Source organism: Thunnus thynnus, chromosome 20, assembly GCF_963924715.1.
Source record: "Thunnus thynnus chromosome 20, fThuThy2.1, whole genome shotgun sequence".
Classification (NCBI taxonomy): Eukaryota; Metazoa; Chordata; class Actinopteri; order Scombriformes; family Scombridae; genus Thunnus; species Thunnus thynnus.
In genome coordinates this window covers 2,964,672-3,089,834 of record NC_089536.1, presented here as the reverse complement: position 1 = coordinate 3,089,834, position 125,163 = coordinate 2,964,672, and the positions used below count along the sequence as shown (strand labels likewise).

Below are 125,163 nucleotides of genomic sequence, written 5' to 3'. Positions count from 1 at the left end.
TCGCGAGAATAACGATGCTCCCTCACGGGGCCGAGGAAAGGAGAACGGACGGAGCCGGTATCCAGGACATGATGATGATGATGGGGTAAAAAAATATATAAAAAAAGCAGGTGGAGGGAAAAAGAGAGAAACTGACCTTAAGATGAAGCATAAATAGTAATAGCATAATACTTTAGTGTCTCACAGACATTGATGAAGTTATTTCATGCTTCCTGATTAGGCTGGAGGCGATCTTAGCGTTGCCATGTCTTTTTTAGATAAGAGAAACCTCCCAAGCTCATTTATTGATAAGAAAATCTCCTCTCCGCTCCCGTTCTTACATGTCACTCTGCAGGGAGGAAGTTAACACGGATTGTAATCATCTTCAGCGGCCGGACTCTTCTCCTTCGTGTGCTCGGAGGGGGGGGAAGACTCACACAAGCACACAAGACCAATAAAAGGAGGCCTCACTCCCAGTCTTGATAGATAAGGCTAAAAATATCCCTGCGACTCCCTGAGTGGGGATTACACTTCATCAATGCCAGGCAGCGGCACACAGGCAGGGTTTAGAGTGGAGCGCTGCAGAGCAGAGCAGACGGCCGGAGCATCTATTGTCGTCGGGGAAAAAACGCCAGTGCAAAAACTAGAACTGGGGCGGCAGGCAGGTCTGCTTCCCCAGAGACGAGGTGAAGACTGGCGGTGTGGTTTGTGGGATGTGTGATGCTCGGCCTGAAATCTTTTTATTGAGGCTTTATGTCGGAGCTGTGAGGTCGTCGTGTGTTTGTGAAGATGAAGAGGCTACAAGTGTTTGACAGTAAACACTGATGTGGTTATTTTAAAGGTCAGAAGACATCTAGTGAAGGTTAAAACTGGGTTACGTTTGGCCATTAGAGATGCAACAATTAATAGATTCATTGACCAGTCGCCAACTATTTTGATAATCGATTAATCTTTGTCCAAACTCTCTGATTCCAGCGTCTCAAATGTGAATATTTTCTGGTTTCTATGACAGTAAACTGATTCGTCATCTTGGACTTTTTGGGAAACAATAATCAACACTTTTCACCATTTTTCTGACATTTTATAGCCCAAACGACTAATTGATTTAATTGAGAAAATGATTAGTTGTAGCTCTAATTTACATATAACTGCTTTTTTTAACTGAGTGCAAATCATTATTTTATTCAAGGCTACAACAAACGAAAGTGACAAAACACAGAGAAAGAAGATATTCAATTAACAATGATATGAAACAGCAAAAAGCAGCAAATCTCCACGTTTGAGAAGCTGGAACCGGGACGTTTTTGCTTGATAAATGATTTAAATGATATAAATTATTAATCGATTATTAAGATTATAACAAGAACTTTGAAACACAGTCATTGAAACGCTGTCCAAACAGTTATACGTGATGTGTAGAATAAAAAAAAAAATGTTCAAAGTGCAGTGTTTGGATGTGTTTGAGCCGTTTATAATCAGATCTTTGTGCTCGCTGGGAGGATGATTGATGTTGTTGGACGACTTGATTCAGAGTGAAGACTTGAAGACGGTCTGAGCTGATTTTAAGCTTCTTTTTTTCTTGTTTATGTTTCATTCACACTTGACACTCTGCTGCTCTGCTCTCTATCAGCTTTATATCACTGTTCTAATCCACTTCACACAACAGGCAGACCTTTCCTCCTCCTCCTCCTCCTCCTCCTCCTCCTCCTCCTCCTCTCTCTGTCACTTTCCAGCTGACAGACAGCGAACCATCTTCCTCAAGCTAATCCTTCCTCACCTGGCCCCCTCACACCACCACCACCACCACCACCATCGCCGCCCGGACATCGATTTTAAATAAGCCGTGCTCACCCAGCCGTCGTCGCCTCTCACCTCCAACCCCGCCGTCATCTCCCACCCATAGCTTAACTTAAAGTCAGATTAAGGAACAGTAGAAAGAGGGTCTTCTGTCACTGTGTCGAGAGATTTACCGGCTTTTTGATAAGGGGGAGAGAACACGAGTTATTTCAGAAGTATGTTTACAGACTGATGCTGGACTCCATCTTTATTTTCAGAACTTTGCATAGCGATGGTGTCTCTGTGTTTCTCTCAGCCGCGACTCAAAAAAAACCCAACTAGATGTGAACTTTGTGGGATGTGGGGGGTGTAAATACTTTGTCTCCCTCTTCTCTTGGTGTCCTCCAGGCTGGTTCAAAGCACCCATCAATAATGGCGGCTCTGCAATAAACTCAGCCCTCATCCATGTGTATCTCCCGGACCGGACATGTGTCCTCGTGTCATCATGGCTTGTCGGTCCATGCGTAGCTAAACCCCGCCCCCCCCCCCGACCCTGACCCGCTTTAATTCACCGTCACTGCTGCTCGTCCCACTTTTGAAGCCTGAGTCACTGTTATGTCTCAGCCGGCGTCTCTGGCCTATGAGTGTGTGTGTGTGTGTGTGTGTGTGTGTGAACGACGACGACGCAGAGCAGAGAATAACGGCTGCCATGTTTGATTCGCGTAGCGCTTTGACGTCATCGCTGTGGAAGTTACAGAGTTGTTTTTTAGGGGCCTAGTGGTATCTAGCCATGTAGATAAGTTTTTTTGGTAGAGTAATGGAAGTGTCAGTTTTGAAAGTAGCACAAATTAATCTCCTTTCACCTCCAGGGTGATGGTGAATCTCATTAATTTTAGTATTGAATCCACATAATTTTATGTCAAAGCTACAGTATCTAGGTTGAGCTTCACATACTGGAGGTCCTGGAGTTGATAAGCCTAAAAAATATTGATATGATTTAAATCAAACAAACTTTATTTATACGTGTAGCACCTTTCAAACAAATCTAATGCAATTCAAAGTGCTTTACAAGCAGTTATAGGATGTTAAAAATAGATTTAGACTAATGCAAACTAAAACAACTAAAAAACAAAAAAAAAGTTAACTGAATAAGACAGAGATCCCAGTATTTGTATTTGTGTCTGTATTTGTATTCGAATAAAAGTAGAAAGAGGTTTAAAAATCCTGTTTTTGTTTTTATTACACTTTTAATTATAGGATATTATTATGATTAGTGAGCTAAAACATTGCAGCCAGACTCATAACACAGAGACAGCACACCGTGTAACGTGTAGAAGAACTTCAAAGGTGATTATTACTTTGCATTTTTCATTTATCGTCTATTTTTTACAACCTAACTTTGTGGAAAGGAGAAGAGGAACAACAGGATATGGAGAATCTTTAAGAGCACTTTGCATGTGTCAGTAGCTCAGCTTTATCTCTGGGGAACACCCCCAACTAATCACTTTTAAAATATTTGTATGAAACAAATATTCATATAAAACCCACTATTTGTGCTTTGCCGAATAATGTATTTGTATTCAGGCACACCCCTACTAGAGAACAAGACCAACAAACGGTCGACTTGTGATCAGATTTTACCTTAATCAGCTGATATAACCGATTATATAATGACACCGATAGTCTGAACCAGCTAAAAACAACAAACCTGCTACTTGAATCTTTTTGTATGTTGCTAATAAAAATGCAAGACGACAGAAAATGTCGGTTGGTGTTTAGATTAGCTAGTTCCCAAGTTTCAGAGATGTCTGTATGGCTAGATACCATTAGGGGCAAGTTAAAATGTGGGTGAACTTCAGTAATCTCTTAAAGACTCCAAAGTATCTTGTGCTGAAGAAAGCATTTTAAGGTGTAGTTTGTGAGATTTAGTCTCTGTAGCTTTCTCTCTGTACTTGTTTCCTGTAGTTGCCTCCATAGAGCTTTTTTCTTTTTCCTGCCTGGTCTCCATTTTTCCGCCTGTCGCTCTTTATTTCCCATGCCCAACCTTACCTCTCTTGGGGGTGGCTGTAGGGGAGGGTTGCAGAGCTGAAGAAGAAGACCTTCTGATCTGATGCCCAATGCTTCCATGTTTCCAGGTGTCACATACGCTGCAAAGGGCTACTTCGACGCTCTGGTGCGGATGGGCGAGATGGCCAGCGAAAGTCAAGGCTCTAAGGATCTTGGTGAGTCCTCGTAGTGGTTGTAGCGCCGCCCCCCTCCCCCACTGGTAGGGCTGGGGGGGTGGGTGGGAGGGGGGCTTGCACAAAGCAAGATGGTGGATGGGATGGCTCGGGGTTTGTTGAGCATAAGCAGCTGATGACCGACCTGAAACCGGACACACACACACACACACAAACACACACATTTATTTCCAGGTAATTTAGTGCTTAAAGACAGAGCATTAGTCCGCCTCTCACTGCACACTGGAGATGATTTACTGCATTATCAACCCCTCCTACCCCCCCGTTCCCCCCCGTTCCCCCCCTCGATTCTTATACTCGAACACATTCTGATTTGGGAAGAATTAATTTCTTGCCTGTTTGTCACAGCACGTTGAATCTCTTGTTTCTTTTCTCACATTCAGGCTCTCCGGTTGTTGTTTTTTTTTACTACAATGCACCACTGTGTGCACATAAAACATTCACAAATTTGTCATTTAGCATTTTGATATTCACAGGAGGCACTTTTGTTCTCCATTCATAACAAGCCGTCAACAGAAAATCTCTCTCACACACACACACACGGCGTGTTGTCTGGTTTCAGTTGGATCAGCTCTGGTTTTGCTCATTATCTTTTTGGGGTTTTTTTTTTGCTAATTTGCATAGGCGAGAGAGTTGAAGGCACCTATTTCTAGCTGATACACAAGTAGGAACATCTGTACGAAGCGAGCGAGCGAGCGAGCGAGACAGACTTCTGTATCGCGCTCTCGTGCAAAAGTTGTGTGATTTTTTTTTAGTCGTAGACGCAGTTCCGGAGGAGTGTGACGAGTAGTGCGTGTAAGAACCTCTTCGTGACTTAAGATAGCAGGCGTGGACTGAAACGGCAGAGGAAAGAAAGGAAGGAAAGAAGGAGGGAAGGAAGGAGGGAAAGCTGGCGAGAGGAGGAGGGGTAAAACAGGGATATATATGAGGCGAGTGAGGAGGATTTCAAAGCTGCATTCATTATTCATGGGAAGACCTTTTTTGGAGCTCCCTCGCACTTCTCCCGGAGCTTCATCATTTCATTTTTCTCCCCCCCCCCCCTCACCACCACCACCTGCGTCACTTTGAGTAAATACTCAGTTGAGCTTGTCTGCCCGCTCTAATTAAGCTCATTACCGTCCCTCCGCTCAGCTTAAACTCGCATAATTCGCACGGTGATCTCGTCCCGACCACTTTAAAGATCACGGATGTTTAAGGCTGAGAAGGTTTTTCTGCTTCTTGCTATAATAATAATCCTGCAGCTTTTTTTAATGAACGTACACGCCTACGCTTCATCTTAAAACATTCAATTATTAAGCAGCACCTCAGAGTACAACTGAAAGGCCTTTGCACACCAGTACCCCCTTAATTTGCATGTGAAAATGTTAAAGTAGATACAGCATCATGTTCTGGAGACGCTTACAACTCCAAAATTGTTTGTCTGTCATTAATTTTTTTTTTGCATCGGCGTCCTGCAAAAGAGAAGAACTTGAATGCAATCAAGCTTGCTTTTGCTTTGGGGGGGAGGGGGGGGATGCAGCTGACTTAGTGTGCAAGGTTTTTTGTGCATACCAAGGATGCATATAAATGATTGCATATAAAAAAAATGTTACACTTGGTATGCAAACTCCTTTTAATAGGAAATCCCATCATCCATCTGTCCATTTCCATCAGCCTGTTTTCTAAGCTTCTGTTGTCTTTTTGTCTGCATGTTTGCCTGTATTGTGTGTTTTTTTTGTTTCTGGCAGCCTAAGCATGACTCAGCAGCCCTTTAACTCAGCCAAACCTCTCCTCCCCTCCGCCGCCTCCAGTCAAATGACAGACTAGGCTGAGCAGAATGGATTGATGCCGTCTCCACATATCAGTAGGGCTCAGAGCAGCTGTGGTCTGTGCAGCTTTGTGGATGCTTTAGCATATTCCGTTACTGTGCGTTGAGCCTGGCGAAACGCAGGAGAGATGTCGTACAGGTCGGATTTATAAGGTCAATCTGCAGGACTCTCATATTATTCCATAGCTGACAAAGTTTCCGACAAGTGGAGGATTTGTTTATGGGTAAGATCATGTGATAATGGGAAGCTCACATGCTCATTAAATATGAAGCCATTTTCTCTCTACAAATGCATATTTTCACCAGACCTTTACATGTATATGTCTTGGAAACAACTAGATAGTTAAAATGATACAAGATAATTTCCCAGTTTATGTGGATTCATTGATCTGTGATGAAGTAACCAGCCTCCCTCAGCCTGTTACTATTTAATAATAATGATAATAATAATAAGAGGATTTTTTTTTTTTGTAGGATTTCTACATCTATTTTTGTCTAGAGGAGGTCAGAGAAAGCCTTGAGCTTTGTTGTTGTGGCACGAAGTGAAAAAATGCTCAAGCTTGCTACATGTATTAATTAGCAGATAACAAGGATTTTGTGTATTTTGGTTGCGTGTGTGCAGAAAATGTGTGTGTGTGTGTGTGTGTGGCTGCACTTTTCCTGAGCCAGCACGTGCCTGTGGCTGTGACCAGTGCTAAGGCCACAGATAAGGGAGGGTTTGTATATGTGTGTGTGTTTGTCAGGGATAATCACTCGCCCAGGGTTTTACCTCACACTTCATAATTGATGAAGACTGCAGGCAGATTTGTAAAATCGGCCAACTTGTAATTGTTCATATAATTGGGTTTTGTTGAGGGGGGGTTGGGGCTGGGTGGGGGGGGTGAGGGGGGGGGGGGGGGGGGGGGGGGCAAAGCTGAATTAAAAGACCCTGGACTTTAAACTCACACAGTGAATTCTGGCAGAAAGTCTCTGCCTGTCGCTGAAACAATGCAATTAATCAGAGCATTAAGATGAACGGTAGCTAATGGCATTAGCACATGAGCAGAGGATGTGGAGTTGCACGTGACGGGGTGAAACGGGGAGAAGACGGAGAGTTGGGTTTGAGAAAATGAGGGAATCACTGGACTGTTGATAAATGATCTTACACATTAGCATCACTGCTAATATCCAGACTGAATGGATAATATCATTGCTGTGTAATGTGTTGATCATGGCTTGTACAGAGAATTATCAGCGACTCTGCAGCTCCTCTCGGCTTTACGGAGCTTTATAGTGAGTTTCAGCTCATTGTTTATCTGTCCGGCTGCAACTTTATTGTTTTGGTTCACACTCAGAGCTATCATAGTGTTGTTTTGGGTCGCAGCAAGCAGCTGTTTTCAGAGAAAAAGCTGTAAAAAGCCGCCGTACACTACCTGCTCAGCACCAAACAGACACAGTTAGCTGTAGACTAGCTGGATATTTCCCTCAGGAGTTGATGGAGAGCAAAAACAGAGCTAAAAGAGAGTGAATGTTGGACGTACATTCACCAGGCGGTAGATTTTTTTTGCTGCCTCCAAGTGGCCAAAAAAATCTATTAATGCAGGTTTTAAAGATATTATAGATGACTTGATAAATAAGTCAGCATAAGACCTTTATATACCGAACATTGAGGTGGAATCATGAGTTGAATTTGAAGTTTTTGGATGAATTTTGTTCTATAAAGTTTGGACTGAAGGATTTCTCTGCTGTTCTGTGTGAGTGAGTCAGTAGATTGAAACTAGGTTCAGTTTTTCCTGCAGCATAATTGAACATAGTGAACATAGCTGTGCAGGTATGAGAGGTATCTGTTTCTGAGTGAAACGGACAAACAGGTACAGCAACCTGCTGTCGCTTCCGGAGCCTGAGGATCCACAGACTGGTGTTATTTTAGATTTTATTAACTGAATTGAATCCTGGTCCAGAGTCTTGTCATATTATTTGAAAACAGAACAAACATGCACCAGTTGAATTTAATGATGGCTGCATTAGATGAGTCAGTTGCAGGTCTCTGGTAATGTGTCTGCTGGCTCGCTGACATGGGATGATTAATGGAACGGAGCCATTGTATAAGTTATTTACACCTGTGCTTTTTCCTGCTTTTTTGATAAGTCAAAATGTCAGCGGTGGCACAGTTATCAGCTCTATCATATTGTAAAGACTTAAGCTACAACAATTAGTCTATTAAAGTAATAATGACAAACACCAGCTTCTCAAATGAGAGGATTTTATGTTTTTTATTGTCACGCTGAGCTGAATATCTTTTGGTTTTGGGCGGTTGGTCAGAAAAAACATTTAAAGACGTAGACTTGGACTGTGGGAAGATATAACAACATTTGTCATTATTTTCTGACACATTTTATGGACAAAAAACAATTTTCTCGGTTAATCGGTTAGCTTAATTGATATGGAAACAACAATTAGTTGCAGCCCTAGTAAAGACCAGGCTATAGGTACATGTCGGTTAACACGTGGCGATGCATTGATGGAAGCTCGGTAGTTTCAAACTTCACTCTTAAAATCTCAGATATCAAATAAGCAAAATCAGAATACCTGTTTTCAATTCAGACCCGGTTCTTAACTCCAGGTATCAGTAATGCAGTTATCTGAATGAATCAAACTGCAGAAGAAGAAGAAGTCATTACATGCAGGCTTCCGGTGTTTGTGATTATAGCTTGTTACTTTCATTAGAAGTTTGGCTGTTTGCTGTATAACTTTAGAAACTGCAGCAGAAGCAGGGGAGCAGTTTAATGATAGATTTAAGCTGCCTTCACACAAACACACACACACATAGTTACACGTTTACTGTACATACACACACCCTCACATGCCGGAGCAGGCGAGTGCTCATACTGAGTAATTAGTACATGCAAAGAAAAAAAAACTATCACACGATTATTATCCACTTCTGAGGCCCAAAATACACTGACTCACATTTCCTCACGGGGACACTTGTTTATGGTGAGAGAGCGGTGATGTTTATCACTTTTGCACAGCTGATACCACACAGCACAGGAGGAAAACGATGCCTCACCGTGTTTCATTCAGTTATTCTTAATTTACACGATGCTGCATGACTCCCCGTGCGGAGAGAGAAACGAGATGCTCTACGACTGCAGAGAGAGTGTCATCCCACTCATCCTACTCCTCTTTCACTACTGCTTCTCTCTGTGTCTGCGAACGCCCCTGCATTGATGTGGGTGCTCAGGCAGCCCCTGGGAGAACACGCCAACTCTCTGCACACATTTCTAAAAATAGATGAAACGAAAACGCCTCGACTGGAGCCGCTCCGAATGAAGGAGGAGGAGGAGGAGGAGGAGGAGGAGGAGAGACTGAGTACGATGCTTGATGCGCGCACCAAAAATGGCTCGTCGGTGATGTCAGGACGGCTGAAAACGACATCATCTTTCTTCCGTATACTAAATATGGACATAGTTGTGAGAGGGAAAAAAAAAGGAGGCTCCTGCAGTTCCGGTTCCCCTCTCTGACCATATAAGGCTCAAGTCATTCAGATGCAAATTCGGGCAGAGGTGGTACTCACTCGGCTCTGTGCTCTGGCATTCAAACCTGAAAGGAAGAACAGGCAGACTGTCTTTATATAATCTGTGAATGGCTGAATTTCAGTATCCTAGATGCAAACCTGTATCTCTCCATACATGCTCTGTCCTTGGACGTTACAGCAGTAGCTTCTCATTCCTACCATTTAAAATGGAAATAAAAAGTCTGAACAGTGTCACAGTCAGGCGTGCAGTATGTAGTTTAACATTATGGAACAATATTCATATAAGGAAGAAGATTTTAAAAATGGAATTAAACCTTTTATCTAGCCAGGAAAGCCTCACTGGGATTTTCAAGATTGTCATAATTCTTTTTTTTTCTTTATTTGGATCCTCATTAGGTGAGTCTAGGTCTAGAGTCTAGTCTTCCTGGGATCCCAACAACAACAGCAACAATGATACAAACAGCAGTTTAAAATCACATTGATCAATAAAACAATGAGTAACTGACTCAGAAAAGGTAGACAATACCAACTTACAATGACAACAAAATTGTCATAAATAAAATACAAATATAAGACAAACTAGAACCACTTAAAGTGGCACCTTGGAGACAAAAATCTCAATCTGTGCACATCCTGAACCTTCCCTGCGATGACCTCGTCCACTCTTTTGTTAATTTTTTTACCATTATTGAGTTATCCAACGTCCTCTACTTCCTCTTCATTCCTAAGGCTCATTGTTATTCGTTTATTAGAGATTTTCACAGAAAAATATCAGGATTTTTTTTTTTTTTAATGAAAGGGATCCATTTAAATTAACTTTCACCTTGATTTTATGTCTTCATACATATAATGTAATGTCTGTCTGTAGCTGCAAGATGACACAGATCAGTAAATAGTCCATTTTAAAAATCGGTGGCGCCAAAATTCATCCAAGTACTGCGAGTAAAACCTTTTAATCTGGATTATTTTGTCAGTCTTGATCATTTAAAAAAAAAAAGAAATTAAAATAATAGGGCTGCAACTCTTGATTTATCGTTTGGTCTAAATATCCCAGTTTCCCAAACTCCAAGGTGAAGAAGGTCTTCACATGTCTTGTTTTGTCCGACCGACAGTCTAAAACCTGTAAATGTTGAATGTTTGATCAATCGATTGTTAAAATAGTTGCCGATTAGTTTACCCATAAATTACCTGATATTTTATTGAAATTAAAACACACAAATTATGACACCTGATGAGTCCTGACCAACTTTCACCAGAACTCCTTCCATCCTGCCAGGCGTAACCATAAGTGAATTAACAGCATGTCCACATATTTTATACTCAATTTTTTAGCTTTAATTAAATTTTCCTTCCATCCCTGCCCTCTACTAACTCATCATTCTCTCGTCTATTCCCGTTGCCGAGGGCTGAACACACTTAAGCGTAACATCCATCTCATTAAAACAATTTAAGGTTAATTCTGATGGCCAAATTTGAGGTCCAGGAAACAATTAGCCTTTGGATAATTAATTCATAGGAACAAGATTTAGAAGAGTGTTCAGGCCTTCGAGGCATTTTCCTTCACTTCATCAGACATACTGTGAAAGGATAGCAGGCTTTCACCAATGAGAACAAGGCTCAGATGCAGATATTAGACATCAGCAGGGGAGAATGTAATTCTGATGGGTCAAATAGACAAAATTTCCTTCCTGCGGTTCAGTATTCATCAGTGGATTTTACTGTATAATTTTCTGCTCATTTGGCTCTCAAATAATAATCTTTTGTCTCGGAGAGAGGTGACTTAAATCACAGCTGTTGCCGTGGCAGCTGGATGGCAGCAGGAGAAATAAGAGCAGTTGCTCCTGGAAGCAGAGGTAAAGAGAACAGGAGATGAAAGCAATAATAAAGACTCATAAACAAGGACGGGGAAGCAACATCCTCTGTGACACTACGAGGTTGTTATTGCTGAGTCACCGAGCATCTCATAGGGAAATTCTTCCACAATATTGGCTCTTGTTTTCCCTCCAACTGTGATTTCAACTCGCTTGAAATCTCACACTACTCACTTTGAGGAAAAACGGGTGACCTCCTGGTGACCCTCGTTTTTCTTAGCCAGCACAGGCTGAATTTCCCCCGAGCTTCAACCCCAATTTGAATTCATCCAGCATTCACTCTGTGTGGAGGGAAATTGCAGCGAGAGCACTCTTTCAAAGTGTTTCTTTTTTTTTTATTATTATTCTTTTCCCCCAGCCTTATCATCTCACCATCTTGCAGTGTAAAAACATCTACTCCTACGCACATTATCCACCAGGGGACGGTTTCTGCTGGTGTCCGACCTTAAAAAGTCAGGTTGAATGTGGCGTTTTTAATCATCAGTTGATGACAAGTCTGAACAAAGTCGGAACTACTTTCTGAATATTACTGAAGTTTAATTGGCTTAATTGAGTTATACAACGCTGAGAAGCTGGTGAAGCGTTGTCACAGTACAGGATGATTGACGTTTTATTCATCTGCATGTGCAGGTTTCATCTCAAGGCAGTCGGATGGATGGAAAACTTTTAAATTAGTTAAGTGAGTGTTTATCTTTCTGTGCAGGGATGTGCTCAAACTCTGTGGAGGCAGGTACGAAAATGGAAAAAGCTGCACTTTTTGTCTGTGAAGTGTTAAAAGTTCGTTTTTGCCTGAAGGTGGCAGTAGAGTGGCTAATAACGTAACCTTAGGGGCTTTTAAGTCAATCAGATGGGCAGTTGGGACAACTCGAGAGGCACCTGGTCCAAGCAAGCTGGTTTCTAGAGCCACCTAGATGGGCAGTTGGGCTACCTGTACTGTAGGTGTGCTTGGGCCAATCGTATGGGCACTTGAGTAAACTAAAGGGGCAGTTGAGCAAACTGGAAGGGCCTCAAGTACAAATGGGGCACATAAGCCAATCAGAAAGGTACCTGTAATTTAGAGGGGCAGTTAATCCAAGCAAGGGGGGTTACTAGGGCCACCTAGAGGTGCGATTGGGCCACCTGTTTGGTGTACTTTGGCCAGCCAGAGTGGCTCATGCTGGGCCAATCATAAGGGCACTTGAGTAAATTAGAAGGGCAGTCGGGCCAACAGCAGGGGCCCAAGTGCTAATGGTGCACGTAGGCCACCCTGAAGGGTATCTGGGTAATATAGAGGGGCAGATGGTCCAATTGGCTCACTAGGGCCACCTTGAGGGGCAGTTGGTCCACCAGTAGGTGTTCTTCGGCCAGCCAGTGTGGCACATGGGCCAATCATAGGGGCACTTGGGCCGACTAGAGGGGCAGTTGGTCTGACCAGAGAGACAAGTGGGCCAACCAGAGAAGGGTACACGGGTAAGGGTTAGATGGATAGTTGGTCCAAAGGGGTTACTCACCAAGAAGGGCACGTGGGCCAAACATAGCACTTGAGTAAGCTAGAGGGGCACTTGAACCCATCAGAGGGGTAGTTTCACCAAACAGAGGGGTGTTGGGCCACTGACAGGGGCAGATGGGGCAAATTAGGGCAGAACTGAAGCATGCGAAGCAAGCGAGTCTTGTTAGGGCACAGACATATCATGCTTAAACTAGCTACCCACTAATAAAAACAGGCATTTTGATTACTGTATACTGTGTGTAGTAAACCGTTTACCCGATGCATTAAGGGGTCGGCCCCAGCTGAAGGATTAAGCAGGTCAATAAACTTATGGAATGAATGGACATAGTTTGGTAGAGTTTTCTTTCTTTTACTTTTTATTTTTGGTCTTTTTTTCCCAACCCTTTTTTAATTATTAACCATTTTAATTTCTGTCCAGGGTCAACTTACTATTTAATTGCCAAAACCCAAGTGACCAGTCACAGATGGGAGACGGAGCTATCCGTCTGTCTGCGCGTCATCAGAGCAGCTTCACTGTACAAATTTAGCTTTCCCTCGCTGTTTCTGCCCTTTTAGAAAGTCCTTGTCCTCGACTCAAAGGGAGGTGACACAGAGAGAGACGTAGGAAGAAAAGAGAGACGCATAATGAAGAAAGAGACAAAGGAGGGAGAGGCATACGAGCCAGAGAGCAATGTTCCCGGCTCGTTAGCAGCCTTCAGACAGTCTCTGGTCAAATGAAAACCTTGCTGCCAACAGAGCACCACAGTCCCGAGCACTTTGATCACCCCCACCTGCCATCCATCACTTCACCCCACACCACCTGTCTACAGCTTTTCCTCTGCCTCTATAGCATGTTTCTATCTTGAGTGTCACATTCATCAGTGCTCTCAAACAAGCTGTCTTGTCAACAGTGAGCCGCATGTCTTTTTGTGTTAGTAAGGTCATGAAAAGATATCACGGAGGGTTTGTGTAGTGTTTGATTTTACAAATTGATGTAACATCGTGTTAATGTGGCTTTAATAACCTGTTAGGTACTATAAAATGTCCTTGAGCTGTCGCATTGTCCTTGATGTGGGGATCCAGCCAAATGGTGACTTAATGATGCTGATAATAATGTGAAACACAGGCTCTAACCAGAGGCACTGCAGAATGAACTGGCTGCCAAACAATCCAGGTCACACACACAAATATTTTGTATGATATTCATGAGACAGCAGCGAGAAAAATCTAACAAGGAGCTGACAAGTGTTACCATGTTCAGTTTGGCATGTTATAAACATTTAGAAACTGGGAATCCCAAATGGAAAAACAGGCATAAAAACCTAAAAAAAAACAGTTCAAGGATAAGACTGATGATTTTCTATATTGTGTAAAGCCAAACCAATGAACTGATGTACTTTAGATATTATGTATCTAAAGCCTGATATATCTTATTCCTCTGTGCCGTAGACCTCCGTTTTTGTCTGAAAACCATTAAAAACACGTCAATGAGCCACCCTGCTGCACTGGGTGACATGTTCCTTCGTTATGAAGAGTTTGGTCGCATTAGTTTGTTTAGAAATGGCTCCAAAGACTAATAATTACTCACATTAATCACATTTTTACTATAATAATAAATGATCATTTTCAGTCCCCAGAGAGTAGTTCTGTGTAAGGCCATACTTATACTCAAGTTATGTACGATGCACAATGTAGCGCAAAGTCAAGAGGTTGTGATATGTAGCATAACAGAACCACGTTCCGGCACATGCTCAGTGATGTCTGCTTTACACAGAACTACTCTCCGGAGACTGAAAATGATCATTTATTATTATAGTTATTAGTCTTTGGTCTAAATAAACTCATCAAAGAATATATCAGGCTTTGGATACACACACACAATACTTGTAAGTAGATAAATTCATCGTTGGTTTAGCTCTACACATGAGATTTGTTGACAAGAAGAAAAAATATCTTTTAACTGTTCATCCATTTTGGATTCTCAGTTTCTGAATGTTTATAAGATTAAAACATAGTAACACTTGTCAGCTCGTTAGCTTATTGAAACCACGCTGTAGCGTGAAGCTGTCAGTGAATTCAATGCCTCTTTTTAGTAGGTGAAGTGATGTTTGTAAGCCTCTAAAATCCTTATTACAGCCTGATTTTAGACCATGTTCAGTTTTTCCCTTCGACAAGGTGACCAGGTGACAGATCATTTAAAGGAAATGGTTAAAAATAATAATAAATTACTTGCTGATTTCCCAACGTTGGACCCAATTCGAGGCCAGAAATGACGAGTTTAGATGCCAGAGTTATTATTGACCAGCTGGGGTCCATGTGGGTTTTGTCAAAACACAAAAAGCTATCCGGTTTTTATCTCTGTCTTTTCCCTCCATGCCTCCATCCGTCGCTTCCAGCTTGCATCTGCTGTCTCACATAATCAGTCTCCATTTTGCACCTCATCAGCCACCCTGGAATGATTATGTATAGCCGGTCATTTATATTGATCTTCTGTAGCCTGATTCCTTTTTTTGAAAGGATTCATTTTTCTTCTCAAAAACACATTTATGACATGATTATGTGTGATTGTGTCATCAAGTTGTAAGGATTTGTGCCGTTACTTCAATTTATAACGAGGAACACGGCGACAGAAAGGACATTTTAGCCTCTATATTACCGCCAGCACAGTGAGGGGTTTTATATTATCATGTTGGACCGCAAATGCACAAAAATGTAGATAAATTGTTCTCGTAACTGCAACAAAAACTTGTCAAGTCATTCTGTTGTCAAATAGATGCTAAAAATATAAATACTATTAAGGCTATTGTGTCTGCTTTTTTACAATTCGTGTCCTCGGGTGTGTTTTTACGTGCACGCGCATGCAGCCGCAGTTAAGAGAAATTAAAGACCCAGAGGAGCACAACAATAACGGTGTCAATCATTCGGCTCTGAGGAGGACAAATCTCCCCGCAGCACGTTGTACTCCCGCCACTGCAGCTTTCTGGGGATTAGAGCTGCTTGTGTTTGCTTTCAGGCTCCTATAATACAGTCCCTGCAGAGACACACACTACATAAAACACCTTCCACCGCATGGCCATTAACTGCTCTCTCTCTCTCTCTCTCTCTCTCTCTCTCTCTTTCTCTCACCCTCTGTTGAGCTCAGGAGTCACATGGAGAGTAGCCGGGGTAATAAACTCAGATGTGAGTGCTGCCCTTGGGTTAGCCACACTGAGTAATGGGCCTCCTCTGGTGCTGCAAGCAGAAGTGCTCAACACATACACACACATACTGACTGCTCGTTGTTTGGTGGTTGAGACCAATTTTTTTTTCTGAATGAACTTTACCCCAGTTTGGCTAATCAGGGTTGATAGACGAGTCCTTATTTCTCAAATTTAATCCTGTGAGCTGTATTTTGGAAGCTATTGTTATTCTAATTTCTCCCCACGTGTGCCGTAAACCTCTGAATCACAGACTTAATGATGGATCTTTTAAGTATTAAACCAACAAAATGCCTTTTTATTTGCTTAATTGGGCTAGTTTTCCTAGTTTGGTAGATGAAATGGCCCTGCACTCAGTTAAAACCCTGTCTTTAGTTTCCACACTGGCATGCAAAGCCAAAAATCCTAATGAAAGTCAGATTAAGAGGGGAAAAAAAAAAGATTTTGTGACTAGTGGACAGTTGTACGGAAGCTGTACTATCAGTTTGTGAGAACCTTTTTAGTAGACAAACACAGCATTTGTGTATTATTTAATTGATCCGGACCTGTGCACTCTGTGGGTGCGGACAACAATGTGCTTTTACTTCCTTCTAAGCCTCAGATGTTGTGATCTGCTCTGATTATCAGTAAGCGGCTTAGTTGTGGTGGGTGGAAGTCCAATATTTCACAATACAAGTGAGAGGTGGTGGGAGGTTCTTTTAGATTAATGAGTGCAATGAAACAAGAACATCCAGGAATTTGGGGATCTTCTGGTTGATGAACGCCTGCAGGACAAATTCATCGGCTTAGGACAAACTGATAGATGTGCACTGCGAGACCTGTTGAAAGTTTCTCTTTCAGTAGTTAGGACTTTAAAGGGTACTTTGGCTTCATTACAAGTTTGATCTTATTTTCATAGTTTGCTAATAATAACACTTTAATCAGGTTAATCGCTGAGATCTACGGATATGGCGACATCGCTAAGCAGTCAGGCCTTGACGTTAGCCAAACTTATCCTAATCAAATCTCAGTTTACAGGCTGATTTTCTGGTTCAACTTTGACCAACTGGACTTGAATGTAGTTTTTCTGTGCAGTGACTGATTATTGCCAACAGTTCAGACCACTAGCGGAGGTGGGGGTGTTCTGTGGCGGTCCTTGATGTCTTGATGCCACTTAGGAACCCAACAATTTCCGGAAGTTCTTGATCGCACAGGCAGGAGTAGGGTGTAGTTATAGGTAGCGTATGCCTACAGCTTGGTCAAACTAAAAGTAGGACTGAAAGGGAGAAGATTCACCACCGTGGGAAGAAACGCAGGAAGCAGGAGGCTCTGGCCACGCTGATAAAAGATGACCACAGGAAATGTTTCCAGGGATGGGAGAAGCACTGGGACAAGTGTATCGCATCTCAAGGAGAGTACTTTGAAGAAAGGTACTAATTAAAGGTTTATAATGACATGATTTTTGGGTCTCCCCTGATTAAAAACGCTTATGGACGGGATGTATTGTACTAGTTGCAGCCGCCCCAGACCTTTTTATGTCATTTTATGAAACTACTGGGTGGTCAAACCCTAAAGGGAACCGTCAAGACACCCAAGAGAGTTTAAAAGAGAAAGTAACCTTACAGTATGATTTCCCTGCGGATGCTTGAATCAGTGCCTGTGCTTCAGGTGCACTCACTGTTGTAGTGATGTCACAATGTTCCCAGATCTCGGCAATCACTTTGACGAGTGATTTAAAAGAAATGAAAATAAACTCAAGCTGCAGTCAACCAGAATTAAACTAAAAAAAAAAACAGGCAAACATTGAAAACGGCACATTTTTATTGGCTGAAGCAGCTGGCAGCGGGGTGACCTCTTATCGACCATCTGCTCCACTCGAGTGTGAAGTGAAGAGACTCTGAAGCTATGAGTGCTGAACTCTGACCTGCCGGAGAAGGAGAACAAGCGAGAAGACCGTTCCCCCAGCGGGGATCAATGAAGAAGAACCTTAATTAGTCTATAGATGATGCACATCTGTTGTAAAAGCCAGAAATAAATGACAGAGGCTCTGTTTTATAGAAGCGAGCATAGCGTGAAGTGTAGTTAATCCTACAGCTATATTTCATCACCAGCTGAACGGCTTCATATTGGCAGAGCGAGAGAGTGAAGTGAAGATGGAGCGAGGATGAGAGTTGACGTCCCTCTGTCTCTCTTTGTCTTTGTACAGTAACTGATCTGTAGGGGCACTTGAATCCATGAAGGTTATTAGTGTGTGTGGGTTTGTTTGAACCATGGGCTTACGTTTGGATTCAGAAGTAGGTTTCAGTGAAGTTGAGGTTATTAAACCCCATAAAAAAAAAACCTGTATGAATGCAATTCCTACATTTATATTTTTGTATCCAGTTTTGCAGATAACACATTTTAATTAGATTTCAGTAAATATCGATATTAATAGGCTAATGACATTTAGTTTCAATGGTTGTTAATTTTATATTTGCATTTCTACAAAAATAGTACCCTGACCCTTTTCTGAGTTCTCTGCAGTTGCAACGTCTTTGTACTTCGATTGACAGAATATTAATCAGCAACAATTTTTTTTTATAATTGTTTAAGCAATATTTCAAGCAGGAAAGGCAAAAATGAATGGGGTTCCAGCTTCTTAGATGTAATATACTTTCTGGTTTTCTGGTTTTATATGATAAGAAACTGAATATCTTTGAGTTTTGGACTGTTTGGCCAAACAAAAACAAGACATTTGAAGGCATCATCTTGGACTCTGGGATCTTCTGACATTCAATAGACCAAACTATTCATTGCTTAAACCAGAAAATACCTAATAGATTAAGTGATAATGAAAATAATCATTAGTTGGCAGCCCTATACTTGCTGCCCTGACCAGCATCTGCAGACTTTCCACTCACACTCTACCAGTAACCAAGAGTTAAAGAAACCAGCATGTAGCCTGGGAGGCAACACCCAGGGCATAAAAATTATAGGAAGCAATAATAATATAATGATAATAATAACTATGTGGAAATAGTTTTGCTTGCTTTAAATTGTTTTTATGTGTATCAGTTTGATTAGTTTTTGCATTTAACAACATTCAGAAATACAAAGTTTTATTGTATTTGGACACAGTCTGCTAAGATATAGTAAGAAATGACAAATATTTAGAGATATTAAAAGGGACAAAAATGAAAATACACAGAAAACACAGTCCAATGATGTTATATTGTGTGGAATAATACCAAGATACGCTCTTATTATCTGTAAAAAATAATACCCTATTAATTCCACTCTCTATTAAGAATGTTTTTTTTATAAAATGCTGTTTTCTGACACCCCTCTGGGATATGAAAAAACAAGATTAACACCTGTCTGTGTGTGTGTGTGTGTTCAGTAGCCTGTCGATGGCCGGTGGCTGTTTGTTAATAGATCGGGTGGCGTGTGTGTGCGTTGGGCGCCCTCCAGGAATCAAAGGAGAGTTTGAAAGTACACGCCTGTGCATTTATCTGCCTCGCTGCTCCTAATGCCTCGTCCCACCACAGTCAAACACTTACACGGTGTTATAGCCGTCGCTGCATGTTCGTTAGCGAATGGGTGGAGAGGAGGCGTAGCTGTCAAGATGAGAGCAGTTTTGTTATTGTGACTCTGGATAAAACTGCCGCATGTTTCTCTGTGTTTTACGTGGTTTATCTCGATATATATATCAGTCAGGATGATCTCACACACCAGTGGTGGAAGAAGTAGTTAGTGACAAGGCTTTATTACCAACTGGGCCCCAAAAGTCCAGTTTACTCCATATAATTTGGGTCCTCCATCTGGTGTCTCTGGTCTTGAAGAAGGACTCTGTGTCCAAAAATCTACTTTTAAAACTAATTATTTTAGTTTATATTGAGCTTGTTTGTTGTAAAGTTGTATTTTACCACATTGCACACACAGAAAACTAAGAGGAAAAGTAGTATTAATCCATAAAAGTATTTTATGCCTGCAACCGATTATTGTTTTCATTATCAGTAGGTCTGACAATTATTTTCTTTAATAATCGCTTGATTGTTCAGTGTATAAAATGTCCAAAAATTCTGAAACATGCTAATGAAGTTAGCATATTCAGATGACTTATTTTGTTCAATCAGAGACACAAAGATGTTGAGTTTACCATGAAAATCTCAGAAAACTAGCACATTTTAAAAGTTTTTTCCCCTAATATTTAATATAAAATGTCATGCTACTAAGTACATTTAGCCATTAGATGAATGTATTGGAGGAAAAATAAAAATTGCACTTAAGCTTGAGTAAATCTACATGCCACCTGTGCCCCCCCACCTCCTTCTCCGACCTTTCCTAAATCCCATCTTCTCCGACTGAGTCTTGTCAGCATGACCGCAGCACTTCCATTAAGCCCATTAATCCCCTTCTGACAGCCCACTCTCACAGTGTACCCCCCCGCCCACCCCTACCAGTCCACTGTCCGGCATCCACAGGTCCATCGATGCCCACCCACACGCCTCGCTCATGTCGGCGCTGCAGCAACGTTCTGTACATTATCTGATGTCAGCATACATTATGCAGGAGGCCAATGAGTGCCATTAATGCATATCAGGGGGTTCATTTAGAATAAATTAGCTCTCAGTGCTTCTTGTGGCGATGCAGCTGTAGGATATGCTACTGTTGGTATTTTCAGTGAATGTACCAAAGCTTATTTGCCAAGTTATAGATTTATTCTTGATATTATCTCACCGTGGATATACTGGTTCAGTGTTGCCATATACAGTATTTTGGTAGATATACAAAAAGAAATAGCAATATATATATATACAGTATGTTTTATAAGATGTGTTTTTATGTATGTTAACCCTTATTTCCTCAAATTAAGTGTTGTATAGTTTTAATTTGTTTTATGATAATATATTGATTTCCAGTAAAGCTATATTACTATTAATTTATTACTTAAATTAACTGTTAGTCATATTTGATGGTTAAGTGTCACACACTCAGGTTCAACTGGATTTTTGAGGTCGATACCGATATTTGAGATTTTATAAAGCTATGCTGACTGATATTTGTTTAGTATTAACACATTCCTGCTCCCTTAAAGTCTGATTTAGAGAATTGTGATTTGTTATGTGCCGACCGGGACATTTTAAAGTTACTACAAACATGTCTTTTGCATTTCTGTACTGCAGTGTCTTGTGACTTATCCACTGTCATATCAAGGTATCGGTCGGGCTCTACTCTGTATATATCTTCGTTACAGCTTTTTAATAACAAAATTTGAGGCATCATCGTCAAAAATGTTTGTTTAGGTTGTGTTTATAATTTAAAAAAGTAATATCATCCAATTTTTAAAGTCCAACTGAAATTAAATTGCCTTTTTTGTCTACTGCAGAAAATATATCTCATAAAACCCTTGTCCTGTGTTCCCCTTTGAGGAAAAAATAATCAGAAACCAAAAGTGAGAAAAATACTGTTCCGCCATCTGCTTACACAGCTGCAGTCCTTATTTCAACACATCAAGTCAAATCTTGCACAAAGTCATAACGTGTCCTTCTATCATAGGCAGAGCAGACGGTCACACTGAGCCTGATCGCATCCTGCTACACAACACAAGAGCCACAGACTCTGAACAACAACCCACAGTAACTTTCCTGCTAAAGTTTCCTTCTTATCTAACTTAGACATAACAAACATCTTTTCCTGCCGTTTAGCATGTTGAATGAGTCACCAAACAAACATTCACAGGGGAAAAGTGCACCGCTAACGTCAGTTAGCAGATTAAACAGCATGTAAACATACCTACAAATGTCACTTCAGACCCATTAAATGCCGGTTTGGTCGTTGCTCTTGCCGTCCATGACTTGTAGCCAAAGCAGTTTGTTTATTTAGTCTCCATTCATATGGCCAGCTGCTGTCAATCAAGCACAGACACCTACACACCCCTCCAGCTGCTGTCAATCAAACACAGACACCTACACGCCCCCCCAGCTGCTGTCAATCAAACATGGACACAGACATGCCCCTCCAGCCGCAGTCAATCAAACATGGACACCGAAACGCAACTCCAGCTACTGTCAATCAAACACAGACACCGACACGCCCCTCCAGCTGCTGTCAATCAAACACAGACACAGACACGCCCCTCCAGCTGCTGTCAATCAAACACAGACACCGACACGCCCCTCCAGCTGCTGTCAATCAAACACAGACACAGACACGCCCCTCCAGCTGCTGTCAATCAAACATGGACACCGACACGCCCCTCCAGCTGCAGTCAATCAAACATGGACACCGAAACGCAACTCCAGCTGCTGTCAATCAAACACAGACACCTACACGCCCCTCCAGCTGCTGTCAATCAAACACAGACACCGACATGCCCCTCCAGCTGCTGTCAATCAAACACAGACACTGACACGCCCCTCCAGCTGCAGTCAATCAAACATGGACACCGAAACGCAACTCCAGCTGCTGTCAATCAAACACAGACACCGACACGCCCTTCCAGCTGCTGTCAATCAAACACAGACACAGACATGCCCCTCCAGCTGCTGTCAATCAAACACAGACACGCCCCTCCAGCTGCTGTCAATCAAACACAGACACAGACATGCCCCTCCAGCTGCTGTCAATCAAACACAGACACCTACACGTCCCTCCAGCTGCTGTTAATCAAGCACACAAATATCAGCATTTCTGATATTTCCTCAAAGACCTTTTGTTTTCATTCTAGTAATACAAAACTATTACCAATACATTTAAAAAACATTTTTGACCACAGAGAGGGATGATTAAATGTGATTTCAGTTGGACTGTAACATAATAATTGGATGTTTACTTACTAAAATATAAGCAAGAACCTAAAGAATCCAGTATGTGTTAAGGTGCTCATAGATACACACAGTATATAGATGGTATGTAAATAAGTAGAGGCTCTGACTAACTGCCTGTCTGAGTGTTTTTCTATGTGAAAACCTGTCGTGTGTCTCATTCTTCTGGGGTAGTTTGATCTGTCACTGTCTATCAAGGTCTTTATCCTTCTGTTCTTTGCTCAAACTAGATCTTTTTGTTCCTTTTTTTACAATGCATTGCATATTCAGAAGAGGCAGCATGTAGGTATCTTAAAATGACACGCACCTCTCCCTGGCTGCATGAATCATCCTTTTACTTTTTTAAAATTTTTATTTATTTATTTATTTTCTTTTCCTTTCTTTTTGTTTTTGCTTTTGACTTCTTTCTGGGTTCTGCTTTTTGGTGTTTTTTTTTTTTTAATTTTTTCTCCTGTTATGTTGTAGTACAACATTTGTGTTAATGCAAAGAAGAAATACTTTTTTTTTTATTATGCTGTTCTTGTGTTTTTAATAGCAGTAGTGATGTAAGCTCTTGGTAAAACAGTAGTCTGATTGAATTTAAAACATTCAGTAGATTTCTTGATTAACTCTTTTTATTTATTTTTCATCCATTCTGTCTGTGCTGCATATTCCTGTAATGTTTTTTTTTTTGAGTTTCGTCTGCTTCGTCGGTATCATGACAGATGTTTCATCTTGTCCATTACCTCCTTCTCCTCCTCCCTCGACACCACACACCTGTCTCTCATCTGTTCTGTGTGGCTGCATGGTCTTTCTTTTTTTTGCACGATGTATGTAGCTCTCACAGACATTGGAAAGATTAAATATCTATGTTTTTTTCTCTTTCTCTCTCTCTCTCTCCGCCCCTCCCCTTCCCCTTTTTGTTTATTGTCTTTCTTTTCTTTGTCTTCTTCCCTGCAGGGGAGGTGCTCTTTCAGATGGCTGAAGTGCACAGACAGATCCAGATCCAGCTTGAAGAGATGGTGAGCATGTGGTGGTGACGGCGGCGGTGGTGATGCTAAAATCAGCACTTCTTAAGCCACCAGTTTGGAGCCAAACAGATTGTAAATTTAATATTTAATACTCAGCAAGGCAGGAAGTAATGACACTCTCTCATCAGTGTACTTGAGTAGCTTCTAGTGTACTTTCTGACAGCAGTGTTTACTGGTCTTCTGATATGTAAATTACAGCCATTATAGAGAATGAAAATATTTTTTAGTTCAGTTAACCAGAAGACCTTTTATTTGAATCTTTCAAAGCGTAAATTGGCCAATTGTGGCTACATTTACAGGGAACATTTAGTCAACTGAGAGAGGAAATAAGGAGCATTTGGATCGGATATTTAAATTTGAATGCCCTCTCATCCTTTTGGGTAATGGATGTCAAAAATCTCAGGCAATCATGATGTTTTTTGTACAATTTGCAAATTAGGCATTTAGCAGATGGTTATCTGTTATATGGGGAGACTGAGCAGCAGTACTGTAAAGTAAAACATTGCAACTTGTGAATCACAGCCCTTCAGTGAGACTCGTAAACTGTTGTCTACATTTCTAGGCAATGAACTCTCCGTCTTGCAATCTAAATCATTAGGGGGTTCTTGCTTTTTCAGCAAATATCCTGCTGATAGTAGTCAAAGAAAATATTATGTCTTCCTGTATGGATGATAAGAGGGGGGAACAAAGACGGTAAGAGGTCACTTAGCGCGAGAATAGATGTGTTTTGCTTCTATTTAATCATTTGAAATGTGTCCTGTAGGTTTAGTCGACTGTCAGAAGTACAGTTAAAAATAGTATAGTTAAATTAAATATATAAAAACACACACAGACTATACATGCACACAGACAGCACATTGACTTTGGCTTGTGTTTTACATGCCAGACATCCTTCCCTATTCCTTTTGGGTGTGACGTTTCCGATGGCAACTCAAATACATCCCTTCAAGTCATTCTCGCGCTGCAACACTAAACATTTCTTTCTGTGTCATGTAGCAACTTGAGGTTTGGTCTGTTTAGTGTTTGTCGCATTGTTTTTTTGAGGTTTCTGTGTTCCTGTGTGTGTGTGTCTTGCAGCTCAAGTCTTTCCACAACGAGCTGCTGACAGAGCTGGAGAAGAAGGTGGAGCTGGATGCGCGCTACCTGAACGTGAGACTTCCTCTTTCTTTAAGCTAGTGTCTGTTTCACGAGCCGATGTGTGATGTGAAATGAGTGGCTAACCATGACAAACCAAAGAATTTTCACCCAACTCTTCAGATCTGCTGAGCTTTTTTTAGCCTCTGTTAGCTTATAGTTGTGCGTTTGCAGCAGATTTACTGTTCGGAGTGCTTTCATCAGCTCTGTTTCCAGCAGCAACAGGAAGGTTGTTTTTTTTTTTTTTAGCAAACAAGCTCTGATAAACCCACTGAACTCCACCTGCCCACCGCCAAACAGCAGACAGACAAAGTTCACAGACAAACCTCAAAATAACAGAAATAGAGCACGGAGTAACATACAGTATCTGAACAATCTGATCTGGAGGTCGTCTAGCAACTTCCAAGTGCCGCCAAGAGTGACCTCCATCACCATGGAGACCTGGAAAGAGGACAGACTACACACACACACACACACACACACACACACACACACAGAGGAGGCTGTGTGTCTGTCAGATTCTTGTGGAGTGTTTCTGCCCCCTAGTGGCCAAAAAAAGAATCAATGACTGCAGCTTTAACAAAGATAAAATGATTGTTTTGTTAGCATTTAACACTTAAACATCTCATGAGTCACAGGAGTGCTGTCAAAGCCTCTTAGGCACATTATTAACAAAATAATCAGTCTTTATATTTCTTAAAATAACAAGGTGTTCAAATTTTACTAAAAGACAGATGCTAGCCTGGAAATGGAACTTCAAGCCTCTACAATATTACAATATATACACTTGTCTTTCTTGAAAGAAAAACTGCAAATCCAGCTTGAATTATTAATTGAATTACCTTTCATCTCCATGTCAGTTTCGGCCTCTCCGGGGGGAATATGAAACCATGTTCTCATAAAATCACTGGCCAGAAACAAGATGCACACTCTCTTCTTCTTCTTCTTAATTCCCCCGCCGGCTTTCATCCAAACCACTGCAGCAAGTTACATAAAATTTCTTCCCACTCTGACTTGTGAATTATGACTCATTCTGTGAAAATGAGCAGTTTTGTTTTATTTATTTATTTTAAAATTAAATAGACAAATTAATTTATGGTAATCAGTAGTTTGGAATCTAGACGGGAGGGGGGGGGGGGGTATCTATAATACATATGCATTCAAAACACATACTGTACATAATGCTGGTGCTGTGATAGACTGGCAACACTGGTATACTCTACCTCTTGCCCAGTGCATGCTGGGATAGACTCCAGCTCCTGTGACCATGCACAGGATGAAAGGGGAATTAAAAATGAATGAATTTTAGGATTCTACAATTTGGAGGCACTATAATACACAAAATCTGAGAACACTTACTCATTTTTGGGTCATAGAAAATTTGACACTCTACCAAATTTTGACATATGGGATTTTAACAAAGGAGAAAATTGAGGGAGTTACACATTACACATTTTGTGGCCTCCTAAAGTACCACATTTAGGGATTTGAGGGCGCTTTACCTGATTTTGGGATTATAATATCAAACCTTGGGGGGGGGGCACTAACTTTATTTATTAATTTCCAATAGGCCAAATATCTTTTTGTCATTACATATCCTAACAAAAACACACTAAAAACGCTAAACAAGACCTCACAAACACCTCTAAGAAACACCCTAGACAATCAAATATACAAATGTTTGTTTAGTGAATAGAAGTGTTGTAATCTTGAATAATATTGTAAACAGCAGACGCTCAGCAGGACACCTGGTTTTGGTTGCTACAACTTGACAAATGCATCATGCCGACTCTGCAAACTGAATCTAATCTCCTTTTTAATTTTAAGAAAAAGAATATATGTCTGATCCAACGCTTTAAGGAGGGAAGGAGCAGATTGTGTCCAAAAAGCAGAATTAATCTTCTTGCTAACAGTAAAACACAGGCCATACAAGTGCAATTGTGTTTTAGAAAGAGAGAATTGGGACACTTTACCAATCTGTAGTCTTTTGATGCACTATAAACAAACCCAACCTAGTTCCCCAAACAGACTGCTGCAGATAGAGAAGAAAACCAGAGAAAGAGGAGAGGAAGAAACAACCAGTACATCATAATCCAACAGTTTCACTCTCACTCGACTCTGCAGTCCTCCTTTTTTGCATCAGTCAGGCAGTAAAACAGAAGCTCGCTACTTGTCAGGACAGTTTGAAATGATTATACAGTATGTCGGTGTAAAGGATCGTCTGTGGATGCTGACACATGCGCCCCCCCCCCCCCCTCCCCCCCACCTGCTGACTGTGTGCTGCCCTCCTCAGGCTGCGCTGAAGAAGTACCAGATGGAGCACAAGAGCAAAGGGGAGAGTTTGGAGAAGTGCCAGGCAGAGCTGAAGAAACTGCGCAGAAAGAGCCAAGGCAGCAAGCACCCCTCCAAGTATGGAGACAAGGAGATGCAGGTCAGTGTGTGTGTTTAAGTGCTTTTTCTATCAATCAATGAGGAATATTGGCTCTGTGGTTCATGGAGGATCATTAAGGCAAAGCTAGAAGACCACCGCATGTCTACAGCAACCGGTGCCAAGATAATATCATGCTGTCGGCTTCAATTCAGCAAGTGAACATTTGTTTCTTGTAATTTCCTCTTTATTTCACCAAAATCAGAATCACCAGTGCAGATATTTTTTTTAGTGAACTCAGGCTGACTCTTCGGCGTGTAGCACACACTCTACCGTCCCGCAGAGTTGGCTCTTTAGATGCTGTTCCCCCCTCCCTGAGGGGATTTGAGCTTCAGTGCAGCTGGTAATCCGTGACTGCTGCCGGCGCTGATGGGATAGGATGCGCTGAGCTGAATGGGCTGGAACCCCCCCCCCCCGACTGGGAACACACAGTTTGGGTGCCAGTTTTGCGAGGTTCTTCACAGTGAGAGAAGTAAGAGATAGCGATGGCTACAAGTCGAACTCGCTGTGTCGAACAGTTGAGTTTCTTTTTGTTCTTTACTTGAAGACATGCGGCTTAAACGGCACAAACACACATTTGAAATGTGATTGTTTAAACCTGCAGTGCAGAACTTTTACATATAAATGAACGTCTGGTACATTAAAACCCAAACGAGTTCACACAATGCTGATTAAACCTGTCATCACCAGATAAATGTCTCTGTATCTCACAGTATGCCGCAGTTTTTAATCTGATGTCGGGTTTGACTTTCCTCTATGGGCAGAGTGCACTAGAGACTTCCACCAGCCGAGCAGCTAACATCCGGTTAGCTCTCTGCTAACTTGAATGTGGGTAAAATAATTGAATCCTTCGGCTCTTCTAGACTTTCCAAATGTTATCAGACCGAATCGATCGAATTCTGATAATGAAATGAGTCATTTCACAGGGGCTGTGTGACGCTCAAAACAATTTATCCACCGTTTTACAGCCGCAACATTAGCGACTGAGTGGGCTACGGCGGAGCGTATGACGTCAGCATAATGTAGACAGTGTTGTTGTAATTACTCTCACTGCCAGAAGGGGGAGACAGAAGTCTTTAAGCTTTAAGTGTAAAAGTTTAAAACTGCAGCGACAACTTTTTTGAAAAAGAGTTTCGGCTTATTGCCTTCACCGGCGTCATCAAACAACACTTATAGAAATACTTCTAAATTGGAGAATTATGAAACTAAGCACAAATAAATCATATGATCATGTGTTTTTAGACCCAACAAATTGCTGAGGAGGGCAGTCAGGTGAGGGATGTTATCAAAAATAAATGTAAAATTTCTTCAGAAACCTTTAAATTCTACTTTATTTACAAAAAACCCATTTAAAATAAGATTTAATTGAAAAAAACGGAGAAAAGACTAAACTGTGTATAAATGAACATTATAAATAAACTGTATATTTAATCCAACTTTCACTACTTGAACTTTGAAACTCTGCCAAAGTAGTCCCATAGCTTTCACTCTTTGCATCTACTTTATTAGTTCCTGCTCTGTATTAGCTTTATCAGCGTTACATAACATTTGTTTATGATATATAGGGCAGGTGAATGAGTTGAGAGGCATATTTCTCTCATGTTCAGGTAACTGCTTGAGCGGAGGCGGAGGCGTGAGGAGGAAACAGCGCGAGACTCTGTGCCCCCGACCGTAGGCGTCGCGGTGACACACGGGGCCCTCTTACACAACCTGTACAGGAGACGCCGCTGTGATGTGCTGTCTGTCCAATCAGCCGCTCCTCCGCACAATAACAGGCTTAGAAAGAGGCAGAGAATACAATAGGGAGACAGAGGAAGAGGTGATTAACGGTTATTTTCATTATCGATTGCTCCTCGGTTAATCGTTTTCGTCTGTAAAATGTCAGAAAAATAGCAAACAGGTCGAAATGACGTCTTCAAATGTCTTGTGTGGATTTGGGACTGTTGATCGGACAAAGCAGGTTATTAAATTTACAGTCGTGTTTGGTTTTATTCTTTTTTAGTCATAAAAACAACCTACACATAACACACTTTGCACGTTTGCACCTGCAAAACTACAGTAAGAAACACAGGTGAAAACTATAAACATAAAAGAAAAACAAAACCAAGTGTTGTGCATAAAGTTGAAACATGATAAAAACACTAAAAGTTAAAAACATTAGTGATAAAGTCATGACAACGACATTACTGACTGGAAAACTGAGACATGCAAATATATAAAGACTCATTAAACAAGTTGTAAATTTTTACTTGAATACTAAATTCATTCACACGTCGCTTCTCTTTCCATTTCATTAAATAAACCGTTTTACACCTGCAGTAGAGTCAGAGGTCTCCAGTCATTAACATGTTAATACACATGACTTACTGCAGGATGCTGAACCCTGTTTACAATGTTTGACTGCTGCAGGGAGTTTTATCAAAGATATAATGAATTATTGTTGTTTTGTTCAGTTTGCAAGCAGGTTTAACAAGAACCTGATGATTCTTGATTGTATCAGTCAAACATAACATTTTCTTGCAACCGACATCGTATTAATAAACTTTCTATTTAAAAATTTCAGACATTTTGCAGATTCAAATCCTTGTTGCAGCTCTATCGATAATGATAGTATTGTAGAGATGACTATTGGTTCCTTCACACAATATTCACACAATGAGGTTTTTGATAATTAATCATCAGTAATATGGATATAATGACTAAGTGTGTAAAATAATAAAATAATAGTACAGCTACAACAGCCTTTTAAGTTCGGAAATTGACATCACTTTACTGTAATGCAGCACTTCTGCCAATAAAATCTAAGTCTCATATCGTAATTTCAATATAAAATCAATATATTTTCAGCCCTAATGAGGAGTTTTTTAATGTATAAATGTTGTATGCTTGTATGCTGTGTGTGGTTATTTATAGGTTGACAGTAATGAGCTTTTAATGTTGAGTTAATTAGCCTTTAAGTAACTGCAGCACAAATGAGAAATGACAAAGACAAGAAAAGCTGGTTTAAAAACTGATTTTTGTTTTGTTTTTTTTTGAACTGGAATTAATTTTGTCCAAGTTTTCAGCGACGGGACGAACACCTCGGCTATCATCGATCGGCTGAATCAGTTGGCTGAGAAGTTATATTTCTGCCTTGTCAGCGCTTAAAGCGTCAAACGTGACACAAATAATTAAAGTCGACATCGAACGGGGAGTATGGGGCTTCGTCTACTGACAGCCTGTCTGCACGATGTTGTTCACAAAAACACCTGCTCACCTGCAGCTCCTCTGTGTGGATGGGTTTACAGTATCTTCTCTTTAAAACTTTCTAATCCAGAAGAAAAATCAAGTTTTGCAGAAATGACAGCGCAGTTAATTATTGTGTCACATCAGCTGTCATCTGTTGAAGGAGTGACAGCGGCTGACGAGAAACTAAGCCCAGAAAAATCACTTTATATTGTGTGTTTTTCTGATGGTCAACAATAGGAATCTGTCATGTCTTTTTTTTAAAAGAATTTTAATTATATTTATCCAGTTTATCTCGGCTAGATAAGTTTGCATGTACAAAGTCTTACAGACAGGTAGTCAAACAAGCAAAAAAAAGATTTTATATTAAACACAATAGTTAAAGAGCTGTAAAAGACAGATGTAGTGCAGAGGAAACATGGTGTCAGAGGTTAAGGGTTAATCGTGCAGCACTTCCACACACACACACACACACACACTGCACTGCACTGCAGGAGCAACAGGGGAGGTAATTATTGTGTAATTGTTAGTGTTGCTGCGATGGATGGCCGGCGGAGCGTGAAAGGGACGGCCGGGCTTGTTGTTGCAAAAATCGATCCGCGGAGCCATGAGGAACAACAGCGCAGGAACGATCAGCCTCAACGTTCCTGCAGATTTAATGGCTTATCAGGCGTGAAAGTCCTGCTGCTCTCAGCCGAGAGGTCAGGCCTTTTCCCCCAGCGCACGTCGCTTCATCTCTCCGCACGAACCGAACGTCCGAAATATAACACCTCGCTAATCTGGATCTCAGAGACTAGTTTATTACCTCCCAAATAGTTTCTGTGTGCTTTTCTTGTTGACAAATTTCAATAAAATCCAGCAGAGTTCAGCCAATTTCTCCAGTTTGTTTTGAAAACAACACGAACCAGCTGTGATCATTTCCTGTTGTTCATACTGGCTGTTAAAAAGGTCTGATGTGCTTCGATGGGGTGCAGAAATGTGTTCAAATATTTATCTGAAGCTAATAAAAGGTTTGGGCAGTCCTAGTTGGACAAATCAAGTGGATATCCTTCAGTTAGTTACTGAAAAAATCCCTCTACATGTCACTATCCCTCCACTGCAGGTCAACAAGGAAACACAGAAGGGGAATTTTACACTTAAAAGACTAAGATACAGTGAATAAGATCACTTCATTTGACTAACTTACACAGCTGAAGGTTCATATCAGCTTCAGATAAACTGTTAAATACATTTTTGCGGAAAATGAGGATTTTTTTCCCATCATTATATTAAAAAAACATTAAGAACGGATGTTTTATTGGTCAGTATGAACAGGAGGCAGTGTTCATATATTAAAATGATCATATGGACACTTGACTGTTGCTTTAACAGACTTGTGTGAATTTATCCTTTAAGGCTGCTGTTCGTGTATTTGAAAGCAGATCAAGCGTCTCTTGGGATATCACCACTAGGGGGCAACAGATTGGGAAATTTTCAGATTTTATATATTTCAAAGTCATGTTCTTGATGTCTTGTTCTATGTTTGTTGTGTGTGATGAAGCTGCTAACTTCAGTAACTCTTATATTTATATTAAAATCACACATTTAGAGCATTATGCAGCCTTGACAGAGGTGTGCCCACTCTGAGATCGTCTAGTTTGCACCTGTGTGTGTGTGTGTAGTGTTAGTGTGTGTGTTAGCATGTGTTGTGGGCCCTCTGAGCAGCATGTGTGTGTGTGTGTGTGTGTTTAGGTAGCCAGGTTCCTACTGTGCGTCATATGGGCCTTCATGGGAACCAGGTCTTGGCAGGCGTGCAGACACCAGCATTCTGCACTGTGGAGCTCACAGCCAAACATAAAAGGACAGATTTTCATTTTTGACTGTACAATATGGCGCATATATATATATATATACACAGCGTGTCTGTAAGCCTGAAAGTGTGGCTGCCATCAACGCACCATCACTCAAAAGTATAATTTATCGACCTTTGGCAGTTTTCTTTGCTTTGCAGATATGTGTCTGATCTATAGACTAATTCATGATCTTGCACCACCGACGCTTAAACAATGTGTGTCATTCTGCAGGAGCAATGCTAGAGAGAGCAGGGCATCAGTCAGAGGTGACTGCTTGGCTTAATTTAGGAGAACTGCATTTTCAGCAGAATTTCCTCCCATATGAGAGAATATACAAGCTTCAGTATTTTGACTTACAACATGGCTCAAGACAAACTAATCATGTGATCACTGATCTAAACCTTTGTAAGGAACCAACTGTTTGTAAATTCAGCTAATTGTACAGTTTTTAATGGTTTGTTTTGTGTTATATTGTCTTTAATATCTTGTAGCCGAGAGGCCACAGATGTAAATTAGCTTTACAGCTAACTCCGGTCCAACGGTTGTGTGGTGCACAGCCCCCCGTTAACTAAACTTTCCAACTTTTAATTAAGTGATGCAACAGTTCACTGGTGCCTTTTGGAGCAGCAAGAAAAAAGAAAAACTTCAACTCATTAAAATAATCACCACTTGCTCCTCCTGCTCATGATTGATTGTTAATATTAAAACTATCGGCGATGGAAAATCACCCGTTTACAGCAGAGATCCTCTGGGGCCATAAAGCTCTGAGCTGCTGCATGAGCAAAATATACAGACTGATAAATGTGCTGCTGCGTTTGTTACTGATGCATATATTAGTGGAGAAGGATAGTTTGTGGATTTTAGATGATGTTAATGGAGGGAAAACGTCCTCCCTCCCACTTTCACTGCACCAGGTCCTGCAGAGTTTTCTTGTTTTTTCTATAAGACGAAAGAACGTCGAGGCATAAACATTGACATTATGGTTTGTGCTGAAATGATTAATCATCACAACTTTAATTAACTGATTGTTTAAGTCACTGGTTCCCAACCTGTGGGTCAGGCTCCCACAAGGGGTCATGGAAGGAATCTAAGAGGTCCCAGGATGATATCAAAATAAGAAAAAACTAATTTCAGTTTAATATTTCTTCTATTCTTCTTCTATTATCTGTTCTTCTGTCTGGATAGTTTTACCTCTTAAACCTGAGAAGGGGAAACCAGTATATGAAAACCAGAACAGTTAGACATTCGGCGTGTGATGAGAGGTTGCAAGTAGAGAAAAGTTGACAACCATCAGTCACTGGTTGAGCAAAAAAATGCAAAAATACTCTGGTTCCAGCTTCTTAAATGTGAGGATTTGCTACTTTTCTCTGTTTAACATCATTGTAAACTGAACATATTTTGCTTTTGGATCACTGGTTGGAAAAAAAAACCAAGCGATTCAAGCAACCAAAAATGTTCTGACATTTTACAGCCTAAACAGTTAATTGATAAATGATTGTGATTCATGCCTGCTGTGCTTGAACTGACACCTCAGGTAAAGTGAGAGTAAAAGAGACGTTTTGAGAGGATTCAGAGACTTTTGAGTGGGAGGAAACTATTTTTGTTGCCAAAAGCACCGAGTTCTCTCCTCTCTTGTTACAGAAGAAGACATTATGATCTCTCTCTGCATCTGTATGTTTCTGTTAAGAAAGCTTGTTAAGCTCCTTGCCTGCTGAAACGTCTTTAGGGGATATTTTCTCCACGGAGGGAGGGAGGAAGGGGAAACATTTCATTATTACACACTTACATAAGAGCCGAATGTGTGAGTGTAGAGTAATAACACCAATCAAACACACAATTATCATCCCGTCATGAGAAGAAAGCCACAATGGTGTCTCGGGGGTGAAACATACATGAATGACACGTGAAAAGCTCTTCACCCGCCTCCTTGGTTGTTCCGGTTTCTTACAGGTTTTTAATGGGATGAGCTCAGAGGAAGCAGTTGTACATCATGAGATAGTGTGTGTGTGTGTGTGTGTGTATGTGAAGTATCAAAGAGGACAGTAGAGAGGGGTGATTTGAGAGAATAGAAGAGGACAAACCGTGATGAGGTGCTGCTGGAGGAGAGAAATGAACATTATTGAAAACAAGAAGTGAAATTGTACCCGGATTTTCTGAGATTCTTGATCTCCGTCTGACGCTTTTAGTTTTCAAATGACCTGGGGGATAGGGTTATGGTTAGGGTTAGGGATAGGGTTAGGGTTAGGGGTTAGGGTTAGGGTTAGGGTTAGGGTTAGGGGGCTAGGGTTAAGGCTAGGGTTAGGGCATCAGGGCGTTAGGGCTAGGGTTATGGTTAGGGGCTAGGGTTAGGGCATCAGGGCGTTGGGGTTAGGGTTAGGGTAGGGGTTAGGGTTAGGGTTAGGGCATCAGGGTGTTAGGGTTAGGGTTAGGGTTAGGGCTAGGGATAGGGATAGGGTTAGGGTTAGGGTTAGGGCATCAGGGTGTTAGGGTTAGGGTTAGGGTTAGGGTTAGGGTAGGGGTTAGGGTTAGGGTTAGGGTAGGGGTTAGGGTTAGGCTTCTTGTATGTAGAGATGACTGGCATCAGACCAGAAACACCAAAGTCAATTCCATCCTGAAATCTCTTTTTAATTTTTTTTTTATAGCTGACAGGGAGCTTTGAGGCCAGTTGACACAATTGTCTGTTATTACTTTCATTCCTTCTGGCAAGTTTCTGCTTTCCTTCATCTCAGAGAGAGATGAAGTTTGTCAGTTTGAAAAATTGAGCTGAGAAACTTCGAAAAACTTGAAAACAAAAAAAGTTTGCATACCATCACACAGAGCTTTTAACATCCATCTGTGAAGTTTAATTTAGAGGAAACTTGATGCTCTTTCTAGTCTAATTTGCTTTTATCAATCTGTTAGAGTGCATGTTTTGACTGACGTATTTCATACAACAGTTCAGGCCATCTTTAATGCCAAATAAGTCGACAAATACTGGACACACAAGTGCACCCCCCCCCCCCCCAAACAAATGCTGACTGTGCTCGTTGTCAGCAGAAACCAGGAGAGCAGCTTTTGGCCAGGTTTTATATTTTGTGTAAAGACGGGGGCTTTAGGCGAGGAGCGGCTTATTGACAGTGGCATGAAAAGCCAGTCGGAATCTAATTAGGGCTCCGTATCTGAGAGTGATCACAGCGCATAAACCGCACATACTGCAGGCCTGATGTATTCAAGCTACTTAAATAATGAAAAAGGAACTGAGCTGTGGGGGATAAATGTACTTTAACGTATATCAAAGTAGACTCCTTCTCCAGGGATTTATTTATAAAACTGTACTTCAAGATTTTCCTGCTTATACGCATGCGATGCCAGCACTAAGACACTAACTTAAACAGGATTCATGACAGATTATAGGATATATATATATATCTTATAGGATACTGTATGATAGACGTGGCTGGATGAACCTGTTTTTGGCCATTCTTTCCAATATCTGTGTATTATGTAGGTAATATGCTGCGTTTTAAGTACCCATCATGTCTAGAGCACAGAGTAGACTACATATAAATTGCGGTAATTTGATTGAACATCATTTTTCAAGTTTATGCACAATATCAGCAGAACTAATACAGGTTTTAAAACCAGGTTTTGATACAGGACCCTCCTATAGGACAGGATGAAGTAATAACAAGCCTGCTGATGCCACCAGCGGTCTGATGACGATGTCGATTATTTTCTCAGTTAATGGTTTAGTTGTTTGGTTGATAAAGTGTCAGAAAATAGTGAAAAATGCCTGAAATGTCTTGTTTTGACTTTGTCTTGTCAACAACCCAAATAAATTCAGTTTACTGTCATTGAAGACTAAAGAAAACATAAAATATTCTCATTAGATACGTTTGAAACATAGACTATATAAAAATATGGATGTAGTTACCGTGACGTCACCCGTTGGTTTCTGAAGAGCGGTTTTGAAGCCGTGCTGGCCGTCGCCATCTTGGCAGTGCGTGACGCTGCCTAACTCCCAGCCAATCAAAAATGGGCAAAGAGGCGGGCCGAATGGCTGAAACAAGCCACCTAGCGGCTGGCGGACCTGTCACTCAAAGCAGCCATGTCCTTCATTATGCAGAACTTACGGCTTAATAAAATTTAGTTATAGAGACCAACCAGGCTGTAAACATGTTTATTTCTGCTGTAAAGTTGGGCATGTTAACATGGGGGTCTATGGGGATTGACTCACTTTTGAAGCCTCAAGTGGCCATTCAAGGAACTGCAGTTTTTGGCGCTTCCTCATTGGCTTCATTTTACAGCCCCGGAGGTTGCCGCTTGGTTTGAAATCTTGACATTTTATCTTTAAAAAATGACTCATTTATTTCTGTCAATCAACTAATCGATTAATCAAGTAATCGACTGTTCGTTGTAGCTCTAACCCGGTCGGTTATCCAGCTTTGACGGCAGACTGGACTGGTTTGTCCTGGATCACTCAATCGATAGACGAATCACCGTGACATCGCGCTAACAACAACAACAACAGTCACTTCCTGTTAGACAACTGGAATTACAGAGATATGTTAAAAACGGCAGACTTGTTTATTTCTGTTGTCGTTTTCAGCCGTGACGTTAACATTTAAAGATCATATAGTGAAACTCACCTATGTGATGTTTCTGCTGAGCTTATTTTACGTACTGTGTTGTTTTGCTAGCGTCTTACCACTGTTTTACTCATTTATACTTCTGCTTACTTTGAATTACTTTTACTACTTACTGCTTATACTTACTTGCGCTTATTTACATACATTTCTTTGTTTACTTCTTTACTTGCTTTAAACTGACATTTATTTTTGCTCCATGCCATTAAATTGCAGGGTTTTATAACCAAACATTGTGATTGGACAGCTGCTTTTCTTTGTTTATGTCATTATACATTTTAATATCTCTGTGTTTTGGACTGTTGGTTGGAACAAACACAATATTTGAAGTTGATGGCTTCAACTCTGCTTTTGGGCATTTTTCACCGTTTCTTGATGTTTTATGGAAGAAGAAGAAGAATATTTATTTATACAGAACTTTTCAGAACGAGGGTTGCAAAGTGCAAATTCAAGCATTCAAATGACAAAAGCATACGTACGATGCAAACTTCACTCACCTGAATAACTGTAATATTTAACAAGAGGAAACATGACATCATGATTCACTGTGTCTCAGTTGTATCTACCTGAGTCCAGGTGAGGAAGAAGACTTCAGGAATGCTTGGGGCTAAAGATACAGGTTTGACCGCTTCTGCTTCTTAGATATTCAGTGTTTTGTTTCGCTGATTGAGCTCAAAGGGCGTTTCAGGACCAATCATCATGAAGAATTTAGCACCTGTCGATCACAAACAGGTAAACACACCTGCTGTTGTTTTCCTTTTAGTGTACAGAGTCTGTATTATCTGTAAAATGCACACATTCTCACCCACCGCCTGTCAGTTACAGATGATTGACAGCTCCGTTGCGGCGGCCGTGACCTCAGAATGACATTCTGTACCTGATCAACACGGTTGCTCGCTGTGTGTTTTCGTAGGCTACCTGAAAGCCTCTCCACCTCCTCGGTTTCTTATGACTCATAAGTGGCCTTCATCTTCCTCTGCTGCTGCCACTTTGGCTTGTCACAGTGTTTATATATATATATATATATATAATATTTCACTGTGGGTGATCAGTGCATTCGCAGTCATTGTTCGCCCACACGAAGGACCATCTTCACCTCTCAGAGATTGTTCTTCTCCTCTTAAATGACCACGTTCAGGCTGATGATTTCCTTCACGTTTCCGGTTGCATGTTGCTCTTTCCAGATAAGTGTTCAGGGGATCAAACACTTTAATAAGAGATGATGATGATGATGACAGGTTTTAAAGATTGTAGAAGGTGTGACGTTACGGCTCCTCCGTCTGGCACGTCAACAAATCAACAGCGATTCCCACCAGTGAAACCTCTTTGTGACAGACTGTAGAAGAAGAAGAGACTGTAATGTGATAAAATGACCTGAATCACAGGTCAAAACTTCAAACAAACAGAAAACATATAAAGGAAAGTACCAATCGGGTGATCAATCAGTGATTAGACCTGCTGATTAACTGATTAGCCAACTGACAGGAAATAAAACGCCAACTGTTTTGATAATCAGTCGTTTTAAGTCATTTTTATAAAGAATAAATACAAAAAGCTTCTTAAATGTGAATATTTTCTGGTTTCTTTAGTCCTCTGTGGCAGTGAACTGATTATCTTTATAAGCAACAGATTAATCGTTAGTTGCAGCTGATGATCATCATAGCAACAAAACTCTATATATCTTTTTAGCTCTTTTTCCTCCTAAATGCTCACAGAGTGTTATATAATTTATGTAATGTATATTCACACATGTTTCCTCTTAAAGGCTTATTTCAGCCAAAAATGTGAGTAAATTCTCATAAAAATCGATTCAGATTCAGACTCGTTTGAAGAAAAACAACTAAAAATGTGTTTGAAATGAGCTAAATGTGAAAGAAGAGAGAGAGTTTACACACAGGAATAAATTATAAATAAAAGCTTTCAGTAATTAAAGCATCAGATAGAAGAATTTGTCAAAAACAGCTTTAATTCACTAATTAATTCTCTTAATTTTGACAAATAATCTAAATAACTTGGAAGTAGTTTTGATTTGACCTAATATGAATATCAAGTTTTCTTCACTGGACTATCAAGTTTAGTCAAAGTACATTTATAGAGTCGTTATCTAGAAATCAACCCTGTGTTCAGCACTAACGAGCCTTCATATATAATTAATATATATATATATATTGAATTTCTCTGTAATCAGTCTGTACAGGTGGAGGAGTGAAAAGATGAGATTAAGTGTCATCTCATCTTCCTTGTCAATCATGAGCGATTAGGCTCATTACAGAGACGTGACTGACAGTCGATGGGTGGCGGGACGTCGTCTCGCTCTGCCTGAAGAGACGGAGGACAGCGAGGGGTTAATGCAGAGGTTCAGTTCAATAAAGTTTATGGAAAATCGTTTCTTGTTTCAAAAGGTTTTGAAACACAGGAAATGAGCTTTTATTCCAGCATGGGGAAACTCCTTCTTTATCTTTTCTAAAGCACCTGATTTAATGTAAAATAAATAAAAGTTTAACAAGTCGCAGCTTTTACACAAAACTATATTCTCAACACACTGCAACAATTTATTTATTTAGTATTTATTATGAAACTAATATTTTTTGTCATTGTTAACTATCTCGCTCATTTACTATGAACTTCCTGTGAATATTAATGTCAGAGCCGTACTGGATCCTCTATCATGATGTGTTTGATTTATTTAAAATGTAGTATGTTAAATGATGTAGAGCTGTCATGATTAGTCGATTTATCAATTAGGCTATTGACAGACAATTAATCAACAACTAATTTGATAACTGATTAATCATTTTAAGTCTTTTTTTTTAAAGAAAAAAACACAAAATTCTCCAGTTGTAGTTTCTCAAATTTGAATATTTTCTGGAAACATTTTTCACCTTTCTCTGACCAAAAAACTAATCGATTAATCGAGAAAATAATCGTAAGAATAATTGGAGAAGGAAAATAATCGTTAACTGCAGCCCAACTATGATGTTCCGTCTATTAGCCTGAATTAAAAATACAGCATTTTAATCTATTATTGACTCTTAAAAGTAGATTTTTCTTTCAAAACAAGGCCACTAACGAGCGCTGAGCGTCCAACCCTCGACGGAGTTAATGCAGTTTTCTACACATTAAGTTACGTAACACCCTGAAAACAGTGACATTTCTGTGTTTCCCTCCCTTTTTAAATCTATGGATGATCTTTTAATTAAATCTCTCAGCCTGCAGAGTGCTATGTTCACATTTCAAAGGGAGGCTTTATTTAGTCTCTTTGTCTCTCTGAAGCGTTTCATGTCCCTTCATGATGGCAGATATATATATATATATATATATGTATATATATATATATATAAGTCATGGTGCAAACTCATTTATAGCATATTGACTTATTATTATATCACAGGTTTCCTCTGTGTGTGTTTTTGCTCCAGAAACAAACACATCAACAAGGAAAAGCTGATTTTGTTGAAACTACTTCAACTTCCTTCCTGCCACAAGAACCAGATTTCATAATAAAAGTTAAGCTGCAACCATCAGTTGATTAGTCGATTTTTTTCACTTTAAATGACAAAAAAAATCTAAATTCTCTATTTCCAGCTTCTCAAATGTGAATATTCTCTGGTTTCACAACAGAAAACATTTGCAGATGTCATTCTGGGCCTTGTGGGAAACAGTCATTAGTCATTTTTCACCATTTTTCACCATTTTTCACCTAATCGATGAATTGAGAAAATAATCATGAATGAAAATACTCGTTTGTTGCCTAATTAAAGGAAGTATCTGACCTAATATGAAGAGACAGACCCTTAACCAAGACTGAAAACACAGAATAAGAAGTTTAAATACACAGACTAACACTATGTTATTAATATTAATATTTTTAGCAGCGATAGTAAACACTGACCTACATTTGTAATTATCAGTTATGAGAATATCTGTCGTTTATATATAATCAGAAAACTACAGTTTGGCTTCTTTTAATAGCTTCCATTATTATATGAAGAGAATTATGTTGTTAAGGCCGAAATATCCGCTAATAAATGTATCAATTAGCTTAATGAATGACCTAATTAGCACGTCTGGTGATGCTTAATGTGTGATGGTGATTATAGCAGAGCATTAGCAGCATTAACTTAACGCCTCATTTAAAATCATAACTCATCACAGCCACTTTGCTTTTTCTTTTTTTTTTTCTTTTTTTTGCTCGGAGACTTTAGCAGCAGCTCAGTTTGACCAGTCAGTCAGTCAGTCAGTCAGTCAGTCAGTCAGTCAGTCAGTCAGTCAGTCAGTCAGTCGGTCCAGTATGACGGTGCAGAAAACACACACCTCACACGCCGGCTCGTTTGTAACTCTGACACCGTCTTCTGATGCTGTCAGTTATATAAGTGAACTAATGTCGGGATCACGCTAGATTTACACCTTTTTGCCTTTGTGTGCGCGTGAAGGTGACGACGGATGTGGATGAAGTGGATGAAGGGAAGGAGGTGTTGATGTCGGTTTTTAAAGCTCAGAAAGACACCAGCGACTATTATTATTATCACATAATAGACGCCTGTATAATCAAACAGTCTGAGGGTCTTGACTTTTGCTGTAATTCTTGTTTTCCAGCTCTGTGACATTTTCCAGTGACTTGATTTTCAGTTTGGCACATAAAAGGACAATTTGTCTGCTTTTTTTTTTTCTTTATATGTCATGATTGTGATGTGTGATGCCTGATTTTAGTTTTTGCACAATTCATTAAAAAAAAAATCCTTTAAAATGTCAGCAGTTATGCTGTTAAATGTCTACTGAAGTCAGATCTCTAGATTATCCAGAGAAATCAGTATTTTCTTTCTGGGAGGAGATGTTGCTGTTGAATTTTTTGAGATGTCTTTTTTTTTTAATGCTTTAATTCTTCAAATCAGATCGCTCTGATGTCATTTTGCCTCATTAATTGTTTCTAAACTCCAGGTTGTAGCATCCAACTCTTGACACTTTTTTTAATGAGGTGTTGCTAAGTTTTTTCATCCACTTCCTTCCTTTCTTCCTTCCTTCCTTCCTTCCTGTCTCCCCAGTTTGTGGAGGCCATCAGCAACAAGCAGAGCGAGCTGGACAACTACATCGCCGAGGGCTACAAGAACGCTCTGTCCGAGGAGAGGAGGAGGTACTGCTTCCTGGTGGACCGTCAGTGCGCCGTGGCCAAGAACGGCGGCGCCTACCACACCAAGGTGAGAAGGAACGGCCTCAGTCGCCGACATTTTTCCCTACCTGCATGTCTGTCGTCATGCTGAAATGACATCTAAACTATCTGCACACGTTAAGCACTGATTAAGTGATTTATAACAATAACGAGTCTCCAAACACCCCTTTTTTTGGAAATCCACCTGAAACCTTTTCATGACAAAAACACGATAGAAGTGTCAGCTCTGTACCGTCCTCGACCTTTACACACACAAAGCAACAGACAGATATGTTTTTTTTCCCTCCGTTCTTACTGACTTCAAAGATCTTCTGCTCTGTTTCTGTATCATCCAGAGCGTTTCTGACATTTGCACAAGGAACTCTGGGAAGTTTTCCTCTCCGGCGAGGCCTTATTTATGCATACAGTCAGTGTGGTTCAGGAGCTACAGCTGTTTTAATTTTGGATTTGTCATGTTAGTTTTTGCTCCAAAGTAGAGGTGGAGTGACTATATTTCACTGTGTGTGTGTGTGTAGCTGAACATTACAGTCATAAACGTGAACTTTTACATCATATTTAGCCCAGGTTGAACCTCGACGTCGGGTGAAATTCCTGGATATCAAGTCTTTAAGCTTTAAAAATGGCGGCTTGTACAGTTGTGACGGTTTTAAAAAAAAACAGTATCTTTTTGTTAAAGGTGATTAAATTAGTTAAAACTTCTAATAAGTTATAAGTAAAATAAGTTATTGCAATAGCAGAGAATCAGATATACATGTATGCAACATGTACGTGTTAGTCATGTGACAATAAAGTTATGTAATATATATTTTTTATTATTATTTTCCATTTCATCCAACAGTAGATGCCACAAACAATGCAGTCCATATATTTCATCATCCTCCTATATATATAACAGCATTTCAGTTGTGTACAAGTCAAAATGATGTCTTTACAAAAAGTCCATTAAACAATATTCTATTTATTCTCTTTTTTGCATTTTGCATTTTCCAATTAAAAGATAAACAGTGACTAAAAATCTTTGAAAGTACGTCCACAGTTCTTGTTTTCCAATGACGGCTTATCTAAGGGAAGAGAATAAGATATCTGATCAATAAATGGAGCAGTCTTGTCTTTCCAACATGAAGTTATCTAACAGTTGTTTTTTATAATCTTATATAAACCTGACATGCAAAAAAAAAAAAAACCCTCTGCTGTACATCAAACACATTTAAAAGTACTACATGAACTACTTGTGCAGATATTGATCCATTTTTATTCAGAAAATCACCTCCTGTGCCGTGAGATCTTTTCATGTCATGTCAAGTCTTTGTCGATTGGAGTTTTATCCAAGAAACTGATAAGAAAAAGCATTTCTCTCCCACCGGGGGGAGATGTGAAGTGGTGAAGATGGAGAGAGAGAGAGAGAGATGATGATGAAAAGGTGGAGGGTGAGTGGGTGAGGAGGAGAATGAAGCCGGGGGGGGGGTGGGGGGGGGGGGCAGCAGGGGAGAGAATTACCTACTTCTGCAAGAACACTTTGTTCAGACTGTGTGTGAGTGTAGGAGTGAAAGTGTCTGAGCGAGTGATTGATGGACGGAGGCAGGAAGCACAGGACACAAACTGCTGATGTGATAAACAGAAGAAAAAGATTGAATTAGTCTTTAACTCGGTTATGAAGCACAGTTGAGTCATGAAAAGAGCTGCAACCTTTTTTTTTTCAAGCAAAAAGCTTTCTGGCTCTGCTCTTCTTTGTTATACATGATGGTAAATTGGACGTCTTTGGGGTTTCAAATGTTGGTCAAATAAAACTGGAAGACATCACCATACATCTTTACTGATAATGTAAATAATCGTTATTTGCAGCTCTAATCTTGAATTAAAAAGTGTTGGATACAAAAGGCCAAACCATAAAATAAGTGTTCTTGCAAAGGCTGCAACTAACACTCGTTTTCATCATCGATCAATCTGCAGACTGTCTATAAAATGACCCAAAGATACGAAGTTTACTATCATGTATGACAGAGAAAAGCTTCAAATCCTGACATTTGAGAAACTGCAACCAGCAAATATTTGACATTTTTACTTAATAGTTATTGATAATTATCTGTAGATCAACTAATCGTTGCAGCTCCAGTTGTTGCTGCCTGAGCAACATGTGTATGGACACATTGACAGGGTGTTGCTAAATATTTTCTCCATATTCGTGGAGGTTGCTAGGGTGTCACTAGGTTGTTGTTAGATGTTACCAGGGTGTTGCTAGGTTGTTGTTAGATGATTACCAGGGTGTTGCTAGGTTGTTGTTAGTTGGTTACCAGGGTGTCACTAGGTTGTTGTTAGATGTTACCAGGGTGTCACTAGGTTGTTGTTAGATGTTACCAGGGTGTTGCTAGGTTGTTGTTAGATGATTACCAGGGTGTTGCTAGGTTGTTGTTAGATGGTTACCAGGGTGTTGCTAGGTTGTTGTTAGTTGGTTACCAGGGTGTTGCTAGGTTGTTGTTAGATGGTTACCAGGGTGTTGCTAGGTTGTTGTTAGTTGGTTACCAGGGTGTGCTAGGTTGTTGTTAAATGATTACCAGGGTGTTGCTAGGTTGTTGTTAGATGATTACCAGGGTGTTGCTAGGTTGTTGTTAGGTGGTTACCAGGGTGTTGCTAGGTTGTTGTTAGATGGTTACCAGGGTGTCGCTAGGTTGTTGTTAGGTGGTTACCAGGGTGTTGCTAGGTTGGAGGTACATGGCTGTTATGGTGCTGCTAAATATTTTCACCTTATTTGTGGAGGTTGCTAGGGTTTTACTAAGTTGTTGTTAGATGGTTGCCAGGGTGTTGCTAGGTTGTTGTTAGGTATATTCGGGGTATTTGGAGTGTTAAACAGTGTATTCAGCATAGTTTTTATAAACTTCTAATAGCAGATTAGGAAGTAAGAACCTTCTGTAACACTTTACTAACTGCTGCAAAGTCAGTAATAAGAACAGTGTACTTCAGACTGTGCTGATCACCTCTTCGCTCTCAACATAATCTCTGATAAACTGTTGCTGATTTTGGTCTCCAAGCTCTCTTCACTTACTTTTCACAAATTGGCAAATCCCCCAAAAGCTGTGTAAGGGAGCAGCTCTTCTGTGCGGTGGTTGACGAGCAGGAAGACAGAATGTCTGCCTGTTGATTTTAACATCACACCTATAAAGGCGCCGACCACCGACGCTCTACCTGAGCCACCTGACAGAGATAACTGAGGTCACTGTGACTCATCACTTCCACCGGCAGAAAGACAATCTGAGGACGACACTGCTGCACAAACACAGATGGGTGATATCCCATTAATCCAGTTATCCACAGGAAGGTGGAACACTAGTGGTGTTTAAATGGTTTATAACACACAGTAATGTAGTTATAAGCAGATATAAGCACATTTTAAGGGTTTATTCATGCACAGCATTTGTCGGCAATTTCAGCTTCTCATAACTGTGTTTTACTGTACTGTCATTTATTATCTGTTTATACAGCAGCCTCCACTTACGGGTTTCCACAGGAGGAGTTGTAGTTGATGACAAATACATAAATAAACATTTATATCTGCGTATGACTACATTATAAAGCATTTATTAAATGTTTGTATACTTCTTATAAATGCTAAATATGGGGATTATTGAGACAAAGGAAGGTTTATTATTATCTCACCCTATTTGTCACATGTTCATTTTATATGTGATTAAATGACTTTTCTAGGATTTTATGTTTTAAACACAACAGCCTGTTGTGAAAATTCATAACCACGAGAAACAAGAACGTGGCAGAGAAATCATCTTTTTAAACATGACTTTCCAGTAACACGATGCTCACTCTGTTAGCATGACTTTGTTTTCACTGTACTTTCATATACAGATATGTGCTAATTTCTTCGGTCATCCCACCCACAACCTGACACATCTGACACTCCGACGAGCCCACATAACACTCGGCAGGGCCAGACAACCTTTTGGAACCACACTGTGTTGATCCTCTAAGTTAAAACTGTTTGAGCAGCAGAGTCTCCTCACTGTGTATCTGATGATATTCATGGATTCAGGACGCCCTCACTTATTCTCTGGCGATGAATGCAAACGAGGTGTCTCTTTATATAATTGCTGCACTGTATAATGTATGGAGGAAATGTAAGTCGGCTTCTCTGAGCGCATTCATAAAGAGGATTCATATATCTCTATCTAGACCGCCTCTCATCCCTCTTGCGGCCAACATCTACTGTATGATTCTCCCCTCCTCCCCTTTCAGCTGTACTGTCAGTCATCTATACTTAACGTCTTCTATACATGCAAACGCAGCATCACCTCAGGAAGATTTGTATATTGAAATCCTTTTGTTGTTTTTCTTGTTGGCAGGATGTCTCAGAAACTAGTTAACAGATGTCTGTGTAATTTAGTGCCAAGAACATGTGATTCATTTCGGTGCAGATCTAAAGGATTTGTAAATTAGAACAATTTGCATTTCTGAATTCACATAATTAGAATAAATCTATACATGTTCTGTAAAAACACATTTAGAGGATTCTGCTGACAGATTTCTTTGGAATAGATAAATGTGAATAAGAAATAAAGATGAAAAATTAAGAATTCCATTGCAGGTTTTCTGTAGCTTTGATCAGGATGAAATCACATATCTTAAATTCAAAAAAAAGAGTCTAAATGTGCCCAACATATCAGCAAATCAGCCAAACCTAACAGTACCGCAAACCTCAACCCGCCTCGTATCTCTATTTCTTCCAGGGGAAGGAGCTTTTATCCCAGAAGATCCCGGTGTGGCAGCAGGCGTGTGCTGAGCCCAACAAACTACCGGATCGTGCCATGTTCCTGGCCCAGCAGATGAGCGGTGCAGCAGGCGCCATGGTTCCCGGTGCTCATCACCCCGGCATGCCCATCTCTGAGCCCATCCCCGGTGCTAAACCCCTGCCGGTGCCTCCAGAGCTGGCAGTCCTCAGAGCCAGCGGGGGCATGGGACAGCAGGTCGGTTCCTCTACTGCTCTAAAATCATTATTCATCATCGCCGGGTTTGTGTTGTGTTTGTGAGTCTTGTATGTATCTTAACCTGAACCTAATTATAAGCTTAAAGAGGCCATATTATGCGCTTTGTGATTTTTATACTGTTATAATGTCGGATGTTAAACATGAACTGAAAATGCTGCCTTCAAGTCAAAGGTCAGGGCTTTAGCATATTGTGTTTGCTTCATTTATTTAAGTTATCCCTACTTCCCCATCTGCTCCGTAGCTTTGTTGCTAATGTTGTTCCACGGATTGTTTGCTTAAACATGTACGGATGGATTTGAAAAGTTAACCTTTTTAAAGAAAGAACAAGAAAAAGAAGCAAAATCTGACTACCGCTGTTTGTTTACGTAGCCTTCCAGAGCCGTGAGAAGCTTCCTGAAAGCTGACCAATCAGAACAGAGGGCTCATCAGGAGGCGGGCCTTAAAGAGACAGGGGCTAAAACGGCCTGTTTCAGACAGAGGCTGAACTGAGGGGCTGCATAAAAAGCCAGTATAAGAAAAATAAGTCGTTTTTTAACAGTAATTCATGCAAAGATATTCCAGTAGAGCCCCAGAATGTAAATATAGACCTGGACATGTGCAGAATATGTCCTCTTTAAACCCTAAAACTGTCTTAATCCCTCAAAATATTGTCACAATCAAGCTCTAAAACTCAAAAAAGGGCCCTCACAAAGATAGACACCCACAGATAAGATGTTGTAAGCAGCCATCGAGACCTTTAATAAGACCCTGGAGTGTGTCAGGGGGCTGTTGCCTCTGGATATATAACAGGTGCGTCATATGAGCCCTCAACGCATCCTCAGAAAACTCTCATGAATGCAAATGAAATCGTTAGCGATCCATGCTAATTAGCTTGTTGCACTGAGGACACTTACTGTAAATTCCTCAGGCTCTTTTAACACCCTGCCTCATCCTCCTGCCGACCGACTTACTGAGGAAAAACATCCAAGATTTACATGAAACGCTGCCTCATTCTGGCCCGAGCTGCTAATTAAAAGTCATGCTGCAGACTCGGTGGCGTTTTTATGTTCCCAGATTAAAAAACACACTTTGAAAGTCTTCTCGTTCTCCCAGCAGTCATTCCATATGTTTATCTTTAAACAAACGTGCACTCAAATGTAGTCTTTTCATTAATCAGCATTTCCTGACCCAGATCCACTTTTCCACCTCATTATTATTATTGATGAGCTGCAGGATGTTATGTAACGTGAAAGAGACTCTGTGTTTTTAATTGCCTTTATGCAAATGTCGTCGCCGCCTCTCTGCAGAGGCTGATGGGAGGTGTGGAAGCAGGGATGTCGGTGATGAACGGCACAGCCGGCGCCCACGGAGGAGAAGACTACCAGCAGTGGATGGAGGGCAAGGTGGCGCAGGGCAAAGTCTCTCCGCAGACCCAGCGGCATGAAGTCTACTCCAACACCCTGCCCGTTCGCAAGGTCGCCCCTGCCAAGAGCAAGACCACACTGAGTAAGATCACAGGCTGCGCACTAATGTTCAACTACGCTCTAAATTTATTCTCTTTCAAGGGAATTGGTAGGATGAAGGCTGCAAACTGTAAGAAACATTTTAATAGGGGCAGTTATGAAAGAGTTTTTTTTAAGTGGATATTGTATCACTCGGGGAACTTTATAGTCCTCATTTTGATATTTAATATTAACAATTAATGGCTTTGTGTTATGAAATTTGTAAAACACGATGTAGGACAGGAGGAAGTTTCATAAAAAAGTGAATCATTCAAAATTACAAAAGAGAAAGCAGCTCTGTAATGGAACCAGTAAATGCCTGTTGCAGAAGCTGAAGTATACAGTGTTTCCCCTAGAATCTTTTTTCAGGAGACGAGGCACATGGGACGGCGTGTTCGTGCGGTCAGCTTCGGTCAGGTGGCGCAGCAGGCGGTCTGCAATTTATATTTGCATTCAAATGTTTTGTTTGCTCAGTATATTCAAGACTTAAAACAAAGTGGTCACAAGGAGAAGATGACTTAATAAGCTGCCCTTCTCACTTCTTCCTCATCTGTATTTTTACTTGACTTTAGAGTTTTGGAGAAATGGAGGCACCTTTCAAGTCAACCAAGGTCACCTCACAAGAAATAAAAGCATAAAAAAAAAACATCAATTAAAACAAAACATCAGCATTAAAACAGGTGAGGTGCACAGTGTCCAGTTATAGAGAGTATGCCAGTTTGAACAGGTGAGTTTTGAGGTGGGACTTAAATGTCTTATATGTGGGGGGGTGGGGGTGGGGGTGGGGGGGTACAGACTGAGTGCTGAGCAGCTGAAGGCTCGGGCACCCATGGTACTGAGGTGTGACGTGGGGGATGGATAAGTGTCCGGAAGAGGTTGAGCGGAGGGTGCGGGAGGGTGAAGGAGGTCCTGGAGGTGAGTCGGGGCTAGGTTGTGGAGAGCTTTATAGGTGAGGAGGAGGTTTTCGTAGTGGATGCGGTATTGTGCAGGGAGCCAGTGAAGTTGGATGAGAACAGGGGTGATGATCCGGGCGGCCGAGTTCTGAATCATTTGCAGTCTGTTGATGAGTCCGATGAGGAGGGCGTTGCAGTAGTCGATGCGGGATGTGACAAATGAGTGATCCAGGATCTCGGTGCTGGATTGGGAAAGTGATGGACGGAGTCTGTTCAGAATGACGCCGAGGCTCTTGATTTTTTGGGGGGGGGGGCAAAGGATACAGGGAATCCATCGACGATGACGGGTGGAGCTGGGGCGAGTCGGGTGGATGTGGAGCCGATGAGCAGGGCCTCGGTTTTATTGCCGTTCAGCTTCAGGAAGTTCCTACTTATCCAGCTCCGGATGTCGTCAAGGCAGGTGATTGGGTGGGGGGGGCAGTGGTGGGTTTGGAGGAGATGTAGACCTGTGTGTCTTTGATATATATTTGTTTGTCCGTCACCCATGTTAAGAGCTTTTTAGGTGGTGCCATGCTCATGTTAGCTAACCTTGATCCTATACACGCTCACTCTGCAGTGATTTAAAGGGACTCTGATGGCAGTGGTACTCGCATCACATCAAGAGTTTCCCAGGCAACAACACAGAGAGGTTGACTCACGTTTCAGAACAGCGTCGCACAGAGGCTCCCAAACACATATAATAATTGATTTCCGAATGGATGGATATTTGACTGGTGGGGGTTCTCGTTGGCCTGGTGGCCCACCAGGCCTGTATGATTATAGGGGAAACACTGTATAGACAGACATGTTTTTACACCACTCATCATGTTATCTCTACCAGTGGAGACCCGTACGCTGCCCCGGTCCAGCTCCATGGCGGCGGGGCTGGAGAGGAACGGGAGAACCCGTGTCCAGGCCATCTTCTCCCACGCGGCCGGCGACAACAGCACCCTGCTCAGCTTCACCGAGGGCGACGTGATAACCCTGCTGGTCCCCGAAGCCCGCGACGGGTGGCACTACGGAGAGAACGAGAAGACAAGGATGTAAGAAATGTCTCATTTGCCTTCTCTGAATATTGCATAGTGTTTTCAGTCTGACTGTTTGATGCTTAGCTTTGCTCAAACACCATTTAACAGATTTTAGCTACATTACCACCATTAGCAAAGGAAGCAGTGAGTAGTTTCTGGTGTAGATGCCACCAATTTATATGTATAAAGCATATTTTTTTTTACCATTCCTGCTTAAACGGATTGTCTATGATTACAACACCCCTACAGAGTTCATCAAATCTTCAGTTTTTGGTACATAATAGTTAGTTTATTAGTTTTTAATATCTGGTTTCCCACCCCTTCACTTTTTTCCAGGCGTGGCTGGTTTCCTTTCTCCTACACCAGGGTGATCGCCGACGGTGAAGGCGACTCCATGAGGCAACTTCGAGTACACAAGTAGGTGTTTGTTTTTTTTTACTTTTGTCCTAAAAATAAGTGAAAACATGAGCCTCTTGATAATTGGTTTGTGTAATCAAACTGTTTCTGTCATCTGTTTTGGGGGAATATTGACCTCTGATTGGATTTTGATTAAACTTGAAAACAATGAAAATTTGAAAATTAATCATGAAAGCACTTTAAAAAGCAACAACCCACTGATTGCTCCCCTGCAGATCTTCCCCATAAACAAACTAACATATTTGTTCCTGATGGTGGTGGTGGTGGGGGGGGGGACATGTTTACAGTTTCCTCATTTTCCGTGTGTTTCCAGCCTCCATCACGGGAAAAGCAGCAGCACGGGCAACCTTCTAGAGAGAGAAGACATGGCTCTCCCCATGCCTGATTACGGCATCCACCAACGTATGGCGGCACAGAGCGCTGCTGCGCTGCATGGCAGACAACAACGCCCCTACAGTGTAGCGGTTCCAGGCTTCTCACAGGTGAGGGGGGGGGCTGCAAAACAAGCACACACAAACACACACACTGGCATCTTCCCACACACGGGTATACACGTGACACAGTAGCTGAGCTGTCGCACAAAACCTGGCAAAGATCTGCGTTTGTCTGTGTCAGAAAGTTTGGAGAAAGCTTTTCACTACATGCGAGGGAGATGTAGGTCCAGAACAGGAATAGCTTCTCTTTGACTGGCTGTCTGTTCCAATTCCGGCACTGTGAGTTCTTCTGTGCTACAGCGCGCAGAGAACGCTCTGCTACATTAGCTTATATAAACGCGGAGATCAGTTCTCCTTCACTTCACACGTTCCTGCTCACAGAGGGTCGAGTGTAAAACGTGGCAGATTGGAGGAGTCTACGTCTGCGCCTGGCTGCCTCTGTCTCTGAGGGAAGTACTTGTGACAGGCATCAGTCGGTAACAGAGTGAGGGTTCGTCCAGCCGACTGAAAGAAATAGAGAGAGAGGGAGAGAGAGAAGGCAGCTGTGGTGGTGGTTGATGGAGGAGGGGGGGTTAATTTTTCAAAAGGCAAAATCAGGAGTAGACTTCCGCAACGCTGAACCCTTTCTCCATCAGCCACGGCCTTCCTCCTACGCCTCACCTGGAATGATACATGTGGGCGACGCTTAATCGCTCAGCAGTCGTGTAACAACTTAAACTGTTCTTTCTGCTTCACAGCATTTAGGGACGGAAACATCTTTTACAGTATGTGCACATGAAAGTGTCTGAAATGCTTCGGTCACATAGTAAACACTGATTTTATGATTTGCAGGTCAAAAAACATCAAGACATTTAAATGCTTTAAATGCTATTTTAACATATTTAACATAATATAACATTTAAAGGTCTTTTGACCCACAAATTACCAAGTTAATGCTAATTAACGGGCAGATTAGACAATAAAAACCAAAGAGCTATAAGGTATTAAACTAGAGATTTTACAAGGGGAGGAGATTTTAGTCTTTTATATTTTTTATTGGGGGTTTTGGTACAATATGTTGTACAAAAAAACATACACACAATTATATAAAGAAGTACTTAAACATACTTTTTACAGAGAGTGAAAAGAGGATGATCCGTTCAACAGCAAATCATGAGCTTAACTTGTTGAAATAGTCGATAAAAGGTTGCCAGAACAAATTAAATGTTTTTTATATTCCATCATTCAACAAGACTAAGTGGGTTGGTGGGTTCCTCTGCTTCCAGTTTAATAGAATTATGTCAATAATGTTACAAAACACATCAGATCATATTGGTTATCTGACAACTGAATAACAGCCAGAATTGGTTTGAATGGTTACTGTATAACCTCAGACAGAGATGGAGAGATATTAGTCCAGTAGTGCTAATGAGGCTGATTTCTGTCCACATTGGTCACTAGTCGGGTTAATAAAAGACATTTTCACGTCAGGTTTGTAGTCATACAGTTAAAGAGATGCTGCAGTGTCTCATCTACTGCGTCTCTCTGCTGCCATCTGCTGACTCCTGTTGGTTATTGCAACTTTCTACTGACAGTTTGAACAACTATTTTATTATGTTAAATCAGATTAAATTACAAGACTAAATCTCTCCTGTCTCATTTATTTTGTCTTTACAGCAGGGAGTTGAAGAATATGAGCCTCGCTTCCCCACAAGGTAAGAACTACTTTACCTGTTTAACCCTTTTTTTAATGTTGATTATTTTATATTGTTGCAAAAATCAACTCAGTTCCAGTTCAGTCAGTTCAAGCAGTAATATCATAAAAATTAAATATGTGTTTCCGCAGCGTTTGTGGGCGGGAAGCCAGTGAGGAATTGTGACCTTGTTTCTAGTGAATCTCTTTGCTGCAGATTAAAAGAAGCAGCAGCTGTCAGAGCCGAACGGAGAGTCGGCAGCGCTGACAAAGACTAGAGTGCACTGATAATTGGCCTTTCCACATTAGTGGGAAAAAAAAAGAATGAATTGACTGAACTTAATGAGAACTGACTTGAAACCATGTTGAAGACGGAGAGTTGAGGGATTGGGACATTTTCATGACGCCTAAACACCTAAAATTCAGACCCGCAAACACACAAACCAACAGTACACACACACAGCACATTTTTGTTTTGTGTTGTTTTCTTTGTGCTCCTTTATGTTTCCATTCTGTTCTGTTTGCATTTGTTTGATAAGATACTATGATCATACAGTGTGTACTGCATAGTGATTTACTGAAGAAGGCTGGTTTAACCCAAACAGGACCTTTTAGAAATAAGTGTTTCTAGTTTTTTTTTTTTAAAAAACAAGTGAAAGTAGATGACATTTTAAGGCATGCTATTGGTTCATTTGGTTTCTGGAGTTAAAGTTGATTTTAAGTTTTCTTTTGTTCCTTAATTTATGAAAACACTCATGCTTTGACCTCCCAGCTAACTGCCCCCCATGCACCATGCAGCTCCCAGTAGCGCTTCCACCTGCTAACTGCACCCACCCACCCAATCCCTGCTTCAAACCCTCCTCATGTAGAGTTAAATGATCAGGCTGCTGATTTTCTATATTTGTCTTATTGTCAACAAATCTCATGTTTGGAGCCAAACCAGCAATGAACTGATCTACTTATAAGTATTGTGTGTTTATCCAAAGTCTGATATATCTTATTCCTCTGTTGTTGTCCAAAAACTATTAAAAACACGTCAGTGAGTCACACTGCTGCACTGGGTGACATGTTCCTTCATCTTGAAGAGTTTGGTCTCGTTAGTTTGTTTAGAAACGGCTCCAAAGACTAATAACAGCATCACGTTTTCAGTCTCCGGAGAGTAGTTCTGTGTAATGCAGATGCCTACTGAGCATGTGCAAAAACATGGTTTTTATTTTATTGTATCTATTGGTTTATTTAACAGTGACAGTGCACATCTTTATTATTTAGAACATTTATAAGCATGTAGAACAATAATTAAAAGTTTTAGAGTATTAATGTTGGTAACAAAATTATACAGGGCATTATACTACATTGTCAGGTACTAATTAAAACATGTGACACAGAAACACATAATACAAGACATGCAAGCAAAAGGAAATATTAATGTTAATAGAAATATTGACTGAATAAAAGAACATTGTGCTGCATTATTAGACATTAAGTGAAATATACTGAGGCAGAAGCACATACAGAACATGAATCAGCACACAGTAAAGACATGCGTGCAGGTACATCAGGACAGACCGGCGAGCACAAGAAAGTTGTGATATGCAGCACAACAAGCTGGAAAACGTGATCGCTGTTATTAGTCTTTGGTCACGTTTGTTTGTTTAGAAACGGCTCCAAACTCTTCATGATGAAGAGGAATGTCAGCCAGTGCAGCGGTGTGACTCATTCATGTGTTTTTAATAGTTTTTGGACAACAACGGCACAGGAGGAATAAAATATATCAGCGTGACAATACTCAACAGTAGATCAGTTCATTTGTTGACAATAAGAAAAATATAGAGAGTTGATTTTAAAACCAGCCGTCATATTGCAGGAAGTGAAGGGTCAGATCAAGTGGAGCTCTCAGCCTTGTGGGGTTTATTTCTTGTGTGTTGGACGGGTAGACGTGGTTTCTGCCTCCACATGTGTCCTGGTTGTGTTTGCTGCTGTTTGTTCCTGAGCCAGCCCACCTGGAAGCCTCTCCCTCTCTTTGTCCACAGTTCCACAGAGGGCAAACTGATATCGACAGTGTGAGGACAGACAGACAAACAGGCACAGACTCAGCCAGATGATGCGATAGGACAGGCACCTCGCTGACCCTCAACCAACCCAACCCCCCCTCTCCCGAAAACCCCCTACCTCCACCCACCTTTCCCCCCTGCTGCCTTACCTCCTGCTAACGGCAATAAACTCCCCCCCTCCCGAGCCAATCAATCAATGCGAGGAAGAGGCTTGGGTCTGTATCTTTTCCCCTCTCCTTCTCACCCCTCCTCCTCCTCCTCCTCCTCCTCCTCCTCCTCCTCCCCACTGCTCCCTGTGCTGTCTAACTGGTCGGTAGCCACACCGGGCCGCTGGTGAAGCCTCGGTGCGAAGCCAAACCCGAACAAAACGGACTCCGTGCCATCCAAACGCTCAAAATCAATGTGATGGACATTTTCTTTGAGGAAAATGTATCTTTTGCTTGTCTTTCATGCATGTACATTTCTTTTATATATATATACATATATATATATCGCTGGGGGTTATATCTCCCCCCCCCCCCACCCAAAGGAACCTGATTTCCACAAATGTCAGCGCTCTCCATCGGAATGACGATGTAAAAGGAATTGTAAGTCAGGGTGTAAATATTTAATGATGTTGATCCCAAAGAGGATTTTCATAATGTTAAAAAAAAAGAAGAAATAACATTACAATCAATACTTTTACTGGGTCTTTCAGTATCTAACAGTAACTTTACCTTTTCATGCTGTGAGGTTTTGTATCCCTCTGAGAGAAGAGGCCATGTATCACGAGTAGTGAATAATGTAAATGTTTTAACTTATAGAGCAGAGAGAAAATATTACGGGAATGTTTACTGTACATATATGTGCCATACAGAAGTGCTTGTCATACAGTATATCTATAATCAGTTCATAAACAAACAAAAACAATAACGCACCTTATGAAAGTAATAGTCTATATTTCTGACTTTCTGTAAACAAACGTAATGTAACATTTTTTTTGGTATCAGCCTTTGAAATTTCTCCAACTTCTTTATGGAGGGAAACTGTGCTCAGACACACAAACCCAGGTGCTCGTTGGGGGGGGGGGGGGGGGGGGGGGGGTCCTTTGACTATCTGTTGTGGTGTGTGTGTGAATATCATGTCAAGGCTGAATGGGGTCAACTAAACTCTCGTCCCTGAGAGACACGCAAGGCTACGAGTCGCGTCTATTAACAGACGATTTACACCAAAATAAAAGCCAAACATTTGCTGACTCCAGCTTCTCAAATTCAAAAGAAAATTCTCTGTTTTATATAGTTGAATATCTTTAAAATGAGACAACATCTTACAGACTAAATGATTCCTAATTCGCAGAATTTAATATACTAATGAAAATGATCAATAGTTGCAGCCCTAGTTTGATTAAGTAGTGTTCATGCATGAAAGAAAAGACAACTGGTACTGCTGTTTGGAGAAACATCGCTTTACATTTTCAATCCTTTTAACTCTTTTTTTAAAATAAAAAAAAAACATCCGGACACATTGTAGTGCCTCTTACTAAATGGTTAACGTGAATTATATATTTTTATGGCAACTTAAGACTTGTAAATGATTGTTAATGACACATATGCTGATGAACTTACGGATCCAAAGGATCACATGAGGCATCGGCAGCGTCGTGATAATGAAACATTGGCGTCATTGTGCCACATTTATCAAGCGTCGACATTTCTAGCACAGCCTTGAAGAGAGAGAGGGGGGGAGAGAGAGGAACCTCATTCAGCCTTCTTGTACTGTTGTCTCTGCAATTAAAGGCTATGATTTAAAAAGAAAAAACAACCTCAATGAGTAAAAGGCATCATGTTTCTTTGGAGGTAAAAAAGAACTGTTTGTCTGATTCTCTCTCTGTGCTGAATAAAGACGCTGATGTACTCGTGTCTGTATGTCGGTCCAGTTAGTGCCTGTCTATACTAACCACTGTCCTGCTGTCGACATCTGATGTCCGCTAACAACAGCCCACTATCAATTGGTCTTTCTCATATTGTCGGCTTCTAAATCTCATACAAATGCTGACCAAAGAGAGGAGGTGAAAATTTAAAACCTCTCCCACGCCTCCTACTCTGCAAAAAAAATGTCTGTCTTTACAAATTATTTAAGGTGATTTATTCAAATGAGTTTAAAAAGTTTTCACTGGTTTTCTAGCATCTTATCTGATCTGTTTCAGAAACAGATTTAATTGAAGATGGACTTTTTTTGCACTGTAGTAATGTTGTCCTTGCTGCGTATGTCTGCTGTCTCTCTTCGCTCTCTTCTTCCTCTCCTCTCTGTTCGTTTGTGTGTGTCGGTGACCTGAACGCTCATCTTTTTACCCCCGCAGCTTTGCCAACCTCCCCCTTTTTTTTCCCATCTCTGTTTTGATGAATTTAGAGACAAAAGTCGAGTGCAAACGACTGGAAGCTGCCAGTGTTTCTTCTTTCTTCACTAGAATAAGTCCAAGGTATGACTGCCATCGCTGCAGAGATAGCACACCACCCACCTGTGGCCAAATAACTCCTTACATCGACTGATGTGATTTTATTTTGAAGGGTTTTGTTGTAAAAGAATCTTTAAAAAATGTTGTACAGAGAGTTTATGGATATGCATGCTTTGGGGGCGCCAAAGAAGTGTAACATTTGATGATCTCAAATGGTGAATTTCTACTTTAAAAAAGTATAAAATAAATTTATTCAGCTGGACATGTTTGGTTGTTTCTGTTTGTTTATTTTTTTATCCAGAAGAAAGTTTATATCCTGTGAGACAGTCAGGCTTTGAGTTTTTATTTCTTTTTTTTGTGTGTTAGATGTTTTTAATTTGTCTCCAAATTAGTCTTCAAAGGCCAAATGTGTTTTTATGATCTGTAAACCCAGTTATCTTTATTTTAGAATAATCTAGGTAACGCTTTACTTTACACGTCCCTTAATTTTATACTGATTTCCTGGAAATGTTTGGAGGTGTTTAAAGGTGCAGTTTGTAGAATTTAGTGGCATCTAGCAGAACGGACTCAGCAGAAATGGAATATAATACTATATAATATATAATAAGTATGTTTTTATTAGTGTATGATCACCTGAAAATAAGAATAGTTGTGTTTTCGTTACCTTAGAATGAGCCCTTTATATCTACATAGGGAGGAGCCCGCCCATGGATGTTTTATAAGAGCTGGATACCAGACTAAAAATGGCGCCCATTCAGTCCTGTAGGAACTGCTCGCCTGGCTCGCCCAAAAAAAGTTTCTAGCTTCCAGGTTTGCTTCCGCGTTGTGCGGCCCACTGAATATGCGCAGTAGTGTTTCCCCCGCTGGCTCCGCCCACGAGTTCCCGCTCGGCCCATAGACTTTACATTGTGATGACGTCTCGGATTTTTAAATCGCTTTTCTCGGCTTGAGGAAAGTTTTACAAATAAAAAACCTCCATGGATCAAAAGTTCATAATAGAAAGAGTCATAATTGACGTTGTTTGCAGTTCGAGGCGTCCTGTCAACAGTTTTACAGGCATCTTACAATGGTGGTTTATGGGGAAAATGCTTTTTGGGCCGCAGGGGGATTTTTCGCTGTAATACCGCGAGTTGCCACTGGGAAAAATTGGCTGCAAGGCTGAGCGGCCGGCGGCGCCCTATCCAGCTCTTATGATACATCCATGAGTCCGCCATGTTGCACCACCAATTATTCAATTAGTTGCAATCTGCAACCTCACCACTAGATGCCACTAAATCTTACACACTGGTCCTTTAATGGTTGAAGAGAAGATCTAGAGAGTATCTAACTTCTGTATCCTGACATATATCTGAGTGGAACAGGATAGACAGGCAGGAAATAACGCTGGGATGAACTTGATTTGAACGTTGAGAAGTCGGCGTGTCATAATTAATCTCAGCTCTGTGCCGCTAACAGTTGAAGACTGATTGATCGGTTGATGTCATGATATTATCAGTTGAAATCGGTTGGTTCAAGCCTACATAAGGACACGTCATATTTTGTTTTACAGAAAGAAACATGATTGGATTTTGATATAAGAATAAAAAGAAATAGATTAGATAGAAATAGGGGGGGGGGGGGTGTATATTGTTAAATAGGTGCACCATATATACCAGGGATATGATCTAAAAGGGTTAAAAAGGTATTTTTTATTTCATCTCAACTTCAATTTTTAGGATGTTTAACAGACAGAGTGGAGCAATTTGGCACAAATTATAAGAAAAAAATGAAAAAAGCATTCATTTAGTTAAGTTCATAAGTGCCCACTCAATATATTTGGGTTCATATGTTGGTAATTTGCAAAAATTCATAATAAACTAGACATCTAACAATTCTTTAACTGACAGAAAATACTTTGTTTTAAGTGTGTAATTTATTAAGAATTTTTGCAAATGAACAACTACATATTAACCACTGAAACACTTTTTTTTCTGTTTTTTCTTAAAAGAATTGTACCAAATTGCACCTCCAGTTCTGTAAAATGTACTAAAAATGAACCGTTAAATACCTGTAAATGACTCCGAAAATTTCCAGGGAATTAGTATAAAAATGAAAGGACCCATAAACTAAAGCGTCGCTATAATCTTCAGCAGGTCTGTAAAAATCCTGAAATAGCAGCATTAAATTGAGCTCTTTATGTCTGAGCTCTGATTTCTCCAGAAAGTTTGTGTTTTGCTTGTTCACCAAATCCTAAATGAAGAAAGTTCTTTCCTTTCTCAAAACTAACCCACTGGTGATCATCCTCTTGCTTTAACACATCAGCCAGCGGCTCCTCTTGTACATTTGATGTCACCTCTCATGTCGACATTTCCCGGGAAACCGAGGCGGTTCCCGTCATAACCTCCCACCGGCCTTGTTGCATGTACCGTGTGTGTATGTGTGTGTATTCAGTGCACAGTAGTAGTTACACTGCATCCTACCCGCCCTGACCTGCCATACACCCACTGGCCTGCTCCTCCTGCTGCTAGCAAAGGTACCTTTTTCAACTCAACTGTGTGTGTGTGTTGGTGTGTGTGTGTTGGTGTATGTGCGTCCCGATCATGGCATATTCATTTTATAGTAACACTGGTTTCTTTAGTTGACTGTGTTGTGGTTTATATGCCTGTCTGTGTGTCTCTGCCTGTTTTATTTTTTATCACCTGTGTTTTTTTGAGGTAAATATTATGTATTTGGGTCATAATTAAGATTATAGAGCAGTAATCTGTTTGTGTTTATGAATGTATTCATGTTGCATTTTGACATCAAAAAAATGATCAATAATTTTAGATACATCATGAAACTACATAAACAAACAAGACCACCATTAAGTTGACTGGCAGCCTCTTCGAGTTTTTATTTTTTATTTTTTATATGTCATTAAAAGAAAGATGCACTTAAAAAGAACCACAATGGAAAAACTCTCATTACATATAAAAGTCCTGCATTTAAAATATAACTTAAACCTGCAGTAACCTACTTTTCGGCCACACGGTGGCAGCAGAAACAAGCTGTTAACTAATCACTGACATTTTATCACCTTGTAAATTGATAAGGTGATTGTGTTAGCAAATAGTTGCCTATTTATCATTCATCTGGTGTAGTGTTTGTGTCCACATGGTGAATGTATCCACTTTCTTTTAGCTCCGGAGAGAAATATCTTTAGCTCTTTAGCTGCTAAATGCTCCACTATGTTCACCAGTTAGTTGCTAACTTTGTCAGTCTTCCATCTGATGCTGTGATTGTAGTGTACAGTAGATTTTTGATTTTTTTCTGCTGAGAACAGCCACCTCTTATGGCCAAAAAAAAAAGACGTTGATGAGAGCAGTGAACCAAAACATTAAAGTTTCTAATTGTAAAACCAAAACAATCAGCTGAAAGATGCTAAAATGCTAAAAACTGCAGTGAATTTGTTATTGTGAGCAGCACCTCTCACCTTGTAAGTTAGACTGGTCTTTTTCAGTGTTAAATTATTGATATCTTAACCAGTATACCATATACCACCATAAACCATTGGCTCAGATGAAGGACAACATGCTCCAACCTCTTCCTCTTTCTAGATTCTTTGGATAATGTCTGAAATACACTGCAGATTAGACCTCTTACGCAGGCGTAAGATTGATTTACCCGTCACTTTCTTGTCAGTACGTGTAGTTCAGGGACATCCCAGCACAGCTTCACTCAATCTAAGAAAACGTGTATTCAACCAGGATAACTGAAAACATCTGTGATACCTCAGAAGTTGACATTTTGAAGATACCATATTGCTATGAGACAACTTTTATACATATGCTTTATCTTTAGTTTATCTCCAACTGTCAGATAAATGTAGTGGAGTAAAAAGTTAGATATTTCCCTTGTGGAAAAAAAGTAGAAAAGTATCTTAAAATTCCAATTAAATTCAGTATTTAAGTAAATGTGCATACTTACCTCCTAAATCAGAAGGTGGAGGTTTAATATCCTGCTTTTGACAGGAAACTATGATGTTTTTAACAGAGGCTCCCAGTCATCTGAGTCACGGTCTCATTAGTTTACAGTACAAATTATTACAGCCTGTTTTTAAGAAAATGCTGCACAACATCAACAACTTTGGGTTAATACTAAGTAATTATATCATAGATAAGCCTTATAAGAACATTGCTGTGTATATGAATTGTTACTGAGCTCTGCTGCATATTACAATATATTGTAATATATGATGTTGACAGATGGGGACTGTCTCTGCCTTTCAGTACAGGGCCTGATTACGCCCGCTTCTGAGTGACCAAAACCATCGTAAGTGACTGAGCTTTCAGTCCGGGTCTTCATGCGACCACTCTCTCTCTCTCTCATGTTCACTTCATCTGTGGGTGTTGTAGACCGACTCTCGTCTTATTTCCATCACTGTTTTGTTTTAATGTGTCATTTTGGTGTCTTCAGCTGACTGTTGGGTGTAATAATCAGACATTTCAGGAAACATGTTGCATGTTTCTGCATCATTCTCACCACTCCTTCCTCCTTTCTTTTTGCATGACTCATCAGACTTTTATTCACTTTTTTGGCAAATTTATGCATGATAATTAATTTTCCTTCTTCTTCTTCCCAGCTGTGATCCACCCATTGAGCCCGCCGTGGAGGCTCCAGCCAAACCGCCCATTTCTGATGATGAGATCGATGACGATGAGATCGACGACAAGCACTTTGATGAAGTTCACTATGACTTCGTGGAGAAGGCTATAACTCCCCCGGGGGACTACTGATCTCTCCCCTCCCACTTTAAACCAGCTGCGGGGTGGACGACTTCTTCCCCTTCAGCTGCACAGCTCTGATTCAACTGCAGTATTATTACCGTAGTTCTACGATACGATAAGAATTCAATACGACCAGCAAATGAACCGCACCACAACGATTCACATTTACAATAATAGTTGAGAGATAATATCAATAAATGAATTGATTTATATATTTGATCTTTTAGGATGGGAAAGCACATTGAAAGCAAAGAAGAATATTTAAAAAAAAAAACGTAATTGTATTTCTGTAAAGGCATGTGCTCACATTTTTGGATAATGGTGATGCATGTGGCGGTAAATTAGAAGAATAGATGTTCACTTGCGTGGCTCACATGGGTTCATTGTCAAAGCCTGAATTATTAGATTGTATCACCACCCAAAGACTGACGACTGACTCCTCATGTGAATCTGTAGGCAGTCTGAGAGGTCACCTGAAGACGTCTCTGTGCTTTTAAATATATATATATATATATATATATATATATACAGCTTCCTCCCTCCCTGCCTTGTCAACAAAAGGGCTTTAACGTTGGTAAGCTATACATCTCGTCAGGTGTTTCACCTTGTAGCCTCACCTGTTAGTACAGTACTGCCTTCTCACAAGTTAAAAACAAAAACAAAACAAACAAAAAAAAAACGAGTGCTGGTGCGGCGTCGAACACTGTTACACACACCAAGAAAGCAGAAAGTCTGTCCGAATCAAGGTGGATAATCTAAACCACGACAAGTCAGATGTGTTTCAGCAGATGACAGAGATTTAAAGAAAAAAAAAAGTGCTGAAATGCACCAGAGAAATTAAGACTAGCCAGAAAAATCAGCAGTATCTGTGGAATGAAATTTGTGCTGAGTGATCGCATCAAAACTGTTAAGCACACTACTCATAGTACTGTATCTTCAACTAATTGTATACTCAAAAGAAATCTTATATTCTGTAATATTAGTTATTACTCTAAGCAACACTGCAGGTGTTTGTACCTATAGTGATAATGCACTGTACCGGTTCTCAGATTTCACTTGATTCATGTTTGATTAATATTGTTCTTAGCGAACAAGCAGTTTGTAAGATCTTCTTAAAGCAACGTTTTCAACACAGAAATATCCAACGATACAATCAACAGGAGGAAATAAACTTTATGTGATTGCAAATAGTCTTCTATCATGTTTAATATAACTGTGGACTGTGATGCAGAGCGACATAGAAGCAGAGTTACACCAATTTAGGTTATTAGGTCTACTGAGCTGATAAAATCAAATAGTTAAAGGTTTAATTGGGTCGAAGCTGCCCAATATATCCCTGTTATCCTGTATAATCCACAGACCTGAGCAGTTCTCATTGAAACACCTGTTGACAGTGAGTCTGTGGTTTATCCGGAGTAACCTAGACATTGTCTCTGAAAAGACACACTGATATTGAACCACAAATTTAATTATATTCACCTCCATTGTACCAGAGTAGAGCCAAAAATATCAGCATCTGATTTACCTCTTGTGTTATCTCGACATCCAGATTTATAAGATTCACAGTTTGGGTGGACGTACTCTTAGATGTTGCTTCCTGTCAGTGTGATGGAGGTGAGGATATGTATTATTATCTTACTGATGAGTTTCATCAGTGTAACTTTTAGCGGAGAATTTAAAATATGAGGTGAATTAATAAACCTAAAACTAAGATTTGAAGATTGAAAGTAACTTTTAAAATAGTAAACTATGGTTTTAAAACATGTGCCTACGATGTTAGCAGTGTCATGTTTTCAGTTACAAAACTTATATGAAAAATAGGCAATTCATACGTTCAGATCGGCTATGTGCCTTAGTTAATTTAATGACTTGTGAAAGAGAATTCATGATTATCAGTTTGTCCACATATGCAGTAAGTACTCACCTTAGGTAGAAGATAATTTAAAGAGTAACTGCACTTTAAATCTTGTAATTGATCATTATTTATTGATCATTGTACTGACCTCCACACTCATTAGCACAGCTGGGTGTAGCCAGGTGGCGATATTTTTTTTTTCCCTAGGATGGCGAAGTCATAACCCACCCTACTCTGCCTTTGATTGGGTTACCCTGATATTCTTACACTAACCTTAACCAACCTCACTTCTCATGCCAAGACTTAACCAACCCAACCAATGAAGACAACGAGTATTAGCCAATCAGAGGCAGAGTAGGGCACATCATGACTTCGCCATCCTGGGAAAATAAATTGGGTAGTCAGGTGCAGTGTTTTGGACTCGTGGACACGTCCAACTGTGACATACAGTTGCAGACTGTTCACTAAGCCTCACCCTGCTTAGTTACTGTTGCTAAGCCAAGCTTTCCCTTCTTGCAAGTAGTCTGTGAGTTCAGGCAGAGTTAGACAAAAGTAACGGTAGCTTCATGTGTTAGTTGAAAAAACTCTGTATCTGGTTGATTTGTTGTAAAATGGGAATCTTAAAAAAGAGTTCTCAAATATGGATTTAATGGCAAAATATATGACATCACGCTAAAAGACTGAGGCTAAAGCTGTGTGTCGCTGGCACCAGTTGATTAGAAGATACTGATACTGTATGTAAATAATCAGCACTCTTCTTCATGTATTGCAGTGTAGAACTAGTTAACTCCTGTAATATGTAAGAAGTTGCTTATTTGTGCTCAACTTGCTCGTTCATATGTTAAACGAGAAAAGAAAACGGGTTTGGCAAACGCAACACGATGTCGCTAAAGGCTGATTTATGGTAGGTCACTTAATTTATGCTTCGGTGAAAGGTTTCAGTCGTCTCCATGGTAACCAGACGCTATCGTCCAGCCAGTTTGTTTAGTTACATTATATCATCCTGACCGGGACTAATTAAACAAGGACGTTACAATTTATCTAAAGTTACAGACCAAAATATCAATAAGAAAGTTCAGTGAAAACTACAATCTCCATGACGACGTTGGTAACACTACCCAATCACATTGTGCGACAAAATACGACGTTGTCCGCAATGTAACAAAATTCTCCAGGTGTGCTGAAAGGAAAGTATAGAGCAACACTTTTTTCTGTCGTAAATGCATCATTTCTGTCGAGCGACGTACCGTAAATCAGCCTTTACTCTGATCGCATCCATGACCGGCTTCTACAGTGTCGATATTATTACACGGATGTGCTAGTCGTGAACGGGGCGTTTTGCAACCTGCAACCTGACTCCACAAACTGATGTGATGTAATGATTTGCTCTTTGGCGTTGGAAGGTAATGACTGCAGGTAGAAAGCGAATTAGCTGGACACGACAACATTATGTTAGCAGAGATAAATACAATGTTTAATCTCATAGACACCATCTAAACTTTTGAAGACAGCTTATCAGGCCTGCTGTGCCTAGTTACAGTTGCTAAGCTATGTTTGGACAGTCAGTGTGATGACCTGATGATTGGGTGAGGGTTATAGCGAAAGGTCAATTATGCGTTGTCATGAACGATGTAACCACTAGATGGCAGTGTGAGCTGATTTTTCAGCCTGTGTTGCAGTTACTCTTTAAAACATCAGATAGCAGCAGATTCAGTGCAAAATTATTGGTTTTCATAATTGATAAAACCTACATTGGTGTAACTGTATGTGACGACATGAGGACTAATACAATACAAATGTGAAGACTGACAGTCAATATTGTATCATTATGTGATTTGATGGCAAACACAGTGTCTGTTTTCAATTATTTTCTGAATAAAGAATCAAGTATTTACCCATATTGTGTTTATGTGTCTTTATACTGCAGGACTGTGTTGCCAGGATCAGACTACATGAGATTTTTGCCTTTTAAAGTGGATACTGTGTCAGATTAGAAGACGATAATCTTAAATTCCTAAGTATTTAACAACACTGACAACTTCATTACTCTTTTTGCTTTGCTGTGTTTACAGTTTTTGCTCCATTAGTCAGCATAACTGAACGTCTTAGAGGTTGTCAAACCTGGCAAGAAGTCCCCAGATGCCGTGTTGTATTTCACTATGACTCACTACACAGTCACAGGATAAAACAAGCAGCCCATGTCTCTCATTATCAGGCTGATATCATGTCGTCTGAGCCAGAGATAAACCTGGACACAAAAACAGATTTTTCCTAATTGTACTTTCTACAAGTTTATATTCGTAATTGCGTCTCATCAGATCTCATCTCTTAAAATTATATTAAGTAAAGTACTGATGCCAGAGTGAATTCAGTTTCTCTCCCCATGTGAACTTTGTAGGGCTGCAACCTTGTCCATTAATCAATTACTGTAGTCAAAAGAAAATTAAACAGCAACTATTTGGATAATCTATTAATAAGTTAAGTACATTTGATGGTTCCAGCTTCTCAAATGTGAGAATATCTTTAAATATCTTTGCATTTTAGACTGTTGATCAGACAAAACAGGACATTTGTGCTCTGAGAAATTGTTTTTACAGTTTTCTAATGTTTTATTGACCAAATTAATCAATGAATTGAGCAGATTAATTGAAAATGACAATAGTAATAAGTTGCAGCCCTAAAACTTTGTTAAAAGGCAATAAACAAAAAGTCAAAATATATCTTAAGATGTGTAAAACAGACTTTATTTATATTTGATAGAAGGTACAGAAAGTAATGATGTGACCAGGTCAGTGTAGGGGCACATATTCCTCCTCCTTCTCGCTTTATTACCAGGCCGAAGCTGCTGTCATGTTCCTCCTCTCCGTCTCCTTTCTGGGGTAAAAAAAAAAACAACACCAACTGCACTTACCCCTGGAACACGACACAACATCTCTTTGGCAACAATAAACATGAAAGATCTCTTCTATCATTTTTTTTTTTTCAACCTTCCCTCCTCCTCCTCCTCCTCCTCCACAGGTACAGTACATCAATACTCCTAAAAGTATTCTTGTCGAGATACAAAAATATTACGGACAGCCGTCTAGATGGTTCTATGCTAAACTGTTACAGAATATTAAAGCCTTGGAAGGCAAACAAACACTTAGAAGACACTACATGTTGATCGTAGGCCTGTTTTGAATGGTGGCATCCAAACCAACAACTCAACACCCACACCTTCCCCTTTCTCCTCTTCACATTTATACACACAGAAAAGCGTTTTAAACAATTCATGATCGTGACGTCAGCCCTCTGTCGTCTTTCAACCAGCTGATCAGACAAATAACACTGAACTGAACTGTCCAACCTAAAAGCAACGCGGCTCTAAATACTTCCACCAAGCTTTTAAGCGCCATAAAATCTCATCCTCTTATTCTGTTTTATATATAAATAAACCAAATTATAACGAACCAGAACAAACTTTCTTCTGAATCTGAGAAGTTCAGCTTCTAATACCCGAAATCAGAGTACAAAACCGCTCCAGACGAGCTCAGTGCAGCCAATGTACAGCAGGTGACAGTAACAGCGACAGTTTTTCCTCATTTCTTTCACCAACAGATTAAAATAGAAATGAACAGAAGCTGAGAAATACCGGATGTATAATGTGCTAATTTACATTTGCAAAAGCACTTTTGTTCAGACTAACCTCTGTGCAGCTGTTGTGCAAGTGTCTGTTGATACATTAAACCTGTAGAGTTGAGCAATATGATGATACATACTGATAATAAAAGATGTTTCTACCAAGGTGCAGTATCTATTCCTGTAATATCTCTGGTTATACTTGGCCAATTTGAATATTGTTGCAAATACCCGCTGCTTTTCTGTAAATATTGGACTTACAAGATTATGCATCAATGTGATGAAACACCTTGATTTGTCAGATATTTAACTTGCAGGATTAACTCAGTGCAAGCCCCAGAGATTGTACTACATCATGACGCATATCCTTAGCGTAATCTTTTTTACATATACTGTGTATAAGATTTCATCATATCGCCCACCCCTTATTGGCCTACATTAGTTTTAGAGAATTAGTGTTTTTCTGTTGCAGTCCAAATACTGAATATCTCCTCTTGCTGCCAATTGCTTTTGGATCAATGACATGAAAGAGGATTTCTGTGACCATGTGTGTGTCTCTACTCCAGAACAGAAAACAAAAAAACTGTCCGCTTTTGTCTCTAAATAGTAAATTCTTATAGATAATGTTTTCTAGTTACTTGAAACCATGCATTGCTATATTTTGAAAAATCTGTCAAACTTTTAATAACTTCTTGTCACTGATAGTGACGATTTGTTGTGCCTGATGTTTACAACAGAGAAGGGTTCGGTAGTGATGGCGGTGCTGGCGCTCAGTTTGGTAGAGAGAACGAGCCACATATTTATGTAAAACAGTACAGTAGTGGTCCTGATACAAAAAAAAAAAAAAATTGTCATAAAATTATCAGGTTGTCCAGGTTCGATCAGCTGTTTCCACAAAAAAAAAAAACATACTGCAACCAGACAGGAGCCATTAAAATTCCCTTTGCGTCCTTCTGCAACGCTTAAGTGTCTCTGAATGAACCCAAATATTAACATTATATTACTTGTGATACCTCAAGGATTCTTGTCGATACTCATCAAGACAAGTAAACCGGTTTCCCCAAAAAGTACGAAATCTGTGGTGCTGTACAGTCTTGTTCAAAGTGCTGATCCTTTGTTGAAAAACCAGTAAGTCAATGTGTCTTTTAACTCAGCTTTACTCAGTTTGCGGGTTTGTGAGCCCAGGTGGTTCATAAATACTCCTCGTCATAAAGGAAAAGTGAAAGAGGTGGCAAACGTGATGCTTTTCCAAACGTCTGTCCTTCCAGTTTGTCTCTTTGATCGGAAAAATACGCAGAATTCAACACACCCCTGCTTTCAATAAATTCTTTACCTCATACAGTACATATATATTAATATTCTGTAAGTTTTTTATATATTAACCATACTCTTTTCTAAACAGCTTAGGTCAGTCCTACGTTGTGGTAAAGTGTCCACAGGCGTTAAGAGGCACTGTCTTGTGTTTCTAAAACCTGACGTTAAAAAAAATGAATCAGAAGTCATGCTAGCGGGCCGAGTCGTCGTCGTCACAGAGAGAGGCAGTAGATCCCGACGGCTCGTTACTCTTTGTCCCCGTCCTCGCTACTTCCTGCAAGAGAGACAGAACGAGGCAGAAGGGATTAATGTACACAAGTACAGGCTTTTAGGGCGTCTTCCTCTTCCTCCCAAAATGTTGGCAGATTTGTACGAAATCTCATTAGTGTGGGACATTTTATTGTAATTCAGTCTGTGGTAATTATGTTGAAGCCAACAACTGCATCTTTAATGGGCCGGTTTCCCAGATAGAGATTAATTCTAATGCAAGACAAAAGTAACCTTTTAATACCGTATTAACTGAAACACGGTCATAAATGATTTACAACAGTTGTAGATGTAGATGAGAGTTGATATAAAAAGTCAATACTTAAATTAAACCTCAAAGGAACCGAGTTTAATTTCAAACATGAACGACAAGCATCAGTGATTACAGTAATTTCGATGAAAACATTCTCTCTCAAGTCACAGGGAGTCGAATTTAATCTTTACTTAAGTTTTACTTAATTTACTTTGCCTCGAACTCCAGATGCAAATTTAAGATGTTTCAGAAATTAACAATTAACTACAATTATCTTTTCTTTTTATTAGGCCTGCATGTTCTGCATTTATGTATAAAACCAGCTCAATATCTTAATTTCTTTGTTGGTATGGTAACTTGATATTCAGATTTTAGCAGCTTTGAACCATTCAGTCAAAACTATTGTCAAATCTGAGCAGCTGTGATAAAATCTGATATTTGATCTGCATGTCAGTACCAGAAAATACTTTAAAAATATCTGTGTGTAAACTGAGCCAGTAATTAGGTCTGTTGTGAGTAAGAATGAGTAACCCACCTCCTGCCGAGTCCATATCAGAGTCAGAGATGTGAGTGATGGAGAAGCGGGACACGTTGGAGGGGGAGACGGTGAAGCGGGAGTACTGCACGGCTGGTTTAGGGTCTGGGGCTTTGGTGACGGAGCGGGGAGGAGGGGAGTCTGACGCCGCTGAGGATGTCGGTAACGGGAGCAGGGGGAAGTCGTCCTCCCACTCATACCCAGCGCCTGAGAGAAGACAGTAATTAATTCTTATTTGCTCACAAAGTTTTTCTTGATGCTGAGACAAGCGGACGATTCACTTCTTCTTTAATTGCACTATATTTAAACTAAAAAAATAATGCTCTCGTACTTACTCTCCTCTGAGATGTTCCCATCTGAGGAGTCATCTGAGGCATTCACCCTTTCTTGGGATTTGCTCCGTGATTTCTGACCCTCTGCTCCTAAAGAGAAGCCGTGTTCAGCTAGCTCTTTAGTCGGGCTTTCCTGTATGCAGTGAAATTTAGAGGAAGAAAAGTATAAAGCACTTGTTAGATAGACTTGACGTCAGCTGTAGGCAGGTGAGTCAGGTAAAGAAGCATTTTAGCTGTAAGAAAAACATCTAAATAAGCACAGATACACAGCCACGACTGTATCAGTGGCTTGTAAGGTCGTTATCGCTAACATATTAGCAAACAGTTGCCTAGATACAAATCCAGCAGTCAGAGCAAAATAAAGCATTAAAGGATAAGTTCACATTTTTTCAAGACTGTCTTAAAACAACAGTCAGGAGCCCAAATGAACACTCAGACATGTTTTGCTCGCTGTAATCATTCCTCTTGTTCATACCTACCAATTAGAAGATCCTCTCCAAATAGGCTTTTAATGTAAATGAAGGGATGACAAAATCCACAGTCCTCGTTTTGAGGGAAAATGTATTAAAAGGTTTGTGTGAAGATAATATGAGGCTTCAAATTAGTCAAATAAAGTGGGAATCTTCCACAATTATAGTCTTGTTAGTACAGAATTACCTCTCTGTGTCTCGACAGACAGTGTTTTTCCTGTTCAGCTGCAGTAACAAAAAGAGGTAATTTGGCACTAAAAAGACTGTAATGCTGAAAGATACTGAATTGATTTAAGTAATTTGGACAGCTGAAGCCTCATATTAGCTTTAAAACATCAATTACATTAAAAGTGCATTATGAAGGGATTTTCTAATGGTCAGTATGAACAGGAGGAATGATTACAGACAGAAAAAAATGTGTTAATGTTCATCTAGGGACCTTTTAAGACAGACTTGAAAATTTGTGAACCTATCCTTTAATTTTGAGTCATGTTTCTGTCCACTTGATTAATCTAAGTCCAGTATTCACTCTCCCTCCGGCTCTGTTTTGGTCGCCACTAACTAGCAAATATCTGGATTTTTAGCTGCTAGATGCTAAAACTATGTTTGCTGTTGGGTGAACAGTGTTGACTGGGTTATAAATAGTTGCCTACAGGGGTTTAAGGAGCACGTCCCATAAAATAAATGTACCATAAAACCAAAACAGTGAATTAAAAGAGGCTAAAAAACTCTGGAAGAGCTTCCCCTTTCACACTACACTAAGCTAAATTACGCTAACTTGAAATGCCATAATGAAAACATATATTAATGCAGTTTTACATAGTAAATAAGTGAAAGAAAACATTTAAATATACCCTCTATAACACTCACCTGATCGAACAGATAGACGGTGACATCGTCGAAAAATGACACCGTCTTCTTCTTGCATTCAAGCTCCTCGTCTAGGTTCTCCGCCGTAAGCAGCGTCGGCATCTTGAGGAGGCTTCGCAGTTTGTGGGCGTCGCTGTTGTCGCTCACCACAATGGGCACCGGGTGGCACTCGTCCTCGCTCTCCTCCCCTCCACTCGGCTCCTGCACACTGTACGTTCGCAGATCCTCATCCGACTCGTCGCTGTCGTCGGTGTCACCGTACTCTTCGTCCGCCTCTTCCCCGTCAGCCGGAGACCCTCGGCCCTCCGTTGGAGGGAGCGGAGGGGGAGGGGTGGACGGAGGTGGAGGAGAAGAAGAAGAAAACCGTCTGGTGTTTGCCGTGTGCTGCAAGGCCACCTCGTCTTTGGGTAAGGTGTGCAGGATTTCTCCAGATATCCCTGATGGCTTGTTTTGAATTGTCTTGATCGCTGGCTCTTCTGTTTCTAAAGCTTGAACAGAGTCTTTGATGTCCTCTGCTTCCTCCTCCTCTACACCGATGTTGGAGTTACATTCTTCGTTCAGGGCACCAAGGGCCTCTTCCATGGCTCCTACCACTTCTGCCGCCCAGTCTCCCAGAGAAGAGCTCTCCTCCTGAGATGGCCATTCGTCCAGTCCGCCTTCTGCTATCGAGGTGGTGTCAGAGGGCTCCACACGTAGCTCCAGTCCCTCGTCCTGGTCACATTGCTCTGAAGATGATTCTGCTCCTCGAGTCAATGTGTGCTTCATTTCAAGTTTTATGTCTTTGCTCACAACAGCGTCCTGAAGTTCGTCCTCCTCTTCGTTCTTTCTTTTCTCACCCTTCTTTTCTCCCATGTGCTGTTCCTTTTCAACATTTTCTTCATCTCTTACTTTCTCTGGCAGTTCCTCCCCTTCATCCTTGGACTGCCTTTCGTTCTCGTAGTCAGAAAAGTAGGCAGAATCTCTGTATGGGGTCTTATCACTCAGCGGTAAAAGGATGCTGTCACATGACTGTGAGGATGCTAAAGTCAAATCCTCATCCAATGATGGTTCACCCTTCGTGGGCATCTCTTGGGCCTCGACTTCATGCTCCTCCACCACCCCATCCTCCTCCAGGCTCGTATCAAGTGTAGGCTTTCCTAGAGGTTGGTCACGGGGTTCATGAGGCTCTTTGGGGACAAACTCAGGACTCTCATTATTTTCCGTGTCATAGCCACTGTCCATAGCTTTAGGTGAGCTGGAAGGGTGTGAAGACGCAGGGCTGAAGCCTTCACAGGACCCGGCTGCAGATGGTAGATCCATTGAATCCATGGAATCAGGAGTTCCTACCTGCTTCTTTAGCGACTTGAAGGCAGGAGAAGCGTTCAGCTCGCTGGACTCGTCAGCGAAGATGCCCGAGGTAACATCAGTGATATCGTCTGTGATTTCATCGTCCTCCTCCTCGTCACTGCAGTCGAGGATGTCAGCAAGGCTCACGCTGGAGCCGCCTCGGTCAACACCACTATCGCCGGTGTGACTCAACTCTGACTGTGGATCTGTGAGGGCCACCATCACATGCATGTTGTCATCAGGAGGCGGAGTGGCTTTTGTCATTGTCAGGGTCACCTCCTCTATTTTAGGCTCTGGCGGTTTTTGCATGATTAGATTTTCCTTGATTACATCCTCCCTCTTCTCTTTGAATAGAGTGTCATCAGTTGTAAGGTCAACATATTGTTCTCCACTGTCCTCAGTCTTTATCAAAGCGGGTTTGGGTATAATGGGACCACCTGGAGCCGGTGATAGATTGATCATCTCTTCATTGCTTGGGATGTCAATGACCTTATCTCTGATGTAGTTGCTGTGACTGTAGCTGTGACTATAGCTGTTGTTTCTGACTAGCAAGCCAGTGAGTGGATCAACAAAGTGCGAATGGCAACACTCTCCAGATGCTGGCACCTGAGTCTCGCCCTCATGGCACAGGTAAATGTAGGCATTGCAGTTGTCTGAGGGCACCATTGCATGGTGTTTACTCAGATTAAGGCAGGCACTGTTGTCTTTGGCCTGGTGGGGCTCAAGATAGTCAATGGGTTTAGGCAGAGTGTGGAAGGCCAGGCTGTGCTCCTCCGGCCAGGAGTCTTCAATGTCCGTAGTCGGCATTGTGTAGTGGAAATCTACATAAGCGTCCTGTCTGCAGCTGTGGCTCGCCCGTCTGTGGTGACCTATGCCGCTGTGGCGATGTTTTGAAGGCCAAGTGTTGCAGGTGTGTCTCTCAATAAATATGTCCTCTTCTTCTTCCTCCTCTGAATCACTGTCTCTGTGCCCGATGAAGAGCGCCCCCTCTGTCTCCATGTTGATACTTACAGAGTGGCTGTTGTGCCTGGTGTGGCTGGGCATGGTCTTCCTCAGGGAGCCCATCATGTCGTAGTAGCCCCCTGTCACATTCTTTCCGATGATGGAGGTCTGACTTGTGTCTAGGTATGCGTCTCTGTAGGCCTGTTGAGGTGGACTGATTAAGGAGGGGGATATACCCAGCGGGTTCTCCAACTCACCCAAAGCCTGGCGAAGGCTTCTTGACCCCCAGCTTTCCTGATGATGATGCTCACTGGAAAGCTCACCTCCAATCAGATAGTGATCTATTCCCAAAGGCGGTGAGTGCTCATAGTAGTAGCCCCCGTCTCGGTCTTTATAGGACACATAGTGACTAGACTCCCAGGGTCGTATGGGGCTGCTGTCCGATACTTGCCCTAAAAGGGGCTCCATTGTTAGAGAGATAGCTGGACTTGATTCATTTGAGTCATACACATCTGACTTATGGATGTCTGCTGACCAATAGGGACCCATATTCTTAGCCTGTGATGGGCAGGCCATGCACTCGCCCGAGTCGGCACTCCCAGTAAGGAAGCTCCCACTGCTGCCCTGGTAGTCTGGGCTGTAGGAACACATGGTGTAGTCCGGATCAATGTTACAGTCTACTGGCTCTTCAATGCGGATGTAGTATTCACTGCTTACTGAGGGGCTATGGGCACTGAGGACGGGGAGCACGCCTGGAGCATGTAGATGTTTTGGTTGGTAGTAAGGAGGAGAAACTCCATGGCTGAGGCTCTCCATGGGGCAGCCTCCCACAATGCCTCCTGGTGGGTAAAATGCCTCCTGACAATGATGACCCAGCGAACTAGAGGAGTCTGGGGCTCTATATGACTGCTCTGCCCTGGCTTGTTCCCACTTGTATTCAAAGTTCAGGCCGTGGCTGGTCTCTGTGACTGTTAGTATGTCATCTCCAGACTCCGAGTGGTAGCCATCGCCAGCTGAAAACTGCTCAAGGAGAGGGAAAGAGGAGGAGGAGGTCAATGAGGGGTGGTCTCGTGACATCACAGAGGCACCACGGAGGCTGCTGTGTCCGATATTGGGACGCATGGAGTTCCATCGCCTCTCAAAGTCCTCCTCGGCCTCGCTGGCCCCCTTGGCACACAGGTAGCTGAGCAGCAAATGGACTTCCTCTGCGTTGGGTCTCTGATCAGGCTGGAGCCAGCAGAACTGCATCACCTCATACCTGAGGAGCCCAAGCATAAGAGACAGTCATATATACAAGATATGAGGAAAAGTCTGACAAATGCATCATACATCATACATGCTGATCACTTATTTGTTGTTTGTCTGTTAGGATTCTGGAGGTGGAGGTGTTCAGATTCAACCCCGTCTCCTAGAAACTGTGTTCATATGCGACTAAATTGCAACAGCAAATATATTTTGCTGGAGAAGTAATGCTGACTGAAATACATTTTGTCTCAGCATAATGCAAAAAAATGTTGTTAATCAATGGCAAATTGCAAAAATATTGATACTGAACCTTCACCAAAGTGCTTTTGTTGTATAAACTTAAACACACAGGATTCAGGCTATGACTTCCTCCCACCGAGTGATATATAAATGTAGCTTCATTCATCAAAAAAAAAGTTTCTTGTGAACATAATCCAGGCAGCGGTTACATTTGCCAATGCAACGTAATTGGGAAAACAATTCATTTGTATATAAACATAATTTTTAGGTGACGGCATTGTCAGTATTGGATTTTCCTGTTTGTATTACTGAAATGTTATCATGTTTAATTCAAGGAACAAAAAAATAATTAGCATGGTGTTATCATTGTTTAATTCACTGTTAATGTTTGCTATGGTTTTCTCTCAGATTGTGTATAACAGCACACCACTGGCGATCCTCATCTAGGGACCAAAAATGAAAATGAGCTTTTACATATTCGTGGTGCAGCACACGCAATGTGCCCCATCTCTGTCAAATAACAAATTAATTAATGAAGTTGTACCAACAGGACTAAAAATAAGAGAACTGAAAACTAAACTAGGGAAGCAAAACTGGCAGGATCTGCATTGTAATTAAAAATCTGCAGAAGAAATGAGAATCCACTTGTCCTTGGAACAGATTTATTTGTGTTCTGTTTGAAATTATATTTTGCTCTGTGTGTCCTCCTCCTCCTCCTCCTCCTCCTCCTCAGGGGCTGTTAGATATGTTAAAGATGTTTCTAAATGTGTTTCTGTGTGTGTGTGTGTGCATGTCTCACCAGCGCTCAGCCAGGGGCACTTTGAGCAGCGGTTTGGGGAGTCGCAGCTGCTGCTCCCTCACAGCGTAGGTCAGCACTTGTCTGTCAGAGTAGTGTCTGTAGGGTTGGTTACCCAGCTCAAACAGCTCCCAGATAGTAACACCCAGGGACCTGAGACAGAGGGAAACATGGACATTGTGAAGATGAAACATAAAACATTAATCAGAACAAGTATATGTCATTCCCACTGTGACCACATACTGTAAATAATTTCGTTATTTTGCTTCCTTCATGTTTTTACTCACCGTCAGGGCTTTACAGCTGTACAGACAGGTTCTCTATTGTCTTAAACTCTACTTGGTCTTGTTACTGTTTGACCTGTGTTGGGTTTGGGCCATTTTTCTCACTTATTAAAGTCTTGACAGATTTAGTGTAAGGTTTTTTCTGCTCTGCTCTTGTAATTTTTGAGGTAACTTGAAGAACTCAAAGGATGTCAAGTCAAAGACAGTTCCCCGAGGGAGACACAAAACCCAAAATCTCTTCCATATTTTTCCATTTACAAGCAAACTTCTGGTTGATACATTTCTGTCTGTGTGTCTTTTCCAGAGAGCCAACTTTGGCCCAAGTGTCCTCCTTTTGGTCATGACCTTTCTCTTATGCACAAAGTAAGAACAAATTATCATGTTATAGTACAGTCGTACAAGATTAATGTTTCTTTGGAAGATGAGAAAATGCTTTTTGCAACTCCAGTCCTATTTTAAGAAAATGCAATATAAACAAAAGCAGATTTTCCAAATAAAATCCCTCAGTTGTGTGTTGTTTTTGGACTGCAGTCGTCTCCTTGTCTTCCAGCATTTGGACTGTCCATTGTTTGGATTGATCCAACTAACTAATCAGCCTGATCCTCAAGTATATCTGAACATTATCTGTCATTATGAGTCAATTTGTTGTATTTCTGAAGGAGATGTAGTATAACCAAAGGCACAATATCTTCTTGTCTGAGCAAAAAATGGCATCGTCTTATATCCTAATCTATCTAACAGTGACATAAAGTAATAATAATAACAATAGTAGTTTATATATATATTTGATGCTGTACATTATGAGATCTCTATTAGATTTTTGTTTCAAAGAATAGGTAACCAAACATGCATCTTTGTGTGTGTGTGTGTTTGTGGGTTTTCATCCTACCAGATGTTGCTCTGTTGGGTCTGATCAGCCACCAGCAGGTTTCCATGCACCTCATCCACCAGCTCCGGAGCGATCCAACGCAGCGGCACGTACATCTGATCTAACGTCACGAAGTAATCGTCCTGGTAGGAGGGACGGGTGAGATGTTAACAGGCAAACAGCGAGGAAACAGGAGAAAATCACAACACTTAAATGTATTTTTATTTTAATTATTGACTCAGCTGCACAGAGAAAACATTTGATTCTGGCAAGTTTTATGAAGTCAGGTCTAATTTTTTGTTGTATATAAAGGAAGAAACCTAACAAGAGGCAAATATTTATACTTTAAAAATGAAATAATGTCATTTAAGTTGCATTCAAGTGGTATTTACTGATACATTGTGCCCCCTATTTTTTATTTTTGTCTCTGCCATTAAGTGTTTTATTTATTATTACTGTACTTGAAGCTAATTCTATTTGCACGGATTAATTATGTTTTGTTTTGTTCTGTTATTTAATCTTCACTTTGTGATTGTGTTTGTAATACGTGTTCTTGTGTTTCATTATGTTTTTTTTTAATATATTGAAAAATTTAATAAAGAATTTAATTACAATAACATTGAATTCTGACTCATTAAGTGTTGCTTGTATTTTCTGGGTTTTTAATCATCTTCCTTTGTTAAATTGAAACACTTAAAACGAGCTCTGACGAATTAAATCTGTAAAGAAACTCACTCGGGTGAAGTAAATATCGGATCTGTTAGCAGATGCAAAACACCTCAGGGATTCACAGAGTCACTCACTCACTCACTCAACAAGCATCTTCATCTCATTCTTTTCCTATTTGGCCAAATTCCCGGAACAAATTAAATGATTTGCAGACAAAATAATGCTGTCTGTGTTTGCATATTTTACTGTGTGCATATTTTTCTACCTTGTATTTAGCATGAGACAGGCCATAATCTCCAATCTTCACTGAGACATCGGCGGTCAACAGGCAGTTCCTCAAAGCCAGATCACTGGTGACAGAGAGGAGGAGGAGGAGGAGGAGGAGGAGGAGGAGGAGGGAGTAAACAGCTGTTACTTTTCTTCATTATTTATAAACATACTAAACAGGACCAGAACATTGCAAAAGGGTCATATTTCTTGAAGCACATAACAAAATAAACACATTACTCTGCTCGGCTACAAAATGAAATTATTAACCTTTATTGTGGAGTTTCTGGAGTTCTGGAGATGAAGAGTCACCGCCTGCAACAAAATCACTGATGCTGGAGTCGGTAAGGAGCACTCAGGCAGCACCAGGATATTGTTCCAGGAAGCAACCGGGAAGCGGTGCAATCCTGAAATGTCTGACATTTAACCATGTTAATAGAAGCTGCCGAGTACCTGTGTGTGAAGTTGTGTTTGTGCAAGTGCAGCAGTCCTGAGGCGATGTCACAGGCCATCCGTTGCAGGATCAGTGGCTCCGGGGTCACGGTCTCTGCAGTCCTGCAGCTTCGGAGGTAACTCTTCACATCCCCCTGAACGCAGCACACACAGAGAGAGAGAGAGAGAGAGAGGACAGAGTTTAGTCTGTGTGTTACAACCTCTGACCACTGGAGGGCAGTCTTGTCTTTTCTTGTCCACTCATGTAAATCTGGTTTGTTATTTGTGCTCCTTTGATTTAAGGCATTTAATCTGCACGTTGTTTAGACTGATCACGCTAAATAATGAGCTTCATCCCACAAATTACAACAGGTGCAGTATTGCGCAAATGTTTTAGGCACTTTAAATGTGATGCAACACAGTCAGGGAGGCGTCTGATCCACCCAAAGTCATTCAGCAGCATGTTGACAACAACCCCAAAACATAAAGCCAAAGTCGTAAAGAACTTCAGCAACAAGAAGAACAAGGAGTCCTGCAACAGATGGTTTGGCTTCCACAGAGCTCTGATCTCAACATCTGGGATTAACATGAAGAGACAGAAGCAGCTGAGACGCCTAAATCCACTGAAGAAGAAGTGTGGCAACTTCTCCGAGACGCAGGAACAACCGACCCGCCGAGTACCTGAAACACCGAGGAGAACTGCTGCTGTTTTAAAGGCTGCTCGTTTCATTTAGGTTTCTTCTGTTGAATCGACTTTGCATCAAGTTAATTGATAAATAAGAACAATTAATGGCAGCATCCTCACTTTACTTTTAGTGTCTAAAACTTCTGTACATCTGAACATTTTCTGTCATGAGTTACAGCCTCCCCCTTCTGCTTAAAAATGTGTTTTTCTAACTGTCACCTCACTGATATTTGAGCTTCTCTGTGCAGAATAATGTATGTGCAACAGTTTGTTTTCACATCGATGCACGATTTGTGACATCGCAACTAGTTTGGAGCCAATTCATACGCCTAAAGTTGTGTTGCTCTTTAAAAAAAACAAAGAAAATCTGAAATAAAATACAACTGAACAACCTGTTATTACTTTCTCAGTAGAGCGGATTCAAAACTGATAGACGTGAAGTGGCAAAGATCCAGTTCTTAGTTCTTAATGCTTCGATATCGCAGCAAATATCAACGTTAAATCTAACAAACTAATCAGTCCTGTGGATTTAATGCTGCGGTTGTGAGTAAAGTACAAATCTAACATGATTTATTGGTAAGTGTGAGCTGCCAGAGCCAAATTTTTAACAGCAGCTGCCAAGAATGTTTTCATTGCCAAAAGTAATTACCAGAAAAAAAAAATCACATGAACTAGATATTACAACTTTCTTTTTTTCAATCCATTTAATCCATTTGAATGAGTTATCGACTTGAAAAGCAAAGGTCAAAAGACTTGACAGACACTTTCAGAAACTACATATCTCATATTATAGATGGTTTTAATATATTTTATGTACTTAGCGGCGAAGGCACACTTACGCCAAGGGGATATTTTTAAAATATTAAACTCTTTGAATGAACGGCTGGCAAATCTCTCAGATTTATCTATTAAAAGAACATTTTAGCCCCTGTTGGCACTTTGGATCTGTGTATTAACTTTTTAAATCTATATTAATCTCTTTTACACATATTGTAAGCCTTTCTCTCTACACCAGACTGTGGAGGGGTTGGGGGGGGGGTGTTCGGATACTCACCAGAGGGCAAAACTCCATCACCAGCAGGTAGGGAGTGACCTCAGTGCACTGGGCCAAACACTGCAGCAGAGCAGGGTGCTGGAGGGCCCTGGAGAGCAGAGGAGGAGGAGGACGAGCATGAGATCACAGCACAACGCAGCGAGGTAGAAAGTGAGATTTGACACATTTTTGACGATAAAGATAATTTAATAACATCCACACCCACGTGTGTTAATCGTAATTCCTTCAAGAATTGTTTAATTTACGCCTCGTATGACTACAGCGTATTGAAAGATATCTCTGTTTGGTGACGTCTGGAAGTTGCTCTACATCCTCCCAGTGTATTCTTCATATGAGTCATTAATTTATCTGTGATTTAGTCATCCTGTTTTTTCCATTAAGTCTAGTTAATACTATCTTGGTCCAGTCCGTCCTCCAAGAGGGATCCTTCCTCTGTTGCTCTTCCTCAGGTTTGTTCCATTTTTTATTTAATTTTAATTAATTAAATTCTTATTCAAATTAAAGGTCTAAGGATCGAGGATGTCGTATGTTGTACAGATTGTTATACATATTGGATTATATAAATAGATTTTTAACTTGACAATTAAAGGACATGATGAAAATTTCTGGTTTTGTTCTGCAGAAAATTCTAATTAAGTAAAATTAATTAAGTAAAACTAAACTTGTAGTAGCAGTAAAATGTGATTCAGTAAAAAATACTCATTTTGTAGGAAGGTCTCTGAAGTGTCTGAAAATTAATTTTCCCAAAATCGGAGATACTGAAACGATGGTGAAAAAATGTTCTAAAAACACATTTGTGTCATTGAGCTGTTTTATAGTTATATGATGATAGTTTCTGAGCCGTTCTGTAAAATGAACATTCGCTCCATTTATAACATTAATATCTATCAAACATGTATTTTTATTTATAAGTGTATCTATCAGCCAAGTATATATAATATATATTTAAATTCAGGCTTAAGGATTGAAGCAGACTCCCTCACATCTACAAACCTTCCTGAGTGTGTATTAGCATGTTACAGCTGTTACAAATATTACACCCATATGTAATTTACATCATCTTTTTACTCAGTTATACTGAGTTATACATATATTGTTTTTTTTTAATTTTCTTTGGTGAGATACCATCACACCAGTTTAATCCCTGTCTTTATGTATTATATATCTTGGTATTTTCTGCTTGTGCAAGTAACTAAACTAAACTAAAGAGGCGGCATTTTTACAGTTTATATGTTTTAAATGTACTGTAGAGCTGAAAATGTAAAGTAAGCAGTAACTCCAGCCATCAGGTAAATGTCGAGCTGTAAAAAGTAAAATATTTCCCTCTTAAAAGTAGAACATGAGAAGTAGAAAGTCTCCAAAGTGGAGATACTCAAGCACAGTTTCATGTATTTCAATAAATGTACAGTTACTTCATCGCCTCTGACAGAAATACAACAAACAGATCCAACAGCAGGTGACGGAGGTAAACGCGTACCGGAAAGGTTGTGCTTCCTCCAGGAAGTGCATCTGGTCCTGCACGCTGGCACTGGCTTTAAGTTCCTTGACCACCACTTGGGTGGTATTCAGACCGACATTCACCTCCCCCAGCAGAACCTGAAACAGCGAAGATAGAGACGAATATGCACGAGGAAGACAGACAGACAGACAGAGAGGACAGAGAGAAGGACATTTACACAGAAACAAGCATGGAGTGGGAGTGACGGTTACACAAAGACAGAACAGACAAAACGACATGAAGCAGTCATGCAGGAGTTCAGCAAAGACACAGAAAAAAGCAGACAAACACACACAAACACACACACACACATACACACAGATGGACATACCCAGTCAAGGTACACAAGGGTGGAAGAGACGGATGTGTATTCATGAGTATGAGTCGGGAAAAGGAGGAGAAACAGACAAAGAAACAGAAGGAAGGGGGGGGGAGAGAATGAAAACAACTTGTTATCTGGTTGTAAAAACACGATACCGTGCCACACGGTTCAGCCTGAAGCAGGACGGCCATTACTGTGAGAATTTCACCAGCATACGGATTTGTTCTCAAGAGCTAAGAGTCTATCGCTACGGGGACAAGTCGACATCAAAGGCATGACATTACACACTCAGACATTACAGGTAACACGGCGTGTCGGACACTTTTAACCCGACTCCATTCCAGGATCACAGAGAAAAAGACTAATAGCCGTGATGCGAGGCCTCCAGCCGCCATCGGGTAGTTCTGAGGACGGAGGTGTCAGATGTGAGCTTACCTTCCCGAACCAGCCATTCCCGATCTCTTTCAGGTAGAGAAGAGTGTGGCGGCCGAGGTCTGTGGACTTGAGGAGTTGGACTGGAGGAAGAGAAAGAAGAGGAAAAAGGTGTTTCAGTGATGAGTAATCCTTCTACAAAAGCAGTGGCAAAAATCGCATTACATTATATTTAAAGCAAACTGTATTTTGCAAACCATGCAAGTGGATTTTTACAAATTTAAATGTACAGTTGTGTATTTATTCCACCGCTGCAGGCAGCCACTGGTTTCCATTAAATAAATATTAGGCTGTATGAAGATTTATCAGCAGACTCTTGAAACTGGCTTGCGTTGTTTAATCCATCACAATGAATACGTTCAAAGTTACATTATCATTATGAGATTACGCCATGCAGATAAAATTACAGGATCATACAACAATGATGTGACACTGACAAAAATAATTACAATCGATTACACAACTAAAGAAAGTTTAAGAGTTTTGCTAATTGATTTTTATTCTGTATGGAAATATGGAAAAAAAAAAAACAATGGTTATCTGAGACAATACCATAATAAATCTAAATACTACAACTTTATAGCATGCATTACACATGGTGAACTTGTTAGCAAGCAGTTGCTTATTTCCACATCCAGCAGTTACGGAGCAACATTATGATTCATGTGGAGTCGTGTTTCTGTCCATCTGGTGAATGTAAGTCCAATATTCACTCTCTTTTAGCTCTGTTTTTGCTCTTTACCAACTCCTGAGGGAAATATCTGGCTCTTTATCTGCTAAATGCTCCACTATGTTCACCAGCTAGTCTCCAGCTAACTGTGTCTGTTTGCCGTTTGGCGCTGAGCAGGTAGTTTTTTCTCTGTAAACAGCTGCCTGCTGCGGCTTAAAACGACGCTATGAGACTATAAAGTTGTAGCTGGACAGATAAACAACGAGCTGAAACTCACTTTATTATAAAAAATATAGATTAAAGCTGCTTTACACTGCCGTGGTCCTTTAAACTACTTCAACTTAAAAACAAAAGTTTCTTTGCTGTCTTAAAAATATACTAAACTAGCACTGAAGAACCTGTTCATGCTCATTAGTTTTTTCACTCAACTTGACAAAACAAGTCTGAGACATTTCCATCAACAGGATCAGTTTCAACAGTCCTCACTGCTTTTTTTATGTAAAGTCAGGAGCCGTTTGTGTACCGGAGAAAAGGCTGAAACACAGGCACTGAAGCGGACGCTAACTTTCGTCATTGTTAGCGTCGTTTTCATCAATATCACACGAAACAACCATGACACAGGAGAACATGAATAACACGACATCTCATCTCTACAAACTACCTCATATCTCATATCAATCCAGTAACTACTGAACCTCAGATATCCTTCATGTTGGACTGGTAGAACTGGTTTCAGTTACGATGCATCTTTTAAATGGAATAAACTGCCCTCAAACTTCAGTATTACATTCCTCTTGGAGATTTTACAGCTTTATTACCTGATGTTTTTATGATTCTTGCAACTGTGTTTTGTTTTTTTGTTTTTTATCAATTCCTTGTTTATTGTGTAATTATGAATGTTTCTCCTTCTCAGGTCACACAACACATTGCATGTGTACTGCAACATTTTCTGAAGATTTATAACCCACCTCTTAGAAAGCAGGCTTGAATTTATGCTAACATGCTAAAGTATTTCATTCACCCAATCACTTCAAGGCAATATAGTGAGTTATGAGAATTACTGGAAATTTAAAGTTGGTTGAACTTGTGTATTTTACTCATTTCCAGTATGGTGTTGGGACCAGTTATTTAATCAAATAATACATAAAAATGCCAAAATAAGACATATTATACCCTAATGCATATGGAGATGAATCACAGACTTCACTATTAGAAAATGAAAACAGAACAACACAACCCTTTAGATATAACTGGTAACAGTAACATGAGAAAACGCACCACATCTAGGTTCTTAAGTGGCCCCAGTAGAATCCATCCTCCGTCCGATCGATTGCTATCAACCCTCTCTGAAATGAAATATCCGAACATGCCGGTGGACGTTGCCCATGATCCACCACAAGCACACAAAACCAACACCGCTCTGAAGTCTTATACGTTCTATATTGAGTTGATTGTCTGACTGTCCTCCGACTCCCCGATGCATCGCTATCAGCGTCCACCGACGACCCCGAGTCCTTCCCGCCTGACGAACACGCCCAACCGTCCAGTCCCAGCTCGGTCCCAAATGAAACAGGACTGACAGCAACAATCCCTCTCTCGCCCTCCAACCCTCACCCCTCACTATCTATCCCTTCCTTTCTTTCTCTCTGTCTCCCACGATGACTCTTTGATTCTGGGCGTACAGGCAGACAAGACAGATCTTTGTGGTGCTGCGTCCCCCTTTCCCCCCCGTCCCCCCCTCTCTCTCCATGCTGCCACACAGTCCAGTCACTGTGTGGAGGCCATATTGGACACCCCTGTTGCCTTCCCCAGACTGGTCATTCCTTACACCCACTCACGCTCTCTCCGGCGCAAAGCAGAATCACCGCCATTGTCCGGGCTGATCAGGGCAGCATGGCACCAGTTAGGACCAGTTAGCACGCACACACTGGGGCTATTATCCACCAGTTCCATGACATAGGAATGAACTGGGTTTTGGCGATAGCAGCGGCAAGCAATGGGTCCCACCTACGCCATCATGTTTTATCCAACTGTCTTGCATATTCATAAAGCAGATGGAACAATGAGAAGAAGACAATACGTGCTGCTCTGCTCTTCATCACCTGCAAAAGTCCTCGTGGACTTGTAACGTCCTACATCACAGGATCACAGGGTGCAGGCTACCTAACCATCCCCAAGATTAACAAGCAGTCCATTGGCAGCAGAGCATTTGCAAACCGAGCTAGACACCATCTTTTTTCACTCGCTTACAATTCAATAATTAAATCCTGATTGTAAAACCACCTTTTCTTTAGGACTGGTGTCTGTTCTGCCTGTTTTTTATTGTACTGTTTTCATGTGTTACAATCTATTTATCTGTGATGTGTACCACCTTCTTGTGATTTTACACTTTAAAAGGTGATTTTCCATAATATTTATACTGTTATGATGTCAAATGTTCATTGTCAAAGGTCCAAAACTTGAGGTAAACGTGTAAAAATGCTCCCTGTAAGTCAAAAGTCAGGGCCTCAACCTGCTCTGAGTGCGCCGTTTGCAAAGTTACCTCCACCTCCTGCATGTGATGACATCAAATTGTTCACACACACCTGTTAACGGTTGCTAAGGTTGTTTGCAAAGGTTTTTCCATGTGCTGTTCACGTTGTCCACTCGCATATATCATATCGGATTCGGGTTCGAACATGTATGAATGTATTTAAGAATGTGACATTTTGAATAAAGAAGGTTTATGTAGGAGGAAGCTTCTTGCAGCTGGCCAATCAGAACAGAGGGCGGGGCCTTAAAGAGACAGGAGCTAAAACGGCCTGTTTCAGACAGAGGCTGAACTGAGGGGCTGCATAAAGGACCAATAGAAGATAAATAAGGAGTTTTTAACTGGAAATCATGCAAAGATATTCCAGTACAGCCCCAGAATATAAATATAGAGCTGGAAATGTGCAGAATACGTCCCCTTTAAATAAACTTACTTGATCACTCATTTACTTACTTGAAAACTGTATTATAATATTTGTTATCTTTACCAAAGAGATTATGTTTTTGGTCCTGTTTTTGTTTTTTGGGTTTTTTTTGTTGTTGTTTTTTTTTGTCTTTGTGTCTTAGCAGGAAAAACATTGATGGAAAGTTCATGGGTCAGGGAACAAGTGATAGGTTATTTGTATGGATCTTTGTATATTTGGATGGCATTTTCACTATTTTTTCATAATTATTACTTGTATCATGATTGTCTGTCACTGTGTATTTCATTAAAATAATACATTTGTAATAAGTGCAGCCTTTCTAGAAGAATACATTCACTCAGTGCTTTCTGTTTTCTTTATTTCCTTTGATTGTGTCAAACTGAAAATATCCCGACTACCTCGGTAAGCTCTCGGATCTCTTCAGAGCCAACACACTAACTCTCTTTCCATTTAACAGCCCTGTCTGGGCTTCGCTAAGCTGTTTGCTGCTGCTGCTGCTGAGCATCTCTCCCAAGAATGCGTCTAGCTTAATCGCTAGCCAGGAAGTCTTTAGCGAGATGCACAGCGGCTAAATCACTCAGAGCCAAATGGAATTCCCATTATCCTCTTCCAGTCCAGTGCATCCTGGTCTCTGCTGAGGTGCTGCCCTTCAACAATCATTCAAATTAATTTGTGACGTTTCCCCGTTCTTATGTAACTCAATCATAAGTGGTTGGACTTAGAGGTCGATGTGTGTGAGTGATTTTGAGAGGCAGATTTAAAACGTGTGATGGAAGGATGCATGGAATATGTGCTCATAACTGGGAAGAATCTACAATATTCTTGCACGGACATAAAAGTTGGACTTGTTTTTATGTGTGTAGCTTTTCATATGTCTCCTCTGAGAGGGTGTGAGCGCCATTAGCCGTGCAGCCTGCAGCACAAGAACAGCTGCATCAGGGCGGATCCTGGGGACCCGGACGGCGGACTGAGCCAAGCTCTTACAGTACTGGTGTCTCATCAGGAGCCCCACCTATCCACACAGTCCTCCAACAGCCTCCAGAGCACGGCAGGATGACAGAGGAGATGGGAATATTGGCTGAAAGAAACCACATTTTCTCATAGCTGCTAAAGTACTTTAGCTCCACGTCAGCTCTCAGGGAGTTTTAGTATACGCGGCTACACTGTGTTGTGCTTAAAAATCAACCTGAAGACCTTTTTTTATTCGGTTTCTCAAAAAAATATTTTTATCTTGTTATTTTTTTTTCTTGCCTCTGTGCTGTTTTAGTGCTCTTCTCCTCTGTTATTCTATACTTTCCTTCATTCTGCTGTTGTATGTTTAGCTTTTTGCTTTTAATATTTCATCGCGCTGTAAAGCACTTTGAACTGTATTTCTGTAAAGTGCTGCTATACAAATAAACTTGCAAACTTGCCTCCATTTTCAGGAACTTCGAACACCCGGTTTAGAACTTCTAATAGGGGCCTAAAACCTGGAATTCTTCCCAAACACGTGACAACCGGAGGTAAAGTTTCAGTCAGATACAGGAAATACTATTATGGAACGACTTTTCTCAGCGGGTTAAATCTGCTCTAAAGTCCATTAGAGCAGATTTTAAAAAGGCTTTAATTTGGGTTTTATAATCAGTTTTTCTGTTGTTTTTCTTGTACATTCATGTCTGTATATTATTTGGCTAATCAATAAGCCAAACAGCCTTTTTTCTCTCTCTCTCTCCCTGCAGGTTGTTTTTATTTCTTGTTGCAGTATTTGTTTGATTTTGCAAATGAATAAACTCAATCTCAATTCAATTACCAGTAATTTTATAAACTTCTCCCCAGATGTGTTTCTATTTTGTAGATTCTGGTTTCCAGAGAAGAGCAGATGAATGTTGAGGAATGTGAGGAAAGCCTCACGATAAGCCTCACTTGGCTCTGCCTGCACATTCACGTCCTTGCGGTTTAATTTGTTACATTTTTTTTTTTTTAAATCTGACTCGTTATATTTCATCTTCTACTTCAATATCGTGCTAATAAAGAAAGAAAGTAACTCGAACTAGCAGGAAAAGACAAACTGCGGATGAAAAGACAACAAATAGCAGCTAAGAAAGATAATAAAAGTGAGAAGGTTAGAGAAACAGCACAGTAAGGTGGATCCCTCTCTGTCACTCCGTTTCTCATTAAAAACTTAATTATACCTCTCCTGGTGATGTCACTGGGCGAGGCTGTCCTGAAGGTGCAGTAATGAATCCCTGACCTCTGCCGCTGCTGTAATACCATGTGGTTTCTATTAATCGCCGAAGACAAAAGCATCTGGTAAAGTCTCAGTTCACCCAAATCGAAGAAAATAGTGAGAAAATAGTTTCTTTGGTGTTATTGAACTGTGCGGATACATTTCTATTTTATGTGACATACGTGAAACTTCTAAACTGTCCGGGACAAAAAGTCTGGGACGTTGTTTCTTACGGAGTTGAGTTTTTCAAGTGTCATTTTTTTTTAAATTCATTGAGCATCACAAACAAAATTCATTCCACCTCTGTTGTATTGAGGTGTCTGTCATCTTCAAACCTCAGCAGATAGAAAAAAGTAGTTTTTTTGTGATTTGGGTGAGGTTTTCTTTTATGTCTTTTGCACCTTTATACACTTATACTTACATAAGTAAAAGTACAGAAGTATTACCAGGTAAATTTACTTAAAGTATTAAAAGAAAAAGTACTAGTGCTGCAGTGACTTAAATATGTTTAATAAAGTAGATTATTAATAGTGAAGCGTCAGTGTTAGAGCAGCATGTTACTGTTGTAGCTGCTGGAGGTGGAGCTAGTTTACACTACTTTATATACAGTTAGCTAGTTTAGTCCAGTGGTTCCCAACCTAGGGGTCGGGGCCCCTCTAAAGGGTCAGCAGATGAATCTGAGGGGTCATGAGATGATTAATGGGAAATGAAACTTTGCTTTTTTGAGATTCTGGAGTTTTTACTGTTTTCTGGCGTTGAACAGTTACTTGAATGAAACCATATGAGACGTCTAGAAGGGGAAATGTTTCTCTGGTGAAACTGTTAAAAACTAATAAACATCTGAAACATGAGTTACAACTACACAGCGAAGAGCTCACAAGACAAACAGGTCAAGTACTGGTGGTTTAATCTTTAACAATCGTGTGTAAAATTTTAATTGGAGTGACTAAAGCTGTCACGTAAATGTAGCGGAGTAGAAAGCACAAAGTAGCAGAAAATGAAAAGTGCATTGTTTACATCCCACCTCTGCCAGCGTGGGGTCAGACTGGACGTAACAAACATTTACCTCTGAGCTTCGATGCAGCCTGATCCTCGAGGTTAATGACATGATCCGTTAAGTGTCACCACACTACAGTGTCATAAGTTTATCAGGCTGCATCAGCCCATTAATACACAACAACAAGCAGCATTGTCACATAGAAGCAGATGGAGAGAGAGAGAGAGAGAGAGAGAGAGAAATAAAGGAGAATATTCTCACTGGGGTTTTGTGCTCTCGCATGCCTCACATACCAACAAGCAGCAGTGTAGGCTGGCCGCCTGGACGTTATTATGCAACAGGCAGATGTTTGTGGGCGAGAGTGAAAGCTAAAGAGCACACAGTTCGCTCTGTAATGACCCGCAGTGAGGGATTGTGAGATAGGTGGAGGCCCAGCTGACCGAGGCCAGCGTCTGGGCGGTGCTCACTCCGGGGACAAAGCTCTGACAAATTCCAGATACACGGCTCCGTTCTGCTCTGACATTACTCTCACATCCCCCCAAAAAACGTTCTCAGCATGTGTAAGGCTCTGGCACTTTTACAAAGCTCTCGTAAGGTTTGCGTCAGTTTTGCGGCGAAGGTTTTAAGACATAAATTACATAGATTACAAAGTACTGACACAACCTTCAAAAGTGATATCATGATTAGATATTCCTTGGTCACCCATTTTTTATCTTGGACATCATCTCATGTTTAATCTCTTTTGACAGCAGAGAAAAAAAGAATAGATCTCTCTAAATGTAGCGCAGGGATTTGAATGATTTACTGAGTGGCAAAACAGCAAATGGAAGTGGACGGAGCACGTTTAACCTCTCGAATGCTCAATTTTCACTTCAAATGTCCTCGTGTGCCTCTCTGAACCTCAAGACTGCACTTCATGGCTGCAACTCGCAAATATGGAAATGTTTATTTGTCGATGTGTGAATCATTTTGTTAATATTTCCCCAAAACAGCCTTTTTTTTTTACTTGTGCTTGGCTGCATAATATGAGTTTGTGGAGATGGAGCCAAAGGTGGAACCGGCAGTTTAAAGGGGACATAACATGCTTTTTGTGATTTTCTGTTATTTTTATACTGTTACGACGTCAGATAACGGGGGGTTTGAACATGTACGGATGTATTGAATGAGTTGACATTCTGAGTAAAGAAGGAGGAAAAGAAGTGAAATCCTGCTACTGCTGTTTGTTTACATAGGAGGAAGCTTTCTGCAGCTGACCAATCAGAACAGAGTGGACTCATCAGGAGGCGGGGCCTTAAAGAGACAGGAACTAAAACGGCCTGTTTCAGACAGAGGCTGAACTGAGGGGCTGCATAAAGGACCAGTAGAAGATAAATAAGGAGTTTTTAACTGTAAATCATGCAAATATATTCCAGTAGAGCCATTAAGAAGTTAAACTGAACTGAACTGAACTGAACTGAGGAGGACTTCGACTCACCTGATCGGGCAGGTTGCTTGGCGACCGGCAGGGACACCTCGGTGAGCGGCAGGATGTAGACGTCCGGGCTTCCCTGGGAGGTTGGCGAGGCCAAGGTGGACATGTTTGCATGGTACTCCTCCCCGTCCACATTCTTGAATTCCTGAAACGCACAAATACACAAATACATGAAGACGTGAAAGATGAGGCAGATTTTACTGGACAATTCGACTGACAGCTGGTTGGAAACTAGTGAACAGCTTTGGTTTACTGTCTGTGGAAACACCAGGGACGAGGATGGAAATAAGTCCAGGACTTTTTCTATCCAGGGCTGCAACTAATGATTATTTTCTTGATCAATGAATTAGTTGTTTGGTGTCAGAAAATGCCCAAAGCCCAACGTGACGTCCTCACGTCTTGTTTTGTCCGTAACCCAAAGATATTTAGTTTACTTTCACCACATTATCAAATAAACCTGAAAATATTCATATATGAGAAGCTTGAATCAGAAGTTTCAGACAGTTTTTCTCCAAAAATGACTCAAAATAAACCTGATTCTGTTGATCGACAAATCGGTTGATCGTCGCGGCTCAAGTTCTACAACAAAGTCTGATATGTTGTATTTTTTGTTGTCGATAAACTTAAACAGCTTCTTGTTTTGTGAGGACAAGAAGATGCAAAAATGGAAAAACAATCCCTGACAGCACGTCTAGATCCGTCTTTATTGCAGATCACATGACGCGTACACGTCTCGTCTGATACAATCAGTAATATTCGACTGCATCTACAGTCCATGAAGAGAGACAATGTTGTACAAAAACACAATCCAAAATTGATGATATGTTGGCTCGCCCACTGACGCAGAGCTAACATAAACTGAAGCAAGCTGTCCTGGCTCGGCTCAGTGTTTCTCTGAGCTGTTTGTGAGACTGTTTAGTGTAAACAAAGCCAGTCTGGTATCTTCAGAGATCATTAGCTCTGAGATTACATGTATCTTAACCCTGAAGTTTGCAATTAAGCTAGAGGATTTTCAACGCTGAGATGCTTTCTGGAAACACACACACAGAGAGAGAGAACAGACGGGAGAGAAGAGTTTGAGCGAGTGACTCAACGTTCTTTAGAAATCTTTTCTATATATCAAAACGGAGCAAAACAATATTTGGATTTGATTCACTGCAGTTGTATAAGCTAACATCTGACTCAGCTCTCAGCTTCACATGCCCCCCAAATGGCAGCAGAGTGATCGATAAGTCTTCATAACTCTTGAGTGGCTGAGAGAGAGAGAGAGATTAGTGTTTGCAGAAGAGATCTTGATAGCCTGAACACACTCGAGTCTGTTGCAACAGAGATCTTCTAATAAACTGCAGTGTTTTACTTCTGGGAGTGTCTGTTAAGAGTATTAACTGATGAGTAACTGACTGAGAACGAGCGGCAAAAAAAAAAAAAGCTGCCGAAATGGAGAAAAATGATACAGAAAATTCAACAGAAACGTTTGCTTTATTTATGTGTTTGTATGTATTCATGCACAGATATGTACCACGGTGGACGACACTGGATGGAAACCATGTGCAGCTCAGTTATGGGATCAGTAACTTGATATCGATGGCTGAAGAGCAAAACCTCCTGTCTGAAAAATGCACTTGTTGTTTTTTTTTTTGCAGAATGTTATTTGTTAGGGATACCCAACACATAATACACTAAATATTATTATATTATGTGTTAACAATACCGTAATAACCATACAAACATACAGTAAACAATACCACATATCCTTAACAAATAGCATTCTGCAAGAAATCAACAAGTTTTTTTTTTTAACCCTCCTGTTGTCGGGTCAATTTTGACTCGGGAGGACAAATGCTATAAACTGTAATAAAACACCCAAAATGAAGAAATGAAAGTAGTGACTTTACTTTTACTTTTACTTGCAAACTGTGTGGTATGGAACCATCCATGTGATTTTCAGGCAATTAGAGGAAAGAAATCCATATTTCTGATATAAAAACATTTGAAAACGGGTCAAATTTGACCCGAGGACGACAGGAGGGTTAAACAAGTTTTCAGATTGGAGGTTTTTGCTCTTCGGCCATCGATGTGTGGAAGAAAGCAGGTCAACAAGACAGATATTTATCTGAGATAAACAAACGATTGGCTCCCGGTCAAAAGATGTGTGCACACATTATTCTGCAGCTTCTGGGTTTGAGGAGCTCGTTATTTGTTTGTTCAGAGATATTTGGATGAAACTGCGAAATATTCAGGATGATAAAAGACCACTTATGTTAATCTAGAAGAACAAAAGCATGACACAGAAAATTTTGTTTTCTACTGTTGTTTTTATTGGGAACAGCGCAATGTTTTGTTTAGTAAGACAGAAACAGATATTGATTTTGTACATATGGATGAAAATTTGGGATTTTTTTTCTTTTTGTTTGTTTGTTTCTTTTCTTTTTCCACATGCTTCCATATTAGCTTCGTATATGTACGACTAAAAGATGCATCTTTTATTAAATAGCGGTGTCTTATAATCCCATGCGATGGGCCAGATGTTTATCATGACACAGAAATAAACATAAAACTATTTTTTTTTCAAATGATTATTTTTTCTTTTATTGTTCTTTTCTTCTAAAACATTAGACGGAGCATCTTCCACAAACTGAGAAATATAATATTGCATAATTTTGCATAAAAAAGAGATTTTGTAATAATATATATATATTAAAATGCATTTTTTATTATTATAGGTACTATTAATATCATTCCTATTTAGCTATATTTAATTAATCACACGATACTCAAAACAAGGACTGTGAGATGTGAAGACCAAATAATAAAAGCCAAGATGCATCATTAATTCATCATTTTTCCATCCCCATCTATAGACTAACACTAATTATTATCACAATATTCTAAAAGTTCTGAGAGAAATAAGCCACTAACAGTTACAGAACTGACTTTAGATCATTCTAGTTCTTGAAGATCTCCTTTGAAGCGAACTGCAGGCTCTCGTGGGTTTTTTCCATTTTTTATGAGTTCTCCATGTTAGCGTGTTACAGCACTTTAAAGCCTGCACTAGATAAGCAGCGATGAGCCCCTGAAAGATTCCCTCTGTCTGCCGAACACACAGAGACACATCGCAGGATGAAGAGGAGGAGGACGAGGAGGAGGGGGGGGGAGGAGGAAGGGGAGGAGGGATGGGAGGGGAGTTGGCCGCATCCACAGACCGGATGTCAGAATGAAAGTCTCTTGGTTGGGAGCTGGAGAGCAGCAGGGTCTCAACACTGGAAAAATGTGACCTGCTGCAGCCCTCTGCAACACCCACTCAAACACACACACACACACGCACACGCACACACACACACACACACACACACACATAAACACCTCCGTCTCTCGCTTCATCCTGTCCTCTAAGAATGTTTGCATGTACACACACACACATGCACACTTCAGTACGTTGCACACTCTCCCTCATCCGCAGATCCAAATCTTCACACGGCCCTGCGCGCCCTCCCATTCAACATGTGGTTTCACTCTCCGACACACACACACACACACACACACACGCTGTCACACACACACACACCAGCGTTCACAGAGATCTCTCTTTCCATACATCCTGCAGTAAAGTGTATCAGAATTTAAGGCTGCAAATAATAAATGTTCAATCAATTAATCGCTCAGTGGAAAAGAAAATGTTGACAAATTGAAGAAATACACAAAGTTATTCAATGAGCAATGATATAAAACTGAAAAACTTCACATTTTAGAAGCTGGAACCAGAAAATCTTCAGTATTTTTGCTTAAAACATAAAATTTTTATTTCTCCAGATAAAGCTGCAACTAACAAATATTTTTTATTATTGATTCATCTTTCAATTTCTTTCATGATTAATCATTTGGTCGATAAAACATCAGAAAATTGTGAAAAACAACGTCCTCAAGTGTCTTATTTTGTCCAACTAACAGTCCAAATCCCCCAAATATTACATTTGCAATCATGCAAGACCAAGAAAAGCAACATATGTGATATGTATATGGATATGCAAACCTGCAAATGTTTGGCATATTATTTAAATAGCTGCTGCCGATTAATCGTTGCTGCTCCAGTTACAGCACTAATTAACTCGTGCTCAGCAGAAAAAAACCATCAAAAATATATTCACACACTTTGCTTCTCTGTTAATGACTTTAACATGCAGTGATGGTGTTGCTAATCCAATGATTTAATGCACATGGTCCCATTTCCATCTTTATTATTATTTTACCAGGAAAACCTCACTGAGATTAAAAATCTCTTTTTCAAGAATGTACTGGCAGTAAGTTGGGCAGCAACTCCGATGAGTAATATTAAACAAATAACATAAAAATACGTCTCAATATCAGAGTGAAAGACTGCAGCTGTAAATCATGAATAAAATCTCCGATACGATCATAAAAATAACATCTAAAAGACAACTTAAGACTCCCAAAAACAACCCAATAGCTGCCGTAATAAGTTAAATAAAACAAACAAGACCAATATAAAACACTTAATAAATGCAACTGACACATGTAGAGTTTAAAACACCCCAAAACATCAGCAGCCAGTGACCCCGCAGCATCTCCCACTAGCTTACCTTCCCTCCACAGGTGAGGACGACATGTCAGACGCCCTGGACTCAGAAAACGCCTTCAAAACGTGTGAAAGCATTTCAATCAATGTCTTGCCATCACACACACACACACACACACACACATGCACTCAGTGGCCCCATTGCAGGGGCTCCCACTGGTGTGATGGGTGCAGGGCAGCAGGAGGCCGGCGGCGCCAGGAGGAGCGGCTGCAGAAAAAAAGGCTTCATCATTCTGCAGAGAGAGTCCAGAGAGGAGGAAGAGGAGCTGACCACTGACTCTTCCAGGGGACTGCTGGGGATGGAGTGATGGAGGGAGAGAAAATGAGGTGGGGTGGGGGGTGGGGGGGTGGGGGGGAGGTGGGGTTGAGGGGGAGGTGGGTAGGGGGGGGTGAACCCTATCTCACGGGTTCACAGGCGAAGGCTGAAACCTGTGGTCGTCTCATGAGGGAGAGGAGGAGAGGAGAGAGAAGCTGAGCCCCCACAAATATGTGAGGGAGAAAAATACAAGTGGGAGGAGGGGAGGAAGAGGAGGTGGTGGTGGTGGTGAGGAGGTGGGGGGGTGGGGGGTGGAGGGGGGTTCACATACTATACTTGTGACATCATCTGCTCTCTTCCTCTCTCTTTCGCTCTCTCTCTCCCAAAAGCCAAAGAACATCTGCAGGGCAGTCCCCCCCCCCCCCCCCCCCCCTTCCCGGACCGAACCAGGAACACACACACCCACATCCACACATACGCTGACCTCCGACGCCGACCTTTAACCTCATCATACGTGCCAAAAGCTCAACTTAATGGACAAGTTCACTATTTTTTTTCAAGTGTGTCTTAAAGCAGCAGTCAGGTGTCCGTGTGAGCGGTGAAAGAGGTTTTTCCTCGCTGGATATTAAAAGATCCGTCAAATGTGTTTTCAATGGAAGTGATGGAGGCCAAAAACCCACAGTGTGTCCACACAGTCGTTTAAAAGTCAATGTGAAGTTTATATGAGGCTTCATCAGTCTGAGTTAGTCATATCAAGTGGCGGTGAGGTCTGTCGGAGGAAGTACCTCATCTTTCTGTCACTGTTTGTAAAACACAGAGAGCTTTTTCTCTCTCGTCTCCTCTTGAAGTTTTTTTTTTTTTTTTTTTCATTATTTTCCCTGAAATTCCCTCTTCCTGCTCTGGGAGAGGCTGTGTCTAATTCCAGATGGGGCCCTGAGGCCGGATGCACTGTGGGCTCATGGGTATGCCCTTCCTCACGCCCTCATGCCTCCCCCCCAAACCCTCCAACCCCCCCACCCTCCTTTCCCACTCCGGCCCAGGTCCGAGCTGGGTGGTCCAACCAGCCAAAGACACAAAGCAGACATGAGGATATCATACATGTACATACACTAAACTAATGTCGACAACAACTCGAGATGCAAACATATAAACACACAGGAAGAGAGAGAGAGAGAGAGAGAGAGAGAGAGAGAGAGAGAGAGAGAGAGAGAGAGAGAGAGAGAGAAACAGGATGTTATGTAATACGGCTGCAGATATTCCTGTAATCAGAGCGGCTCTGAAGACACATTCAGAACGATGAAGAGGAAGTGGAAAAAAAGGAAAGAGGAGCTGCGGGTGAAGAGAGAGAAGATGAAGATGAAACCCTTCATTATTAAAACAATGGTACATGTCCCCGACTCTGTGAGAAAAGTCATCTGACAGGCTCAATCACGCGGCTCTCCACACAGTTTTATATATCAATATTACATCTCACATCTTTGCTCCTATATTGCACCCTTCAAGTGTAAGTTTATTTTAGAAAACGAGGAGCAGAGAAGTATTTTGTGGGTCTTCGGTTATCTGACTGGGGAATTTCTAGCTCGCCTCTTTCTAGCTTAGCCCTGAGGAGGCTGCAGGAGAGTTAATTTTCAGGCTGCTGATTAAAATTTCTACTGGGGGAAACGGGAGTCATTTCATTTTATATAAGACGGCCAACAAGCGTATAAACTTACATCGAAAGCTTATTTGAAGGGGAACGATAACAGCCAGGAAAAGCTCTCTACTGTTGTGTATAAGACATAGTTGAGCCTTTAAAAGGTACTCTGTGCTTTTTGACTCTGAGTGGTGCTGAGGAGGGATGTTTTGTCGAGCCCTTGTGGGAAGAGGATGAACATAAACATGCACAAGCAGATGGTTGACACGTACATTTATTCAAGCTGCAGAGGACAGGAATGTAAATATGGATGGGTTTCACAAGATGTGACAGCTGTTGCCGCTAACGTCAGGTTGAGAGTTTTTATACTGTAGTAAGTTAGCATACTGAGGTGGTAGAGAGCAAAAACAGCTAAAAGAGAGCTGAAATGAATGATAATGTTGCTCCGTATCTGCCGGATGTGGAAATTAGCAACCGTTTGCTAACAAGTTCAACATATCGACTTAAAAGGTGATGATGTGTCAGCTTTGTGTCCACATCTTGTTTCCAATGCAGGTTAACATCATCTTAAATAAGCTGAAACATGGAGGCGAATCTGCAGAAACACACAACTGACACACACACACACACACAAGACATTTCTGCTGTATAATCCCATCGTTCCTCTAATGTTCACACTCACAGTATGCTGCTCACATTCTTGTCCTATTTTCTCCGACGCTGTGACCCATTTCATGGTGCCGCTCAGAAATCGGGTCTTGCAGCACTGACAAAGGACGCTACTGAAAAGCTGCAGCCTCCATCACCTTTGTCTTGCTTTTTCTGTTTACTTACCATCAACATTTTCTGAGTTTAAATGTCTGGAGAGCTTGTGTCATGAATATAATGGAAGTCTGATGAGAGGCTGCATGCAATGTTCTCTGTTTAGGGCCATTTGCAGTAACGCTGGCGGCGGGCAGAGAGAGAGAGAGAGAGAGAGAGAGAGAGAGTGCAAGACTCCATAAAAACTTGATATGATACAATGAGAGTGTGTGTGTGTGTGTGTGTGTGCATGAGGGTGCTGAGGTGTGTCACTTTTGTCCTCATATTTTATTCATGTGCAAGGATGGATGAGGAATGATGTTCCGTGCACCGGCGCAAAGGGGAGTCTCACCTTGAAGCCGGTCTTGCCCTTCTTGCAGCAGAGGCAGGCCAGCATGAGGAAGACGAAGGTGAAGAGACCAGAGAAGGAGATGGCCACCACAGCCAGGGAGGACGACCAGGACAGCCCGCTCAGCGGCGCGCCATCTGCAGGACACAAGCGGGTGTTACAACGACAGATAGTTTCACCTAACGCGTATCAAAGCATGTGTGACATAAAAGAGCGATTAGATTACAACAATAAAAGCGTGAATGTGATTTATTCTGCTGTAACTTACAGAATAGTTCATGACTTGACTGTTTTCTCAGGAGATCTTCCGTTCAGAGACACTGTTTGATTTACAGCTTGGCATCATGTTTTTGCTCTAAATGAAATGCTGTTACACACGTTATAGTCCGTTAGGATTTGAAGCACATCACACCTCTGCACAGAAAACCAGACTGAAACATGCAAATGTTCATTTATCACCTTCATCCAGCAACAGAAGCACCAGAGATGGTTTTGGGGGGGTTTTTGCACTACTTGTTTTTTTCATTCACTGCGTGCAATGTGGAAGTGATTTGCAAATAAATAAGGGGATTTTTTTTTATATAATAAAGTTCCAGAGAGGTGGAAGATAAAACCTCAGTCTGATGTGTCAATATATACAATATATATATAATATATGCATAGTATTGTGTACATTTATGATGATTCGAGGTGATTCTTTTCCTTTCAAAACTTGTGTTTATGTCAACTCGTTATGTTTATTTATTTACATTGTGCTCAATATTCCCATTATTGGTTGTTAACTGTTCACATGGGGAGATTATTGAAGAAGAGTTTGTGTTTAAGTTTAAAGTCGAGTCTGATATCTGAATCTGAAGTCCACAGAGCAAACTGTACCGTCAGTAACTTCATTTGGTGACATTTCAGATGTCAACATCATTAAACATCTTGACATCTGGACAAATAAACAACCAGTCAACACCTTCAGACTGGTAACCTGTAGCAATAACGCCTTTTAAAGGAGCAAAAACACGCTCTGTGTGATTTTCTGTCTTTTATATACTGTTATAATGTCACATGATTAGGTTAAACATGCTCCCTGCAAGTCAAAAGTCACCTCTTCTTCCTCCTCGTGATGACATCATATTGTTCACAAACGCCCACTAACGGCCATCTGTTTCCTTGACTTTAACTGTTGCTGAGGTTATTAGCTTCGTCCTCTCTCATGTTTCAGATCTGATTCGGCCTTAAAGAGACAGGAGCTAAAAACGGCTGATCTGAGGGGCTGCGTAAAGGACCAGTACAAGATAAATAAGGAGTAAATCATGCAAAGATATTCCAGTAGAGCCACAGAATATAAATATAGACCTTGAGATGTGCATGACACGTCTCCTTTAAGGATTATTTCTCCAGTGTTTTGCCTTGTTTCAGTAGTAGAGACAGACAGGAAACATGGAGAGAGGAAGGCAGGCTATGTGATGCCCACATTAAACACATTTTAACTGATGTAACCCAGGACTGAAAACACGAGTAATTAATTACACTAGACACTCTAAAGAGCATTTTGGCATCACATGCTGAGATAGATGATAATACTAAATGTGTCCTAAACGCATCGTTTTATCTGTTCGATTAATCTGCAAAACAACACATTTAGAGATTTAATTCAATCGAGATGTAAATATAATTACGATACACGACATTAACATATGTTTATTTACAATATTTAACACACTTCAGCTCCACTTCTGAAAGCCCTTGTGTTATTTCCTTCAGGCTCTCTCTCTATCTCTCTCTCTCTCTCTCTCTCATCTCGCCGCTCTGAGCCTCATTCTGCACCACTGAAGCCAATTTTCAGACTCTGATGGTTCCATGTGTGGCGCCTCACACGCTGCCCAATCTCACAAATAATACCTTGTTCCCAATTTTTGGAGGGTTTTCTTTTCTTTCTTTTTTTCTTTTTTTTTTTTTTTTGGATGATTTATTTTTCCTCACTTCTGCGATGCAACGGTTACCATGGAAACAGATTGGACGGACAGCCGTGCAGGATTGCCTTCAGCTGTAAATCTCTCACGCTGATTCCTGCCAAAAAATGGTGCCACCCAGCTCCGACACACACACACACACACACACACACACACACATACACACACACACACACACACACACACACACACACAATAAACAGAGCTCAGAGAGTCATTTCTGCTGCCAGTTCGTGCTGATCCTCTGAAAGCTGGTGCGACTTTCAGTGAGTATCGGGGCTCTTAGTATAATTGGACAGAGAGGGAACGCTGTTGTTCAGGAGGCCGGCTGGCAGAATGTAGGAAGAGAACAGAATTCGTCAAAAATCATGCAACTTTAACAGTTAAATGCTGGATTAGTCGGCCTCCCGCAGCTTTTTGGAACACAGTGAGTCTGAATTTTTAGACCAAGGGTCCCGACAGTGTCCGTAAAAAAGAGCAAATATGATGCCACATGAAACAGACGGGCTGGAAAAAGCCAGCTTGCTAAATCAGTCAATAACCATTTAGTGCTTTGAAACATTAAGATGATTTAATTAGTCTTTATTTGTTTGGGAGTAATAACAGAGAGCAGGAGAAATATTCTGCCTCTTTTTGCGGTTTATTTTAAACTCCCTGGCTGACAAATCCCAGTTTCCCCGCTGACAAAGCGGGAGAGCGGGAGAGCAGGATCCGTGTTCATATCTGAGGAACTCACTCCGGTCCACGTGGAGTCGAAATGAAAACGGAGAATTTAAACGCAGCTCAGGGCGATACGGACAAAATCAAATATCACAACATTTTCAAATAACTCCATATTGATATTGATATTGAAGGGACGACTATTGATGCTTCCACAACATATTTACACTATGAGATTTTTGATAAATAATCATCTGTAATGTGGATATAATAATAGAACAGTTCAGAAAATGACATCACTTTACTGTAATACAGCCTTTAAAACCAAGAAAAGACGACACTTCTGCCATATCACCAGATCATGATATCCAAAATATAAGATGATATGTAGTCTCATGTCACGTTATCGATATAATATCAACATATTTCCCAGTCCCAGTGCAGATGATAGGCTACACTTGTGGAATATCGTTAACAAAGGAAACTGCAATTAAAATTTGGTGACTGACACAAACATACAGTCCTCTTCATATCAGAAATGAACAACACAGTAACCACAAACCTTTGAGTAACTGATCAAACTATTAAAATTACTCATTTAAAGTGTAAGTATTAAAGTCTGGAGATATTCTTTATTTCTCTAATTGTCCATAAAAGACCAAAGACGACATAGAATTGATGCACTATTATCTTCCTGTCTGGGAAAATCTTTCTAAAATCTGCAGTGCTCAGCTGTTTTAGGAAATAAAAAACTATATTTGTGAGTCATTTTTGACAGAATGAACCGATGAGCTCACAGACAGAGTGGGAACGTCCGCTGAGAGGCTTGTTGTTTTTTAATGAGAAAGACAGAATTAATATCTAATCTTACGTCTGAACCGTTCCTCCGGTGGAGTACCAGGAGAGGTCGTGCAGGCAGGTGCAGAAAAAGAAAGCTTAGTACAGCAGTCGGTAAGCAGGAGAGACGATGAAGCTGATTTCACCAGTCAGCAAATGTCCAACGTGTTATTCAGCAGTTAATTCTCCGTCTTGTTGAAGCAGTAGAGGAGTTTAAAATATTTAGGAACCTTTTTTTTTTTTTTTTGAACACAGAATACATTTTCTTTTACAAAAGCTCGAATCTAAGCAGGAAAAATTGGATCCTTTCGAAACGAGCGAGAACATTTTAGAGTTTTAACTTTTAATGTGCGTACACGCTGTGGACACCTGGGAGCTGAGAACAAAAACAAACCAGTAAAATCACTGGGAAAGAGCAGAAACAACTGGACTGGTATTGTTGTTTGTACTGTGCACGCTGTGTTATTTAGTATTGTATGTGTTGTTATTTACTATAATGTGTTTCTGCGAAGGCCGAAGTCAAATCTCCACGTTTGTGGACAATAAAGATTCTTATTATTGTTGTTTTATTGTTGTCCAGCTGAGATGAGGTCAAACTACGGTGGCCTTTGAAGACAAAACACATACAAAAGCACAAAGTATTTATCGCTGTTGAACGCTGATGAACAACCAGTCTTCCAAATGAATCAACCAAACACGTCTGATCTGACGCCACTATCGGTGGGATGACATCATCTGTCCGTGCCTCTCGCAGCTGTTTCACACCTTCATTGAGAGGTTTTACGAGGTGACTGGTTGGATAAGGTGGTTTGATTATAGGTTTAAGCACAAAAACAACTCGGTTAAAATAAGTACTTAGTTAAAGATGGGAGATATTTGTCGCCATGGTTACAATAATAATCACATAGTAGTGAAGGTTAGAGGGATGATCGGCACCCTGAGCTCCTCTATACACAGACTTTATTCTCTATGATTCCCTCCTCTGCTGGTCTCATAATAGCTAGATAGGTAACGTTACTTGAGCGTTAATTCATGTCGCTTTGGGACACTCGATGACCGATCCTGTTGTTTTTCTCGGGAAGACAGTCTAGTAAAGTGTGTTTTTATCTAGTCAAAAAAAAGGACAACGTGACAAAACAAAGTGATTTATAACCGAATGGTCAACAAAACAGAACAAGCACCACGGCAACTACGAAAGATGATATTAGTCGTTATGTCCACATTTCCAGCGGTTACGGAGAAACATTATCATTCATTTGGAGTCGTGTTTCTGTCCACCTGGTGAATGTAAGTCCAAGATTCACTCCTGAGGGAAGTATCTGGCTCTTTAGCCGCTAAATGCTCCACCACTCCCTGATATGAGAAAGCATGAGAGTGAATCAAAACAGTAAAAGTTGCAGGCGGAGAGGAGCTGCAGAGCCGACACACAACATACTGACATTTAATACAATGATATTATCAGTCAATTACAGCCACTTTAACATGCAATTTGGAAACGACAATGAAAGTGAGAGTGAGTTGCGTTTCTCTGAATGTTTTTTACGTCTCTATGTGTGTCACACTTTGCAGTATTTTTGTATTTGGAGCACATTTTCTTCAGTGTGTTTGTGCTTTTGCTTTCATACTGTATGTGCTTCGTCCTCAGGGGAGCGACTGTATTGAACACCCCCACAAACACAAAAAACACCCAGCTGTAGTGTTTTCTTCCTCTGCTGTGTAAAGTCGATCCCATTGACTGCTAATCTAAATGAAAAATAGAGGATTCTTTCCTCTTGTTGGACATAATGAGCCCAGATCCAAAGAGATAAATGTCTCCTCTAAAGGTTGTTCAGTTCACGAGGACACATCCCTCCTGAGAGCTTCATTAACTACACCCAACAACACAGTGAAGAACACAAGAAGACATTTCCTGAGCTGCTGTATTTTTCCTCTCCTTTACAACATGATGGCGGCAGTTTGAGTACCATACAGCTCTCAGCTACTCAGAGGTGGTAGCCGTTTTTAGCCTCCCGAGGCAGTGAGCTGAAGCGCGTCCTGATGACTAAATGATGAAAAGGGGAGCGAGCTCGGAGGAGACGAGTCGAGAGGAGAGAAGAAAAGGAACCGAGAGAGGAGAAGGAGGCTGAAGAGGAGAATCTGCTCAGCACTCAGAGCTGAAGAAGAGCAGCGGTGTCTAACCGAGAGCAGACAGAAGACAGCGTGCGAGTCTATCTGACAACCTCACGTGTTTGTTCTGCCTTTACAGAGACGGAGCTGACTGAGAAATCACTCCGGATATTTCTGCAGCTTAATGAGTTCCAGCTTCATCCTGATTTACACGTTGTCACGCTCAAACTCTCAGCAGCAAGTGAACTCTGTGCTGTTAGAATACAAATTGCCTCGCAGGACTAGCTGATGTACTGTAGCTGCACTCAAGAGAGGCGAATTAAAGAAATAATTTGACACACTTTAAGAAAAATGCTTAGACGCTTTCTTGCCAAGAGTTAGATGGAAAGATTGATACCGCTGTCAAGGCTGTAAGCTAAATATGAAGCTCGAGCTGGATGGGAAAGGTTGTAAAATAACTGAGCTGGTCATTTGAGGGTTGAAAATACTTCACATTGACATCAAAATGACATTAGATCCATTAAATTTGGGTTTGGCTGATATGAGGCGTCCATGTTTGTTATTATTGTCAGATATATCAGAGCTTTCAGGAAAAGTTTCCCAGTGTTAATTAGTTGGAACGTTTCCAGGAAGTTACTGTGCCCGGGCCAAGAAATTGCTTCAGCTTTAACTCCCCCTAAAAACACTCACTTTCCCTTTTTACATTTCTGTTTTTGTCCAAGTTAAACAAACTCAATATAATGTGTGAATTAGCAAAATTTAGAGGTTGTTGGTAGGCAGATATTTAAAACTTTGGATAAAGCCAGGCTGGTTGTTTCCCCCCCTGCTTCCCCCGGTGTAAAGACATGAGAAAGATCTTCTCATCTAACTCTCAGCAAGAAATCAAACAGCCTAAATGTATTTCCCAAAATGTTGAACCATAAGGAACCACTACGATGTAACTACCAACCAAAACACCAGAGGATAAATGTTGGCATTGAACGTTTCTACAAACCACAGAAACGTTGAATATGTGCGTTTCAACACGTGTATCACATCAACATTTCTACAAATGTAGCATATTAACATTTCTTGAATAATGACGTTTTATGGTGTGACAAAGCTGTGGTTAAGGTCTGGTTAGGGTTAGGGAATGATCATGGTTTGGGTTAGGGGTTAGGGGTTAGGGGTTAGGGTTATGGTTAGGGGTTAATGTTAATATGCTACGTATTTCACGTGTTGAAACGTAGATATTCAACATTTCTGTGGTTTGCAGAAACGTAAACTGCCAACGTTTTATTCTGGCGACCAGGCTGTAACTAGAGATCAACATGGGTCCACAAACTGATTCAAAACAACAAAAAAAAAAGCCCCAAACCGAGAGGAACCTGTGGATAGTCCAAAATACTCTGAAAAAGACCAGAGGATAATTAGACCAGATGCATTGATCCACATGCACTGGCAGCAGCTGCAATTAAAAAGTGTAGAACCAATGTAAAGTCAAAGAAACTAATTCCTGCTATGATCCACTTAGCTATGAGACTTACTGACACACAGACCTGAAACCCAAAGGAGTAGCCGGCTAGTGGCGGTGCTAGCTCAGCCAGCTCTGTCAGTCATGTGACCATCGTCTCCCTGCAGTCATTGAGAGTTTGTGAGTCTGAGCCAAGTCTGTAGTTTTCTTTAAGGCAGAGCGAACAATAAGTGACTGAGCCGTCTGACAGCTCAGGTATGAGTCACTGCAATGGTGTGTCTGTCAGACAAAAGTGTGGTTGGTATGTTGTATATTTAGATTAGAGCTGACAGACTGAACGGAGTCCAAACTCTAACATTATATCCTGGATATCAGCCTGGATGTGGCGCTGCATGGTAGCATTAACTCTGCAGCTGCAAAAAAACAACAAATAAATGTTTTTTGATATCCGTGTTGGCTTGTATGTACACCCGCTTCATGGATAGTGATTACAGACCAAATCCAGCCATCAGCGATCAGTGTGTCACTAATGTTCAACCTCCTCTATTCAAAACACACAATTAGAGGGTTTTTTTTTTGATGCAGCTGATCCAGAAGGGACACATTTTCCCCCGTCCGAGCCGAGTCACTGCCCTGGCTCCGTTCCTGTTCCTGCTGCTCACATCCAACTCAGAGGGGTCAGCAGGAAGTGTATCCAAGGGACAACCTTCACCCATCATCAGCCCTGGTTACCGTCCTTGCTACGGCTAAATTACCGTATTGGCTCTAATATTCTGCTCTGGAAATTACTTTTTTAAAAAGCCGGGGTTGTCTTACATTCAAGGACGAGTCAATTATGAGTTCACAAGATAAGACATCCTTGAAAGTACCGCCGGCTCCTACAGGGAGTGTTGCATTATGGGTTGTAGTCAGTCATTCTGCAATGAAAGTGTTTCGTTAACTCGGTTCAACCTGCAGGAGTTTCTGAAGGCTTCTGCCACTAGAGGAAATAAATTCTTGACTGGTGAAAACAAATCTAAAGCAACTTCTGACGTCTTTGTTGCAGAAAGAGATCCGAATCGTCTGTCAAGCAGCCAAGAATTACTGCTGTTCCAGATGATAGCGAGTTCAAACAGGCTGCTTTTGACCGCTTCCAAGAGGCTGACAGAAGAGAGAGTGATTATGTGTCTGACAGAGAGGCCGTACAAATGTGGGATTTACATTCTGCTTTAGTGAAGTATTTCACTTTTTTTTTTTACAAGAGAAAGGCTTCAAGGATGAGATCTCTCTTCTCTTTGGATTAACAGTAACTCAGGGAAACTGTCTCAACGGGATAAAAGTGTCTTTTATCTCCAAAGTCTTCAAAGCCTTTTTTAAAAAAAAAAACAGCTGTTGAAAAAGGGAGGATCATCTTATAATTAGGGTCATCTTATGTACGGGACGATACAGGTATCAAAGCTCAGAGGAGAGGTGAAAGGTGAAAGAAGAGCTGGAAACTGGACAGAACAAACGTCTCACACTGTGATACCAATTAAAGATTAAAAAACACGACAAAATGCTGTCCTGCAAGGCCAACGGTAACTAATCAAGTCATTAAACTTACTGAAATATTGCGACGATAGTCCGACTCAGTGTGAGTGCCGGAGCAGCAGGTGAACCGACTGTCAATCACAGCTGTCAATCAACACCCACACGGCAGACATTAAAGCTACTAAAGGTCTTCAAATCTTATTCACAGAGCAATTATTTCCAAAAATGACCAGCAGCACACTTATTAGAGTGAATTTAGAGGTTGAAACTATAATGACTCGTTGGGAAAAAGTGACTGACTAAATGTTTCTTGAAAGAAGCAGGTTGCAGGAAGGTAGTCGCCGCTCACGTCCTCTCCTGAATATTTTCCTTTAAAACACACAAGTTTCAAACAGGACAAAACTCCTGAAAATCATTGTGAAGCAAAGAAGCAAAGATCTCACACACACACACACACACACATACCAATGTTCAAGATAAGAACATGGTAACCAGAGTATTGTGATATAAAGGGCATTCTGTGTTTGATGCAAATGTGACCTATAGCATCTTGTAAAGGGCACCGGCACAAACATCAAACTGGGGACAACTGAGCACGCTCATACTGTTACATACATCATGCATGGTTGTAAGTAAATGCCTCATTGTATATGTATTTATATCTATTTTATGCTCCTTACTAATTAATTTCTGAATATTATCACGATAATTTCAGCTTGTGGACTGTCAGTAATTTGTTTGCAGCCTTTCTCAGACTGTAAATCTTTATGAATCATGTTAATCCTTGTGAAAATACGCGTGTAATCACAGCCAAATACATTCACTGCACGGCTGTGAATTTCAGGATCTCTCCTCTATGCTGCATCAGGACCAGATGTAACGATTTCAGGTTTCAGGCTTCAAGCTAATGCTGGTAGTCAGGTGTCAAGAGCATGAACAGTCAGGTGAGTGATGGCTGCGACTCACAGACATCCACTGACAAAATAACAGCCTGTGTAAAGTGCTGACGGATGCCCTTATCTGATCTTGTTTTTCTGTCTCTGTGGGAAGTAGTTTCATCTTTGGAATAGGAGGTTTTTCTGCATCTTAAATGGGTTTGTGGGTCACAGTTAAAACGCTTTATATTGATCGTAACTTACAGGTGTAGAAACAAATGGACAAAACCTTCCACAAGTGTAGATTCTGTAGAGCAGATGCTCTTTTCATTCATTTACGCATAAAATCTTGTTTACGCATTGAAAACATTATAATATATTAATATAAGTTCATAGATATTTGGATAATTTGTCATTTAAATATGAAAAAAAAAGTCAGATTGTAAACTTTCTCTTCTTTCAGCAGCGGAGCTTCAACCATGAAGCTGCATTTGTGATAAAATATTACATGAATATTTGGTAAAATCTGTTATTTCGGTGGTAAACATATGCCAAAGAAAAGAAACTAAAGAAAGATACTAAAATGCCTTAATCTTCCCATAACTCACAGTCCCATAAATACCTGAAATTACGCCTCTCGTGTGCATTAGTCTCAAATTATTCTACTGTTAACATTTGTACTGTCCCGTGTGAATCATCTGTAACCAGTACAAAATAAAGTTTTGATTTGAGATTTCCCTTAATCCGAAGTATTAGGGGACGAGCTGTTTAAATAGGCCTTAAATTAAGTCATAAAGCCCTTTATCATCATTTATCATCATTGTAAAAGCTAATTTAGGAGCATGAGTATTTAGGGCTTCACTTTGGTCTGAGTAATGGGCCTTAAAGAGGAAATATTCTGCACATTTCCAGCTCTATATTTATATTCTGGGGCTTTACTGGAATATCTTTGCATGATTTACAGTTAAAAACCCCTTATTTACCTTCTACTGGTCCTTTATGCAGCCCCTCAGTTCAGCCTCTGTCTGAAACAGGCCGTCCTGTCTCTTTAAGGCCCGCCTCCTGATGAGCCCACTCTGTTCTGATTGGTCAGCTTTCAGGAAGCTTCCTCCAGTTCCGGAGGCTACGTAAACAAACTATAGTAGCAGGATTTCACTTCTTTTTCTTCGTTCTTTACTTAAAATATCAAATTCTCAAATACATCCGTACACTTTGGAGCCCAAATCAGATCTGAAATATGTGAGTGGACGATGTGAACAACCTTAGCAACAAAGAATACAGAGGGGACGTCTGTCTGCGGACATGTGTGAACAATCTGAGGTCATCATGAAGAGGAAGTAGTAAGTAACTCTGCAAACGAGGCGTTCTGAGCAGACTGAAGCCCTGACTTTTGTCTCAAAGGCACCTCAAGTTTTGGAACTTTGACTACGTTTAACATCCGACATCATAACATTATATAAATTAGAGAAAATCACAAAAAGCATACGTCTCCTTTAAGGGGTTTTATCCCTTACAGTTACTTATTCCATGCACATTCCATTGATTTTTTTGTTTCATTAGCCTATTGAATGCAAAGTGAAAGGAAGCAAGTGACTCGGCTGCAGAGGGTTGGGATTAGGGTCAGGAGTTAAGGACGGGATACAATCAATAGAAGCCTCTCACAGTAAGATATGCGTGAGTGTGTCTGTACCAGCGACAGAGACAAAGCTTCTCTGCTCACAGCCAGCAGAGAAAGGCCACTGTATCAAAAAAAAAAAAAAAAAATGCTGGCGCTGGTAAAATAAATCATCGCTCCCCCGTCTGTCCTCCGCTGCCCTGCAACACTACTGCTGACACCGTGCTTCTATCAGGCACTGAGAGAGAGAGATGGGGGAGAGGATGACAACATGAAGACTCATAAGTTTAAAAAAATAAAACAACAAGAAGAGAGGAGAGGTAGAAGATGATGGTGATGGGAGGAAAACAGACGGAGGGATGGAGGGTTAGAGATGGTTAAACAAGCCCATATGGGCCAAACACATGTGAACCGCGTGAAGTTGATGATCTGGTCATGAACAATCTGTGTGAGGAGGGGGGGGGGCAAAAAGAAAAACCAATCTGCCGTACATCTGCTGATGCACAAGAAATGATGCAGCGATCATCCTTCTGGTCACTTCTTCATAAATGAACGCTGGTGAGACCGACAGAGAGAGACAACAATAGACGTCAGCAGCAATCTGAATGTAAACGCAACCAAATGTTACTGAACGGCTGCTGGGAGGGAGGCGGGGGGGGGGGGGGTTCTGACTCAGGAACAAGCTTCCAGAATTTAAAAAAAAAAAAAAAAAAAAAAAAACTCATCTGGTTTCCATGGTGACTGCTTTCCCTGATATCCCGCTCAGACTAATTCAAATGCCCTCCTAACGCTCACAGCCTCTGTGCCAAGACAAAGAACAACTTGCCCCTGACACCGGAGAGGAGAGTAAGCGTCCACACACACACACACTCGACTAAATAAAACCACCAGTCTTACAACAGGAGAGAAAAAGGAAAACAACACTCGTAGAGAAAAAAAGAATAATCAGAAGTGAATAGTTCTGCAAACAGCTGTAGGTGATGCAGCATACATTTCTGCAGAATTGGGAGGTCTATTATTCCAACGCTGCCTCCTAGAAATTTATGTAATACTAAATTTGTCGGTTAAGAATAGTGATTTAAATGTGAATTAACATGTTGTGTCTCATGCTTCGAGTCATTACAGACCTTTTTCTGTATTAAACTAAGACCATGATCTTTCCCCAACCTTAACCAAGTGCTGCTAGCGCCTCGACATAAACACAAAAAGATGCACGAGTGGATATCATGGTGAAGAAACCTTGTAGCATCAACATTTTTGCAACTTGCCGAATACGCTGATTAACCGCATTTCCTCATTGTGTGTTGAAAGAAAACATCATTTGCATTACGTTTCCTACAGAACATATGTGCTGCTGCAGTTTGGTCCTACATGAACATCATTTCTAGTTTGAATTATTCCTGCGACTGAGCGGCCAAATTAAATTGTGATGTCAACGCTGCTGTTATATATATAACCATTATTTAATCAAGTAATCTCACTGAGATTAAGATGGCAGAACAGCTTCCGCATAGTGGAAAATCTGCCACCTGCTGACTGGTGAATGAACAGCAAGATTCACTGTTTATCTACAGATAAAAGTTGCAGAAAAAGAACAAAATAAGAAAAGAAGATGCGGACGATTTCTGCTTTCCAAGTGCTCACAACGCAACACAGCCTTTTCCTTATTAGATTTAGAAAAAGTACAATGTTTCAAGCACAAACTGGCTACATCTGATCCTGATGAAGAGTCTATTCGGACTTTAAACGAGAGCATTTTACGGTGTTGTGAGTCCTTGGAAAGAAGAAAAGGAAAAGACGCCATTTTCCTCCATCAATAGTAACCAGAACAGAAGTGAATATATTGCAGCTTGAACACCTTTTGCAACGTTCAGCAGTTTCTTTTATGAATGTCTCCACACTCAGTTTGTCTCATGCACGAGGATGGATATGCACTCAGGTGATACACGTTCCTGCCAACGATTTCACGCTATTCCACTAATCTGCAGGCGCCGTTAACACACCAACAAATGCAGGAATGCGCCAGCAAAGCCAGAGAAGACGAAGACTGCACGCTAGTAAATAATGCAGGATTCAAACTTTTTCAAGCTTTGCAAATGTTTTATGAGGAGGGAAATGGATTGAGCACGTTTCTTCAGACCTTCCCAGGATACACACAATGAGTTTTGGTAAGTAACTAAACTAAATATAACCATAACCTTTGTTTGCTGCACAGAGCACCTATAATACTGGATCTTACCTATATTGAACTGTTGCTTATGATGGCTTTATGGCCATTTTTACACTAGTTTGCTGACTACAGTTCTTACTTGATGAATAGGTTTTCTACGGAAAGCCCAAAGGGTCTCTATTCTCACTGCAAACTGCATATTTTACAGCATCACTACAGTGTAAAAACACCACCAGAATAATCAGAAAATGTCTTTTTTTTTTTTGCAGTTTTACAGTCGACACAAAAACGTGAAAGGTGTCTTTACTCTTTCACAATACATTCCATTTCATAGTTTTAACACTTTTGGAACGTTGTCAGTAAATTTTTACTGTTTTTTTCCCAACTAGTCATTGTGATCAGACCGAGTCAATACTGATCTTGCACAATGAAGTTATTTTTCTCTGACTCTGCCGCTTGTATTTATAGCAGATGTGACGTGAATGTGGAATTATGTAACGGCTCCTAATATGTCACCCTGAACAAACGCCCCGCCGGTGTCACCTCGCCTCGCCTCGTCTGTATATTCATTCAAAAACATCACGACTTCCTGTGTCGTAACCTGAAACCTTTCATTTCCCTTCCTGAAGCTCTTCAGTGTCATTCATCCTGCGGCTCTCAGACACAGCGTGAGATCCTCCGGTGGAGTTACGAAGCATCACACACCGAGGATTAGCTATTCATCTCATGTGGGAGTTGGGTCTACCTTCCTTCATCATATGCAGGCAGCCCACGTACTGGAACCTAATTACACAGGAAGCTGTAATTCAGAGCTACTAACCATAAAACACATCTCCCTTGAGCAGCCATATACAGTAATCTCTGTTCAGCAACCTTGTTCAAATAAGAGAATAGCTCTCCGGATCACCTGCGTTGGCACTTCTGCTGTCGGGAGTGTGTTTTTTTTTTATTTATTTATTTTTTATTTCCTGCCCTGTTGTTGCAGAGCAACACTTCAGTATGCTGAGTGTTGCCTCGGCTGTCTGTTTCCCCGCTGCAGACCGCTTCTACCTGAGGCTCTCCGCTCTCTATTCCCTCCCCAGATAACACACCGTCCAGAAACACCTCAGCCTCGTCTGCTTTATTCAGCACACAGCTCGGAAACTTTTAAATATGTTTGTGCACAAAAGGAGGACTGTGGATTTTGTCCCCCGTTACTTACATTGAAAGTGCATTAGTGTGTTGTCAGGATACACTTCACATCATCTTTATGTGTCTCCTCAATCAAACTGATGCGAGTTAATGCACCATTAGTTCATGTATATCAAACACAGCGACAGCAGAGCATCATATCTGGAGCACGTTTACATTCATATTCACATCAGTGTGTCATGTTATCAGCCTCCACAGCAACATAATCTCCCCCTTGTCTCCACAGTTCTGTTTACTCAAAGTTAAGTCCTCACAGCGGTTGGCCTGTTTCTCCTCTCTATGACAAAGCAAAACCCGCAGAGGACAACATAACTGTTGTTTATTCCCATATAGAGTAAAGGCACTGAGCTGTAGCTGTTTTCAGTCAGAGGAACCCACGCATACACAGCAAATCCTCATCATCCCCGGGGACACTGATGTTGTATTAAGATGGAAAGAGAAGAGCAGAAAAGACGAAGACAAATAAAAGATTCATGTTTTGTTTTGATGGGAGGTCAGTGGGAGGGAGGCAGCTGCACCGCTGGATCTCTGCTATATGACCTTTAGTGGATCACACACACACACACATGTTGCTCACTATGTGGTCACACACACATTCAGCTGGACGCCACAGTGGATGTAAATATCCAAACAGCGGATTAACAGATGGACTGTGCATTCTCAGTTCTGTAAGAATTGATCTATCGTCTGTGATCCTCTGTTTGTGTAAAGCCTCTTTCACACAGAGATCCCAGTAAATTACTGGGATAATCTTTCAGGCGCCGCTAGTGATTTTCACTGTTCACACATGCAGCTACATACACGTGCTATGGTGATGCTGGAATAGATGGGGCAAAGGACAGTCCAGCAGATGGCGGTAACACTTATGGATGCCAGCCGCCATAAAACTCAAGAGAAGAAGAAGAAGAAGAAGAAGAAGATGGGGCAAGGTTGGATGTACGTGTACGCAGCGGACGACGTCTCCAGATGCGTCCAGTTGGAGCTTGTATCGCTTGTTAGTAATCAAATCACCTGCGAAAAAATTGGAAAGGCGACTGTGAACAAGTCACGGATTCAAATACGTCGAGTCTTGTGATCGGTTTGCTCGCTCCACCAGTCAGTAAGAAGTGACCCTTTACATGCTTGTCCCTGCAATGTTACTGCTTTCATTCACACCAGCATTTTCAGGGAAATGTCACAAGGTCTTGAGGTGGGAAATTGGCGGTACAGATTTCCCTGAATATTGATCGCTGCTTCCAGTAGGGGGCAGTGTAGGGATGTGTAGGGGTGTGACAGGGTCAGAGGTCAGCAGGCATGAAAGCAGCGACAACAGTGGCGAAAAGTTTTGAAGACAAGTTAAAAGACTAAGACGGCAATTACCCGCACAATGACAAATATACTCGTATTAACAAAGTCGTAACCTCCTTGAGTGTCGCCATGTTTATTTTTTTTTACATCATGCTTCTTCTTCTCTGTGTTTTTTGGCAGATTTTTTTCATGCAAATCTGGAAGTTCTTTTTACATCCTCAGCTCTCTGGTGTGCCCTCTAGTGGCATCATCAGGTAACACACAAAGCAAATATGTGAACAATTACAATCACGATGCAGCCGGTTGTTTAAAAATCAAATATATCTCCAGCTATAGTTGTATATGAACGTAATTTGTAGGTGACAGACTTGTTCTTTACTGGCTCCTTGGTAAACTACTCAGGATTTACTTTCTGTAAAGAATCAACAAAGGCTACACGCTGCACAGAGTAACTAAGAAAAGAAACTCAATAAACTAAACATTAATCTACTCAGCTGTGGGTTTATATAAACAGGCTTCATGTTGCTGGCAGAGAAGCCAATATACTTCAATAATGTATTGAAACCAGTAGTTTCACTTGTAATATATAACTAAAAATAAATCCAGACTGTGTGTTTGGTTAAAGTATTACAATATTATTTCATGTAATGAATATAAATGAAACCTATTACGTTTTTTTCCCGTTTTGCATCACATTTATCTTCATATTCGTCGGCGTCGGAGCAACCAGACGAAGCCACGCTGAAGATTCCTTCTGCCTTTAAATGAACATTCAACGTGCAGCTTCAGTGAACAGAGAATTTGTCAAGATGTTAACGTGAGAACATTATTATTAAGTGTGATACGTAGTGAGCGCCTGCCGTTTATCAAGTCCTCATAGTGCAGAGTGCAGCAGCACAGAAGCAGGGGATTATGGGTCTCTGGAGCGTGCGGCTCACATGCAGCCGAGCTAAAACGTGACCGGTGAAGTGTGAAAAACAAAACATGCCTTTATGTAGATGCGGAGCCACTGTGGATGCACGCGCAGGTACTGTTAGAGTGAAGAGAAAACGTCTGACAAATTGTGCAAAGGCACACGGGGAAAAGCTGGAAAAACACGCGGGAGCATTACACGGTTCACCTGATGGAGCATGAGAGCAGAGCATGAACGTGTCCTGCTGTTTGTGGTTCTTATCGGGATGAATCATCTCGGTCGGTGAGATTTAATGGAGCACAGAAAACACAAACTATCACACATCACACGCTGTGGTTTCAGTGTTCTTCCATTCCTCCATATCTGTCCTTAATTTGACTTCCTCTTTTCTTCTTGTTCTGCTCCTCAGAGAGCTTTCTTCTACTTTTCAAAGAACTGCACCCTGTTTACTTTTTCAGCACACAGATTCTTTTATTCGCTTCTTTCTCCTTCTACTTCTCTCTCTCTGTGTCTGTCTGTCTATATGTGTGTGTGTGTGGATGAATCTTGAGAGGCCGCTGGAGCAGAAAGAATCTCTTCTTCATGCCCTCCGTCTCTGCTGGCGGTGATAGCACACGCTCAGATGTGACATCACATCACAGATGCCATGCAGGGGCTATTACATAATACACACACACACACACACACACACACACACACACACCTCACAGGAGAAAGCAAGTGCAGCTCATTATGACACGTGCAAGACACAAAGATAACAAACACACACTGAACATACTCACAGGCATAAAATGACATTATAGGAAGGAAACTGTGGTATATAAGATGTAGCTTAAAGGTTGCTGCTGAAATAATGTGTAATAATAATAATACTGTGCCATATGTACCTATGTAATTATATATAGGGGTTCATTATTTTATTTTAATGAACAATCTACATATTAACGGGTGGGTATTTTGATTGTTAAAGCCTACAGAGAATTATCAGTGACTGCAGCTCCTCTCGGCTTTATAGTGAGTTTCAGCTCATTGTTTATCTGTCTGGCTGCAACTTTACTGTTTTGGTTCACTCTCAGCGGCTCTCATAGTGTCGTTTTCAGCCGCAGCAGGCAGCTGCTTTCAGAGAAAAAGCTCTAAAAAGCCGCTGTACACTACCTGCTCAGCAGCGAACAGCAAACAGACACAGTTAGCTGTAGACTAGCTGGTGAACAATCAGTTATTGCAGGTTTAAAGCAAGATTATGCAACATTTTCTGAACAAGTGGCAACTGCAGTATAATGTTACTTTATATTTACAATTGTTTTTCTTCATATTAATAATAACTAAATTCTCTCTCTCTCTCTATATATATATATAGCACATTTCATACTAAAAGATGCAATACACTTCACAAAACACATAGAAAACCCCCCACAGGATATTATATAGGACAAGCAGAAAGCTACAAACTTGATAATATGATTCTTCTTGTTTTACTCCTTTTGATAAAACCATTGAAATGTTTATCTGAATCATGCTAAAGCACAATTTAACAGTAGCACAAGGAGAGAAGAGTCATAAAGGCAGAAAACTGACTCAGTAATGTCTGTTATAAAGCAACATAAGCTTTGCTAACATTAGCCACTGTAAGCTACTGGTCAAGTTGAATTCAAGTTTTCATTTGTAAGAGGAGGATTGTTTTATTTCTCCTTTCAAAAGTGAAAATCAGACAAATCACTAATCAATACTACAAAAAAATCTGAGTGAAAGATTTAAAAAGTAGATGAGTTAAATAATTCTATATGTATGTATATTCTGAGCTCTGTTTTTTTTTTGCCACAACATGATGTAATTGACTGTAAACTGTGGTGATCTTTTGGGGGGTTTTTTCTTGCAGAAGGAAACAAAAAAAAGCTTTTAGGTGCACGAGGAAATAAAATTCAGTTGAAAATCAGCTTGAACTGATCTGCTGCACTTAAAAAGCAAAAGCAAATTGGCCTCAATTATTTAATATTAAAGTTAAAAACATAAACATTGCAGAATAAAAAAGAATAACACAAATGGTTTCCAAATGCTGCGTGTAAAAGGATGTTAAAGAGCATCAATACGTGTGGATGTTTTCACCGTTACACCAAAGAAGAAGGGATTTCACTCGAAGGCCATGCACCAAAATATCACAAACATAACTTGGAAACAAAGCGTTTCCTGTCTGGATAATGACTCTTTGAGGAAAGTAAACAACTGCATTACTGAATAAAGTCACTTCATTTGAATCTCAAAGTTTAGCTATAATGATAATCATTAACGTAGTCGACGGGAGACTGACTTTTACAGATTTCGACCCATCGGAACTGTTTAAAACGCGGTGGCATTTGTCTTGTTTCACCCTGGACATTTGCACAACATAAAAGCAGCTTTTAACAAAAATCAAATGCGTTCACCTTTTTAAAAAAATCGGGCGTATGAAGAGCACAGAGACTGAGGAGCATCTCTTCACAGAGCGCAGCGTCTTTTCAAGTATTAATGAGAGACGCTGGCCAGGTTCCTGATATGTGTCCGCTGTGATTATGCATGATCATAGGGAGCAGTCCTTCTCTAAAGTGCCCCCCCCCCCCCCCGTTGTGTGCCGGTTTTGCAGCACGGTTACCATGGAGACACTTTTAGTGTATCAGGCTGCCTCATTTCAGTGTGTGGCTGCATGTAAAACAGCTTTACCGCCGGGAACATTATGTATCTGAGAGTGTTTTTTAGCAGGAAATGGCACCTATAAACGTAGCACCAACCTGTTCAGAACTGGAATATGTATTTATATGAGGAAAAATGTAGCTTTATGCAACTGTGAACATCTGGATTCACGCTGAGGCAAATAATAAAGCTGTTCTAGTGAACATGTGTGTATAATATGAGCAACATATATAATTTATATGGAGCTTCTGACATGAATGTATATTTAAACACAGACTGGATGTATACACAATGAACAGAGCACTCAAAGACACAGAATATGTTATGAATTCTTTTTATGTTGACTGTTCATAATTATCTTTTTTACATAACCAGTTCATACCAGTGCTTAAACTGGGCCAGTATACCTCCTGGTGAACACTGGTACAACTCTCTGTAACATTAAAGCTGCACTAATCTTTGTTTTTATGTTAACAAGGGGTTGAATAACTATGTGTTTTGTGCAACTTTACTGCTTTGATTCCCTCTAATAGCTTGTAGTGACTGTTTTTTATACTTAAAAAGCCACTGAGGGGCTGCTACTGCTAGATTTTGTGGTGAAATGTGCTTCCAAAAAAATGCTTAATGTTCAAAAGTTCATATTTCATTGTTATACAGATTATTTCAGCTCACCACTTGCTGATCATCCAGTATTGTCCACTGTAGCCTTTTTACATGAATTATTAAAGTGCAAACACAAAATAATTGGGTAAAAACAAAGACTGAGGCACAGTGTGGCATGAGGTACAATCAAAAACTGTACGCCTCTCTCACAAATCAGCAACACTCGAAGCTAATTAACCTCGATTATCTTTAAGCCTTCAACCTTCAATTATCCCAAAACCGAGGAGGCTCGGCCTGGTGGTCGGAGGTGTAAACATAAATAACAAACACATAACTGAAAATGGCTCCTACGCCGCTCTCATTAACCTAGTTTCAAGCTGTTTTCTGATAAAAACCCACTGAACGCTACTTCCCAGCCCCAAAAAATGGCAGACAGACAGAGTTAGCTGCTAGCTAAAGCTCCAACTATGACGTGCAACATCCCTGGTTACAGTCAGTGACTAGTAGTGCAACATCCATTTGCTTAAGAGACAGGAATCTTTCTCAGGAGCTGGTGGAGACTAAAACGGAGCTAAAAGAAGAGTGAATATTGGACTTACATTTGCCAGTTGGCCAAAAAGACGACTCCAAATGTGACTTTGCACCGTGTTTGGTGGATATTGGCGACTCTTTTCTAATCCATCTGCAATAACAGCTTCATAAGATAAAAAACACATCATAGTTGTGTCTTCCGGCTTGTTGCGCTAACCAAAACCCAGGTGGCAAAACAAATGAATGCAGGTTTAACAAAAACCAAAACATAAACAGCACTGAAAACTGCCTTTTTTAGAATAAGAAAAAGAAGAATCCGACCTAAAAAAAATCCAACAACTGACGACAGATCATTGATTTCATGCTGCTGCTGCTGCTGCGACTTCCCTTCCGGCTGCACAGATAAATGAATAACTAGAATGCAAATCACACAAAGGCCATACGTGGTACTAACGGCGGTAACCGAGTCCCTTCACCCCTTTACTATATATTAAGATGACACTTAATTTGCCTTCACTGCTGGAGACAAATCCCCTGCAAACATCACGTCTTTGCCTCTCTCATTGTAATTACTCTTAATGACTTAATGAATATTTCATCTTGATTCCAATTAAGGACATCATCTCTACTGGTTTCTACTTGCAGTTACAGAATTGTGCACACTGGACAACTGGATACCGGTACTGTGCATTAAAGTTGGCAAAATGTACTGTATTTCATTAAAATAGTCACTTGAACTGTTGTTTTAAGAATTTATGTGTATTTTCATACATAAAAGAGATTTCACATGTGATGTACACGTGCAATTCAAACACAGATTATAACCTCTTCTTTTTTCCCTTTATGTATTATTTTCCCACGCTATATGCTCGGGCGTGGTATTTACATGTCTTGTCAAAACATAGTGTGTGTGTGTGTGTGTGTGTGTGTGTGTGTGTGTGTGTGTGTGTGTATGTGTGTATGTGTGTGTGTGTGTGTGTATCTGGGGGATTGTAACCGTCCAGCTCCGGACTCGACTGGCTGCGAACAGGCATCACTGATCCAAGCCGAGGTGACTGATGTTCTGAATATTGGATGAGCTCATCTGTGACTGAGATGAGACGGGAGGAAACGGCCAAAACCAGAAACTGGAGCAAATGCTGTCACACACACACAACGTGCAAACACTCACAAATCCACCCACGCACACACACACACACACACACACACACACATATGTACACAAACTACAACTACAAACATAGATGCTCTTTCCCGGTTCTTCACTGCATCTCATACCAACATGTAGCGATACACTACACTGTCATTTATAAACTCTGTGGTGAATGCGTAAGGAGATGACACACACACACACACTCAAGGGTATCTCCTCACTGTCAGTTCCCATCATAACATGAAGAAACAAACTCCTCCAGCTGCAGCGACTTCACGTGCCGCGTCTGTCTGCTCACGTGCAGCCTGTTTGAGAGAGAGAGAGAGAGACTTGTTTCACCCTCTCCGCTCAGACCTTGATCAGTCGAGCGACTCTAAAAAGCTGAATTAACCTGTAATCAATGACAACACTGATTCGGCGAGATGTGTTGCCACGGAGATGGTCTGTCTTCGGCGTTATCGCTTCTGACGCAACTGCTGGCGTATTAGCTGTGTGGGTGGTCAGTGGCACTGACCTTAAAGGTCAACCACCCGGCAGAACTAACATGTTTCAAAATCTCTTCAAAAAAAGAAAGCACATAAACAATTACTTCATGTTGTCATCTGCTGCAAGAACATCGCATGCATCTCTCGTCTCGCTCGGTGGTTTAGACTAATCAGATGTGACGTCTGCGGTTTGATAGTTCAGGGCAAACGATTGAGGGCCGGAACATTTATACAACTACAGGAAAGCTTTTGAAAATCAGATTTGTATTATTTTGACTCATAGTGCATCATAAAAAGCACCTCATTCACCAAGCAGGTCCATGAAATTAAAGGATATGTCTGGAGATTTTCTATATTTTTCTTTTTGTCGACAAATCTCACGTGCAGAGACGAACCAACAACGAACTGATCTACTAACAAGTATTATATGTGTATCCAAAGACTGATATATCTTATTTCTCTGTGCCGTAGACCTCACTTATTGTCCAAAAACTACTAAAAACATGTCAATGAGCCACACCGCTGCACTGGGTGACATGTTCCTTCATTATGAAGAGTTTGGTCACTTTAGTTTGTTTAGAAACGGCTCCAAAGACTAAGAACAGTGATCACATTTTCAGTCTCCGGAGAGTAGTTCTGTGTAAGGCAGACACCACTGGGCATCTGTGGGAACACTTCGCTAGCTTGTGGTGCTACATGTCTCAACCTCTTGACATAATTTTAAGTAGATCATTCCATTACTGAGAAATATACAAGGCATTTCTAACTTCATCATAATTGGTCTTTTGCAAGATTGATATAAATGTATATTCAGTAAATGCAGAAAATAGAATAAATAAAAAAATCAAAATCGATGCAGCAGAACCTGGTGCCTACATTACCCACAATGCAACCAGACCACAAAAAATGTGTTATGCTAGTAGCAGCTAATGTAGCCTGGAGCTGCTAGCCTCCAGCTGGATGAGAAGCTACAGAGGTCCCACTGTTTTCTAACGCCACACCCCCAGATGTTTTCATTTTCAAACTTCAGCCCCAACTGACGCTGACTCAAGTGACAAGATTTCACACAACAGCTCCCTCTGGAAACACAAAAGGCTTTAATATACTTTTCCACATAGGCAGTTGTTCTCCCCAACACCTGGAAACACACTTTAACGTGTAACATAGAAGGGCGAGTTCCCCTTTAAGATTATGTTTCCAGTTGAAGAAACTTTGACTTAATTTTTCATGAAGCGAGCTCTACATTATGTACTTGCAGAGTGAACAAAGGCAAGAAATAACTCTGCTGATATCTGTCGACGTTATGAAACCAGATGTGAATGGATGTGTGGATGGTGCTCATGTAGATCAGCTGATCTGTGAGGCACCAACACCTATCCACCTGTCTACCTATACGAGGAGCTCCAGATCTATCAAGCTATCAGGCTGATTTCCTCCGTCCCTCTCTTTCTCATTCCTCTGTCAACACAATCCCTTTTTCTTCTTCTTTCCCTCTCTCTCTCTCTCTCTCTCTCACTCTCTCTCTGCATCAGGAAAAAATTGGAGTCTGAACCAATCAACCCATTTCTCAGCCAGGGGAGTGCAGCCTGCCACGAATCCCTCTAAATCACCGGCTTAACAGCCTGCTGCGATGCTGAAGGGACTGGCAGGGCCTCCAATAGGACAGTTCGTAGAGAAAATGGAGATGAATAGATATAGAGATAGTGATACAGAGAGAGAGAGAGGTTTAGAAAGAGAGAAACAATAAAAAAAAAAGTACAGCTGAGGACACACAGGAGAGAAGAGTGACAGAAAAAAAGGTTCATGATAAATAACCGAACGGAGACAAAAACAGGAGCAAAATGCATCAACAGCACTCTGTATCGACTGAATCAGCCCATCAGTGCAGAACTTCCAGTCATCTGTTGACTCTCCTCCAGTCTAGTTTATCAGCCTTGTTGTGTAAACAGACTAAACAGAGTAAAGATGATAACTGGACGCCTCTAACTGTGTTTCACTCCACAGCAAATCAATTTGTCCTTAATGCCAAGAGGCTAAAATAGGAACCAGGAAATGAAATTATTCCCTTAGTGCACTCATAATTACATGGACAAGCAAAGTAATAAAATAAATAATAGCTTGCATGATTTCACCCGCAGAGCAAATTGTTTTTTTTTTCCGCAGCTTGATATTTTATCTTATAAAAAAGTATTAGTGTGATGTGTGAAGCAGCCATTAGAACTGAAGGCACTGAAGAGATGGTCAGTCTGTATTTTTTTCCTCTTTTCAAGAACGTATCAGCACCAGAGGAAAGAGAGAAGGACGGATGTGATTAATAAATATCTGGGATCTCACTTCCTGCTCTCGTGTCGGAGATTACACAAGACTATTACAACAACTGTGGAAGGAGGGCAATACAGATAAAGTCCTCACTATGTAATGTTATATCATGATGGCAGTAAATATTGTCAAATATTACAGTATGGTACATTTTCTGAAAGTGCAAATGAGAAACCCAATTAAAAACAACATGGTTGATTCAAGTGGTTTCTACAGAGCTCAGGAAGGACATTTTTGAGGACATTTTTCTCAACGGGAGAAAAAAAAAAGATATAGTTTTGTAAGATATCGCAAATAAATAGTGTTAAAATACACTTTAATATGGTAGTGCAATTGTTAATATAAATATTAAACAGTTAATGAATAGTTTTAAACATATCTATTAATACATCTTTGGTAGTTTAACAAGTTTATCATATGTTTAAACCTACTGAAAACATTACATGATTTTTCACAATGTTATACTGTGTTATCGAGCATTCATTTACTTTTTATACACCAGTTATAGATGTTTGTTATAGGTGTTACCAAATATATTAACATACACTTCAAACAATCATCCCTCTTTTGCTGGGCAAATATAATGTCAACATGAATATAAAGATTTATTGTTAATAGTTTTGTGTTTTTGTGTTTTATCAGAAATACTCCTTTTTGTCTCAGCCGGCTTGAGGGCGTGTCGGTGTCTGTGTTTGATTGACAGCAGCTTGCAGGCTTCAAAGTGATATCTGCAGATATGTTTACATGCTGCTTAATGTGCTGCAGCTGAGCAGCTAATTAGCTATCTAGCCTGCCAACTGACATTAGCGATGCGCTTTTTCCCGGTGAATGTTCTGTTGGTGACTCGTTCAACAAGCTAAGCTGCAGGAAAAGACATGTGTTCATGTCTGTAAGTTAGATAAGAAGGAAACTTAAGCAGGAAAGCTAATGGTTGTTGTTGTGTAGCAGGATGCAATCAGGCTCAGTGTGACCGGCCGCTCTGACTATGATAGAACGAAACATTATCGCTTTATGCAAAGATTTGATTTGATGTTTTTGAAATAAGGACTCCAGCTATGTTTCTGATTAATTCTTTAAATGCTGCTTATGAATGTTAAATGAATGGGGTTGAAATAAACTGTTACCAAGATGTATTATTTACACAAATTATGTAAAGTTTCATACTAGCTTTAATCTCTAACATGTCCTCTGTTTTCTTCTTTAGCTCTCTGCAGTTTGTTTTCACTGTGAGAGCTGTCCGTGGTGCTGAAACTCTATCATGGAAAAGCACTCACAATCCCTCCTATTCTACATACTTCTATTTCAGCCGGCTCAGAGGACAAAACACCCATTAGTCCTGCCATGTATTCTGTCAACAACCTAACAATCTCTCTGATCAAACATGACTTTCACTGGGAAATTTTGTGAGCCTCATCAGGAGCTGCAGAGACAGCGATCCAGGCCCAGCAGCACAGAGGAGATCTAAACAGGTGAGTGGTGTCACTCTCCATCATCTATCCCATTAGTCAGGCCTGCAACAAAGCAAGATGGAAGTGGCAGGCTCGTAAACCTTGCTCAGGGGCACTGCTGCTGATATCCTGCATGAGAAATCTCAGCAGCAGCGAGGCTGAAACTCCGCCTGCGTCAGACTATTAGAGGTGATCAATGGGAGGATTAGGAGATAAAACACCGCAGTTTGATTCCTGTTGTAGTAAAAGCTGTAGTAAAACTTAAGCAGTCTGTTACCAGGGTCTCACACAGTCGTATATGCACTGTTTTAATGCTGGTTCTAGTATATAAAAGCTTTGTGATCAACACAGTTTGATGTCGAACTAAAAAGAGCCACATTATCTGGAAAAATATGTGCAACTTACTTCAGTTGAAATATTTCATTTGCACAGAAAAGGCTTACGTTTTATGCCACATCCACATTATACTGAATAATTGCTGCTAAGTATTGAGAAGATAGACAATTGAATTTATCAGGAATTCAAAACTGCAACAATTAATTGATTAGTCAATCGACAGAAAATTAAATGCCAGTTAGTTTTGATTATATCAATCGTTTTGAGTCATTTTTTAAGAAAAAATATCCAAA

General features: G+C 40.7%; 2 protein-coding genes across 11 annotated transcripts; one reads left to right on the top strand and one right to left on the bottom strand.

Annotated features, from left to right (window-relative positions):
- Nucleotides 1-3,874: 3,874 nt before the first annotated feature.
- baiap2b (BAR/IMD domain containing adaptor protein 2b) lies at nt 3,875-61,808 on the top strand. 8 transcript variants are annotated; one of them, XM_067576107.1, is made up of 12 exons: nt 3,875-3,977; nt 23,580-23,641; nt 24,728-24,799; nt 27,078-27,215; nt 41,937-42,089; nt 46,795-47,031; nt 48,339-48,537; nt 50,307-50,508; nt 50,830-50,910; nt 51,224-51,392; nt 53,004-53,038; nt 57,456-57,763. In XM_067576107.1, the coding sequence occupies exons 1-12, from the start codon at nt 3,881-3,883 to the stop codon at nt 57,511-57,513; spliced, it is 1,503 nt and encodes a 500-aa protein (XP_067432208.1). In that variant the 5' UTR covers nt 3,875-3,880; the 3' UTR covers nt 57,514-57,763. The 8 variants fall into 8 exon arrangements, with proteins under 8 accessions (XP_067432208.1, XP_067432207.1, XP_067432206.1 ...); XM_067576106.1 differs by having other exon boundaries at nt 53,001-53,038; XM_067576105.1 differs by lacking the exon at nt 57,456-57,763 and adding an exon at nt 61,749-61,808 and having other exon boundaries at nt 3,897-3,977.
- A 5,015-nt stretch (nt 61,809-66,823) lies between these two features.
- aatkb (apoptosis-associated tyrosine kinase b) lies at nt 66,824-98,856 on the bottom strand. 3 transcript variants are annotated; one of them, XM_067577169.1, is made up of 13 exons: nt 98,755-98,856; nt 91,122-91,263; nt 82,824-82,903; nt 82,046-82,164; nt 80,569-80,656; nt 78,851-78,984; nt 78,396-78,480; nt 77,483-77,604; nt 76,313-76,462; nt 71,761-75,286; nt 70,424-70,553; nt 70,089-70,295; nt 66,824-69,307 (listed from the first exon to the last, which is right to left on the bottom strand). In XM_067577169.1, exons 1-13 carry the CDS (start codon nt 98,797-98,799, stop codon nt 69,279-69,281), a joined length of 4,857 nt encoding a protein of 1,618 aa, XP_067433270.1. In that variant the 5' UTR covers nt 98,800-98,856; the 3' UTR covers nt 66,824-69,278. The 3 variants fall into 3 exon arrangements, with proteins under 3 accessions (XP_067433270.1, XP_067433268.1, XP_067433269.1); XM_067577167.1 differs by lacking the exon at nt 98,755-98,856 and adding an exon at nt 95,717-96,014; XM_067577168.1 differs by lacking the exons at nt 91,122-91,263; nt 98,755-98,856 and adding an exon at nt 84,769-85,070.
- Between the last annotated feature and the right edge of the window lie 26,307 nt (nt 98,857-125,163).

Bases quoted from the DNA above. Each gene is read 5' to 3' on its own strand.
- baiap2b (XM_067576106.1), top strand. From the start codon at position 3,881: ATGTTTCCAGGTGTCACATACGCTGCAAAGGGCTACTTCGACGCTCTG. The intron at 50,509-50,829 runs GTAAGAAATGTC...ACTTTTTTCCAG, and splicing joins GAGAACGAGAAGACAAGGAT to GCGTGGCTGGTTTCCTTTCT. The intron at 53,039-57,455 runs GTAAGAACTACT...TGATGAATTTAG, and splicing joins GAGCCTCGCTTCCCCACAAG to AGACAAAAGTCGAGTGCAAA.
- aatkb (XM_067577169.1), bottom strand. From the start codon at position 98,799: ATGCTGGCCTGCCTCTGCTGCAAGAAGGGCAAGACCGGCTTCAAG. The intron at 82,165-82,823 runs GTAAGCTCACAT...TCGCTGTTTCAG, and splicing joins GGAATGGCTGGTTCGGGAAG to GTTCTGCTGGGGGAGGTGAA. The intron at 78,985-80,568 runs GTGAGTATCCGA...TGCTGCGTTCAG, and splicing joins TGATGGAGTTTTGCCCTCTG to GGGGATGTGAAGAGTTACCT.